The sequence below is a fragment of the Eschrichtius robustus genome, chromosome 12 (genome assembly GCF_028021215.1).
Source record: "Eschrichtius robustus isolate mEscRob2 chromosome 12, mEscRob2.pri, whole genome shotgun sequence".
Lineage (NCBI taxonomy): Eukaryota > Metazoa > Chordata > Mammalia > Artiodactyla > Eschrichtiidae > Eschrichtius > Eschrichtius robustus.
Genome location: NC_090835.1, coordinates 2,765,745 through 2,907,740, shown reverse-complemented (window position 1 = coordinate 2,907,740; position 141,996 = coordinate 2,765,745). Strand labels below are relative to the sequence as shown.

The following is a 141,996-nucleotide window of genomic DNA, read 5'->3' as shown; positions in this document are numbered from 1 at the left end:
AGGCCCGTCCACGCCTTCTCCATCAGGAGTAGTTTAGCCCATGTTTGCACACCTCCTGTGATGGGGCGCTCACTCCCACCCTTAGCCAGCTTCGACCCAGACAAAGCTATCCCTTCCACAGGCTTGGGGTTGGCTTCCCCATCTCTGCTCCTGTGGGCTGGCCCCATGCTCTGGGTCACAGGCCTCCTCCTCCCTGCGGAGATGGGAGACGACAGGGCCCCCTCGGCTGGCTCTCGTTGTCTCAGAGGTACCACGGGTGGTCACGGGGAACCTACGGGTTTGAAGGTGTGAACCTGGGGACGAGGGTGCACGTGGCGATCTGCACTCGGGGCCGTGGACTCATGGGTGGGCTCGCGGATCAGGGATGGGGAGGGTGCACGTCGGGGGCGGGGAGGGGTAGAAGCGAGCGTGGTGTGTGTGACTCCAGCGTGGCCCCTGGCACGTGAGAACACGGACCTGAAGGAGAGCGTGCAGCAGGGCACGTGTGCGCGTGGGAGTGCGTGTCGGGGGTGCGTGTGTGTGAGACTGGGGAGAGCGTGCTCTGTGGCCAGCGGGGCAGGACAGTGAGTACAGGGTGTGTCGAGGGGGGAAAGCACAGGTGTGGGAGTGTGTGAGTGTGAGTGTGATGGGGAGCGGCTAGGGGGTGTCTGAGGGCTGTGGTCCCCAGCCCCAGGGGACAGCCCCGGGCCAGGTGACGTCACTGGGCAGGAATAGCCCCTGAGCTCATCTCCTGGAGGCGGATCCGAGAAGCCGGCTCGGGAGGGTGACGGCCGGGCTGTGGGGAGGGCGCACATGTATCTCAGCCCGGGGACCACCAGGGCCTCGAGGGCAGAGGGAAGGGCCTGGCTCCTGACCCCCCAGGATCCCGGGGCTCTTGGGCCGGGGGAGACAGCACAGAGGGTAGCAGTAGGGCTCAGAGTCTGAGCCTGACTGCATGACCCCAGACAGGCCTCAGCACCTCTGCGCCCCAGAAGTGGGCTGTTCACACCCTGTCCAGCACAGCAAGGGCTCGCCGCCCGGCTGCCTGGTCTGGGTCAGCGAGCTCTCTCCCTGCGGGGCTGGACATGGCCAACCGGCCAAGAGGGCAGTTGGGGCGAGGCCTGCTCCCTCTAGAACCCTCACCTGCTTATCTGTGAGTCAGCCTGGGACACCGGCTAACACCTGGAAGCCATCCTGTCCTGCCCACCTCCTCTGGCCCCCCATCCAACCACCGCCAAGCCCTCTTGGTCTCTCTGTTGCCATGGCAACCACTGGAGTTAAAGCCACCATCACCTCCCACCTGGACAACACAGCATCCTCCTTCCTGGGCTCCTACCCCATCCTGCTCGCTGACAAACACACACCCACAGACACGTGTGCCCACCAGGCCTTCAACAGGCACTCACCTACCCCTTCCCAAGCCAGCCTCACTGTGGCCCTGCTCAAGCCAGGTTCTGTGTCCCTCCCCATCTAGTCCCGTGCTCGTCCCCAGCAGAGTGAAAGTTTTTTCTTTTTCTTTTTTTTTTTTGGGTAAGAGACTGAGAATTGCTTGTCACCTCTGGACATAAAGTAGCTGCAGTGCCACACACCATAGGCTCTCAGTAAGGAGAACGTCACTGAAAACACAGAGACACAGAATGTCTGAGCTCAGAGGCCAGCGGGGTCAGTTAGGCCATGAGTGCAAACCTCAGAGGCCCACAGGGGCCCAGCAGCCGCCATAAATGAGGGGAGTGGGCCAGGGGGCCGTGCGGGGCGGGGAGCCAGTGACCCAGATCCGGCGGCTCCGTGCCCGGCACCAGCTGACCTACGGCCCTGCAGGAGTGTGGACCCAAGGGGCTGGATCTCCCCGATTCCAAGAGAGGCCAGAAATCCAGGGCAGTGTGTGACATCTCCCAACTGTTAAAATCCCCTCAATGGGCTCACACTGAGAGCCTCTCATCTAGACCAAGGCGCTCCTTCTGCTGGAGGCTCCAGCAAAAGTAGTGGCCCAGCAGTGCCCAGAGGAGGCAGAAGTCGGGGCAGCCCTCCACCTGCTGCACAGCCCGGGTCCCAGGGAGCAGGTGCAGCCAGGCTGGTGAGGTCGTGGGCCCTGCTGGTGCCCAGATCCCCTGACCGGGCGGCACCCATGCCCCAGCTACTGCGAGGGCCCTACTAACAGCTCATAGCCATGCCTTTACTGAGAAAGTACCCGAAGAATCTGGAAATAAATACCAGGGAGCTTTCTGCCCATCCCACACGCACCCTCAGGAGTGGCGATTGACCAGTGATGGACCTTACGAGGTCCATTCCCCCCAAGGGGGCAGCTCCTCAGCACCCCCTCCTCTGCAGAGCTCTCCATGGGTCAGGCTGAGGCCACACCTCTCCTGAGACGCATCCTTGCTCTGTCTCTTCCACCGTCTGACCCTGCTCCTCTCCCTCCCAGGTTCCCCTGAGAGCTCTCTCAAGAAACCCCAGGCACCCAATCCTCGCCTCAGGCTCTGCCTGCAGGGAGCAGGGAGGCTGACAGCAGGAACTCAGGTGGAGACAAGGGCAGGGGGACCTGCTGGCCACAGACAACAGCAGTCTGAGCACATCTGAGCCAGGAGGAAGGAGACGGGTGACAGAGAAGGAAGCTGCTGGGAGCGTGGGTGGGGGGCGACCCCAGGGAGGAGTGTCCTTCACTCTCCATAGTGTCAGAAGACACCAAGTCAAAGGACATTCGGTGTCAACGTGGAGAAAACTTGGGGGACACTCATTATCACCATTTTCCCTAAGAAATCCCACAGCCAGCCAGTCACCAAGATTAGGCAGGCCTCCTCTGGGCTGGGATGCTGCAGGGAGCACATGTGGCCGGGAGGTTTCAGCCCTTCAGCCCTTCCCTCCCTCCCGCCCCTCCTTTCTCCCTCCTTCCCCTCCCTCCTTCCTTCCCTCCTTCCATCTGTCCTCTCTTTCCAGACCATCTCTCAGCCCCTCCATCCTTCCAGATCCTGTTTACAGTAGATTTGACGCACACAGAACAGCGGAAAGTTCTGGGGACCCTAAGAGAGGAAAAGAGGACAAAGAGCTCTAGAATAGCCCAGAAGAGGGCGGTACTGAGTCAGACGGCAAGGCAGGTGGAGAAGGCTTTGGGAGGAGAGGGGAGACACGGGGAGGGGAGCTGGGTGTCAGGGAGCGCAGGGCTGTCATTTGGGGCAGGCAGTGTCCAGGCTCTCCCCTAATGCTCCCAGATGTCCTTCAGAGCCCCCCTTCCCCATTCTGGAGGTCCCCTTAGGCAGAAGGGGATGCCCACCTCTCACCACCAGCTTCCCCCTCTCCTGCCCAGGGCAGCCTCACAGGCTGACGAAGACTGAACAAGGAGGAGCTGGCAGGCAAGCGGTCAGGTGACAACACGGTCTCTGCCAGCTCTCCAGAGAGCCCTCCAGATACCTCCCTTTTTATAAACACTGTTCCTGCATTTTATACAAATGTATCATTGTAAGTATCCTTTCTGTACTTGCTTCTCTGGCTTAACATTATATTTATCCATGTTGACATCTGTCGTTCAAGTTCATTCATTTTAACAGCTATATGATTATTCCAAGATGTGAGTATGTCAGAACTGCCCAGCTGAACCAGAGACTCGAGAGCAATAACACAAGCTTATGTTTGAAGAAGCTGAGTTTGGGGTCGTTTTGTTACACTGCAACAGCTGACTGACACCGGCACAGGTGCCTTTGGATTTCACCACCATGGGCAGCAGAGCAGAATCCAGTCCTATGTGTCTCACAGTGTCCACTAATATGAGCAACTCTGAGAAATTCCCTCAGAGGTGGTGTCAGTTAAGGAGTGGAGTTTGAGCACCATCAACTTTCCTGGATATTCTGGCCCACATTCCAAACTAGGTCCTCCTGACTCCAGTGATTCTGTGAGCTTCACTGGCCCTTCAGTAAACTCCCTTTTCTCAAGTCACCCAGAGTGGAGCCTGGTCTAGATGAGAACCAACCAGCTGACCACAGACTTGAGAGCAAGAGTAAATGGGTGCAGATTTAAGTTGCTAACTTAAATCTGGGGTGGTTTTTTTTTTTTTAACACCACAACAAAATTAGGTTTTAATGAAATTAAGATATTACAGTCAAATAATCGAAAATGTTACACTAACACACATTCTTCCCCTCAAGCAAGTATACAAAACCCACGAAAAGCTTCCCTTTCTCCAATTTGACATTTAAACAGTAAGTGAGTCCCAAATTGGCCTGTAACTAAATGGAATTTCTTTTTGTGGTATCACTTATTACTTTAACATATCACAGGAATTTACATAACAGGCTAGAGAACAGAAGTAAGAGACAACAGCTGCTTCAGTACCACCCATATTATCTACTAAGACCACAGTGTGAGCAACAGAGTGTAGGTTCATGGTAGTAGTTCCTTGAATAAAACAGCTTAGACAGAATCTTCCACAAACACAGGTTTTTGCAGTATCCAAATCTTGGCAAAGATGGAAAGGCAATCACTGATCCAGACGGCCACCTCAGTGCAGCTCCCAACTAAAAAACATCCATCCAACTCCTTAGATACAACTTCTCCAAGATGGAGAGAAGGAACACACAATACCAAAGTAGCCACGCGAAGACAGGGCATTCTCACGCAAAAAAAGAAAAAAGTGTCATCAGAGCGCTTCACATAACATCTCTAAACCGGGGCTCGGAATAACTGATATGTTGTCCCAGCTCTCCTCAGGTATCATCATGTCATCATGAGAAGTAGGCAAGTCCCTTTCTGTCTCTTGAGTCTCAATATTCCTGTCTGTAAAATAGGGCACTAATCCCTAATGCACTGACATGTTGTGAGATTTAAATGAAAGAACAGGACACCACACAGGTGATGTCTTTCAGGTCCACTACCTCATGGACTGAGTAACCTGGGACAAGCACCTGTCACTTTCCAGACCTCTTCACCTATAGTTTGGGATTACTCACTACTACTTCACCAGAATTTGTGGAGTGATGACAGAACGGATGTCAGATGTTGTGTCAGGAAGGATGCTTTTGGTGGCAAGTAACTGAAAACCCAATTTTAACTCGTCTAACCTATAAGGCGGGTTTACTAGATCACGTAATGGAAAACTCCAAAAACAGATGACTTCAAGCATGGTTTGATCAAGGCTCCAGCTTTGTTTCTCTGTGACTCTTTCTTCTCCACAGTCCTATGGATGCTGGCTTTGCCCTCAAGGTGACTTGTTCCTGTTCACTGGTTGGTTTAGGCACCCATTAGTGGTCCATCACTATGGTAAAAGAGATGGGATTGTGCCTACTGGCTTGGAGTGTCCATGGTAGAGCTAAGGTGGAGACAGTGACCTCCCACACCTCATGACCACTGCTTAGTGGGAAGGAGGGAGGGGTGGATGCTGAGGTGGCCGCAGTGAGGACCTTGGCAAGTGCCCAGTCCTATGACAGATGGGTAAGGTACCACCAACTCCATCACGAGCATACCCCTGTCTGGGCCTCAGTTTCCCTTGCAATGATAAGAGGGGCTGCCTGGATGGCGTCTCTAGACCTCCACCCCCCCCCCCAACTCCTGGCGCTCAGGTCCTGATGAACGAGTTTGCATCTTAGGTGGGAGACTGGAGCCCACTGCCTGCCACTCATGGGGCGGACTGAACTCCACAGGCAATGCTCTGAGCAGAACAAATTCAGGGCCTTGTTTCTCATTCGCCTCAGGGTAAATGATTTCCAGAGCTTATTAGGGTGGGTGAATGATTTCCTCACCCTGCCAAGCCCTTTCCAAGACTATAATTGCATTTCTAGTGACACATTCTCAACTGGAGCCCCCAGCGAGGGCCAGGATGTGGCGAACTCCAGTTCACACGTTTTGAGGCCATCTGTCTGTCTGTGGCCCGCCTACCTCCTGTCTGCAGCTGCACTGAAGTCCCAGGCCTGGTTCCAGCACCGCACCATCCCGTAGAGCAGTCGCTAGCCACACGTCTGTTTCAATAAAAAATTCTGTCTTCTGTCACACTAGCCCTAATTCAAGCTCTCTGCAGCCATGTGGCTAGTGGCTACCATACTGGACAGTGCAGACATGTAACAGCTCCATCACTGCAGAAAGCTCCACTGTCCAGCCTATCTCCAGTAGAAATTCGATGGGAGACCTCAGGCCAGTCCCTCCTCTCCTCTGACCCTCAATGCCTACCTGCCCTTTCCAGCTCCGAGCCTCAGCTTCCTCCTCTGTAAAATGGGGGTAACAGGGCTTATAGAAATAGAGCTTATAGAAATCGATGCGTGAGACAAGGGCTAGGAAATACTGAATCCAGGGCCAGTAGTCACTGGAACATGGTCCGGAGTTTAGGCTCTCTCCAACTCCAAGGCTGGGGGGTTGGGGGAAGAAATGTGACAGGGGAGGGGGCATCTGAGCAGACTTCACAAGGCAGATTTGGCTGGGTGTCCACACAACAGTCATTCCTCCTCTCTGTTTAGTAACAAGACCCTCATTTCTCAGTGGGGCTAAAACATATCGACCCAGAGAACAAAGGATGATTGCTCCATGCTAATCATGACATTCTTATCATCATTTGCCTGTGACTGGCCAAGGGGTGACCATGTGACACCAGGAGAAGTCCGCTGGAGGCTTCTGGGAAAATGTTTCCTCCCTGATAAGGGACTAGCACATGAGGAGAAAGTCCCTTGGTACCCTGCTCTCTCACTTCCTGCTTTCGGTCTACGGTGCCTGGCTGGTGTTTTGGCAGCCATGTTGGGACCATGAGGCACAACCCTGAAGGAAAAGTGAACGTGCAGAGGAGTCCACTTGGAAGGATGGCAAGAACTAGGACCCTGATGTCTGTGTTGAACCCCTGAACATACACACTGCCTCCCTCACCTCCAGACTCTCTGTAAGGTAAAAATAAATGTCCCTGATGGATAGCTTTCATGCAGTCAGAATCATCCTGACTGACTCTCATTCAAGAGTGAGTCAGAGTTTTCAGGTCAGCAAGAGGCCCAGGTACATTCCGAGCAGAGAGGACGAGGTGTGTGAGGGTGCAGAGGTGTGGGAGGGGATGCCCCCTGCAGGGAAGTGAGAGAATCTCCTGGTTGCGGGGGTGGGGGGTGGCTATAGCTGATACTGGAGCTGACAAGGGTCGAGGGTCGGGTTGGCACCCAGGGACAAGTGCTGGAGTTGGGTCTCCACCTGCAGGAAGGTCGTAGGGGGCAGGGGAGGTGGAACATTGCAGCATTTTTAAAGGAACAGTTGGTTTTGAGTTACAGGGTGAACTGTGGGTATGGACAGGCTGGCAGGGAGAGACTGGAGGCAGGGAGGCCAGGGAGGAGGCTGACTGAGAGCTGAGAGTGTGAGAGCCGGGGAGTGACAGGGTGACAGGAGGTGAGACGATGGAGAGGGAGGAAGGGAGAAGCAGGCAGTCTTGAGGTGACGCAAGGGGAAGGAGTCAGAGGCAGAGGAGAACCGAGGATAGAGCCCTTGGAACCTCGACACCTGAGAGAGGAAGGAAACCAGCCCAGAGGGAACAGAGAGGGGTCAGAGGAAAGGCAGGAGGAAAATGCAAAGAGGGTTTCCAGGAGGAGGCTGGGTGCCTGACAAAGCCTAAGCCAGGTCACAGCCCTCCCCTGCTCCACACCCTCCCTTGGCCCACAGCCACCTCTGATGTTCCAGAGACACCCACCCCCCCACTCCAACCTCATCTCCAACTACTCTCTCCCTCTTGAACTTCAGCCACTCTGCCTCTGTGTTGGTCCTCAAACAAGCCAAACGTATCTCTGCCTCTGGGCCTTTGCACTTGCTGTGCTCACTAACAGAACACATTTCCTGGAGATCATTCCCTCCCCTCCTTGGGCGAGGTCTTCCCTGGCTACCTTATATTTATATGATCTGGTCCCTCCCGCCGTGCTCTGCACCCTCACCCTGTGCTGTCATCCTCCTCCGCGGGCACGTGCAGGACACCAGACATGTGCACAGACTTTAAGTGCTGCTGTGTCCATCAGCTTGAAGCAGGGGCGGGGATTAGGGTCTGAGATTCTCTTCACCGCGGTTACCCTTGGGCTACAGTAAGTGGTCAGTGAAAATCTGTAGAATGAATGAATGAATGAGGATCAAGTGTGAGAGGTCTGCAACAGTCTTTTTTGGCCATGAATCCAGAAAGTGGAGGATGGGTAGCAGAGACTGGGGTGTAGAGGACTCATTCAGGAAGTGTGGAGAAAGGGAGAAAAGAAACAGCCTGCCAGGGAAGGAAGTGAGCCAGCAGAGAAAGAGGGGTTCAAGACACAGGAGAGGGGGTAACTCACAGAGGCTGCCAGAGAATAATGAGAATCATGTCAGTGGCAGTGTTTCCTCCTTTACTTGGCTACTAGGAAGCTCAAGCCAAATTTTAAGGTCAGCTTCTAAAACTGTGTAGAATTCTGTGGCCCATACAGCTGCATTCTTACTTTCTTCCCAGACTTGATCTCTAGAAAGGTTTTCATTTTGCCTTGCCTGGAAGTTCCTGGTTGTCATTGCTTTTGTTTGTGGGGCTGCACTTGATAGAAAATCTAAATAACTGTGGCTTAAAACATGATGCTGATTTGTTTTTCTCTCTTATAACTAAAAACCAGGAGGTATATAGACCAGGCCTAGGCAGCTACTCCACACTATCCTCTACCTTCCTTCAGGTATGCCCCTTGTCCTCATGCTCACAAGGTAGCTGTAGAGTTCCAGCCATTACATCCAAATCCCAAGCAGAAAGGAAAAGAATTGCCAGAGGATGAGCAGCAAAATGAGTTTCCCAGAAGTCCCTCCCAACAGCACCTGCTTAGAACCCACTGGCTAGGACTGTTTCCCGTGACCACTCCTAGCTGCAAGGGAAACCGAGAAAAGTAGTTCTTTGCCTTGGCATAGTGCTGCTCTGAACAAAATCACATTCCTATTATTGAGAAAAGGGGGATATGGCTATTGGTTAGGTAAATGGCAGTACCTATCATGGTTATCTATATTTTTCTCTCTCATCCTTTACAGAATTAAAAAATATACAAAGGTTGGAATGGAGCATTAAAGCCTGACAGTTTTTAGGGTAGCTATAAGCTCTGTGTCTGTAGCTCTGTCTTCAGCTCCTTGAAAAGGAACCAAGTGCCTCTTGCATGGAGGTGTCATTATCCCTTCATAGGAGAGGAAACAGCTCTTCTCCAGAACTCACAGAACACCAAACCACAGAATCACTGGGCTTAAAGTTATTATTCCACAGAGGAGGAGACATGGCCCAGAGACATTAAGTGACTTGCTCAGGATCACACAGCACATCCATGGCAAAGACTAGAGCCCAGATCTTTGAAGATACATTTCAGATTGAACCTGGTTTGGACAGATCTCAGCCCTGAAGGTTGTCCAAGGCAGGGTTTCTTACTCCCTGAGTTGCTGAAATTCCACTACCCACAGTAGCCTTAGACATGGGTCCCAGTGAGGTGGGAGACCAGAGTCGCCTTTGCATCCTGCAGCTGCTGTAAGGTCAAGGGAATGGGGAAAATAATTAATCAAAACTTTCAACCAAATGCAGGGTGAAACTGCTAAACAATGAACTTGAGAGTTGGAAAAAAATGTTTTCCACTACAAGTCCATTTCCTTGGGTCAAAGGCATTTCAGCAGGATGGGTTTCCAGTAGACCATGAAGACCTGAACATACCCAAAATATGTAATCCCTTAAGAAGCGCTGGAGAAACCCTGTGCCGGCGCCCTGACAAGCTGCCACCCGAATCACAATACAGTTTCAGCCCCCAGAGAGGAATCAAAGTCCCCGTTATTAAAATGCATTATTTATGGCTTACAGAAAGTCTTCCAGATCCCTGACAGCTCAGGAATGAGCTCAGAAATTAACTCTTTGATATTATCAGGGTCAATTCATCTCTCTGAATTCTTTACCCTATGTTCTTCTGTTTTTTTCTTTTTCTGAAAGGCACATACGGAAGAGGAATTTCATTCAAGGCACACAGGAGTGACGAAGTTGGCTGGGGCGCTGCATTAGTCCCCTCACTGATCAACCCTCTGATTCATCCGTCCTTTCTGTAAAGGCAGAAATGACTTTTTGTTTCACTGAAGGTGGCTGTGAGGACCGGAGAACCCTGGAGGTGGCTGGGGGTGCAGAGGACGAGGCTGGAGAGCTCCCAGAGACCACCTGACCCCACGGAGGCTCAGAGAGGGCGTGGAGCCTGGCAGTCGTCACACAGCAAGCCTATGGCCCAAGGTTGGGGGTGGGGCGGCAGAAAACCAGAGTCCCGGGCCAGTGCCGCCCCCCTGAAGGTCCCTGGCAAAGTTCTGACTCTGCTTGGAGCCTGTTTTTCCATCTGTAAAATGGCTGTGGACATGAGTTCAGCGTCTTTCAAACTTTTTTAGTGGTTGAACTCCTATTTATTTTTCAAGTGAAACCATTAAAGAATCCCCAAAACATAAAACAAAACAAAAGATGAAAAATGCTGTCATTTTCCTCCTGGCCCATCAACCATCAAGGCCGAGGGACCCCAGAAACTCTGGGCTACACAGAAGCTTGTTTGAGCTTCAGGCACGAGTTGAGACTGAGGCTCTTCCGATGTGGAATCTGGTTCTGTGTTTGTGGGAAGCTATTCCTTTGCCCCTGAGCTGAATTCCTCCTGTGCTGGTCCTCAGCAATAGCACAGCAACCCTCCCCAGCTCGAGCTTCACGTACTGCCCCAGGGTCCCCAGTACAGAGATGGGCCCCTGCTGGGAGGCAAAAGAACTGGCCCACCCACCTTGCCTGATTCTGGGGGCTCCCAGCCCCCTACCAGCTTACCCTCCCAGAGGCCATTCTAAGCAGGGCAAAGAGGCTCGGAGAGGCAGGGCCTTGGGTCAGCTCCCATGTCAGTTACCAGCTCACTGGGTGACTTTAGGCAAGGTCTCCCTCTCTGGGTCTCCCTTCCTGGTTTCTCTACAAGTACCATGCCAGAAGGTATATTGGGCAGGATTACTTCAGGTGCAAAGGGCAGCCAATGCAAACTGGCTTTTAAAAAAATGGAGAAATAGGAACCCTTGTGTACTGTTGGTGGGAATGTAAACTGGTGCAGCCACTATGGAAAACAGTAAGGAAGTCCCTCAGAAAATCAGAATTAGAGCTACCATACAACTCAGCAATCCCACTCTTGGGTATTTATCCAAAGGACATGAAAACAGGATCTCAAAGAGATAGCTTCACTCCATGTTCACAGCAGCATTATTTACAATAGCCAATATATGGAAACAACGCAAGTGTCCATCGATGGATGAACGGATAAAGAAGACGCGGTGTATGTACATACAATGGAATATTACTCAGTCATTATAATGAAGGAAATCCTACCATTTGCAACACCATGGATGGACCTTAAAGGCATTATGTTAAGTGAAATAGGCCAGACAGAGAAAGACAAATGTTGTATGATCTCACTTATATGGGGAATCTTTAAAAAAAGAAGTCAAACTCGTAGAATCAGAGAGTAGACAAGTGGTTGCCTGGGGCTGGGCATGGGGGGATTAGGGAGAGCTTGGTTAAAGGGTACAAACCTTTAGCGATAAGATCAATAAGAACCTAATGTATAACATAGTGCCTACGTCGACAGCACTGTATTGTATAATTAAAATTTGCTAACACGGTAGAATTTAAATGTTCTCACCACACACACACAGAACACAAACATACACATGTGAGGTGACCATGTGTAAATCAACCAGATGGGAAGCACCATGTATACGTACAGCAAATCATCATGATGTACACTTTAAGTATCTCACAATTTTATTTGCCAATTATACCTCAATAAAGCTGGAAAAATAAATGAGAAATGGAGAAGCAGGGAATATTGGCGCACGTAAATGAAAAGCTTAGTGATGGATTCGGACTCAGGCAAGGCTGGACATCTTCCAAAGGTGTCCTCAGGACTATCTCTTTGCCTCTTTCAGCACTGTTTTGATCTTTGCGGCTCACCCTCAGGCAGGATCTCTCCTGCGGCGGCAAGATGCCGGCCAGCAGCCCCAAGTCCCTAGAAGGTGGCCCCCTGATGGAGCCAATCTCAGCACTGGTGCTGACTGGCCTGTCATGTGACCTCATGTGTCTAATGTCATGTGACTATCCCTGAGCCACATTCAGTGTGGTCAGGACATGCTCTTCTCTGAATGGCCAGGTCTGAGTCATAGCTCAAGTCTGCCGCCTGGAGTGACAATCCACTCCCCCAGCAACCCATACATCTCAGACATAATAAATGTTCCCCCAGAAGGCAAAGTGGGTGCTGGGAAGACCACATCCACAGAGGACCCTAGAGAGACGTGGGGTCCAGCTCGTGTAAGCACGAAACCCTGACCTCAACACCCAATGCACGAGAAAGCTCAGGTCGCTTTGGTGGAGGGAATTGGGTGGTCCAAGACCTGCTCACACGCTGCCTTCCCCTCCTCCGTGCATCCCAGCAGGGATGTTCAAAGACCCATCCAGCTCCCTAGAAGAGATGCTTCCGTGGCCTCGGGGGCTAGGACTCGCGGTCTGTACCGCCAACAACAGCCTGAGATCAGGGCAACCGCGCCAACCCGCGCATTCCCGCTGACAGACCCCAAGGTCATCCTACCCCACCTCCCATGTGACAGCTAAATCCCTCCCCAGCAAATGGTCTCTCCACCCTCCTTCACACCTCCAGGGTCAGAGCACCCACTCTCTCTCCTCACTCTCACCCCTCTAGGTGTTGTTGCCTGTTTAGTCTTCACTCCAGACTGTGAGCTTTGCAAGCACAGAAATGGAGCCTGTTTCCATTGCTGTGACCAGCCTAATGCAAGGAGGATCGATAAATATTGGATGGATGGATGGGTGGATGGATGGGTGGATGGATAGATGGATGGATGGATAGAGGGATGGACGGATGAATGGATAGATGGATGGACAGATGGATGGATGGATGGATGGATGGATGGGTGGATGGATGGATGGGTGGATGGATGGATGGATGGATGGATGGATGGATGGATGGATGGATGGATGGATGGATGGATGGGTGGATGGACGGATGGGTGGATGGACGGATGGGTGGATGGATGGATGGACGGATGAATGGATAGATGGATGGACGGATGGATGGATGGATGGATGGATGGATGGATGGATGGATGGATGGGTGGGTGGATGGATGGATGGATGGATGGGTGGATGGATGGATGGGTGGGTGGATGGATGGATGGATGGATGGATGGATGGATGGATGGATGGATGGATGGATAGATGGATGGATGGATGGGTGGATGGACGGATGGGTGGATGGATGGATGGATGGGTGGATGGATGGATGGATGGATGGATGGATGGACGGACGGACGGACAGATGGATGAAAGGAAAACATATCTCTGAAGATAGCCCATCTCTTCCCCAGAAACTGGGACTGGGAAAAAGCACTTCTCAGACAGAGCTACCAGCCTCCCTCAGTGCCACACACACAGAGGGCCCTGACCCTGCGCTCTGACCCACAGACCTACCTGCTCCCCAGCCCCCCACCCCCCTTCATTTCAGGAAAGCCCTACAGACACTGGAGCAGGCAGTGACTGGGACCCTGGGTTCGCCTCTCTAAGCTGAGTGGCCCACCTCCTCCAACTGTTCCCCACGAAGTGATGTCTCTGCTGCCTGGCTGCCCCACCGGACACCCCCAGCCTGCACCTGTCCTTGTCCCGAGGATCTCAGCTGCAGCATTTAAGGGATTCTGTAGAGTACAAGGGTGAAGGCAGCAGCCACCTTCCTCCTTCCAGGCTCTATGCCTTAAGTAATAAGGCCTGGGGCACATTTGCTTGTCTATACCACACAGGGACTGAGCTCCTGACCACCAGGGACAGTGCTAAGCCATAGCCTCTGACTCTGGCCACATGCCACTTGCTTTGGGGACCCAAGTGCTGGAATTGACATTTATTTCTAATTAAATTCACTTTGCATCATTCCTGCTAATGTGACAAAACCATTCCAATTCCTGAATCCGTGTGTGGCCTGCCCATGGCTCTGGGCCATCTCCACCTGTGGCCCAGCCACAGGCAGGACATGGTGGCATTTTCCCTGGAGGGACCACGGCTGACAGGGAGCTGGAGAGTGGAGGGCAGGGCAGTGTCCTCGTGGCGAGTGCAGGAGTTGGACCCTGATCCTCGACCGTCCCCTAAGTGTTTCCTTTTCCCTCCTCTGCTTTTCCTTTATCCCACACTTGCGGCTGCAGTGCCCCATCTGCCAGAAGCTTCCCAAAGACTCAACCCTACTTTCCCCCGCGAGAATCACTGACAAATGTGGGCAGATAGGGAAACTGAGGTCTTTGGAGAAGACACACCTTGCCCAAGGTCTCCCAGAGCTCTGGGAGCCGCACCAGATCCCACCTCTGCTAAGGCATCCCCACCACTTAACAGACAGGGCTGTAGAAATAAAAACAAAGATAAACAAACGGCACCTAATCGAACTTACAAGCGTTTGCACAGCAAAGGAAACCATAAACAAAACAAAAAGACAACCTACAGAATGGGAGAAGATATTTGCAAATAATGCGACCAACAGGGCTTAATTTCCAAAATATACAAACGGTTCATACAACTCAACAACAAAAAAACAGACAACCCGATTAAAAAAAATAGGCAAAAGACCTAAATAGACATTCCTCCAAAGAAGAAATACAGATGGCCAACAGGCACATGAAAAGATGATCAACATCGCTAATTATTAGAGAAATGCAAATCAAAACTACAGTGAGGTACCACCCCACACTGGTCAGAATGGCCATCATTAAAAAGTCTACAAATAACAAATGCTGGAGAGGGTGTGGAGAAAAGGGAACCCTGTTGCACTGTTGGTGGGAATGTAAATTGATACAGCCACTATGGAGAACAGTATGGAGGGTCCTTAAAAAACTAAAAATAGAATTACCATATGACCCAGCAATCCCACTCCTGGGCATATATCCAGACAAAACTATAATTCAAAAAGAAACATGCACCCCTATGTTCACAGCAGCACTATTTACAATAGCCAAGATACGAAAACAACCTAAAGGTCCACCAACAGATGAATGGATAAAGAAGATGTGGTACATATATACGATGGAATACTACTCGGCTGTAAAAAAGAACAAAATAATGCCATTTGCAGCAACGTGGATGCAACTAGAGATTATCATACTAAGTGAATAAAGTCAGAAGGAGAAAGACAAATACCATATGGTATCACTTATATGTGGAATCTAAAATATGACACAAATGAACCTATTTATGAAATGGAAACAGAATCACGGACATAGAGAACAGACTGGTGGTTGCCAAGGGGGAGGAGATTGGAGGAGGGATGGATTGGGAGCTTGGGGTTAGCAGATGTAAGCTATTATATATAGAATAGATAAACAACAAGGTCCTACTGTATAGCACAGGGAACTATATTCAATATCCTATGATAAATCATAATGAAAAAGAATATTAAAAAAAATGTATACATAGGTATAACTGAATCTCTGCTGTACAGCAGTTGACACAACATTGGAAATCAACTATACTTCAATAAAAATTGTTTAAATAAATAAATAAAAATAAAAGTAAAATAATTAATAAAAATTTAAAAATGAAAATTAAAAAATGAAACTAAAAATAACAAACAAAACAGGCAGGGCCACACAGTGGCTATACAAGGGGGTGAGTTTCTGCAGTGGAATCCTAGCTCCAGCCTCCATGACCTTGGCCAATGACCTCTCTGGGCTCAGTCCACCTTGTTGTAAAATAGGGATGTTTATTCTGTTAGGAACCGGGCCGCAGAGCAGGAGGTGAGCGGTGGGCGGGCGAGCAAGCGAAGCTTCATCTGCCACTCCCCATTGCTCGCGTTACCGCCTGAACCATCGCTCACATTACCACCTAAAGCATCCCCCTCCTCTGTCCGTGGAAAAATTGTCTTCAGTGAAACCGGTCCCTGATGCCAAAAAGGCTGGGGACCGCCGCTGTGCTATAGGACTTACCACATACCACCCAGGTGCTATGAGGATTACATGAGGTACCCTATGCAGGTGCAAAGAACAGGGCCCCAGACATGGAAACGGCCAAGATGAAACTCTGCCTATTTCCACTACTGGGTACCAGACATGGCACCGGGCACCTGACATACATCACCACCTTTCTTCCTCACAACGCAAATGCTAGTTAGAAAGCATTATTCCCATTTTACAGCTGAGGAAACTGAGATTCGGAGAAGGAACCAGGCCTGCTGCCCTCCCTGCCCCTCAAACTGCCCCATGTGTTCTGTTGAACAAGAGGCCAGAGTGTCCACTCTCAGGTCACTGCCCACCTGCCTCCCAGCTCATGGTCATTCTCATTCTCATTTCCAGGCACTGGGCTCTCGGGAGACTGCAGGGAAGGGCACAGGGGAGGCCCTGCTTCGTCTGTCGTGCAGAGACCTGGGCTGACCTTCAGCCAGTCCACTGCCTTCCTTTGGTGCCCCCGGTACCCCTTATGCAAGTAAACAAATACCTAAAAAAGACAAATTCCAAAAGTGAAAGTGCTATGATGAGAATAAATAGAAGAATAAAGAGATGAGGGTGGGCAGGTATTTATTAGCTAGGACAGCCAAGAAAGACCTCTCAGGAAATACAATTCGAGATGTTGAGGAAACAACTCATATTGGCTGTCTGAGGGAAGGATTCCAGAAAGAGGAAACAGCAGGTGCAAAGGCCCCGAGGCAGGCATGTGTTTGGCAAGTTGGAGGAACAGTGAGGTGGCCAGCCCGGCTAGAATGAACTAGAAGAGGCAGACAGTGTGAGGCTGACACGAAGGATCCCTAGGAATGAAGTCTGCCTCTCAGGAGGTATCAATTCTCCCAGAGTAGGGGAGATCGTGTCTGAAGGAGGAAACAAACAAGACACAATCACTTTTGATCCCAGGACATTTTGCGTAAAAACTAACACACAGCGGCTGGGAATATGAACGCGAATCAAGAATCAAACATTAAAAATGCACATCCTGGGACTTCCCTGGTGGTCCAGTGGGTCAGACTCCACGCTCCCAATGCAGGGGGCCCGGGTTCGATCCCTGGTCAGGGAACTAGATCCCGCATGCACGCCGCAACTAAGAGTCCACATGCCACAACTAATAGTTCACATGCCGCAACTAAAGAGCCCACGTGCGGCAACAAAGCTCCTGCGTGCCACAACTAAGACCCGGTGCAGCTCAATAAATTTTTTAAATATTTATTTATTTTTTTGAAAAATGCACATCCTTTGACCAGGCAATTTTAGCTGCAGGAGTGATCAGATGGGGCTTCCCTGGTGGCGCAGTGGTTAAGAATCCGCCTGCCAATGCAGGGGACAAGGGTTCAAGCCCTGGTCCGGGAAGTTCCCACATGCCGCGGAGCAACGAAGCCCGTGCGCCACAACTACTGAGCCTGCGCTCTAGAGCCCAAAAGCCACAACTACTGAGTCCTCGTGCCCCAACTACTGAAGCCCGCACGCCTACAGCCCGTGCTCCGCAACAAGTGAAGCCACCGCAATGAGAAGCCCGTGCACCGCAACGAAGAGTAGCCCCCGCTCGCCGCAACTGGAGAAAGCCCGCGCGCAGCAACGAAGACCCAACTCAGCCAAAAATAAATAAATTAAATAAATAAATAAATATAAAAAAGAAAAAGAGTGATCAGATGCATCTAATTACAGCGGGTGCGAGGTGGTGGTGGGGGGAAGCGTATGGAATCTAGTAAACACTTTGTGTCAATGGAGGGTTTGGCTGGGTGGATCATTACACTGTATCAAGGCCTCAGTGTTAAGTGGTGGCCGTGTGAAATGATGCTGCAGAGAAATGATTCCCAGCATGGAAAGACGTGCGCTATGTTCCATTAAAAGGAAAAACGGCGTTTTTTCCCCTTTATCTAAATATAGATACACACAGGCATAGCAGAAGAGACTGGAAATGCCAACGGCCATCTCTGGGGGAGGAAACTGCAGGCAAGTTTTCTTGTTTTCCTTTTGTTTATCTGGGGGTTTTCCCTCAAAAGTTACTTCAATTCCCCTGAGTTAAAATGGGAACTTCAAAGAGCTGCATGGCTTTGTGGTTCTATAGCTGGTGGGTGCTGGGCCGTGGCTCTGGGAGATGTGACAGATATGGTTGTCACCTCCATGCGTAAGTCTGCCATCCTCAGCCCTGGCTGGTGATGTGCTGACCCCCAGCTGAGTTCTCAAACAGGACACTCTTGGGGGACCCGGGGGGGCCTACACGACCCTGGGCCAGCCCAAGGGGAGGGGAAGTGTGGCGGCAGGGCTGGGCCTGCCAGGCAGCCAGGACATCAGTGGCGAGCATCCGTGGGGCGGTGACCTTGGGTGCCCAGCCCCGTGTCAGAGCTTGCCCCACACAGCCTTCCTTCACATCCCCAGCAACCCAATCTGGGGGATACTGTGGTCCCCACTTTACAGATGGGGAAACTGAGGTTGAGAGAAAGGCACCAAACTACCCTGGGTCTCACAGCTCAGCAGCACCAAAGCCAGGACCCAAACTCAAGCTGTGAGGACGTGTGATTGGATGAGAGGGTCAACTTACAGCCGGTGTCCACCTGCCCATTCACCATCTCTCAGCTACTGCCACAGCCTCACGATGGGAGACCAGGTACAGAGAGGTTAAGCAACTTACCAGAGGCCACACAGGCTGTAAGTGGCAGGACCTGGGGCTCCAACCCCCACTGCACACTTCGGCTTCCACAATGGGAACAGGCCAGAGGGAGCTGGCAAGACAGCCACCTCCTGTCCCTAAGGACTTGGTGGGGAAACTGAGGCAGTTGTGGGTGAGTCTTGGGAGCTGCTGATGACCCCCTTCTTGGGCATGCCAGCCTCCCTGCCTGACCCTCCAGAGCCTGAGGATCAGGGAACTGATCAAAGTATCCATTAGAGGTGCTCTCAGAGCCATGGGGTCCCAGGAGGAAGCCCAGAGGGGGCAGTGACTTGCCCAAGGTCACAAAGCACAACAGCAAGGTGGGCCCCCTCCCCGGGCACCACAGGCTGGAGTAAGGGGGTTGTCAAGGAGAAGGAAGGAGAGGGGCTGCGTCTTCCAGGCAGAGAGAGATTCCTCACGTCTGGCGATCACGTCATCGGCCGGGACGCCGGCCCCCGGAGTCTCCGTCCCCGTCCTTCATGACCTCATCTCTTGGCTGGGCCCCAGCGCAGCGCCTGGTGCCTGGAATCAATACCCCTTGGCAGGGCCTGAGGCCCCCTTGTCTTCCTGCCGGCCCCTCCCGGGCGGCCCTACCCAGAAGCACATCAGCCTTCCGCCCACCTCCTGCTCCCGGGCAGGGAGTCAGGTCAGAGCTGCCACTGCTCACCGCAGGTTGGAGGTGACCCGGAGGTCTTCAAGGGGTTCCAACTGATCCTCCTGCCCAGCAGCTCCCCCAGGCTGCGCTGTCCGTTCAAATCCAGATCCCTCCCACACTTGCCGCCCCATCAGGCAGCTCACACGGCCGCCCTGGGGCTCAGTTTCTTCGTACGTGAAAGCCGGTGATGAATCCAGCTTACAGAGTGGCTTACAGTGCCTGGCAAACAGCAGGTGCTCAATAAATGCTCCCTTCAGCCTGGAGCTTAATAAAGCATGTTCAGGGCCATTATCACTCTTGGCAGCAACCATGAGAAGGAGGCAGGGTGGGGACAAAGGACTCCACTTTACAGATGGGAAAGTGGAGGTTCAGGGAGGGACATATGGAAACAGATTTGGAATCCAGCACTTTATGACTTCAAACTGCAGCTCAGGGCTGCATTTAAGTGCCCAGGCTGGAAAGCCTGTGAAAGAACATGTCACCAGCCCCCTCCTCGTTCACAGGTGGGAAAACCAACCAAGGCCCAGCAAGGTCGAGGGAGCGCCGAAGATCACAGAGCAAGTCCCAGGTCCGGTCCTGTGCATTCTGGTCAGGGCACACCCCTCACCACACACCTCACTCCCACTAGCCCTGACTCCCCCGAGGGCCACACCTGGCGGTGGGCAGGGGCCGCATGTTGGCCTTGAGAGGGCATAGCCGCTGCAAGAGGCAAATCATGCCCCCCACCCCGAGATGTCCACGTCCCAACCCTGGGACCCCTGAATGTGTTATCACACACAGCAAAAGAGACTTTGCAGATGTGGTTAAATTAAGGATGTTGAGATGGGGAGACGACCCTGGCTATCCAAGTAGGCCCCACATAATCACAAGGGTTCTTAAAAGGCAGAAAAAAGAGATAGGTCAGAGTCACAGGCACTTGCCTCAACAATCGGTCCAGGTAACCCAGAACAATCAGAGCATGGCGTCCTCCTGCCCCAGGAATTGGCACAGAAATGACCAAATCCCTGCAAAGGCCAGAGCCTCTGCTGCATCTGCTAAAAATCCCACACGTGAGGCCTGGAACCTCTGCAGCCACTTTGCCGTCTTGAGGGGGTGAAAAACCAGAGGCAGCGGAAGCAAGAGAATCACAGTGAGAGAAGCTGAGGCCTGAGCTGGAATAGTGGCTGTGGAGAAGGCAGAGGGGCCAGAAGGAGGAAGACTCAGGAGACGGGATGGGAAGCTGGAGCTCCATGCTGCTGGGGCAGGGGGACAGCCTGCAGGAAACCAGCCGCCAGCATCTCAGCTACGTTCTGCCCACAGCAGCAAGGGGCACCCCATGAAGACCTAGGTCAGGTTGTGACCCTCCACCGCTCAGACCGCCGGCTCCCGCCTCACGCCCAGCAAGAGCCAAAGTCCTTACAATGGTTGCAAGGCCCACACGACCTGGCTCCGTGACCTCCCTGACCTTGCCTCCTGCCGCCTTCCCCTCTGCCCAGCCCGCTCCACCCTGGCCCTGCTCTGTAATTCAAATGCACCAGGCACACACCCGCCTCAGGGCCTTTACTTGGGCTGTGCCCTGTGCCCAGCACGCCTTCTACAGATGTTTACTTGGCTCACTCCCTCCTCTATTTCAAGTCTTTTTGCCCAAGTGTCACCCTCCCAGCAAGTCCTTCCGTGACCACCCATATCTAAAACTGCAATCCCTGCCATCACCCCAACCCCCTTTCCTGCTTGGTTTTGCTCCCGTTTATTCACTTATATCTTTTGTTAACTAACGGCAGCTCCCCGCGGGCCGGGAGCTTCTCTGCTGAGTGCCCAGTGCCTAGAACAGAATCCTACTCGGAATAGCTGCAAAACATACCTGAATCAAAACCAGGAGGGCTCCAGGTAGAAGCTCTGGCTCTGACCCCACTCCCACCCCACCCAGCGCCTGGAGCCCGCTCTCGGGCGCCCCCTAGCGCCCGAGCCGGCCATGGCGCCAGACCTCCGGAGTCTGCAGGGACAACTCTGCCTTAAAAAGAGCAGGCATTCCTGGGCGGCCCCCTCCTGCCGCCCCTGCCCCGGGCCTCCGGTGCACGAGGCACATGTGCAGACAGGCCGGCACGAGGGGATTCCAGGAGCCGAGGGAGCAGCCCGCCGTGGGGCACCACCAGCCCCCGTCCCCAAGCTCCCCGAATCTACTACCTGAGCACTGCTCCTCAGCACCTGGGCACACACACACACAGGCACTCCATCTGGAAATGCTAGAATCTCAGAAATTTGAAAACTTATTTCAATTTAGCCCACGTTCTTTTCTTGAAAGTCTGGACATGGCAGATTGCACAATTCCAGACCCTCAGTCCCCTCAAGAGTCAAAGCAGAAAGGCCCCACGAGATCACGCTATGGCAGAGTCAGCTGGTGGCCCCCAGCACCACCCTCCTCTTCTTTCTCTGATTTTCAGCTGGGCTCCCAGTATGAAGACCTCATTCCCAGCCTCTGCACATCTAGGACTGGTCATGTGACTCAGTTCTGACCAGCAGGATGTAAGAAACAGTGTCAAGCATCAACTTCCATGAGCCTTTCTTAAAAGACATCTGATACCCACACTTTGCCCCCTTTTCTTCTTTCCTCCTTCCTCCTTTCTGCTGCTTAGAAGTCAGATGTGATAGCTGGAACTCTGGCAGCCATCTTGGACCCCAAGGACCAGATCTCCACCTCTGTTTGGTAGGGCCAGGAGATAGAGGGAGGCTGGTCCTCACACGACCCCTACACATACCCCTAGGTTTAGATGTGAAAGAGAGAGAAATTTCTCTCTTGTTTAAGCCATTGCTCTTTGGGGTTTTCATTTACAGTCCAACCCTCTTACTGCCTAGACGGGGCAAGTGGAATGGAGTGAGGCATGGACCTGTGCGCCAGATGATGAGTCAGGGCAGGGCCAGCGTGGAACTGAGGCACCTGCCTTGTCTTCTTGTGAGCCTTGGGCCAGCTCCTCTGATTTCTGCTCCAGTGGGTCACAGGACCTTCTTCGCCCAAGGTCGCCCAGGCCAGCCCGCTGCCTCATTCTCACCCACGGTGATCCCAAGGTCCCTAGAGGCAGCCCTGGGTGGAGGCACTGGAGGCCTGGGCTCTGCCAGGGCGTCTACGTGAGCCCGGGCAAGGCCCTTCCCCTCTCTGGGCCGCATGTGTGCTTCATCAGCCCTGGCACTGCCCTCCACATCTGCTTTCCCTAGCCCCCCCCCCAGGACCCAGGATCCCTGGGTTCTGATTTGCCCTTAAATCTTAAGACCAGAGGTCCTCAGGAGTCCTCTGACCCAAACCCTGTCCCTCCCCTGGCATCCCTCGCACATGGTCACTCAGGTCCGGCTGAGACACCTCAGGTGACAGAAAGAACACTTCTTTCCCGACATCCTAGCTCAGCCCAGCCCTGCTGAGCTCTGACTGGGACACCTGAGGCACTCTCTGGGCTCCCCTGGGGACGGGGACCAGGACGCCCTGAGGCTACTCCTCTCCAAGCTCATGGGTATTTGCTGACCTGCCGCTTCTGAAGTCTGCATCCCAGGAAGACGTCCTGCAGGAGATTGGAGGGAGGGAGGGAACTCAAACTCACTGGGCTTCTCGAGGACTGGGTGTCTATCTGCATGGGCAAGGGAGCTGCAGGAGCCGGCCCAGGCCTCGCACGGCATGCGACGGGACCCGGCCCATACTGAGCCCCGCTGTGCACTGTACAATCCTCTAAGGCACACTCAAGTATTAACCCCATTTCATAGATAAGGAAACTGAGGCGCAGAGGAAACTGTCCACAGTCACTCCCCTGACAAATCCAGATGCAACCCAGGTGTGTCCTACTCCAAGACCCACGCTCTTCCTGACCCAGCCCCAGCGGTGGGGTCTGGGCGCTGGCCCACGGCCTCCCAGGGCCCCTCCCTCGGCCCACGTCCGGACAAGACTCCGACTTGTAGGAGAAATTATGAATAAGGCGAAAGAAAGCTGTCCTGGCCCCTGTGCATGCCTTAAGTATTTAAATTCTTTTTCATAATTATCTCAAATAGTAATTATTGCAGGAGCAGATGCGCTTATCGCAGACAAGAAACCACCTGCCTTCCCATTTTTGTCAAAAGTGGAAACACTGACATTATTTTCGCGATTCGCTTCAATAGCTGTTTTCACTGTAAATACCACCTTAACCACAAGAAAAATACCCTGGGAGACGCTGGAGGTATTCGAGGTTTCGGAGGAATTACTCCAAGAGGGCTGTGGTGTTTCACAAGGACGTGGAAAAAAAGGGGCTCGGAAAACTGCCCACAAAACACCACAGGGAGAGGTGCACCCACTGGGAGAAGGGTTTACCCCACAGGGGTCCACACGCTGCTCCCCCAAACCCCCTCCTTCTCTTGTCCCAACTCCCGCCCCCGCCATCACCTCCAGCTGCCCCACCCCGACGGCCCACCCTCCAGAAACACCTCCTTCACCCCAAAGGACATCAAAATCAAGGGGCGCTCCCACAGGCTCCATCGGAAATGAGGGGCCCCAGCTCCAAGAGGAAGCTCTAAGAATTCAAAGGCGGGAAGGGACCAGGTTTCCAAGAATGTGGCATTCCAAGATTTCCAGGTCTCTAGTCCTCCACAGTCTGGCACAGGGGACGCTGGGGAGAAAAAGGAACCCACAGCCTGAAAAGTGCCCATCCTCGCAAGCTCCTTCCTGGAGTTCTACAGAGGCCCAGCACCGGCCTGTCAGGGAGAGAGGTGACCTCCCTGGGGGTGTGCAAGCAGGGCCTGGACAGCCACCGCGGGGAGGAGTGTCCACAGCTGGGTGATAGGCTGGGGACAGGGGCCTTGAAGGCGGAGGCTCTCTGGAAGGGCAGGATAAGCTGCGGCCGCAAAGCGGGCGTCCTGGATTCCAGTCCCGTGTCAGCTGCAGGATGGCCGTGGCCGGGCTGACAGGCAGTCTTGGCGGGGCTCTCCGCCTCGTTCCTGGCTAGTAAAGTTGGGCAAACCACCCTCCCTCTTCATAAGCTTCAGCTTCTCATCTGAACTGCAGGTCTCTCTCGGCTCTGCGCCCCCCCGTCATGAATGCGCTTGTCGTGACCGATTATCACCATGGAGCATTTACTAAGGGCCAGGTTCTGTGCTGAGTCCCTGGTATGCATGATGCTTTTTGTCAGTTTTCTTGCACAAGAGTCCCCGCCATTGTTCTGCCATCATCCCCATTTTACAGGCGGGAAACTGAGGCTCAAAGAGTGTAAGCAGGTGGCCCCAGGCCACATAGCTAATTGGCCGAGGCACACAAGACAGCAAACAGACACTGTTACTGGGACCTACGCGCTCCTCGAGATGGAACTCTGTTCCCACCTCATAGATGCAGATTCCAGTCTCCAGGGGGACCCACCTTACCTCCAGAGCTGAAGCCAGGACTGTAGCATGTGTCCCTGCTGGTTAGAAGGGAGGAGCTTGAGAAGAGAGTAGCAGGATGGATGCAGAGAAGCGGAGAGGGAGGGGTCCAGTATTCAGCCCTGGTTCCCGATGGGGGTCCCGAGAGCCCACAAGGCGCTCAGATCCAGCCCAGCCTCCCCAGTCCTTCCCAGTGGTGTTCTCTGTTGCCCCCATGTGGCCAAAGGAGTCGACACAGCCTCTTGCAGACGGCTTTGGGGTCTTGGAGCCAGCTTGAGTGAGGAAGGGGTGACTGCACTGGGCAGGAGGCAAGGGGGCCCTGGGGCATGGGGCACAGCCCTTCTCTGGAGTCTCACCCACCCCACTCCAGCCATACCGGCACATTCTTACTTCCCGGCTTTTGCCCTTGCAGATCCCTCCGCCCGGGACCCTTCCAGCCTTTCACATGGCAGCCACCTTCCCATCATCCAGGTGTCTGGTCCTGTGACACCTCTGCTCTGCAACCCAGGCCCCCGTGTTCTCTCTGCCCCAGACTCTGCTCTGCTGTCCCTCTTCATACTTGTCACCACCTGCCATCACATTCTAATTTTATTTATTCACTGTCCCTTTCTCCAGCAAAATAATGTCAGCTCCAGTGTCTGGCATACAGTAGGTGCTCAATAATGACTTCTGAACAAACAGCTGCATGAGCATTCCTGTCAAATGGCCATCCCAACCTGCTAACCCCCATTATGGGGCAGCTATGAGTAAAATGGGGGCACTTCCTCACAGGTTTGGGCCCTATCTTCCCAAGAGTCCCAGCCCAAGGGTGCCACCCCAGAGGCCTCCCAGGCCCTCCTGCCCCAGGACAACCCTGCAGAGAATTAGGGACAGCAGCTGGAACCCCTGAGGCTGTGCTTCTCCTGGCTGAGCCACTCCATCTGTTCACAGGAAGGAGTCTCCAGGAGTTGCTCTCCATCTCAGAGTCCGCTGAAGGATCTGGAGCTGAGCACAGGAACCAAGGAGCTCAGAGAAGAGCAAAGCAGAACTGGACATCCCCTCCCTCATTGCAAGCATAGGCCTTTGGTAATGTGGCCTGACGGACACAGTCATTCACTCAACAAGCAAATCTTCATGCCAGAAGGTCTGCAGAAGTGAACCTGGCCTGGATATTGTTTGCAGGAGAGGCATACGGGCTCAGCCCCGCTTCGTCCCACCCTCCTCTGTCTAGCCACGTGACCCTGGGCAAGTCCTTTATCCTCGCTGGCTTCAGCTCCTCTTAGGCACAGTGTGGGGCTAGTGAGATGGTCACGAAGTTCCCTAGGACCCTGGCAGCCCCCACCTCATTGCCAATGATCCTGTCCCCACGCTGAATCTGTGCCTTTCACAAGAACCTGCCCCTGATGTGCTTTCCTGGTCCTGCAGCGACTGCCCATGGTGCCCTGCTGCTCAGGGGATGGCAGCCTCAGCAGGGGGCTGTGCCCAGGCCAGGGGGACAGCCAGTGGAAGTGAGGGCTGCCATCCACCTGCCCAGCACCCTTCCAAGATGGCCCGACAGCAGCTGCCATTGCCCTCTTCCGGGTGAATGGGCTGGCCTGTCCCAGGCCTCCCCATACAAGCCCCTCTCCTGCTGTGTGACGGAACTAGAGGAGGCAGCCACCCACGTTTACTGAGCACCTACTGTGTGCCACGAGGCATCCTGGACGCGCCTCCTCAGCCCTACGTGAGAGGCGTCTGCATCCCGTTCATGGGTGGGGAGACAGGTTCGGAGCACCCCACGATGTGCACACAGCACCCAGCTGGCCGGCGTCTCCCAGGCCACGGTCTGGACCCCACAAAGACCTCACCTTCTACGGCTCAACCTCCTAGGGCCTCTGGTCCTTTTTTTCCCAGAAACAGAAAAGTCTGGGCCAAATGTCTCATGGACGCCCCCAGCCAACAGGGTTCACACAAACTGCGTCTCTCAGCTTCCTGACTCTGCACCTCCAATCGTGTCTGTGGGTTTCTGAGCCCATGAGCCAAACACGCTGTGATGAGTGATAATAATCCCCACTTCACAGAGATGGTGATGTGCAGCCATCTCTCAGGTGAGGAAACAAGGCACAGAGAAGTTAAGGGCGTGCCCACCGGCACTAGCTGCTTAGTGGCAGAGGGGGGATTTGAAGCCAAGACATCCGGCTCCAGGCTCTGTGCTAAAATTTAGAACGCATGGAGCCCAGAATTCTGGTACTAGAATTTGGAAAACGCAGTATTACAGACACCGAAGAGACTGCAAGCTCCTTCATGGAACGTTCTCGAGAACTCAGCCTTCGGCTCTCCAGGAAAACATCGGTGCCCAGAGATCTCTGCGCACCCGTGCCCTTCGGAGAAGTGGCCCAGGATGCCTTGAGGGGGCGGCTTCCGCCAGGGGCACCTGTCGGTGGGCGCTCAAGCGTGAGCCGCGGCGGTGTCGGGGTCTGAGCCGCCGGCCCGCCTCCCCGGGCAGCGATGAGCAGCCAGCCCGAGGGGTGAGGCGGGCGGTCCATCGCCTGGGCCTGGGGAGCAGCCGGGAGACCCGCAGCGCCGCAGCGCCCCCTGGCGGCGTCTTGCGGTGCGGCTCCGACCTACCTGCGGTACCCGGGGAGCCCAGCGGGGAGCCCAGCGGGGAGCCCAGCGGGGAGCCCAGCGGGGCGCCAGGGGGCAGCGGAGCGGAGCGGAGCGGGGATGGGGCGCGGGGCGGCGGGAGGGAGCGACTCCGCACGGCCGGGCCCTGACACCTGTGCGAAGGGCGGCCCTTCCAAGGGACCCGGGCTTCCTACCCCTCCAGACCGGGCAGCAACAGGACGGGAAGAGAGCGGCCACACCCCAGCCCGGGGTCAGGGACCTTCCGGCCGAGATTGGCCGGGAGGCAGAGCAGGGCTTCCTGCAGCGCCAGCGCCCTGACCTCTCAGGGCACGTCTTTGGTGGAACCTAGCGGGGACCCCCCCCCACCCCCAGCAGAGCTGCATACTGCCCCGTAGGCCTGGGCACTGGGAGGGGGCCCAGCATCCATCTTCTCAAAGCAGAGCTGTGAGCTGATGGAAATGCCAGGGCTGGGGGTGCAGAGAAGGGCAGGGGACTTGCCTAAACACAGGGTTGGGTCCAGATGCCTTGGGTCCCTGGGCCCCTGATCCTCCACCCCACCCGGTGACTTCTGCCCTTCCAACAAGTGTTTCACAAACCGATGGAGCGAATGGCAGGCTGGAGGGTGAGGAGGATGGCTGGCCTTGCCCCTCAACAAGCACAGACCTCAGGCGGCATTCTTCCCCAAAACCAGGCAGCGGGGCCCCCAGAAGGCAGCCTTCCCTGGATCTAACAAAGGGAGGTGGATGCTCCCTCCTCTGGAGCCTCAGCCTCTGTTTCCATGGCAACCTCTCTTCCAGGACAAAGCGAGGACTCAGAATTACCCACATCACATTAGCAGGCGGTGCCAGAGGGAGGGCCCAGGCCTTAGGGTACAGAGGAGAAACTGAGGCCGAGAGAGGGGCAGCGCCATGCTCCGAGTCCCCCCCCAGAGCCCCGAGTCGCCCCCATCGTAGCACTCATCACACCACTGGGTCGGTCTAGCAGGGACCCCAGACGGTAATCACACAACTAAATATACAAAATATTATCAGTGCATGTGCTTTAAAGGTAAATAAAAATGGCTAAGAAGACCAGGAATGCTAGGCAGTGGGTCGGGGGTTTATTGTAGATGTGGGGTCAGGGAAGACCTCTGTGGGGAGGTGACAATTGAGGAAAGACCCGCACGAAGGGAGGACAGGAGTCTTATGAGTACCTGGGAATCAAGCGTTCCAGTCAGAGGAAACAGCAGTGCAAAGGCCATGACGCACTAGGCGGGATCAGGAACAGTGAGCCGCTGTCGGTGGACGTGGGAGTGAAGGATGTGAGGTCAGGTCAGGGGGTGGGCAGGAGCCAGAACTAGGAGGGTCTTAACAGGCTGCAGTAAGGAACTGACACTTATCCTGGGTGTGATGGCAAACCATGGGGGCGGGGGGGGGGGGTGCGGGAGAGACTGAGAACAGGCAAGTTAACTTACAACTGCTCAGGCAGTGAGGAGAAAGGGTTGTGCAGACGGGAGGGCTGTGGCTCAGGGATGAGGCTGAGGCCGCTGCCAGGACCCAGGTGAGAGATGCTGGCGGCTGGAGCCGGGCTGCTGACGGGAGAGGAAGAGGAGCTGGCTGGGTTCTCAAGTGTTCTGAGGGTTAGGGAGGCGGAGAGGCCGGGGAAGAGGTCGGGGTCTGGAATGTTCTGAGGGTCCAGCAGGCAGGGCTCACTGATGGTTTGGATGTGGGGACTGAGAGGAGTCCAGCCACTCCAAATTTCTAACTGAGCAACTGGGTGACCTTAGACGCCACCTCCGTGCACCCCCTGATCCAACTCTGGCTCACGTGCCCCTTCCCCCCAACCCTGTCCACTGTGACTTCTGGAACTCAGTCTGCAGCCAGCAACCCCCCTAACACCACCTCTCCCTTGACTTCTTGAACATCTGAGCCACGGCCAGTGCCTGAGGAGGCTCCCTCTTCAACCCCGATGCCTGGAGGGATGGATGGGAAGGCGTTCGGCGAAGACCACGTGGATGGGGGAGGGGAGCTCCCCAAAAGAATATGGGGTTGGGGTGGCTGGTACAACAAGTAGGGAAGAGCCCGCCAGACAGACACAAACAGCCGGTGTCCCCAGGTTAACCAACGCGGACGTACACTGTCCGAGGGGCCCAAGGGGTGGCTACTAAGATTTATGCCCATTGACAGCTGAGGAAACTGAAGCCCTAGCCAATGTCCTAACCAATGTCTCAGCTGGACCCGGCTGGGCTCAGCTCAGGCCCGCACTCAGATGCTCGCCCTCACCACGGGAGCTCCCGTCCCCCATCAGTGACAGGGGGACCTGTGTTCACTCTGGGCCCGATCTGTGAGGGCAGCCGGGATCTCAGCATGCCTCTGCTCTTCCTGCCGCCTCCTAGCCAGCTCCGGCCCTCAGGCCTGGCCAGGCCCCCTGCAGGGATGGCCCAGCGTCAGCCCAAGGGCGTCAGCCCGGTGACCAGCTCTCAGGGTGGGGGCATCGAAGCATAAATCCTGACGTGGCTGACAGTGTCCCGGGGCCGGCGCAGAGACCCACTGTCCCCTTCCTGTCCCCGCCCTTCCTGGTGTGTTTCACAGGGTCACAGTGGCTGGGGTAGGGAGGACAAGCACATAAACCTTGGCCCCAGCTGGGCCGGACCAGCCTTGAGCTTCCGACCTGATAAATGGACAGAGGAGAGGATAAGGTGTGGCCCAGCACTGACCTTTTAGGGCCGAGAGTGAAAGAACCACAAAGGGCTGAGCCCATGGGGGACCCTCGGGGGGACCCCCCCCAAGGAGCACGCGGCGGGTGTGCAGCTCCCAGACCCCAGCCTGGGACCCCACCCAACGCTGCCATCACCACCAGCCAGCCCTGCTCCTCCTGCAGCTCTGGGTCCAGCCTAGACAGTTGAACAAACTCTGATTACCACCTGAATAGCTGGAAAGGACCCAACCTTTCTCTCGAGCAGCTCACGGGTGGATGCGGGGGGTGTGCAAACATGTTTATTCATTCAATAAACATTTATTAGTGCCTACTTTATGCTGTGCCTGGTGCTAAGTGCTGGGGAAAGAGAGATGATGTTTATCTGGGTAAATCCTGAGAAGGGCTGCCCCCAGGGCTGTGTGAAGGCGGTGGGGAGCAGGGCGGGACGTACCAACTCTATGTGGGGTGGTCAGAGCAGAGGTCTGCAGGATGAGTGAGTCTGCCAGGCACTCCCAGCACAGGGAACAGAATGGGCAGAGGCCTGGAGGTGTGCAGGCGCTCAAGGGAGCCAGGAAGGGCTAGTGCTGGGGTGGCTGGAGCACCAGGATGGATTGGGAGTAATACCAGGCCGTGGAACTTGGATTTGAAGCCGGGAAGGATGAGGAGTCGGGATGGGAATTGCACAGGAGAGGGGCCAACACTGAGACCCCCCCCCCTTCTATCTCGGCCTCAGGCATCTTCCTCTGCTGAAATGACAGGCAAGGACGCCGAGGTTCAGAAAGACCAGGAATCCTGCCCCTCATCATCCACGGCTGTACTCCCTGTGTGGCCTGGGCAAAATACTCAACCTCTCTGGGCCTTAGTTTCTGCATCGGTAAAATGGGGGTGATCACGGGAGGGAGGATGAGTTTGGTGACGCAAGAAGGCAACACGGAGCCTACCTGCCTCCCTCAGACGAGGCAGGGCAGACCCCCCCCACAATACCACGTGCCACCCCTGGAAACACCTGAGCAAAATCTCCTCTGAGGGCCAGAATGACCAGGCTGAACACGGGGCTGTAGGTCAGGCGGCTGCCAGAACCCAAACACCAGAGACAGACCCCCTACACACACACACACACACACACACACACACACACAGCACCCCCCACGTCAGATGCACTCCACTGGTTCCTCCACACTCAGGCTCACTCACCCACAGACACAACCACTGACGCCCCATAGGCCCCCGATGCGAGGGAGAGTCTGTGCACACCTGCTGCCCCTTTTGCACCCAAGTGTGCAGATGCAGACGATAAATTATATGGTCAGCACCTTACACGGGGCACTCGCTGGTGTCGTCATTCCTCCTGGGAGGGGGTCGCAAACACTGTGTGTGTGCACGTGCATGTGTGTTTGTGTGTGCATATTTGTGTGCACGTGTGTGTGCCAGAGGCACCTTTGGCAGTTTGGAAGACACTGTAGGTTTGTAACTGCCAATTAGATTGAAATTATAGTTATCAAAATACTAAAAAAGAAGTCTATACTACGACACAACGTGGGCCTGCTTCCTAACACCATGCTTCCTAACACGATCCAGCGGCAGGTGGTAATTTCAAAGTACTGACGAGCCTAAGCGCTGTTTTGAGATTCCTGAGATGTGATGGGAACACAGCTAATGCTACTGCGGTTTGTTGCCTGCGCTCATAATGAAAGGAAACGCTTCATTTCCATTAGAGGTTAGTGACAAACAAAAGATGTCATATTTTGCGCATCTATATTCACGGACCCCCTGATTTCTCCTCCAGGACCGGGCCGGCACTCTGCCCAGCCCTGCCCGCCCAAGCGAGCACAGCTTCTCCCCGGTCTGCGCCTGCGCGGCCGCCCGCAGTTCCACGCGCTACCGCAAGGTGTCGCCGCGGACCCCCCCCCACCTCCACCCCGCGCCCAGAGGAGCCCGCGCAAACCCAGACCTCGCCTCCAGGCTAGCCGACCTCCTGCGACTCATCTCTGCCCTCGAAACCCCACTCTGCACCTCGAACTTCCGCTGTTCCCCCAGAGCCTCATACCTCTGTGCCTTTCTTCGTGCTGGTTCCTCTGCCTGTAATGCCTGCCCTGCTACTCCACCTGGGCCGTGAAAGCCCACTGGCGACAACACTTCCTCCAGGGAGCCTTCCCTGATGCCAGTGTAATAGCTCCTCTGAGTGTCCACAGCCCCCGTGGCTTCCTCATCATTGCAGTGACTGTCCAAATAGTTGTACCTGTTTCTGTCCAAACCCCACCAGACTGTGAGTTTCCAGAGGCTGGTTAGGGCAACTCAGTGATGTTTTATTTTTCTGAGCAGTTTTAGGTTCACAGCAATATTTTGTGGGAAGTGCAGAGTTCCCACATACCCGCTACTTGCACACATGTACAGTCTGCCTAACCATCAGCATCCCCCATCACAGTGCTGCATTTGTTACAACTGATGAGCCCTACTGTTGCACTGTTAGTAACAAAAGTCCATCATTTATACGAGGGTTCATTCTTGGTGGTGCACATCCTATGGGTTTAGAAAACGTATAATGACATCTGTCCACCATTATAATACATAAAGAATAGTCTCACTCCCTTAAACAGCCTCTGGTCTCCACCTATTCATCCCTCCCTCCCCCCAAACTCCTGGCGACTTCTCATCTTTTTACTGTCTCCATAGTTCTGGCTTTTCTAGAATGTCATAAAAGTTGGAATCATACAGTTTCAGCCTTTTCAGATTGGCTTCTTTCACTTAGTAATACGCATTTAAGGTTCCTCCTGTCTTTTCATGACTTGATAGCTCATTTCTTCTTAGTGCTGAATACTATCCCATTGTCTGGAGGTACCACAGTTTATTTATCCATTCACCTACTGAAGGACAGCTTGGTTGCTTCCTAGTTTTGACGAACATGAATAAAGCTGCTATAAACACCCATGTTCTCGTTTTTGGGTGCACATAAGTTTTCAGCTCACTTGGGTAAATACCAACGATGGCAACTGCTGAATTGTATGTTAAAGAGTATTTTTAGGGCTTCCCTGGTGGCGCAGTGGTTAAGAGTCAGCTTGCCAACGAGGGGGACACGGGTTCGAGCCCTGATCTGGGAGGATCCCACATGCCGTGGAGCAACTGAGCCCGTGTGCCGCAACCACTGAGCCTGCACTCTGGAGCCCGTGGGCCACAACTACTGAAGCCTGCGTGCCACAACTACTGAAGCCCACACACCGGGAGTCAGTGCTCCACAGCAGGAGAAGCCGCCGCGGTGAGAAGCCCACGCACCACAACGAAGACCCAACATGGCCAAAAATAAATAAATAAATTTATATTTTCAAAACGAAGTCTTTTTAATTTTGTAAGCAACTGCCAAGTATCTTCCAGAGTAGCCGTACAATTCTGTGTTCTCACCAGCAGTGAATGAGAAGCCCTGCTGATCCACATCCTCACCAGAATTCGGTGTTATCAGCGTTCAAGATTTTGGCCATTCTAAGCGGTGTGTGTGTGGTGGTATTTCCTTGTTTTAATCTGTGATTCCCTGATGACATATGATGTGGAGCATCTTTGCACCTGCTTGTTTGCCATCTGTAGATCTTCTCTGGTGAAGTGTGTGTTCAGATCTTTCGCCCATTTTAAAATTAGGTTATTCATTTTCTTATCGTTGAATTTTGAGTTCTTTGTGTTTTTTAGATAACTGCCCTTTATCAGCTGTGTCTTTTGCCAAGTGTTTTGTCCCTTGTCCTCCCATTCCCTTGAGCCACGAGCTTTTGCAGTCAGGCACATCTGGGTTTGGGTCTCTGTATGACCTTGGGCAAGTCACATGCTCTGAGCCTCAGTTTCCACTTCTGTAGAATGGGAACAGAAGCCCTCCCTCACAGGTCACAGCAGGATGAAAAGCAATCTTAGCGAGGCAGAGCCCCAAGCACAGCGGCTGAACCCCTGTGGTGTCTCCCGGTAGGTGGTGGTGGAGCCCAGGCATGTCAGTTCTCTGGGTGGCACCATTTGCCCCCAGTTCCACCATTAAAGCACCTGGCCGTCAATGGTGGTCCCATCCATGGCAGGGCAGGCCAGGCCAGGTCAGTAAATCCACTTGCCGGGAAGATTGTTATGGGTGGGAATTCTTGGTCCCACAGATAGGGCAGAGGAGCAGAGCCCGGGAGACCTCAGCACTGGGGCCAGAGACACACCTGCTGTTCAAGGGAGGGGTGATCACGCTGCCAAAGTCAGGGCGCCACTCAGGCCCATGTCCCCCTCGAGGACCACTCCTCGCTCTGCGTCTGGTGCCCTCCCCATCTGGCCTCCCCCAGACCTCCAGCCTCTGCTCCCACTACAGCCTTCCCTCCAGCCACACTGGGCCGTGGTCAGGGTCTCTCGTGCGCCGCCATGAGGTACCACGGCCCTCCTTGCCGCCAGGAACACCTTCCCCCATCCCACCTGTCCAAATCCATCCCTCTGCATTGGTCACAGGTAGAGCTCCCAGGCTGGGCTGCAGCCACGAGGGGGCACCGTTGCCCGGCTCGTGTGCCTGGAAAGTCCAGCCTGCTGGAAAGAACCTCCTCCATCCCACTGGCTCGCAGAAGAGCAGGAGGGGACAACGCCTGCCTCACAAAATCACGGAACGTGGACAAGACAGAAACTCCAGGGCCCCATCCCATGTCCAGTGGACCTTCTGGGCCCAACTTGTACACTTCCCGTGACGGGACGCTCACCATCTCCAGCCAGGCTGTCATCGCTTTGCCACGGCCTGTTTCGCAGGGGCTGTGAGGTTCTAAGGGGCCACGGGGGCTACCAAATCGACACATTTTAAAAGAATAGCTTTACCTTGGGAAACCACAGGAAGGAAGAGGCCTAGGGTTTCCAGAAAAGCTGAAAACCTACAACTTTGGGTGAAAATTCTCCATGTTTAATATTGGCTCAAAACTTTTCTAAACACTGTGCCAGCCATGCAATGGAGCCCACGGGCCCTCAGCTCGCCGGGAAGGGCCCTGATGTTGGGGGAGCTCAGTGACTTGGATGAAGCACAGCTGGGCACCCATGTACCACGCTCAGGACCACCACCACCCCCTTCCCCACACACAGGCCAACGGCCCTGCCCGCTCCTCCGCTTGGCACGTGTCAGCAAGTGAGGCCACCCATGGGCCACAGGGCACAGGAGGCTGACTGGTGCTGCCTTTCTGGACGGCAGCCTGGGAGGCATCCCAGGGTTTACTGTAGGGGGGCACCCCACGGAGGGCTCTGCAGCAACAGACCAGACCCACAGTGACAACGACACAAGTTTAAAGCGGTGCAAAGCAATTAGGAGACCGAATGACACCTATAACAAGACCATTACAGAACGAAAAATACTACCAAAAAAGCCCCCTACAGGGCTTGCCCTCATGCCTACCATCTACCCTCCAGACTGCAGCCAGAGGGACGTTTGTAAACTGCAAAGGTGGCCCCCCAGTGCTTCAACAGACCCCCACTGCCCTGAGAATTAATTAGGGTCGCATCTGAGGTCTGCTGTGACTCCGCCCCCCCGCCCCCCCACCCTCCAACCACGCCCCTCACTCCTCAAGTCTCCAGCACACCAGCCTTCTTCCCTTCCCTCAGAAGCTTTGCACATGCCATTCCCTTTGCCTGGCACACCCTTCCTCACTTGTTACTGCATTCTGTTGGACTTTGCCTGTTGCATTTGACAGAAAACAATCAAGCTAGCTTACGCAAAAGAGAAGGTGAAGGCAGAAAATTCAAAGGTCGGGTGGCCTCAGGCCTGGTAGGTTTCAGAGCTCAGGCTCTGCGGTCTGTGCTGCCACCTCAGGGGCTCCACCCAGCCTTCAGTCTCAGCTTTCACCTGCTGCCACGTGTGGGTGGCCGCTCCAGGCCCGAGAGCCCCTCAGGTTCAAGGGCAGGGGTCAAGAGAACCACCTCCATCTCAGTATCCCCGCAAAGACCTCGGGTACATCCGGGGCCCATCCTGGAACCAATCACAGTGTCAGGAAACACGGGTGTCATCGGCTCAGGCCCATCACATATGAACTCCACTGTGCAGGAGGGAAAACTCCCAAACAGACTGAATCTGTTATCAGCCTGGCAGCCAGCAGAGGAGGCGAGGGCAGCTCCTGCGAGGGCAGCTCCTGCGGGGGCACCTGCTGCCTGGTGGTGGTGAGGGAAGGTAGCTAACAGCAGTCTCTTCAGGCACAACAGCGCTGGCTCTTACTGAAAGGGCCGTCCTCCTCTGCACCTCCACAGGGTCTCCTCCATTTTGAGGACCCCAGGTTTCCACACCAGCCCTTAACGTCCCGCAGCAGACCTTGGCTGAGCAGTCAAACGTCCCTGGATCTCTGTGACTCTCACACGCAGGTCTTCAGCCTGCCACACAGCTCGGTCTGCCCTTCCACTGCAGGAGCCAGGTGCGTCTTTGGGAGCTGCCACCGAGGGCCCCTGCCTCTCACCCTTAGCCAATACCTGCCTGTTAACAGCTCCAACTTTCTCACTGTCCCTCTGCAGGGCAATACAGCTTAGCGGCAACCAGCCAATTCTGCTGTTGTATTTTTCAGATGCTTGCATCGTTGCATCTGCTGCAGCGTCCCCTCCACCAGGACATGCTCCCGGGTCACCACTGGTAAAATCACTAGCAATTGTGCTGCTCCCTTGTGTCAGGGAATAGGTTGCCCCAACTACCAACCAGCGCCAATAAAAACTCTGGATACCAAAGGCTCAGGGGAGCTTCCCTGGTGGGCAATACTCACACATGAAGGCTGGGAGGAGGTGACGCCACCTGGGACTCCATGGGGAGGGCATAACGAGAAACTGTGTTGGGACGCCTCCTGGACCCTGCCCTGTGTGTCTCTTCCCTCGGCTGATTTTGATGTGCATCCTTTTGCTATGATAAAACTGTAAAAATAAGTATAGCACTTTTCTGAGTTCCGTGAGTCATTCTAGTGAATTACTGAACCTGAGGGTGGTCATGGAATCAGCAGCCAGCTGATCTGAAGTGAGCGCGGTCCTTGGAAATCGTAGGTGGTCCGAAGTAAGACGTGACGGTTAACTTCATGTACCAACTTGACTGGATCATGGGGTGCCCAGATATTTGGTTAAACGTTATTTCTGAGTGTATCTGTGAGGGTGTTTCTGGAAGAAATCAGCGTTTGAATTGGTGGATTCAGTAAAGTAGCCTGCCCTCTGCAGTGTGGCTGGGCATCACCCAATCTGTTGAGGGTCTGAATAGGACTAAGTGACAGAGGAAGGAAGAATTCAGCCCTTCCTGCCTGATGGTTTGAGCTGGGACACTGATCTTCTGTCCTCGGTACTGCTGGTTCTCAGGCCTTCAGACTTGCACTGAGTCACTGCACCAGCTTTCCTGGGTCAGATCGTGGGACTTCTCGGCTCCATAACTGTGCAAGCCAATTCCTTATCTACCTATCTATCTATCTACACACACACACACACACAGATATGCATATATATACACTATTGGTTCTGTTTCTCTAGAGAACCCTGACTGATACATAAGGGCAGCTGTGAGAGGATTATTTCCTCAAACTGTGCAATCTGCCAAACGTGGATTTGGGACCAGCTTTCCATTTGAGAGACAATTACTGGCTGGCTACTTTGATTGAGACTGCCCTCATGACTGAGGACCCTAAAATAATCCTGAAACCTGAAATACCCATAATGTCTTGGGTGATGTTAAAGAAACACTAAAAGGGAGGGCAGTGTCCGGAAGAGTTCCATAATAAAATGGAAATGGTTTGTGCAGGAAGATGCCCCAAGGGGAATGCAATGAGGTTACTCAGCAGAATCACAAGCAGGTAGATTTCTCCCCTACAGCTGACTCTGGAATCACATGAGGTTCTAACCGAGGAGCTGCCAGATCCTACAGTCACTTGCATGGTGCCCTATGAAAGCCCCTGACTGACCAAGGTGTATGAACAACATCCTGTTTGGAAGGCTGGAAGAAGGTAAACACAGACGAGCTTGGTGGGCTGAACTGCATGCCGTTTGCCCCTACGTTTGGTTTTTCATTGACTTACAGGTGGTGGCCAATGGCCTGGTCCTACAGTCAGGCAGAGGGCAATGAAAACCTGGCCTATTACAGGGATGTCCATATGGGCATACCCTATGGAAATCACTATGGGGACTGGAGAGGTGCCTTAAAGTGGGACACGCTGACGCCCTTCAGAAGAACCCCCTTCCAGGAGATCAGAAAGGGATTGGAATCGGCAAGGAGGTACCCTGGGGCGCTCCTTGGAAGTGGCCACCTGGGTCCAGGGAGTAAGCGGACATCCGGGGGCCGCAGCAACACAGGGACGGGCTGGACCTAGACAGACTCCTCTCACACCCTCTGAGGCACGATACGTCAACAGAATTGTTGTACCAACTAGAGATATGGGCACCATGGAGAGCTATGGGGTAGAATCCCCGGGGGGAAGCCTGCCCACAGCTGGCCGGATGGACTGACTATGGAGGCCCCAGGAGGCTACAAACGGGTCCTGACAGGAAGAGACATCTACTCTGGAAGGGGCTTTGCACATCCAGCCCAGTGGTAGATGCAAATGCTCAAGATACTGTAAGAGTGTGGGCAAGAGAGACAGTGTGCCAGTCTGGACCACCAAATCACATTTCTTCAAACCAAGGATCACACGTTACACCCCACCGCGTCAACAGCGGGCAGAGAGACCTCCTCCTTGGAATGACGTTTAGGCAGAGAGTTAGAATGGCATCTGAGACACCAGTCGTCTAACATGGGGCGGGGAAGATAAAGGCGCGAAGAGCTGGCTTTCAAGCCTTCCTGAGTATATGTTCACCCTCAACACCAGGGAGCCAAGGCAGGTCCCCACTAGAAAGATTCCTCTGCTTTTCTAGGTGATCCGGGACGGGGGGGTGGGGGTAGGATTCTGTTGTGACCACACCATTCTTCACACAGGGGGAGAATGCTGGCATGACATCATCTCAACTTTCTTTTTTTGTATCTGATGCAGCTGTCCCAGGAGCAAGGCTGCAACTGTGCATGCAGGAAGCAGGGCTGATTCCTAAGCAAGAAACCGTAACTAGACTTTTAAACCTTGGTGTCAGAATTCCTAAGGGCCTGATGGGGTGGACGACGCCTTCACCCCATCTGGCAAACTCAGGGTTGCAGCTGTGTGTCGCCTGCTGGTTGAGATGGCCCCCTGGTTAACTCTACCTACAGGAACGGAGTGGGCCGGGGGACGGAGCGGGGGGTGGGGGGTGCTCGCCGGACGACCATTGCTGCCTTTCATCTAGACCAGCACGACGGCCAAACCTAACGTCCGTTCCCAACGTGGAAGAACTGGGGTACAAGTGGAGAGAAAGGGAATCGTAGCTGAGGGGAAAGGATGAACGGGTTACGCAACGACTACATTTGTCCAGTACGTTAATATCTCATGAGGCTTGGAGAAACAGGCAATACCATCTCTCAGCTCCATTATACCAGACGGCTGAAAGGGTGAAGCCGAGCTCACTCCTGCCTTTGGAACCTGCCAAAGTGAAATGGACGCTGCAAACCTGAGTGGCCTTGTCCTGGAAGACATGTAGTCACATGAGAGACAATTCGCTGGATGAACTGCTAATGACTGGCTGGCACTCCAGTCTCATTTTGCAGGTTACTCCTACCTCCCGTGATGTGTCCCCACAGCCCTGGCACCACTGGTGAAGCTATAATACCGACAATGGCCAAGTACACTGGGACACGGAGTTACAGCCTCCGCAGGACGGAACACCAATGGAAAACGGCTGGCCGGAGAGAGAACTGGATTTAGCTACCCATTAGCTCATTTCTACGCTAAACAGTCTCACACACGTTCGTCATTAGGTGCGAACAGCAGTCGGTCAGGAGGTGAGAAAAGTAACACTAAACGTAGATGTCCAGTTTCTGGACAGTGTCCACAGTGACAAGCCAGGTGAGGCCCACAATTGGAGAAGGAGAGGAGGGAAGAGGGAAACGCGGGAGGAGGAAAAGTAGGATCAGAAGCGAGCACGCTCCCACTTCCGCCCTTTCAGCAACCCAAGGTGAGGCCCAAGGCGGGGCCCCAAGACACTCAGGCACCGCTGGCACACGCAAACACCTGCACAAAAGGAAGCGGGTCTTCTGTTTTCACTTTTTTACTTTATAACCCTTTTGTACTATTTGAATATATATATATTTGCAATATACGTGTACTACTTTTGTAATTAAACAAAAACACTTAAAAATGATGTAAAAAAAAAAAGTGAAGAGCTAATCACAGTGGAACATGAAACAGAATATCATCATTGGGGACAGGTCACCCAGCTGAGTCCAAAATCTCCAACGTGGTCGCTGATTCCAGTCTTGGTCACGTCCAGCCTCGGATCCTCCGACCCCATCCACGGGGCACCAGCACTGGCCTGCGCAAAGCTCCCTCCGGGGGCACAGGAGAGGCCGAAACGCGAGGAACAAGTCAGCAAAATTAAGTTAATTTACAGGGTCAGAGTAAACTGGCCACAGCGCCCGCCCCCGACGCGGCCGGCAGGGAGCGCGGAAAGAGGCGTGCGGCCGGGGCGCCGGACCAGCGGGGGACCCGGGGCTCCACGCGCTCGTCGGCGGCCGCGCCTCACAGGGCGAAGGTGGTGAAGAAGATGTGCATCTTGGCCAGGAAGGTGGTGACGGAGCCCTGCCGCCAGAGCTTCATCTCCACGTCCAGGGCGAAGTCCCGCGGCTCGCGCACGGACCGCTGCAGGAAGACGACGCCCGTGTAGGCGTTGAGGCGGCGCGTGCCGAAGTAGCCCTCCTCGTTGCCCTTGGTGATGGTCAGCGCGATGGTGTCGCCGGCGAAGGCGGGCACCGGGCTGATGCGGAAGATGTGCGCCGGCACCAGCAGCCCGGTCTGGAAGTTGAGCCGGTAGTACGTGATGCGCGCCGGCGCGTTCTGGCACTCCATGAAGTCGTGGCACAGCGCGCGCTCGCACTTCCTGCGGGGCGCACGGCGGGGGCGTCAGCGGCGGGCTCGCTCCCACCCGACGCTCACCCAGCCCGACCGACCGGGCGCAGGCCCCCAGCCCAGCTCCGCCCTCGGCAGCCTCGCAGCCTCTGCCGGGTCACCGGACCTCCCTGGACCTCAGCTTCCTTGTCCGTAGGACCGGTTAACGGCCTTGCGGTTTCACTGGCGGGAAGGGGTGAGTTTACAAACATGCGGCCCTCAGCACAGCGCCAGGTAGCTAGTTAGCAGCTCTCTCTCGTCCCAGTGCTCCTTCCTACCTTCCTTCATTCTTACCTCCCTGCCTGCATTTTTCCCCTCGCACACTGCCTATTTGCATGGATTCCCTGGCCATGGTGTTTTTATTGTTGCAGTCTTTTCTCAGATTCCCTTTTCTTCCATAAATGACTCTCCTTCGGAGCCATTTCCTCTTCTGACTTGGGATGGCCTGCCCTTTCCCCTCTCCGAGTATCAGAGAGCTCCGAGCCACACCTGCTCCAGAGGACGCCTGGGAACTCGGCCACGCTACAGGACCATGATGACAGAACCTGCACCAAACCCCACGGGGCCCAAGGCCTCGATTTCTAAGCCCAGCAACAATCTGGTCTCTTCTGGGTGCAATGAGACACTGTCACCTCCATCACTAAATCCCTGTCTCAGAGCTCAGTGCTTCCAAAATGGGCACCAGGGCTCAGCAGGTCTAGAGGATGTTGTGAGCAGAGTTCCCCAACTGGGGGACCACAGCGCACAGCCACGCAGGGTTGGGGTATGACGTCGCCGACACATGGCACTAATGCAACACCAGGCCATGCCATACGCTGTGTAAACTCATGACGTGTTTTCACTCATGCCGTGCTCACACCCACCCTGGGGCTGGCGCTACCGTCACCCATGTTGCAGGCGGAGCAGCTGAGACCCAGGGAAGGGAGGTCACCTGCCCAGGGTCACCCAGACACACTCACCCAAGCGTCCCAACACACCTGCACGTAGACACTCCCCGGCACTGTGTGTATTAGCAAGCATGTCACAGAGTCAGCAGGGCAGCCGGCAAGTAAATCACGAGCGCGTACATGCTAGGAAGTGCCACCCCAGGCGGGCTGCACGCACAGACGCAAAAGACGGCGACCAAGCAGAGAAAGCAAGCTTCGAACAACGGAGCACATCCACGTGACAGCACCGCGCAGAGAAAAGATGGACACCCCAGCAAGTACTCTACGGAAATGTATGTTTAGTAAGGAAAGGACAGGAAATACGGCGAAACGCCAAGAGGCATCACTAGGGAGTGTGGTCACCAGCCTGCGAGATGGTCCCGGTGTCTCCCCTCCTGTCAGTCACACTTCGAATGTTGCCTCCCAGGGTACCCCGTGCAGTGCTGGACTGTGTGGCCAGTGGCAGAAGTGATGATACGTCACTTTTAGGGTTAGGTTAGGTTACAAAGGACCATCACTTGCCTTCTTGATGACCCGGGCTGGGGGAGCTCCAGCCCCATGGAGAGGCCACATGGTGAGGCGCTGAGGCCTCCCGCCCAGAGCCATGAGTGGGCAGCGGGATCCTGCAGCCCTGGTCAAGGCTTCGGAGCACCCAGCCCTATGTGACCCTCAGCCAGGACCACCCAGCTAAGCGGCTCCTTGGCTCGTGACCCTCCAAAACCGTGTGAGACGGTGACTACTTGTCGTGTTAAGATGCGAGAAGTGGTGCAAAAATCTCGTTACACAGCAAAAGACAACTAGTGTGTGTGTGTGAGAGAGAGAAAGAGAAGATTTTTTTTGTGAGTCTTATTCCTTTCATACTCTATGCACCAAGCTTTCTGCAAGGTGCTGTTTTATACCATTTATGGTCATCAGACCACAGACCTGGCAGTGGGGCCTGTGAAGAGCAGGGCGTGGTGAAGGCACGCGCCACCGGTCACCTGGCCTCCGCCCTGGGCAGTGTGGATCGGTGCAGGGTCCCCGGGCCCGAGGCCGGGGTGGGGGCACTCACGTTTCAGAGACTCGGACGTAGTTTGGAGGACACTCGAAACGCAAGCAGCGGAAGCCGCCCTGGATGTTATGGCAGGTCTCAGCCTCAGAGCAGTTGTGGGTGCCCAGCGCACACTCGTCCAGGTCTAGGGGGAGCAGAGGAGGGCGATGGGAGGGATGCCCAGAGCTGGAGACCCTCGTCCGAGCCACCCCAGCCCGCCCCGGGGGCCTGGGTCTCAGGGCAGCTCGTCCTGTGGGCACACAGCTCACATGCCACCCGAGCGTCACATACTCCCATCTCTTCCACTCTGTACAGCAGCCAAGGGCCTGGGAGCCTCTGTGCTGCCAGCACAGGCCATTCCCCAGCCCCCGCGCCGCGATGGCCAGGGAGGAGGGGTTGGGAGAGATGTCCTGAACACGAACAGGTTTCCGGCCTGAAGCGCCTTCAAGAGCCAAAATCACTGCGGCGTCTGAGCTGTCCAAGAAGCCCATGCTGTGTTGCCACCATCAAGCAGAACAGGGCCTCAGGCTCAAAACTGAAATCACGCTCTAGGCACATAAAGTCATCATTCCCGCACAGCTGTTTACGGCAGGTAAGATCCTCACCTTTTACGGAGTCCAAGCTGATTATTTTTTAAATTAAAAAGCAGATAGCTCTGCAGCCAGGAAGCCCTGGCCAGCTTCTGGGACCCCTGAGGCTCCTCTTGTATGGGCTCCTCACTGGGTAGGGCTCCCGTCTTTAGGACCACCCCACAGGACCCCCGTCCCGCTCGCAGGGCAGGGCCCAGAGCAGAGTCCAAGCCTTGAAGACTCTAAGCTGGGTCAAGCAGCAGAAAGACTGCCACCTTCCTCATCCCAGGCGTAGAGCTCGGTGAACGTGGCCACCAGTGGCATGGGCCATTCTCTGCCTATGCACTTGGTGTCAGAGCTCTGGGAACACAGCCAGCCGCATGAGGCTTTCTGCGCCTGCTTGGAGGCTGCCTGAGGCCCCGGTGGCGCGGACCCCTCACTCACCCTTGCAGGACCTCCCATTGGCCGTCATGGTGTAGCCGCGCTCTGGGCACGCGCACTGGTAGCTCCCTGGCACGTTGATGCAGCGGAAGGTGCAGAGGATGCCGGCGCCCTGAGCGCACTCGTCAATGTCTGCCAGAGAGAGTTTCAGCCCCTCGTGAACCCTGGGTCATCCTGCCACAGCCACGGAGCCTGGGGGCCCCTTTTACAGATGAGGACGACAGGGCTGAGAGAGGAAGAGAGCTGCCCGAGGCCACAGAGCACACAGGACCCGCATTCCAGGGCTTGCTTCCCGGGGCCGCTCCATACTTGCTACTGCCAGCTGAGGGCCGATCAGGCACCAGACAGGGCGTGGACAAGGTACCGCCGACCCCTGAACAACACAGGTTTGAACTGCACAGGCCCACTTACACGAGGACTTTTTGCAATAAATACTACAGTACTACGCAATCTGTCCTTGGTTCAACCACACATGCGGAACCGCGGATACAGAGGGCCGACTGTAAAGTTATATGTGGATTTTTGACTATCGGGTGAGGGAGGCCCTAACCCCCGTGTCGTTCAAGGGTCAGCTGTAATTAACTTAATCCTTCATCCCACTGAGGTCAGACACGGGAAGCATCTGTCCAAGGTGGCACAGCCAGGAAACGCACGGCTGGGACTCAAGCTCTGATACGACGTTAAGGCCTCCGTTGTGCCCTGTGTCCCCGGCCCGGTGGGGACTCTAGGAGCCTGGCACACGGGAAGCGAAGTCTCTCAGGAAGGGGGCCCTGGGCAGGAGAGGTACCTGTGCAGGTGTGCCCGTCCTCGGCCAGCTGGTAGCCCTGGCGGCAGTAGCACTGATAGGAGCCATAGATGTTGGCGCACTCCTGGCTGCAGCGCTGGGCCTCACACTCGTTCACGTCTGCAGACAGACCAGCCGGCGGTCACCGAGGTGTCCTCCGGCCCAGAGGGCCCAGGTCCGGCTCACCTGGAGCCTTATCTTGACAGACCATCAGTTCCAGCCTCCCCTTCGGGCCGATGGGGAACCAGAGGCCCAGAAAAAGGCAAGGCGCCTGCCTGAGACATGCAGTGAGGCAGGGGCAGCAATGTATTATAGCTTGCTGGCGCAGTCCCGGCCTACTGCCTAGAGGAAGCAGCCACAGGTGGGGCTCAGATCCCCGCACGGGGAGCTAGATGCTGCCCTACTGAGGGTGCACAGCACTGGGTAGAGATGGCTCTGGGAGATGTCACCTAGGTGCTAACAAGGACCTGCCCTTGACCCCCAGGGCCGGCCCTGCCTGGGGGTGGGGGAGGGGTGAGAGCGGGCCTGCGAGGCAGCGGGTGAGCGGTGTGGGTGGAGGACGGGTGAGATGGGGCATCTGCTGGACTCTGAGCTCCCAGTGGGCAGCGACTTGTCTCTCATTCATCCAACCAAGACCTGCCGGGCTCCGACCAGCGCCAGGCCTGTGTGAGCGTGGGGACACGGCCACGAGCAAGACGGACAGCCACCTCCCCGTCGTGGAGGTGACGTTCACGTGTGTGCTGGGGAGGAAACGGGGGGATTAAATGAGTGGAATACCTAGTACGTCAGAAGGTGGCGCGTGCTATGGGAAAAGAGCAGAGAAGGGGCAGGGGTGTGCGTGGGAGGGCTGCAGTGCTGGAGTCGTGCGGGCATCTGGGGTAAGCGTTCCAGACAGAAGGCACGGTGAGAGCACAGGCCCTGAGGTGAGGGTGTGCCCTGTGCACGCACAGAAGAGCAAGGAGGCCGGCGTGGTCAGAGCAGAGTGGGGTGGAGGGGGTCAGCTCACACATGGCCTTGAGGCCACCGTCTGCCGCATGACCCTCGGGACCTCACAACATGCACAGGTTTCACACAAAATGACGGACGGCATGAATGAATGAATGAGTGGCTTCTCTCCTCTACCAGGCTCTGAGCTCCCGGGGGCCAGGGGCCACGCTGGTTCCATCTCTGAGTCTCTACCGTCCAGCCACAGATGGAGCTGGAGAGAAGTGGCCTGAAGTAGGGGTGGCGGGGGGGAAGGCAGAAGGGCCAAGAAGTGAACGAATGAACTACAACTAGGGTGGGAAGGACGCTCCATCCCCACGGCTGTCGGCACCCAGCCTGGCCGGGGGGCGGGCTCACAGGTGGCTGTAACCCCCGCGAGCGACAGGGAGCGCCAGGGTCTGTTTGGGGAGCCCATCCAAGTGCCATCTGACACAGCCAGGCCTGGGGTCGCTCCCCTGTCCCTGGGCTGGTCCTGTCCCACAGGAGGCCGGCTCTTTGGCCAGGCCAGGCGATCAGAGAGAGGTGCATGGCCTTCCCAGGGGCCTCAGCAGACTCAGCTCCCCAGGAGGGAAATGAGGAAAGCACCTCCAGGGGAGGTGCTGGGAAAGACGGTGCCAGCTACATGGGGCCAGAGACCCCACATCCCCTTTACTCACGGGACCCCTCCCCACTTCACTGAGCAGCCTGGGACCCCCGCACCCCTCCGCACCAACCCCACCAGACCTGGCCCAACCGGACCATGAACACAGGTGGGAACAGTGTGACAGTCCCTCACGCGTCCCCTCCGTCAGCCCCGGGCGCATCCCACGTGGGTGAGGACTGGACCGCAGGTCCAGTTCACGTGCTTGGTTTAACACACAGTGTGTTTAAGTTCAGATCCACCAGCGACGTGTAAAACCCAGCAAACTTTGCATAAATGTCTAGATTCCTGGGATCTGGAAAACCAAGATGGGGTCACTCTGCATGGCACTGCCAGGGGCTGTGTGGCCGCCGGGCCGTCCGCCTGGCCACGGGCCTACCTCTCACTCCCTCTGCTGCCTGCCTGGACCCCCGGGCACCGCAGTCATGGCCAGGACCAGCGCCTACCAAGGGGCAGAGGCTGGGCTGCCCCCCTGCCTGCAGGGAGCTCCCGCCCAGGGGTGCAGACAGCACAGACGCCCAGCCCTTGGGTCTGAGATGGCAGTGGGGGCCCCTGGCAGGAAAGAGCCTGCAGCTGAGGCCTGGGGCCCTGCACAGTAGGCCACGGGTCAGAGGCCGGGTCGGCCGTACCTTCGCAACGCTTGCCGTCGGCCGCCAGCAGGAAGCCGGAGGCGCAGGAGCAGCGGTAGGAGCCAAGCGTGTTCTCGCACGTGTGCTGGCACAGGCGGCTGGGCGAGGTCCAGCACTCGTTCACGTCTGCGGGGCGGGCGGCAGGCGCAGGGCCTCAGGGAGGGCGGAGGTGGCCTGGACGCCAGCCCCCTCCACCCCCGGGGAGGAGAGGGGCCCAGGAACCCAGAAGGAGCGAGGGGGAAGAGGGAGCAGGGGAAGAAGGCAGAGGAGGTGTTGGACGGAGACCAGAGGCAGACGTGGAGAGACAGACGGCACAGCAAAGGGCAAGAGAAGAGCGCGATGGGGACCGAGAGCAGAGCCTCAGCTGGCCAGGACGGCAGGAAGGCAGTCCAGCCCAGAGAGGGCCAGGCACGTGGTCAGAGCAAGGCTGGCCGGGGGGGAGGGCCTGGGGCAGGCGGGCACCTCTCAGGGGAGCCGGACGGGGTCCCGGCCACCAGTCCCACCTACCGACGCAGGCGCGGCCAAAGGCGTCCCGCTGGAAGCCGGGCTTGCAGTCACAGCGGTAGGAGCCGGGGAGGTTGTGGCATACCTGCCCCTCGCCGCAGCGGTGCACGCCCGACTCACACTCGTTCACGTCTGCAGGGGGAGGCGAGCAGGGCACCCTGAGGCCTGGAGTCTCCCCCTGCACCAGCCGCCCAGGCCCAGGGCACCCGGGAAGCCAGAGGCTAGGGGGGGGAGGCGGGCCTTACCCACACACTTGGTCCCGTCCTGGCTGGCGTGGTAGCCACGCCCGCAGATCACTGGGTTCCTCTGGCATGTGTAGGAGCCCACCGTGTTGATGCAGCTGAAGCCTGGCCGACATGGCTCGGAGAGTGACGTGCACTCGTTGATGTCTGCGGAGGGGGGTGCCGGTGACAGGGAGCCTGCTGTAGCCCCTCCCCGAGCCCCAGCATCTGAGTCCAGGGCTGCACTGGGAGGCGGCCGGTCCTGGGCCCCAGACCAGCCCAGGTCGGGCTGGCAGGTCAGACTGTCCGGTCCCTGCGTGCCAGGAGCCGAGGGCTTTCCCTCCCAGAACCCAAGCGCTGTTGGGAAGGTTAAAAAAACGTGATACACCTTCATCCAGTCCAACCCCACAGATGGGTAAACTGAGGCCACAAGAGAAGTAACTCAGCCGCGATCAGACAGTTCAGGATAATAGGAGCTTCCATTTTGCAAGCGCCTCGTGGGGCCCAGGCACTGACACATCCATTCACAGGGGGACACTGAGGCCGGGAGAGGGAAAGTGCAGCAAGCCAGGCCTCCCTGATCTGTAAAGCCCTCAGAGCCTATCCCCCCAACGACCCCTCCTAAAGACCCCCAGGGCCAGGCAGGCACAGCCCCTCCAAGCCCCACTCACCCACGCAGTTGCCCTCGGGGTCCTGCAGGAAGCCCTCCATGCAGCGCTGCCGCGCCTGGCAGTAGAAGGAGCCCTTGGTGTTATGGCACGCGGAGCCCGCCTGGCAGTTGTGTGTGCCCAGCTCACACTCGTCCACGTCTGCCACACAGACCAGGCCGGGGGTCAGGGGCCGGCGGGCTGGCAGGCCCCTGCCCGCACATCCCCACGGTGACCTTGATGGTTACAAAGGTCTTCTGCGTCACAGGGAGCTGCCGTGGCCCACGCCAGCAGTAACAACAACGTCACCCCTCTCACTGAACTGTGCCGTGCTACCAGGCGTTGCCCCAAGGGCTCTGAGATGTACTTATTCACTCAGTGCTCGCATGCACCCAGAAGCAGGCTATGACGAGCCCCCTCCTCCACAGGGGACACTGAGGCACAGGCAGGGTTCCATAGCTGCGGCACTGCTTCTGGGCAGCCAGGCTTGGAGCTTCCAACGATGGAACTGCCAGACCTGGATGGCACCGCTGTCCCCACCTGCGGTGTGGCACCAGCAGGTCACAGGGGCCCCTCCCCGCCGTGCAGCACCCAGTTTACAAAGTGCCGGCCCCACGCTTCCCGCACAGCAGGCACGTCGGGCTCTTCCCACAGACGAGGAAACCGAGGCACGGAGCAGAAAGGGGACACAGAGGGCTAGTGGCACAGCCGAGACTCCCTCGGCCTCCTGACGGCCTGACCAACCATGTGTGTCTGTCTGTCTGTTGTTCATCCATCCACCCCCTCCAGTTTCCAAGGTTTCCACCACTTTCCCACAGGAGCCCAGCCTCTAGGCAGCCCTGTGCTGGGTTCTAGAACCCCCTCCAAGGACCCCCGGGAGGCTGAGAACACAGCCCCTGCCCAGCCACTCTGGTCTAGGAAGGAGGCCCTGGGATGAGAGGGGCGGGGGTGGTGGGGCGTCCAGGGAGACGGCCCCCCTCCCCAGGTGCCAGGGTTCTCTAAAGGGGGCTCACCCTGGATCTGTGTGAGCCCCGTGGGCATGCGTGGTGCGCACAGGTGTGCGCCGAGGGGCCTGGGCTCATCTCCTTCCAGCTCACCCCACCCCTGCTCCGCGCCCAGCTCAGGGCCCGGCATGGAGTGCGTACAGCACCTGCCTGAGCTCCCGCCGACCTCAGAGCCGCTTCCCACCGCCATTTTCAGGGATTGCAACAATGGAGCACTGCTCTGGGTCTCACCTCCTGGGTGACTTTCTTCTAGACGTTTTCAGTTAAAATACAACGCTTCCCGTCACGGGTGAAACAAACTCCCAAGTGCCCGCCTACCTGGGCCTGCCAACCCCGCAGCCTCCTTCCACTGGCAGCGTGCTCCCACCCAAGACGCCCTTTCTGTTCTTTGCGCCAAGACTCCTCCCCTCCCTAAGGGCATGGCACCTGCTGTTCCCTCTGCCTGGAACACCCTTCCCAGGGGCCTCTCATGCTGCAGGTCTCCGCCCAGACATCACACAGGCCACAGGGGGCCGGCCTCTTTGGACCCCACCTAAAAGCAACACCCAGCCCCGTGCACCTGTGGGCCCCCCACCCCCCCATCAGGAGGCCAGAGACAAGAACACGCCCCCACCGGTACCCCTGCCACCCAGAACCCTGCCAGGCCCACAAACGACGCTGGGGAAGCATCTGCTGAAACGGTTCAATGGAACCTCTCTCTCTTCTGAGGCGGCTAGAATTTTCTGGTAAAAAGGACAGAAGTGACCCTTCTGTGGGAACTGAGGCATAGGGAGGGGAATAACTGACCCAGACACACTTACCTTGGGGCCCCCCCGCCCCGCCTCTGCCCCCAAACCATCATCTGTGGGGTCTTCCCACAGGCAGGAAACCCCAGGGCTGGGAGCTTGCCAGAAGGGAGAAGGCTCTGGGCGGGCCAGGAGGTGGGCTGGGGGCGGGCTGGGGGCGGATCAGAAGGCGGGGCGGGGGTGGGGAGGTGGGCGGGGCCTCCAGCCAGCACGCCTCACCTGTGCACTCGCCGTCCTTGAGCATGTAGCCGGACTCACAGGTGAGAGCCTTGTAGCAGCGGAAGGAGCCCACCGTGTTCATGCAGTGCTCGCCCCGGCTGCACGTGTGCAGGTCCGTCACGCACTCGTTGATGTCTGCGGGGAGGGTGAGGCCGTCAGAGGCTGCGGGGCGCTCCCGGTAGGGCGCCGCCGGCCAGCCAGCCCTGCCCTCAAGGTGCTCACTTCCCAGAGAGCAGCACGGTCTGTGCAACCACCCATTCGACAAAGATTTACGGAGCACGTGCCATGGCCCCAGGAGTACATGGTGAACAAGACAGACAGAAAGTCTGCCATGGCACGGGACACTCAGAGCGGGAGGACCAGCAGACAGACAAACCTAAGAGGGAGGGTGGTCCTGAGTGTTGTGGAAGAGAGAGTGAAGGAGACCAGGAGTGGGAGGTGCAGGGGGTGGAGGCACGAAGGATCCTCAGGGCAGAGGACACTTGAGCAAAGCATTGGAGGAGGTGCCAGAATGAGCCGAGCTCGTATCTCAGGCAGAGGGGCAGGCTGCCAGGCAGGTTCAGGGTCTGGCCCAGAGGGGTGTGACTGCGGGGAGAGGAGAGTGTTAGGAGATGCGGGGCAGGCGGGAGCCATCGAGGGCTCCAGCAGACGAGGGAAGTGGGCTGACTTATCGGTAACAGGGTCCCCTGGCTGAGTGCAAATACCCCAGGGGTGAGGGTATGTTAGAAGAGGAGATGATGGGGCTCAGGCTGCCACCCATGGAGGCGAGGAGAAGCAGTCGGGTTCTGGAAGTACTGTGAAGGTCAAACCGACAGCATCTATGATGGATGTGACGAAGCTGAGAGAAAAAGAGGAGCCCACTGGTCTCGGCAAAGCTTTCTGGACGAGCAGCCCTGCAGGTGGGGGCCCAGCACCTGGGAGCCCTGTGGGCATGTGGGAACGGCCCTCCCAGGCAGAGGGAACGGCCGGCTGGGAGGAGCAGGCTGACAGGGGAAGGTTGGGAGCCCTCGACGTCACACTGAGCTTGAGGATCAAGGGCAGCCAGACACCTGCCTCGGAGTTCACGGAAGGGGGCTGAGGGGAGACATTAACTTGGGAGTGGTCACTGCTGAGGTCACCTGGGGGCCGAGTACTGACCCCTGGGATGCGCAGGTGGGGAGGGGAGAAGCCAGCAAAGGAGGGAAAGAAGTAGCATCAGGGAGGGCGGAGGAGACCCAGAGAGGTGGCCAAGCCAGACGTCCCTGCAGGTGGGCAGAGGACACCCCATGTCTCCGCCACGCTCCACCTGGCAGGGGAGGTACAGCAGTCGTTGCGGATTCGTTCATTCACTGGACGCACCTTAACGAGCACCTATTCTGTGCTAAGCCCAGGTGGCCTAGCGGTGTGTCACAGCCTCTGCCCCCAAGGAACTGCCAGTCGGCAGGCCCGGAGAGAGGACGGGTCGGGTGGAGACGCTGGGGAGGAAAGCTGCACGGTCCTGGGCTCAGGCCAGAGCACTGCCCGCTCTGGGTCCTGCGCTGCCAGAGCTGCTCTCAGGGACAGTAATGTCTGAGCTGCGCCTACCAGGATGACAAGGACCAGGTGGAGAGGAGGGGTGCAGGGCTGTGCGGCAAGAGACTGTCCCAGACTCACAGGTGAACCAACTGGTGTACAGGCCCGGCCAAGGCTGGTTGGGTGGGGATGAGGAGGAGGAAAAGGGAGAGTTCTGGCCCGTGGTTTCCAAGGAAGGGTTGGCTGGGCCAGATAGAGACTTCTGATTTATAAGCTGGATTGACAGAGAGAGACACATTCTCAGGAGCCCCGAAACGTCATGGGCCAGGAGCCCCCCCTAGCCTGGGAGGAATCATGGTGAGAGATGACAGCAGACACCACTGACTGTGTGGCTCACTTAGGGATCAGGCGGCTTACAGGAACTGCCCTCGATCCCCCAGAGATACTGCTTCGCAGATAAGGAACTAGGTCTCACAGAGGGGATGTGACTGAAGTCTCCCAGCCTGCACGGGACCACAGCAAGAACAGAACCCAGAGCGCCCAGCCCTTTCCCCACTGCTGCAGAGTGGGCCCCAGAGACGGGGCTCCCATCGTCTCAAAGCCAAGCCCACCTGGAACACTGTTCCCAGGGCCCAAGATGTTCCTCAAAGGACAGGGCACAAAAGGCCAACAGCAAAGCACAGGGGATTCCCCACAGAGGTCACCTGTCTGTTAGAAGTCCTGTGGACTTGGCACCGCCCAATACTGTCCCACTTCGGCTTACATACCTCCAGTGATGGGGAGCTCACTACCTCTGCAGGCTGCCTCAGTATAACACATTTGTTGAATCACAATTACGGCATCAAACACTAGCAAGTTCTTTACATGGACTCATGTAACCGCCACAGTGACCCTCTGAGGTAGGCATTAGTCCTCTCTTTTCACAGGGGAGGAAACTGAGGTTCAGAGAGATCAAATGACTGATCTCAGGTCCTACAACTAGAAAGCGGCACAGCCAGGATTTGAACCCAGGCAGTCTGGCTGCAGAGGGCACACTCTTAACCCGGGCACCTGTCTCCCATCTCACCAGCCAGGGTTAATAGAACATGCCTGGAGCTCACAAACGCACCGCAGAAGACACGTCTGTGGATGAGCAAGTGATGGAAAGAACGAGTGCTCACAGATGAGATGAACACATAAGTGGAACACAAGGACGAAGAGGAGACTGGGGTCCGTGCCGGACGATAAGGAGGGAAAGGCTGAAAGAATGACCATAAACTTAGCTGAATGGAATGCACCTCTGCTCTTTCATCCCAGAACCCGTTTTCCAGCTGCCCGGCAACCCCTTTTAGGACAAGGTCTTCTCTCCAGGCCGCCAGGGAAGCCTGCACACCCGCGTCCTGGGAGGGTGCTCACAGGGTGGACGCCTGTTCCCAGACACACACAGACACGACCCAGATGGGAGGAGCTGCCCCGCCACTGACAAGCAGGCTCCAGAGGGCGCATGTTGGGCCGGCGGCTGAAGGCCAGGGACGCACATGTCTGCAGCGGCCACTCCGCTGCCTGGTGGCGGAGGGTGAGGAAGAGGACATGTCCAGGTTGGGCATGGTCCCCAAGCACAAGGACGACACACGGGGGTCTGGGCACGTGCGGTGCAGTTCCCACCTCCACATGTTTGTTGCAGCTGTTCCTTCCTCCCTCATGCCCCTCCCAACTCCCAAATCCCCATCGTCCTTGGAGACACGTGCACATGCCACCTCCTCCAGGGAGTGTGTCCAGACTCTGCCAGCTGGAATGGCCTCTCCCTCGGCCTCTCCTTGTGTCCCTGCCACAGCATTTCCCAGTCTGCCCCGAGCCCCCGCTACCCTGGGTCTATCTCTGTTCAGGTCCATGATGTTTCCTCCATGAAAACATCAGACCCCCAGCCATGGGAGAACAGCAAGTCCTTGCTGCCCACAGAGCAGGCCTGGAGCCCCAGCCCTGGCCCACAAGGGCACCGAGAGGCAGGAGGGCAGACGCATTATTGAGCACCAGCCCATCCATGCACAGGCCGGGACCTGGGTACCAGCCCTTGCCAGGCCTCCGAGCCCCGAGGTTAGAGGTGAGGAAACAGGCTCAGAGAGGCGAGCACTACTGCTCAGGGTCACACAGCAAATGGACGCCTAGCTGGGGTATTTGCCTCTGAAAGGGCTCTGGCCGCATCTAAGGACAATCTCAGCAGCTGAGGTCACGTGCACACTGTGCCCCGGGCTCTGGCTACGCCATACACATGTCACATAATCTCCAAACCGGGAGCAGTGCCCTCGGTGCCCCCTTTTCACAGATGATAAAACACAGGCTTGGGAGGAGGTTCAAGCCCCCAGAGATACTAGGGGGTCCTGCTTCGAACCCAGGCCTCCCTATCCTGCTGCCCACGTGTCTCAATGACCTCATTTCAATGACCAGCCAGGTCACACCTCAGATGAAGTTCTGACTCAGGCACGTCCCTGTGGAAAGCAGCTTCCCGGTGGCGTGGGTGGAGAAGCAGGACAGGAACCAGGACACGAGGGGCGTGACACGGAGCATGGGGTGGGGGGCCGTGCTGAGAGCTCACATGCAAAGGGCAGGCCCTTTAGCATGTGGCTGCAGTGTGGCGGGCTTGGCGTGGAGCGGAGCGGGGAGCCGTGACGGTGGCGGCAAGCGGGGCTCTGGCTTACCCACGCACTTCCTGTGTGCGCTGAGGATAAAGCCCTCGGCACAGACCACTGTGTGGTTGACACAGTAGAAGGATCCCAGGGTGTTCACACAGAACTGTCGCCAGCTACAATCGTGAGTGCCCAGCAGGCACTCGTCTTGGTCTAGTGACGGCCGCGGGAGGAAAAACAGAAGGGCCGTTAGAGAGGCGTGGCCTCCAGTGACATGGAGCCTCCAGTGACAGATGGGGAACCTGAGACCCAGACGGGCAGGGACCTGCCCAGGACCTCCCAGCCCATCAGTGGTCCCTCTGGGCTTTGGGCCCAAGTCTGAGTTTGTCCAGTTGAAACATGTCAGAGCAGGAGCCCTAGCAGAGACAGGTGGCAAAGTGAAGCTCAGAGAGGGTAGACAGCCTGTCTGGGGTCACACAGCGGGCGGGACCAGAGGCCGTCTCCCACCCATGCTCTGGAGAACCGCCACCTCCACGGGCAGCCACGGGAGCCACACAACGGCAGGAGTTGCAAACCTAAGTGCTTAGGGGGCCAGGCTGGAGACATAAACAGGAGAAGGGGCCAAGGGGGCTCTAGGGCACTGCAGAGCCTGTGCTCTGTAGAAAGGGAGACCAAGGCTGTGGGCTCCTTGTGGACAGATGTTACAAAGTTTCAAGAAAAACCTGAAATTTGGACATTTAAAAAAAATTCTTGAGCTGTCATTGTCGGTAACTTGTTTGATTATTTTAAACAGATGATAAAATATCATCTGTTTAAATATCACCTGCAGGACTCCCCTGCAGGGCAGGCTACACCCACAAAACGCCCTCTGCATCCTCTGGCCTGGACCCCATAGCCTCTACCACTGGGGGCGCTGCAGAGAGAAAGGGAGGCCTGGAGGCATATGGACACGGGCCCATGGCCTGAAGGAGTCCCAACCCAGAAGAGATACAGTCCTCATGTCTTCAGGGTCCTGGGAGATGAGGAGCAAAGCCAGATCTGCCCCCCACCATCTGAGAGAAAGGCCTGTCAGTCACCACCATGCTGTGTGCTCTGGGCAAGTGTCCTGTCCTCTCTGGGCATGAGGTTGGTTTTCACCCACACCAGAACAGTCCTGGGCAATCGGCTAGAGGTGGGTTTCGGCTTCTGACAGGGATGTGGGTCTCTTCCCAGGCAGACTTAACCCTGTTACCCATGGACCCAAACCAGGTTCATGTCTCCTGAACTTGAACCTGAACTAAAGCATTTCCTAGACCATCTGCACGCTCTCTGCCTGCCCTGCCTCCACACACGAGGAGGTGCTCCAGGTGTCATTCACTGTGGGAACCACCCCAGCAGCTGTCGGATTCCCATTCACTGTGGGAACCACCCCAGCAGGTGTCAGATCCGATGCCCCCCAGTTCACAGGGGGAGGTCCCAGCCCGCAGAGACCCCACCGGGACAAGACCCAGACTGAGCGGGTTCATAAGTAAGGGAGGCCCGTGCTTTTAAACCCTCTTCAGCCCTTCTGTGAAGGCAGAGTCACCAACATCCACCGTCCCTCCTTGATTTCAGAACTGAGAATGTGCCCTCCAGCTGGGGCTGCCTCTCCCCAGCCTCGTTCCCCATGGAGGCCGGCCGGAGCGATGTCCTGCCGCAGGACAATAGGGCAGGCACTGCCCTCTGTCGGCTCCACCCGTGGCTGGAACGGGGGCAAGGCGGTCACAAACCAAGTCAGGCCACTCAGATGGGGTGACCCTCGAGGACAGAGCTAGTCAGAGTGTGACCCAGGGAGTCTCGGGCCTCCCCCCCCCACCCCAAGACCTACTAGGTCGGACCCCTGGGGCCATGTGGACTTCTCAGGATCCTGTGGTCCCAGGCCCCCAGGTGACCCTGTTGCACACTGAAGTTTGCAGAGCCCTGCTCCAGGGAGTGGCGGGGCCGCAGCCAGCCCGTGTGCCCACCTGGGCTACACGCACACCTGGCACGTGATGTGGGCGGACGCGGCTGTTTCAGCTGCTCAATTTGCAGCTGGTCGTCACGGCAGCCACACCTGCTCCCCGCTCACCAGCACAGCGAGGTTTGGCCCTGGAACACCTCCCCAGCTCCGGGCCCACTCAGGTGTGCGGGGCCCACGGCGGGGGGGACACTCACCTTCACAGGACACGCCGTCCGCCATGATGGCATAGCCGGGGAAGCAGGAGCACATGGCGGTGTCCCCAACCACGCTGCACACCTGCTTGCAGGGCCCGTTGTCTGCGAGGAAACCGCATGGAAGTCAAGAGACCACGCGGCTCCGGCGTACAGGCAGAGGGGCTGGGAGCCAGGGAACCCCGCTCCTGCCCCATTTCACAAGGTCACCCCTTCCACCCGCTCACACACCGGCTGGGGTCTGGGACCTCCCCCAACACACCCCTCCCTCAAGTAACAGGGATGCGGGTGAGGAGGAGGCAGAAGGAAGACGGAGGGGAGGAGAGGAAGGGCGCAGAGAACGTCCCGCACGTGTCTGAACGCAGGCTCCGTGATGCCTGGGCGGGCAAGGATTGTACTCTCTCAGTTTTACAGAAAGCGAGACTGAAGGCGGCTGATGGGCCATCCTGGGGTCACACACGCCTGGCCCAGGCTGCGGCCCCCATTCTCACCTCTCGCAGCTCCTCACCCAACCTCCGACGGCGAGGCCAACGGACCCGCGAGCCTGAGCAACAGCACGCCCTGGGGGGGCCACCCCGCACACGCCCAGCCCCAGGGGCTCCCCGCCTGCCCACGGCCAGCTTACCTTTGCAGGTGTTGGGCTGCGGCACGGGCAGCGCGATGGTGTTGGGGGCCACCTGGGAGGATTCGGGCCTCAGCGCGGACTCCTCGGCGGCCTCCGGCTTGGGGCGGTCACCGTCTGTCACAGAGCAGACAGGAGGGGGGTCTCGCGTCTTCCGGCAGCCTCAGGCCCTAACAGGCGCCATGCGGGCTCTCGAGGTCGGGGGGCGGCTCATTTTACCCACCCCCATCCTCCCCACGGGAGAGGAAACTGAGGCTCAGGGAGGGACGCACCTCAGGCCAGATCCGTCTCACAGCTAATCGGGGCAGGGAGGGTGGGGGAGGACCAGTCTGTGGACTCCAATGAATCCACCCCTGGAAGCTGGCAGGGAGAGAGTCCTCCCAGACCAGGTGCCGGAGCCTGACCACCGCGGGCCCAGTACTGGGACGTGGCTGGGTAGGTGGGAGCCTCCATGGCCCAGGTCCTGGCCCTGCACTTGAATCCAGGGTGGGCCGCTGGGGCAGCCCTGCAGATGGAGCCCCAGGAGGGAGCCCGTCTGCCTGGCCTCACAAACCCATCGCTGGGGACCCTCGGCGCCGGCAGGTTCCACAGTGTGGGGTGGCGGGAGGCGAAGTCCCCCACGGTCCCCACCCGAGGAACACCACGCTCTGCGGGCAAGATCAGCCCCGCCCCAGCTCCTGCCCCGACCGTCCGGGCCCTCACCTGGGCGGCAGGTACGGCCATCGTCCTGCAGCGAGAAGCCAGGAAAGCAGGCACAGTGGTAGGAGCCCACGGTGTTGATGCACAGGTGTTGGCACAGCTCCCCCGGGAGGAGCAGGCACTCATCCTGGTCGTCACCGGGCAGGCTGTTGGGCAGCTCAGTCTCCGTGCCCAGTGACAGGGCCTCCCGGCTCGTCAACTCCGCCTCTGAAACTGGGGCAGGGGTCCATGCTCATGATGAGACCCAGGCTGGTCCCAGCAAGTGGTTGGGACCACAGGCCCTCAGGAAATCAGATCAGGTCCTCACCAGAACCTTCTGTGTGCTCTGCTGAGACAGCACGATGAAGGACGGATGGGGTGGATGGATGGATGGATGAAGGATGGATGATGGATGAATGGAGGGGAGGGTGGAGGGGTGGATGGATGGGTAAGTGGATGGGTGGATGGATGGGTAAGTGGATGGGTGGATGGATGGGTAAGTGGATGGGTGGGTAGATGGAAGGAAGAATAGATGGATGGATGGATGGATGGATGGATGGAATGGATGGATGGATGGGTGGATGAAGGATGGATGATGGATGAATGGAGGGGTGGGTGGATGGGTGGATGGAAGGAAGAATAGATGGATGGATGGATGGATGGATGGATGGAGGGGTGGGTGGATGGATGGATGGATGGATGGATGGATGGATGGAGGGGTGGGTGGATGGATGGATGGATGGATGGAGGGTGGACAGAGAGGTGGATAGAGGGGTGGGTGGACGGAGGGGTGGACAGAGGGGTGTGCGTGGGTAGGTGGATGGATGGACGGGATGGAGGGGTGGGTGGGTGGATGGAGAGGTGGGTGTGGGTGGTGGATGGAGGGGTGGACGGATGTGTGAATAGATAGATGACAGGATGGGGGAATGAGTGGTGGAGAGATGGACCAAAGGATGGGAGGGGGATGGGTGAAATGGATGGGTGGATGGGGAGGAAGAAGTATGGATGTGTAGGCGAACAAAGAAACAGGAGGGTGGGTGGGTGGAGAGTGGAGGGAGATGGGTGGTACTAGTTGGGCAGAGCAGATTGTAAGTAGAAAACTGAATGAGATCACCATCTCGAAAATAACAGGAGTCCATCATCGGAGGCCACAGAAGAACTCTGTCCGGAGCGGAACTTGTGCCTTGAACCACAGACGAAGGTGACCAAGGTCCCCACAGAAGGCCAGAGGACACCCAGCCTTGCCTAGAAGCCCCAGCAGCTCTCCCCCGTCGCCCAGCTGGCCCACATGCCTGGCCTGGGGAGCAGCAAGCACCCACCTCTCCGTGGTACAGCCTCAGGCTCCGGAGGCCGGCGGACCTCGGGCACGATGAGGGGGTCTTCGCCCTCACAGCAGGAGAGCATGACGTGGTTGCACGGGTAGCCGAGGTTGGGGTTGGACTCACACGACTGGCCCTCGGCCCGCACGCGGAGCCCCAGGCCGCAGCAGTCACAGCATTGCTGGAGAGAGACGTGCCGTCACTGCCCAGCCCGGCCGCTCAGGGCCTTCCGCACGGCCTGTGAGCCTGTGGGACTCACTCTGGACCCCCAGGCTCTAGGGAGGGGCTGATAAATGGGAGCGAATTCACCCTCGTCTTCACATTGTGCCCGGGATGTGCTCTCCAGGGGCAAAGGTGTCATCTGTCCCCATTTCCCGTGTCCGGCTCAGCTAGTGCAAGTTTTTTGCAGTAATTCATAAATGGCCTCTTATGAAAAGAACTACAAGTTAACCCACAGCCACACCCACTAACTGCTCCCATATTTACCAGCACACTGCAAATCTATTCAGGCTACCTAAAAGGCAGCACTTCCCTTAAAGTTAGAGATAAGGGACACTGGGTGAAGCTTTCAGGAGAGCTTTTAGCTGGGGCTGACTCAACTTGAAAGTACATCTTTTTTGCTCTCCCCCTTCCTCCTTTTTGGAATAGATGTGATGGCTGGAGCTCTAGCAGCGATTTCGGGTCATGAGGTGACCTTAAAGATGGAAACTACAAGCTAAAGATGATCGAGCAGAAGTACAGAAGCCTGGGTGCCTGAAGATATTACATAGATTCACCCCTGTCCCAGACTGCATGCCTCCAAAAATAAACTCTTTGATTCGTTTAAACTACTGTGGTAGACTGATTACAATAACAGCCCCAGTTGTTCACTCTTCACCGTGTTCTCTGCCCTTGCAGTCTGATAGTACAGTTCCTCCTGTCGAAAGAGAGGGTGCATTTCCCAACCTCTTGATTGTGCCTCATGACTTGCTTCGGCCAACAGGAGGAGACAGAGGTGACAGTGTGCCTCTTCTGAGCCCAGGCCTCAAAAGGCCTTGCACACATCTATTCCCCATGTTGGAACCCTGCTCAGCCACTACCTAAACAAGCCCAGGCTAGCCTGCTGGAGGTTGAGACCACATGGAACAGGGAAGTGTCATCCCAGCTACGGCCATCCTAGATCTAGTGCCAGCAGAACCATTAGCTGGTGGCAGCCAAGGTCAGCTGGGCATGGCCCAGGTCAGCATAACTACCCTGACTCATGACCTGAGCCGGTCATCAGCCACTAGGTTTGGGATGGTTTGTTACACAGCAGTAGCTCACTGATACTCCAGACTGCATCTCCCAATGGTGAACATATCCACTTAGTGAAGACCCACCACATACTTGGTAAACAGTTTGCATTACCTCTGATCCTCACAACCACCCCAAAAGACATGAACTATTATCCCCATTTTATAGATGGAGGATTTTATAGATGGAGGAAAAAGGACTGGTCCAGGGTCAAACATATAAACACAAATGAAATTCTAAACTCGCCGGTCACCAAGGTCCTTTCGCTAGTATCAGTTGTTTTTAGGAAAAATTGACCCCAATGAGACAAAAATTCGATGTCAAAATCCTCTGCCAAATGGTGCCCTCCTCCAGAGGTCCCTCGACCGTCATCCAGGCTTGTGGTTTCTTCAACTCCGTCCCTTTCTCCCCCCCAAACACAATATCCTTCTGTGATACTTCTCGAAACTGTTCCAAGTTTGCCCTCATCCTCTACAGCACAGACAGCCAGCTGTTAGCCCCCAAAGTCCATTTTCCCTCCTTCCAGATTTGCAGTGGGCACACGACCTCTCCAGAATAAGGACTACATTACCCAGCCTTCCTTGCAGCTAGGCAGCCATCAGACTAAGTTCTAGCCAATGTGATGTAAGTGGACGTACTGTCTGTCCTCTAGAGAGGCGCTTTCTTACACCCACGTTCGCAGCAGCAATATTCACAGTAGCCAAGAGGAAGAATCAACCCACGTGCCCATCGACAGATGATGGATAAACAAAATGTGGTCTCTCCATACACAGAATATTACTCAGCCTTACGAAGGAAGGAAGTTCTGCCACACGCAACAACATGGATGAACCTTGGGGACATTACTTACACTCAGCTGAAATGCCAGTTACAAAAAGACCAAAGAAAAAGAAAGCCCCGTGAGCGAAGGGGTTTTTGTGTTATTCATTTCTGCATTCTTAATGCCTAAAACAGAGCCAGCACAGACTGGTGTTCAAACAATATTTCCCGACTCAGTTGGTCCATATGGTAACTGGTGATGTTTTCTATGCAGATGCAGAGCTCCCCCACCCCCAGGCGTGAGCACCCTCCCCTCAGAGGAGCCCCACAGGGCGGCCCACCCCCTCGGCCCTCAAGGACCTTCAGGCTCAGGCCACAACCGCCCCAGGGCAGGCTTGCCTTGTACAGGGAGACGCCGCAGGTGTCGTTGTCCTCGTCCCCGCATGCCTCGCCCTCCTTGGCCCCCATGACGCCGGCCATGCAGCTCTTCTCCTTCAAGTAGGACACACAGCAGTGCTTCTGGGCCGTCCTGCAACAGAGGTGCGCCTCAGCCCCACCAAGCGCCCCGTCCTCCCAGGGACCCCGCCAGGAGGGAACGCAGGCCCCGTTTCACACAGGAGCCTGCGGCTCAGGGAAGCGAAGACCCCGCCAAGGTCCACTGCAGGTGGGGCCCCTGCTGGCGCCAGGGCATCGGCAAGGCCAGCACATCCTCACCAAGTGACATGGGGTTTGTTCTCAGTTTAACTAAGACGACTCAGGCCTGGGTCCCACTGGGCTCTGTGTCCCTGACCGATGAGGGAGGGGGTCAGTACTCCAAGCCCCCCGACAGGGCTGAGAAGGAAAGGGAGACCCAATCTCAGGAAGGGCTGGGCGGTCGTCCTGGGACCGCCAGGGTCCCTGGTCATGCCTCCAATAACTGTAGGGCTGCCCCGGGCAGAGACAGCTGATGGGCCAGCACACAAAACGGGGCTGAAAAGGTGGGCTTCAGTCCCACTTGAGGAAGGGGTTCAGCTTCACTTGAGGAAGGGCGTGGCCCAGCAAGGGCCATCCGGTGATGGAACCGGCTGGCTATGAAGTAGTGAGTGTCCCATCACAAGAGGGATACAAGCACGCACTAGTTCAAGCCTCCTGAATGCGGCATGCTCTAACTCCTAGGCAGCCCAAACTGGTGGGATGACCAAAGGGAAAGGAAAGGGACAAGGCTAGAATTTAAATGTTTCTAACGGAGGCATCGTGGGCTGGACAAGAGGAAACGTGGAGTCTAATCCTGGCCAAGCTCCCAACGAGCTGTGTGGCTTTGGGTGAATCACATCACCTCTCTGAACCTTATCTTCCTTATCTGGAAAGAGGAGTAGGCTGGACAAGATGGCATCCCTGGAATAAAGAAGGGGTGAACGGCTGAGCAGGATGTCGCCCGGGCCTGGCACAGGGAGGGCGTGGGTATGACTGCTTCCTTTGCGGAGAACACTGTTGTTAGAAGAAGCCGCCAGCACAGACAGCAGAGCACGGGGAGAGGCCAGCCTTCCTGAGACCCCAGGGTAGCAAAGTGGGGAAAGAAAGAGGGCTGACGGCCCCGGCTCAAGGCTCAGGTAGGAGATTCGAGTGGGCTGAGCACCGCCCAGCAGCAACGCAGCACCTGGTAAGAGAAGCACCTGGCTGTCCCCAGGTGACAGTGGTCCCAACGTGTGCTCTTCCGACAGTGCTCACCAGGCCGGTGACAAGTCTGCACGGTTAGTTCACTCTTGGGGCCTGTCTCGGGCTCCCCACGCCTGGAGAGAGCCCGGCCAGCCGGCCAGGCAGCCACATCCAGCCACCTGCGGGCACCTGGACGCAGGTGGAGTGGTGCTCACCTGGCAGTGCGCGGCCCGGGGTGGGGAGGAGGACGCAGGGACATGGAGCCGGCGCCCACCCTACCTGCACACATCGCTCTCAGCGCCGCTCTCGGGGATGTCCAGGCACTCGTCGTTGTCAATGGCCCACTGCTGCCCGGCCGCACAGCACGTCTCGATCAGGTCCTTCGTGGACACTGCGGGTGGCAACACGGGCAGAGTCACCAGCTGGAGGAGGTGCACGGCTCCCAGGTGTCTAGGCCCCGCGGGGGTAGTAGACGCTGCTAGCGCTGGGCCAGATCCCCACGCACTACTGGACCGGGAACTCACTGACCCGCTGCCTGCGCCCGTTGCCCCCAGCAGCTCACAAGCACAGCCTTCTCTGCAGAGCTGCCTGGGAGGGCAAGTCCACCCAGGGGGAGAGGGCTGGGAGGAGGACGGCCAATCACTGAGTAGTGGGGCCTCAAGGGCCAAGCCCATCTCAAAGGGGACAGCCCTGTGCGGCCACTCCCGCTCCAGCGCTCCCCGTGCGACCAGGAGCATTACCAGCTCCTTCCCTGCCCCCCTCCCTGGGCAGTTCCTCCAAATGAACCACGTGCACCAGAACCCCCAACTCAGGCTCTGCTTCCAAGGGACCAGAGAAGACACCAAGACAGGACAAGACCTAAGAAATAGCGACAGCATCGAGGAAAGCTCCTGGGGAAAATACCTGTGACCGGGGAGGGCAGGAGTCGGGGGCTGGGAGAATGTCTTAAAACTCAAAGGCACAGACCATAGGCTAAAAAATGGATGAATTCTCCTACCTCAAAATTAAAATTCTCTGTATAACAAAGAACTCTGTGGAGAAATATAACAGACTGCTGACAGGTTAAGAGATGTTTTTGGAATGTTCTAAAACTGACAAAGAATTGCTATTGAGAAATACAGTAACCTCCTGAAAATTAACAGAAAAAAACCAACCCCAAAGTAAAATACCTCTGAAACTGGAAAAATGAGAAAGAGTGATAAATGCCAGGCACAGGTGCGAACCCTCGTGCCCTGGGGTGTGGGAGTGGTGACTGGAGCAGCCAGTCTGGAGGCAGACCCAGCACCTCTTACACAATTAAACACAGGCATCGTCCAGGACCCAGTGGTCCTGCTCCCGGGTGTGTATGGCAGGGAAGTTGTTCCCTGGACCCATATGTAACCAGTACCAGGATGCTCACTTCAGTGTGATTTATGGAAGTGGGTTGGCGGGAGCCTGGATGTCCATCACTGGAGGAGTACGAATAGAACACGGGGACGTCCTCCACGGAGGACTCCACAGACGTCAGAAATGGCAGACGAGACGGTACACACAACGTCATGAAGCTGGACACATGTACACACAGCAACACAGAGCAGCAAAGGACAGAGCGCTGAGGGGAAACAGGAAAAAACCAAGTGAGATCCATTACATGAATTGCATGCAAAATTACAATACACATTTGCATGAACACATAAAAGCAAAAAAAAAAAAAAAAACCTACACAGATTGAAGAGAACAGTTGCCTAGGGTAGGTGGAGGGAGAAATGGCAATGGGGAAAGGGGATAAAAGGGAATAAATACATCAATTAAAAAAAAGAGAGTCTTGCTAAGATGATAAGGAACCAGGAAATAAGGAATGCAATTAATGCAGCCATTTGCCTCCGAGGTCTGAAAACAAACGACATTCAAAGATGAAGCCCATCTCGGACACCTACATACGTGCTGAGGAACCACACTGAAGTCAGAAATATGACAAAAGTACCTACTGACACTACCGTTTAACGGTGCCCTACAGATGTTAGCAGATGCAATAAAGCAAGAAAAAAAGCAGCAGCAGGAGTATCAGAAGAGACGACAGTCATTATTTGCAGATGTTACGAGTTAATCTTTCTAGAAAATCCAAAGGAATCAACATTAACACTGTACTTAAATGAATACTAATTTATTATTATTATTATCATATGGTGGCCAAAAACAAAATCAACATACAGAAATTAGTGGCTGTCCTATACACCAGCAACAATTAAATAGAAAAGGTAAGACAAAAAAAACCCCACCGAAAAAAGAAAGAAACCTGGAAATCAATCTATGTAAACACACTAAATCTACATGAAGAAAAAAAATTGTCTCAAGGATATATATCAGTTTACTTTGTTAGAAATATATACCATGTATCTAGATGGGAAGATTCAATAGCATAAAGATGTCAATTTTCCTTTATTTAACCTACAACTGAAGTGGAATCCCAGAGTCCCAAAATAATTCGTCGTGAAATTTGTCAAGTTGATTCTAAAATTCATCCCAACTAGGAAATGTCTAAAAATACCTGAGGAAATTTCCAAAAAGAAAAGAAGAGAGCATACTTTAAAGTTTTAATAATTAAAAAGACAAGGAGATCAACAGAACAGAATAAAAGTCAGAAACAGGATGATGTGCATATGGGAATTTAGTATATAGTAAAAGTGGCATTCACACTCAATGGGGAAAGGATTGACTATCTGATGTTGGGCTCTACCACACATCACACACAAAAATAAATTCCAAATCTATAAAGTCAATATTAGAAGAAAACCAAGGAATATAATTTTAGGATAAAGAGAGACTTCTTCAGGAATAAAATCCACCGAAGAATGATGTTGTACTCTTGTCTCACACCATATACAAACGTCAACTCAAAATGAATTATTGAAACCATACAACTCCTAGAAGAAATCATAGGGGGGAGAGATCCTTAACACTGGTCTTCACAACAAATTTTTGGTAATGACACCAAAAACACAAGCAATGAAAGCAAAAATCAACAGGTGGGACTACATCAAACTTAAAAGCTTCTGTACGGCAAAGGAAACAATAAAATTAAATGACAATTTGCGGAATGGGAGAAAATATTTTCAAACCATGTATCTGATAAGGGGGTTAACATACAAAATATATCAGGAACTCATAAAACTTAATAGCAAAAAAAAAAAAAAAAAAAAAAAAAATATATATATATATATATATATATATATTAAAAAATGGGCAAAGGACCAAAAGAGACATTTTTCCAAAGACATAAATGGCCAATAGGTATGTGAAAAGGTGCTCAACATCACTAATCATTAGAGAAATGTAAATCAAAGCCACAAAGAGATATCACCTCACACCTGTTAGAATGGCTACTATCAAAAAGACAAGAGATAGTAAACGTTGGTGAAGATGTAGAAAAAAGGGAACCTTTGTGCTCTGTTGATGGGAATGTAAATTGGTGCAGCCACTGTAGAAAACATTATGGAGGCTCCGCAAAAAAATTAAAACTAGAACTATCATACGATCCAGCAATCCCACTTCTGGGTATTTATCTGAAGAAAATGAAAATACTAACTTAAAAAGATATCTGCATCCCCATGTTCATCAAATTATTCACAATAGCCAATAGCCAAGACATGGAAACAACCTAAGTGTCCATCAATGGACGAATGGATAAGGAAAATGTGGTGTACACACACACACACACACACACACACACACACAATGGAATATTATTCAGCCATAAAAAGGAAGGAAATCTTGCCTTTTGTTGACAACATGGATGGACCTTGAGGTCATTATGCTAAGTGAAATAACTCAGACAAAGAAAGACAAATTCTGTAATATCACTTATATGTGAAATCTAAAAAAGCCAAACTCATAGAAACAGAGTAGAATGTTTGCCAAGAAGTGGGGGAGAGCAGGTTGGAGGAATGGACAGATGTTGGTCAAACGGCACACACTTCCAGTTACAACACACGAGTAAGTTCCGGGATCTAACGCACTGCACAGTGCTTATAACTAACAACTTGAGAGTTCCAGTGAGAGTAGGTCTTAAATGTTCTCACCACAAACAAGAACAAGAGAAAATGGTAACTGTGTGGGGTGACAGGTGTGTGAACTAACTTTATTGTAATAATCATTTCACTACACATGTGTATATCAAAGCATCACATTGTACACCTTAAACTTACACAATACTATAGGTCAATTACATCTCAATAATGCTGGGGGAAAAAAAGAAATAAAATCCACAAGCAAAAAGGAAAACCTAATGCAACCGACTGGATAAAAGTCTAAAATACCTGTATGGCAAAAGACAGCCCCAGTCTGATCACATCACTCACTTTCCAGTCTCCACACAGCATTTATCACTATGTGAAACCGTCGTGTTTATTTATGAGCTTACTTTTTCATTTGTCTGTTTCTTCCCCTACAATGTCAGAGTTGCGACTTGAGTCTCTGTGGCCCCTGAGAGTGACGCCACCATGCCACGCTTAATCCTCTCTCATCACACTCCGCGCACGCGGGGGTCTCACCTTGTTTGAATACCTCTGGTGGTGGGGATCTCACTCCGCCCAGGCAGCTTGTCCCTTTCTGCATAGCTCAGCTCAGAACGTCCTTTCTTTTACTGGACTGGACTTTTTCTCCCTAAGCCTTCTCCAAGATTGTCTTACGGAGATTAGGAGATTCCAACAGACCCCTGGGTCTCAGCCAGACGACACGAGATGCGTGCCCTATCAGGGGAACAGTAACGGCTGGAATGCACTGGTGCTCGCCACGAGCCAGGCGTTGAGTCCAGGCACTTTCATCCCCACAGGTATTATGGTGAGTACCGTTGCTAGGCTCACTCTAGATCAGGCGGGGAGTTAGAAGTCCCAAGCCTTAATTTCTCCTCTCCGGCCTCAGCTTCCTGTCTGTGCATGGGCAGCTTGATGCAGCCGATCCTGGAAGCCCTCTCTGCGAATCTAAGCACCAGCCTGAGGAGGCTCTACTTCCCTGTGAACTGAATGGGGCTCCCTTCCTGCCCCTCCCGAGCAGATGCAGGTTTCAGCCTGCACTTGGCGGCCTGCCCTCCATTCTCTCCTGGCCTTTCCCATCCTGGCTTCCCCTCTTTCCAGACAAAGGAACTCAGGGGCGTGACCCCTTATGCTGGGGAGGGCCACCCACTTGGAGCGGGAGGGGGAATCAGCACAGGGGCCAAGCGCGGCGCTGCCCGGTACCGTCCAAGGCGTGGGAGAGGGGGCCGGGCGAAGCCCACAAGGTGTGTACCCCTGCTGCTCGTCCAGAGGCCCACCCCCAGGCCCCCTCCCTGACCACCCACTCCGAGGCCCCAGCCTCTGTCTCTCTCTAACCCCTCAGAGTCTGAGCCCCAGGGCCTCTTCTCCTCCCCGTCCACGCCCCAGCCTGGCTGACCGCACCTGGGTGCCCTCCTTCGTGTCCGTCTCCTGCAAACACACAGCTGGCTAAGCGACCACCACCGGGCATCCCCGGCAATCCCACGGCCAGAATCTGTTCAGCAGCCGATTTTCCCTGGACCACCTCTCCCCTGGTCTTCCCTGTGCCAACCTCAGGACCCTCCTGGGCCCGTTCTCCTTCCTCCTCACCTCCCTCCTCCCATCCGTCGCCCGCAGGGCCACCTCCAAAGTCACCCCCGTCACCACCTCGCCCCTCACTCTGCCACCGTCTCTTGGGCCCGAGAGGTACCCTGCTCCCCTGTGTCCTCCTCTGGTCCATCTTCCAGATGGCGTCAGAATGACCATTCACAAGTATGAATCAGACTGTCTCTCTCCACGGCCTACAGCCCCCCCCGAGTCCCCCCTTTCTTTACCAAGACCTACCTGGTATGGCCCTGCGACCTCCCCACCGTGTCTCCTTTCTCACTCACTCTCTCCACTTGAACCCCTCAGGCTCTTCCTGCCCCAGGGCCTTTGCACGCACTGTACTTGCTGCCTGGAATCCTCTGCCCTTTCCCTGAGCCCTGCCCCACCCCCACTCTCTACAGGGCTGTCCTTGTTTGGGGCTCTCATCTCCTCAGGCAGGATCTCCCTGACTTTTGAATCTAAACTAACCTGCACCCCAACCCTCATTGCAGCACCCTACTTAGTTTTGCTCATAACGCCCTGGCCTTCACCAGCTCAGAGTCATCTCGGGGAGCCCTGTGGTCCACGGACCCCACTGGAAGGCCACTGCCCTGCATGATAAAGCACCCCTGCCTGGAGCGACAATCGGGGCCCTCACAGCACAGCCCAGACTCAGGTCTCAGCTCTTATTTCACCAGCTAGCAGGCTTCTCTGTGCCACCGTATCTTTGCACATGACGCGCCAAGCTGGGAACGCCTTCCCTCTACCCTGCCCAACTACCCAGCCTTAACAAGCCAGTCTGCACACCACTCCCTGCCTCTCCATCCTCTGTGGTCCCGCCAGCACCCACCTCCGTCCCGGGCAGAACAAACAGCCCCTCCTCCAGCCTCATTCACAGCAGCACTTGGTACATACACAACGTCACTGCCAGGGACATGCCAGCCTCAGACAGCAGAGGGAGAGGGTCTCGAGGGCCAAGAACGGGTCGCAGTCATTTCAGGGTCCCCAGTGCCCGGCACAGACCTGGTACTTGATAAAACCTGGGGCTGGGTGGAGCACCCCAGGCCCGTGGTGCATACCATCTCATGCAAAGCTCACACTGACAACGTGAAATCGGACAATTACCTTGATCTCCCAGATGTATAAATACACAGCCCAATGGCACAGACTTAGGAAAAGGAGGGAGAAGACCTTTACACTCACACACATCACCTCCACATAGCAGTTTCTACTGAGTCTCAGAGGTGAGCCTGGGCGTGTCTGACCCATCACCGTGAGCACAGGCGTTCAGCCAGGGCACCCCTCCCTGCCTGGGGCACGTAGCCAAGTCACTCATCCTCAAGCCTCTGTGGCCTTGCCGGTGAAATGGGCAAACCACCCCTCCCGCCCGCATTTCACAAAGCGGGGAGGGGAGAAGCCAGTGTCTGGCAAAGAACAGGAGCTCAGTAGGCAGTACCTCCCCGCCCCTGGCACACAGAAGGTGTTTGGTGACTACTCTTCGGTTAATTAATTAATTACAGAGGAACAGGCTGATAAAAGGATGGACAGGACAGTAATCCCTCCAGGAGAAGAGGCAGGAGGGGCGTCCAGCAATCCCTCCCTGCTCTGCTCTGGGTTTTCATGGACTCCCCCATTTCTGTCCACTTTGCCTGCGCTCGGCCAGAGGGAGCGTGGCCTTCCTTGCCTGCCGGTTAGGCACGAGCACCGTGGCCAGAGAGGTGAAGGCCACCTCCCACTGTGACAGCTGCACGCTGGCTGGCAGGCTCTCACCAGCCTCGTGGGTGACCCGGGCCGGGATCAGCCTGGCTCCCAGATGCGTCCCCACGGGCTGCCCCTCAGAGTCAGGACACCAGGCCCTGCCAGCCAGAGAGCACGACCTTGACTCTGGCAGGAGTCCCGCCTCTGACACCCCTGAGGAGTGGAGGGAGGATAAATCCACTTTGGAAGATGATCTACCATCACCCAGGAAAGCGGAGACACGCGAACCCAATGACGTGCTGATTTCACCCCCAGGTCCCCGCCCAGGAGAAACGGGCGCCCGTGGTCTCCACCTGGGGACCCACAAACAGTAGCTCCAAACTGGAAACAACCCGAGCGCCCAAGGACAGGAGAAGGTGGATACTAGGGCATGACCACGCTGTGCAAGTGGGCGCCCGGTGACCACACGGTGAATCACGGGGACACGGCCTCAGGGGAGAAGCAGTCACAGAAGGACACTGCGCACTGCCTTTCATGTGAAGTTCAAACCCAGAGAGAAGCAAAACACCTGGTGAGGTGGTAAAACTGTAAAGAAAAGGAAGGAACTCGTGCTCACAGAAGCCAGGACAGTGGTAACCAGGGAGGAGGTCAGGGCAGCCATGGCTTCTGTCCCCACGGCTGGTGCCTTGGTGGGTGCCCTTCTTTAACTGTTGAGACAGTCCCTTACGCTTTTCTATTCACAAATACTCCATGACAAAAATATTACTGGAAAACGTAGTATGATTAGAAAATTCTAAGACTAAAGAGGCAAAGAGTCTTTTAAAAATGTGACCCAAAAAGTGATACAAGCCAGACACAAAAGGACAACTATTATATGATTCTACTTATATAAGGGCCCTAGAATAGGCCAATTCACAGAGACAGAAAGCAAAATAGAGGTTACCAGGGACAGGGAGAGGGGGATGGGGAGTTAGCGTTTAAAGGGGACAGAGCTTCAGTTTGGGAAGATGAGAAAGTTCTGGAGATGACGGTGGTGATGGCTGCACAACGGTGTGAATGTTCTTAAGGCCACGGATTAGTACACTTAAAAATAGTTAAAATGGCCAAATCTATGTTATGTGTATTTTACCACAATAAAGAGAACATAATGCATTGCAGTGTGAAAACAAAAAAGTGACCCAGCACTTCCCCTTCTAGAAATCTAACGGCTGACAGACGTGCCGCGGGCACAGACATGCAAGTCACGGATCCTGGCTGCGTCCGAATTTGTGACAGCAAAGATCCAGAAACAACCAACCCCCATCGACAGGGCAGTGATTAAATGATTGGTGTTATATCCGCCCAATCTCATGCAAGTGTTAAAAAGAACGCCTTAGATCTTCACCCACTTCTGTGGAACAGTTTCCAAATATATCACAAAGAATGAAGAAGACAGGCTCAGTGCTGAACAGTATGTATAACAAGTCACCGTTGATCTTTTTTAAAGTAACACGTGGACACACGTGGAGGATTTCTGGAAGGAGGTCCCAGAAACGGGTAGCAGCGGGTGTCTCAGGGAGGGACCGGGCCCTGGGGAGGGAGGGAGCAAGCTGACATCCACTGTTTACCTCTTTTGTATCTTTTATGTGTTTTCCTTATCGTGGGCAGGTATTACCTATTCAAGAAACATGCTGTTATAAAAAGATCCTGAGATTCCAGGGAATCTAACCTCCTTTGATCACAGGCAGTCGGTGCCCAGAACAATCCGACCTGGAGGTCATGACCCCTCTAGACAGTCCCCTCTCCCGGACATCAGAGCCCGGAAGAATGGTGGCTTCGGAAATGCTGCAAAAAATGCTACACCTGCGGGGTGATGAGCGGCCACCTCCACCAGCACCCTGTTTGGACAGGATGTTTGCGGGGCCTGAGCAAACAGCCCAGGGAGTGCTGCAGCTCTGATGTTCTGTATTCTTGGTGGGGGGGGGGCAGGGTTGTCCCCCGCAGGCCCTGGTGGTGCCGGGAGTCCTTTTACAATGACTAGAAGATGGACAAACAAGAAGGATCCTGAGCGCTGCCTTCCTGCCCCAGACACAACGGCCGAGAACCAGCAGGAGCTGCTGGGCTGAGCCCACCTGCTGGGCCCACCCAACCTAGCCCCTTAGAGATGCCTTCATCCATCACCCGGGGCAGGACAGCCCCCAGCCCCCCCCCCACCCCCCCCCCCCCGCCCTTTGCAGCACCTCCCCCAGCCTAGCTTCCTCCCCCCGCCCAAGTCAGCACCCCGCCCACCTGCTCACCACCCCAGCCCGGCCTGGGAGGCGCTGGGCCACCCTGGCTGCCTAGCTGGATCTCTGGCCTGGCCGAGCCGCCTGGCGGGCCCCAACCTGCAGCCACGGCACCTTCCCTCCAGCTCTAGGAAGAGGGTCCTATGCCCACCACGGTTTTACAGGTGAGCAGGCAGCAGCCCAGATCACACGCCCCAGCCGGGGGCAGCCACACGGCCAGATATCAAAAATGACTGGAGGACTCCAGCAAATCGAGGCAGTGTGCAAAGACGGCTTGACAACAGAACAGAACAGAGAGGCCAGAAGAGACCTACTCGTCTGCACTTGGTTCCTAAGGTAACAGTGCAGTGGGGGAAGAAGGTCTTTACCACACCCAGCATGGGGGCAATTGAACATCCACCTGAAAAAAGAATGGGTTCTGACTCCTACTCACACCGTCCAGAGAAACAAATCTAAATGTGATCTAATGTGAAAGGTGAAACAAGTTAAAATATCTAGACTGTAACACAGGAAAATATCTTCATGACTCTGGAGTAGACAAAGATTTCTTGAAAAGGACACAAAATACAACAACAGAAAAGTAAAGATCAGTAAATTGTATTTCCTTAAACCTAGGAATCTGTGTTCCTCAGAAGACAGCATGTGCAAGGTGCTCATCAGAAAATGTCCTCACGAGAGCGGAAAGAAACGTTGGAGAGCAAGATAAGGAACTTGTGATCCAACAAAAGACACATCATCAGAATCTATCAAGAGCTCCTAGAAATCGGCAAGACAAAGAAACCTAATTCAGAAACGGGCAAAGAACAACAGGATTCCAACAGTAACACGAGAGTGTGTTCAACGTAATAAGTTATGAGGGAATGCAAATTAAAACCACAATGAGATCCCACTACACAGCCATCAGGTTGGCGACAATGAAAAAGACAGACCACATCCAGTGTCGGCAAAGACTTTCACTCGTGGCTGGGGGGGGCGGGGGGGGGGGGACGGAAATTGGTGATGCTTCGGAAAACTTGTCTGGCAGTGTCAGCTAAAGCTGCCAAACCCTCCGATACAGCAATTCCACTTCTGGGTAAATACCCGACAGAAATTCACACAGAATGTCCACAGCCACTGTATTCATCACAGCCCCACACTGAAAACAGCCCAAACCTCCATCCACACTAGGACAGATCAATAAACTATGATTTATTCCTACGATGGAAAAATAAAGAGCAACTTTTTTAAGTGAGTTACTGTTACATGCAAAAGACCGGATGAGTCTCAAACACAGGATCTTGAGCTAAAGAAGTTAAACGCAAGCAAAATCATACCATATGGTTCCCACTACACAAAATGAATTCAAGAATAGGCAGGAGTCACTGATGGTGATAAAAGTCAGCCTCGTGGTTTCCGTGAGGGGTGGGGGGCAGTGGGGGGAGGGAGAGTAGAATTGGCTGAGAAGGGACACCAGGAAAATTCTGGAGTGCTTGAGATGTTTTTATATCTTGACTTGAGTGGAGCTGCCTGGAACCCACTGAGCTATTTCATGAAGATGCGTGTTGCTTTACATACATAATACTTTATAAACTACATGGTCAGACATAAAAAAAAATTTTAAGGGAGGACTGTTATGTTAATCTAGATTAAAAGATATTCAAGAGTATCTACAGTATACTTTAATAAATACTTTCAGAAAGAAGGACATTCAAGAGATAGAACAACCAAATACGAACCAAAAAAGATCTCACCACCCCTGATAAAATACTACTTTACTAAACGGGCTATACGTTACACTTTGGGGGCAAGTGGAGAATACAAATATGGCACAAGGGAACTGGTAACTGCGGCAGGTGTAGAATCAGTGTGTAGTACTACAGGAGATGTCTTTATTTCTCCGTTGCAACACACTGTGTCAAGGCCGAAATGTTTCCATCACGCACACATGCGCACATGCCCGCGCGCACACTGTATCTCAAACCAGAGAGAAAGAAGAGCAAGCACTGGACCATTATGGGGCTGAGACTTCTTCCCTGAGCCCCTTGCCCTTAGAGGGTCTGTCCCAGCTGCCAGGTGGCGGCTGGGGTCCCAGGTGGGACTCCGGGATGCTGGTGCACTGCGGCTGGTGAAGCCACAGTTACGAGGGGACTCGACAGCGGGCTTTGCTCATGTGGAGGGGCCCTGAGGCCCCACGGTGCTTGGTTTCAGGCTGGTCCCCGGGAAGCTCTGGGAGGGGGGGGGGGTGGGGTGAGGGTTGGATGGCCCGTGCACAGGCCCTACCCTCCCTCCATGGCGTCCCAGGGAGCGGGGGGTGTGCGTCTGTCGTGGGCATTTTAATGGGCTACGTCTGTTGGTACTTTCACAATCAATGAGAAAAGCCGCTTGTACAAAAACAGGCTGCCCTGATCAGGTGCAGTGCAAAGACTTGTGACAAGCTCAGCTCTGTTCAAGAGGACTATGCGGCCCTGGCATCTGGGTTAGAGGATTCTGCCCCAGAAAGAGTCACCGGCCACATGGAACCTGCAGGCAAATGCTGAAAAACTGAATGGGACCAGCCTCACTTTCTGAGAAGATAACTTTCCCAGCACAAGGACAGAACAAAGAGATCCAAGCACTTGGACACGGGAGTGGACAGCTCACGTCCTAAGAATGAACGAGTCACCGGGAGATCAGTCTAGAACCACACCACTGCAAGCATCCTTCTAGCACAGAGCGTGCGACCGAGGCTGGGTGCCCATCAGGCTGGCCTTCACCTAAAAGGAGAGCTGTCCCTCCCTCCGCCAGGCTCGCCTCCGCCGCCAGCCGTGTCCACCCCCTGCTGTGCTCCCGGAGGCCTCCACGGACCCCCAGCCCCACCCAGCACAGCCTTCCACAAACCAAACGTGTGGACTTCCAGAACCTCGCCAAGACACTTGGGACGCATTCTGTTCCTCCTCAGAAAGAACTGCGAATTTTCTCTCTTTCGTTATTCGTTGAAGAAACCGCAGCTACCCCAGACTATGCTATGGCTCAAACCAGAGTTTGATGGCATTTCGCTTCTTGGGATAGCGCTTTGTTTTATAGATGAATCTTGTAAACGACTTAATTCTATTTTACTGTTCTTTCCAGATAGTTTAATTTAATTACCAGTCCATCGTACATGCACACAGTTTAATAAGAGATGATGTTTAACCTTAAGGCAATTTTGGTTTTCCCGGGCCAGTATTTACTATAAGAGAAACGTAAACATAACCTTATTTCCCACCTTAATGAAAGTGATTGGTTAAAAAAATACAAAAATTGAAAATATCACATAAAAAACTGGACACGTTTTTTTTCTCCTCTTAAGAGGCAAACAGGAAGCAGGTCGCTAGCGTGGCTTCCTGCGAAGCCCCAGGTGGCAGTATTGGGCCGGGCAGTGGCAACATGGAAATCCTGCCTGGGGAACAGGCAGTGGGCACCCTGGGGTCAGTCATCAGATGAGGCGGGGGGCTGGGTGGGAGGGCTGTACTGGCCAGGGGTCTGGGGGCGGCAAGTCTGTGACCTCAGGCTCCTAGCGTTCCCAAGTGGGATGCCATGGGGCCAGGTTGGGGCTCTTCTAGACCAAATTCCCAGGGACCCCAACCAGCAACTTTCCATTTCTCTTAACCCACATACCTGGGCCACGGCCCCAACTAGACCTTGGCCAGATCTCTTCCCCTCCCCGCCCCAAATATCTCCATCCTTTGTCCCACTCCCCCTGCAGCCTGCAGAGTGACTGGTGAATATTCAAAGTGAAGCAATGAGCCCCAGTCAAGGGGCCCAGGAGACACCCCCACACTGAGGACCCTGAACCGGGTGTAGGTGGAAGCAGAGCTAGGAAGCCAGAACCCTGCTCTGCTTCCCACTGGCTGAGCCATCTCAGGCAACACCCTCGGCCTCTCTGTTCCTGCATCCAGCCTTCAGGGGCTAAGCGGTGACGGACAAGGAATAATGAGACCTTCCCCAGGTGATCACCCACCACCCCCCGGCTGCCCACCTGCCAAGTGAGGCCAACCGGGGGCGGGGGGGGGAACAAAAGCCTGGCCGATCGTTTTCTGCCTCCGGCCCAGACCTCTGCCCCGACTCCTGAGGCACCTCCCCTCCCCTGGGGGTCAGCGAGTGGCTCCAACACTTCCAGGATGGGACTACTGACCACAAGCCGCCCTCAGCCACTGACCTGGGGTCGCCCATCTCAGGAAGCATGCTGCCGCACCTGGGCCTGGGAGGTGGGGTCCTGTAGATCCCGGTGCCTCCGCAGCCACCAAACCTGCCGTCCCAGATCCACCTTCCGCCCTGCCCGCTGCTGATGGAGCCTGGCCCCCACTCAGGCATGGCCACCTCTACCTAAGGCCACAGCTCCCCTCCGGGCCTGGGGTGACAGCTCCCACTGCTGCTGTGTCCTCACCCTGCAGTCCCCTCTGTGACTCTCTCCAGGGGCTTTGAGCCTGTGCCACCTGCTTCCCAGGCTTTGACTCTGCTGGGCAGGGAGGTCTGGCGGGGAGTACACTGGCCTAGGAGTCAGAACTTCGGGGACCCCACCCTCGGAGCTCGCTGTTGAGTCTCTGCCGGCCCCCTGCCTGCCTCTGGGCCTCTGCGACCCAGACGTATAATGAGGAGCAGCTGGCGCTCTGTGGGTCTCAACTGTGGCAGCAAACCGGTGCCCACTTCATGCTTTACTGAGGCTTTGATATATGTGAATTAGTTGCCAACATTTACAAACGGGGAGATTTTATATAAAATTCCAGATCCTAGGCTTCTTTCAGAAAACTTAAAAGTGATGGGCCACGCCGGGCCCCCCACTCCAGGGCGACAATTGGAGCCGGGGAGCGGCTGCAGCCGTGTCCTCGTCCCCACGGCCAGCGGCTCCCCTCCACCAGCTGCCTCACTGGGGGCACCTGGCTTTGCTCGCGTCCGTCCCAGGCCTGCGCGTCACGGCAGGCACCCCCACCCCGGGCAGGAGTGTGCTGGGCGGGGAGGTCTCCACCGCTCTGGTTCCCACTGCATCCCCAGCACCCGATACAGTCTGGTCCAGAGCACGGGGCCCATGAACTATCATGAATGAGTACTCGAGTGGGGCAGGGAGTGGGGGGCCGGAAGGGAGACAAGACAGCTTGTCTCCTGCTCTCCCCGCCCACCCCGTCAGCTTCTGGGAGCACTGGGCCCAGGCAGGCAGGCAGGCTCCCCCCAGCCAGACTGGCTCGTTCTGCCCCCCTCACCCTCCTCCACCATATGGACCCCAGAGAACCCCAGAGTCTCAGACTCTGGGGCTGGGGGCCTGCCAGCCCCGCCCTGGGCCCTGCTTTGCTCCTCCTAGGCTGGGGACACGGGGCAGCCCTGGAGCCTCGATCTGCTGACAACAGGAAAATACCTACTCGTGCCAGGCAGCTGGGCAAACCCTGGGAGGTGCTGGGGCAAAGGCCGAGGGCCAGTGGTCGACAAACATCTGCTTCACTGCCTTCAGTGACCCTGGACATTCACGTAACCTCCCCGTGCCTCAGTCACCTCAGCTCTGAAACGGGCACAATGACCGTCCCCCCGCACATGGGTGTCACGAGGCTTTAACGCACCGATCGATTCACGTCCGGGGATGCCCACAGCCACGTGATAAACGCTGCCCCTGCGAGGGTGAAGGAGGAGACCCTCCCCGTTTCTGGGACGTCAGCCCCGCAGCTAGGCCGTGCCACTGAAGGCGAGACCTCAGGACGGGGGTTTGCTGACTCCGTGGGCAGTCGCTGGAACAAAGGCGCAGGGCAGGGACGGAATAGCGGGGGGGGGGGGCAGCACCCCCTGCACATCTGGAGGGAGATGGAGTGACCGGCGGGGTGGGAGCAGCCAGTGAGCAGTTGAACACCCTCAACCCAACCGCACGAGACCTGGCCCCTTTGCCTTTTCAACAGCGGGCCAACTCCTGGCCACCAGAAAAGACCCACATCTGTTCACTTAAGCAAAAACAAATCCGTGCCCCACCACCCAGAGTGCAGGGCCCTCGGGCAGGGAAAGGAAGGGGCTCACAGTCACAGCAGCTGCTCTGAGCCAGCTGACGTCCTCTCCCTACTCCTGTCAGTAATCCTGGGGGGACAGAGATTACTCTTCCATCTTGCAGACACGGAGGCTCAGAGAGCGTGAGTCCATCACCTGAGGTCACACAGCCAGGGCAGCAGAGGCAGGGTTCACACCCACGGATTCACCCTCTGAGGACCAAGCTGGCTCGTCCCCAGCACTTCTCGGCCCCAAGCCCGCTTTCCCTGTGTGGAGACCCCGGAGTACACAAGGAGGGCCCAGCAGGGCCCCAGTCCACGCAAAGCTGACCTTGGCTAGACGCAAGTTCCTCCTGAAAGCTCCAGATGCTGCAGGACAAGGGACCCCGAGGCCACACAGCCCCTGGCCCGGCGCGGAGGAGGTGCTGTCAGGCAGACGACGTTCACCCTCCCCCAGGGAAGCTCACAGCCCAGACTTCTGACTTCCAGTTCACGGAGGCACCCAGGATTCCGGAAGGCTCAGGGTGCAGGAGGCTGGGGTGGGGCGGCTTGGCTCAGCCTCAGGAGAGCCGCTCGGCATGTGAATGGGAAGCAGGCCGGAGCTTAGAGGCCGCCGCCCTCCCAGCAGAGTCCCCAGGGCTGAAACCTCAGCAACCAGGACACCACTGTAAGTGGAGCCCTGCTACGCGGCAAACCCCAGCGCCTGATGCCCGACACCAGCTTTCTCCCAGTGAGAACACGCTCTAGGAGGGAGCCCTCGGTAAGCCCACTTTACAAATGAGAAAACTGAGGCCCGGGGCAGTGAAGTGATTTGCCTAAAGTCTCACAGATAGTGAGGGGCAGAGCAGCCACACCCCGGGGGGGCCTTGGACCAGGCCAGAGACGCCTGAAGCACTCAAGGACCTGGATCCGGAGCCGGGCCCACCACTCGCTTACTCGCTGCTGGCCTGTGGGCCCATGTTCCCCTGGGAAGGGGAAGGGACTCGTGGTAAGGTCGTGTGGGGACTGAGATGAGGCACCAGGAGCACTGGCCGGGGCCTGGGGTGGCTTCACTGTCCTGACCACCCCATCCTCCTCCCTGCCTCTCCCACACCCCCGGCAATGCCCATCAAGAGGAGCCCTCGACCCCGGGCCGGCCTCCTGACCGGCAGGCAGCAGAACGTGGAGAAAGCAGTGGCTGAGCCGGTTCTAAGCCCGGGCCCAAGAGTTCCTGTGCGCGTCTCCATCTTTCACTCGGAGCCCTGTTTCTGCGACAGGAACGAGCTCGTGCTGCAGAGGCAGCCGCCCTGGCAGAGGCTGTCCCAGACCAGCCACTCCCGGCAGCCACTCCCAGCCTGGGGCAGCAAGCCCGGCTGACCTGGGGACTTGGAATCAACAAGAAACGCCTACTGTGCGCCACAGAGGTTCTGCAGCCGCCTGCGACTCGCACTATTGAGGCAAGAGACTGCTCATTCCATGACCGAGGCGTGTCCCCGGCAGGAAGGACTGGCACGGGTTTGGCGAGATAGCAGAAACACCACCCCACACGCCCACGTGGTGCTGGCGGGGGTGTGGCCAGACTCGCTGGGGAGCCCTCGGCCAAGGCGGGGGCGGGGGTGGGGGTGGGGGGGGGGGAGCAGGGCACACTCACAAACTAACGCCCCTGCAAGACAGCTCTCCCACCAGCCAAGGTGGGAACGTCTGGCTGCTCCTGCTTGGTTTTCACAGCCCCTGCTCAGTTTTCTCCCTAGCGCTTTTCACGATCCAACGCAGATTTTACGTAATGAATGACTGTGTGCCCCCTGCCCCTGCCCCGATCCCATGGAACACAAGCCTCGTGAGGGGTACCAACTTCATCCATTTTGATTACGGCTGTATCCCTGGCACCTAGAACTATGCGGTAGGCACTCAATAAATATCTGTTGAATAAATAAACTGGGGAAACAGGCCTTCCCATACATGGCAGGTGAGAGCAAAATCTGGTACACCATCAATGGAGGTGAGCTGGCAAGTACCGGGTTTTAAGTAGGCATCCTGTGGCCTCTACAGTGGAGCCCATGGCAGCCAGCACCTCCCCAGAGAAAAGTGTGCAGACGATCATCAAAAGATTGGCACAGCAGGTGCACGGCAACCCTCTTCCTAACGGTCCAGGCTGGAAACAGCCCCACAGCCCTTGGCAGGAGAAGGAGCCACCAAACTGGGGTCTGACCATACCATGGAGCAGCTCTCAGCCACGAAAAGGACCAACCACGGAGCCCACAGCACGTGGAACTAGAAATGCTGGGCTGAGCACGAGAAGCCACACGTTGAGAGCAGACTGCATGGCCCCATTTACGGAAGTCCGAGAGCTAGCCACAGTCAGGGAAGCGGTTCCCGGGACGCGCACGGAGGAGGGGACCTGGGTTGTCTCGGGATGTTTCATGACCTGAGTGCCGAGCACACGGGGCGTTCCTTTGTGAAATGTACTACTGATTTGCATGCTTCTAATAGGTTCTCCTGGTTATACCTGGATAAATGGCTTACAAAGAGAAAATAAAGAAACGCATGTGCACACGGACCCAGAGATTCCACACCGGGCGCAGCAGGAAGCCATTCACTGCGGCAATGGACATAACGCAGCATCCGCCCGCCAGGACGGTCAGTAACAGCTGCGACGTGCACACAGCGGAGCCCTGGCTGGCAAAGGGAGCTCCCCACGTGCCGACAGGGAGAGTCCCAAGGGGGGCTGTTCACGGAGGAAAGCACAGGACAGAAAGGTGTGCACAATATGCTATATGTGAGAAAAACAGTGCACACACGCTTGCCGTCGTAGGACCTGTGGTTCCCAAGTGTGGTCCTATAGGTCCTGAGGGTCCCTGGGACCTAATCAGGGACCCACGGGATCAACGTTATTTTCAGAACAACACTGCAACATGGGTTGCCTCCTTCACGCCCTTTCTCCTCCGGGCATACAGTGGAGTCTTCCAGACACTACATGACTTAGTGATGACGTCACCACTTTGATGGCCAATGGAACGTGTACTTGTGTACTCTGTGTTTTCTAGAATTTTCTAAAGTAAACTCATGCAAAGATGCTCAACATCATTAGCCGCCAGGGAAGTGCAAATTAAACCTTCAGTGAGCTGCCACTTCACACTTCACACGCTAGGACGGCTACATTCAAAACGACAGACGATAACAAGTGTTGGTGAAGACGTAGGGAAGCTGGAGCCCTTGTGCGCTGTGGCTGGGGATGTTAACATGGTGAAGACCTAGGGAAGCTGGAGCCCTTGCGCGCTGTGGCTGGGGATGTAACATGGTGCAGCCGCTGAGGATAACAGTTCGGTGTTTCATCTTATGGTCCCACACAGAGTTTCCAGATGACCCGGCAATTCTGCTCCTGGGTACATTCCCAAAAGAAATGAAAACATACGTCCACACAAAAATATGTCATGAATATTAACAGCAGCAGTGCTCGCAATAGCTAAAAGGTGCCAACACAGCGTCTACCACCTGGTGAATGAATAAACAAAATGGGGCCCATCCACACACGGGAATGTCCGCCACGGAAAGGAATGAAGCACTTACTCGTGCTACAACGTGCAGGGGGCTTTGAAAGCGTTATGCTTAGTAACGGAGGACCGTCCATAAAGACCACATATTGTATGATTCCATGTCCAGGAATGTCCAGAATACGCAAATCCACAGCGACAGGGAGTAGACTGGAGGCTGCTGGGGGCTGGGAGGAGGGAGTGGGAGGTGGCTGCTATCGGCATGGCAGTAGGGTGACAAGAATGACCTAGAATTAGATTCTGATGATGTTCTCACGACCCTGACAAAAACTACTGAACCGTACACTTTAAATGGGAGGACTTTATGGTACACGAACAATATCTCAATAAAGCTGTCTAGGAAGGAAGGAAGGAAGGAAGGAAACACAGTTTTTAAAAATTAAAGAACCCCACCACAGGCCGAGCCTTGGCCCCAGACCCTCACTATGGGGCGCAGCTGTGAAATGCACCCATTCCCTCCAAGTGCCATAAGCTCTGGGGCCGCCAAACCCAGGGGGCCCAGCTACAAGCCGCTCAGACCCACTCCTGCCCCAAGTCCTCCATGGGAGCCACGAGCCCAGCCCCTCCCCTGGGAGACGAGGGCCCCCTGCCCAGCTCTACTATGACCCCCAGAAAAGCCCCCTCCCCTCTCAGGGTGCCATTTCTCTTCCATAAAACAGAATGACCAAACAGACTCTCTCAAGGTCGCCACAGGGTGAAACTCAGTGCCTGACAGATGCCCCCAGCAGAGGACCCAGCTCTCCTCGGTTTTATCACCCTCATCACCTTCAGAGCCCCCCCACCTCCCCCCAAGTCTGACGGGCAGGCAGCCCCTTCTCAGCTCCCCCAGGGGCTGGCCCAGGGCACATGGGCCTGGTGTGCCCGCAGCTGCCCATTTCCAACAAAAGCCAGAGAGCTGGAATTTACGTGAAGTCTTCCAGCTTCTAAACGTTTGCAACAAGATTCTAGTGCTTACGAAGATGCCCTGCAGAAAGAAGCTGACAGGCGACAGGGGCGTGCACCATTAGCAGAACAGCGGACAGAGGTGGGACCAAGCCCGGCTACGCGGGGTCCGTGAGCAAACCGGGGCTCAGAGGCACTGCGGCCCAGGCCCCAGGTCACACAACGAGCACGCGTGAGCTTCGGCCCGGGACTCACCACGGAGGGGCAGGGGCTGCGGGAAGCCCGGGCCCCTCGTTTGCGGGTGCCGCTGCCCTCGGCAGGCCCCACGCTGCCCTGGAAGAGCCAGGCGTCCCAGGCCGAGGCCCGTGGGCTGGGGGTGAGGAGGGGAAGGGCCGGCTGGCCCACCTGCAAGCTCTCCTTGCAGGGCGCCCCCTCCCCAGGCCGCTCTGGGAGCCGGGAGCTCCTGTGGCTGATTCTGCCACACAGAACGTGAGCTCAGGTGTCTAGACTCCCGGCCTGGCTCCCTCTGGTCCCCAGGCTGTGCTCAGGGACCACTCAGACCCCGCACAAGCTTAAGTCTCCCGCAGCTGAGCCTGGAGAGGAGAGGGGAGGGGCTGTGGGAATCCTCTGGGGAATAGGGAGAGGCTGGGCGGGTCTCCCTCTGCCCCCTGGAGCCACAGCCCAGTGATTCTGGGGGGCCCTGGAGACCCGCAGACACTGAAGGCCCAGGGCTGGCTCCTGGGGCCGCAGGGTGAGGCGGGGAGAGCCTGCTCCTGTGCTCTCGTCCCTTCACCCAGAGGGGACCGGAGGGAGGGGGGAGGAGGGGGAGGAGGGAGGGAGGGGGGAGGAGGGGGCCGGAGGAAGGGGGAGGAGGGGGAGGAGGGGGCCGGAGGGAGGGGGAGGGGAGGAGGGGGCCGGAGGGAGGGGGAGGGGAGGAGGGGGCCGGAGGGAGGGAGGGAGGGTAGGAGGGGACCGGAGGGAGGGAGGGAGGGGAGGAGGGGGCCGGAGGGAGGGAGGGAGGGGAGGAGGGGGCCGGAGGGAGGGGGGAGGAGGGGGAGGAGGGGGCCGGAGGGAGGGGGAGGAGGGGAGGAGGGGGCCGGAGGGAGGGGGGAGGAGGGGGAGGAGGGGGGGGGAGGAGGGGGCCGGAGGGAGGGGGAGGAGGGGGCCGGAGGGAGGGGGAGGGGAGGAGGGGGCCGGAGGGAGGGAGGGAGGGGAGGAGGGGGCCGGAGGGAGGGAGGGGGGAGGAGGGGGCCGGAGGGAGGGAGGGAGGGTAGGAGGGGACCGGAGGGAGGGAGGGAGGGTAGGAGGGGGCCGGAGGGAGGGAGGGAGGGGAGGAGGGGGCCGGAGGGAGGGAGGGAGGGGAGGAGGGGGCCGGAGGGAGGGAGGGAGGGGAGGAGGGGGCCGGAGGGAGGGAGGGAGGGGAGGAGGGGGCCGGAGGGAGGGAGGGAGGGGAGGAGGGGGCCGGAGGGAGGGGGAGGAGAAGATCCCGCCAGCGGCTGCCTGACACCTGCAGGGGCTCCCCGCTGCCCCTGGGGCAAGGCCCAAACCTTCATCCGGAGGGTAAACGCCGTCGCCCTGGGCCTGGCCCCTGACCACTCCCCAGCCTCTTCTCACACCAGCTACACAGCCTCCTTTCAATCCAGCTCCTTCCCCCCAGCTGCAGGGCCTCTGCACCTGCTACGTCCTCTGCCGGACGCGCCCTCTGCTCTCTGCTCCCCACCTCTCACCCAGTCAGCAACTCCTCGTGCTCCAACAGCACTTCCCAGGAAGCCCTCCCCGATCCCCAGGGGAGTCCGATCCCCCGGACAGGCTCACAGAGCACGACCACCCCGCTCCTCGGCCCTCGGCCTATGACTACCATGTTTTCTCCCCCACTAACCCACAAGGTCCCGAGGGCAGGGGCAACACGGTCCATCTGGCATCTGTCACAGCCCCTGCACACGCCGGGCACCAGAGGTGGCTATCAGGGGTGAAGACGTGAAGAAATGGCGGGGGCACCTGGATCCACCGCTTCCTGCATGTGTGTCCGTGGCCAAGCGGCCCTATTCCTCTGCTGTGCACCAAGGGGGCGGCCGTGATGATTAAAGAGGCCAGTGATCCCAGAGGGCTTACGACGGTGCAGGCACAGGTCATAAGCCGATATGGTGTCTGCAATTAATACACAGTTACTTGAATTGTAAAGCTTCTCTATTAACCGGAACGTCAAACCGTTCGAGGACCGCTGCCCCACAGGATCCGGTAACGTGAGGCCCCGAGGAAGGGGCTCCTTTCCTGCCACGGGGTCCTGGGGCCTGCAGGTTTTGCTGGAGCCCTTTTCCAGGAGAGGGTCTGCCGCTACGGGAACCTCCAGCTTCTGAGGGCCACCCTGACCCGGGTTCCCACCCTTGTGGCCCAGGAGGGCGGGGGGTGGTCCCCGGCTCCCTCCACCGTGCCAGCCCCGTGGTAGAAGGCGCCCTCACAAGCCCCCTGAGGGACGACAGACGTCAGAGCCCTTCTCCCCGGCAGGGAGCCGGGCATGTGGCTTCCATTAGGCTCCATCTGGACATGCTCAGAGGCAGCCTGGATCCCTGGCACAGCTCCGGCTCAAAGACAGGACCCCTGCTGCAGCCGGGCCTGGGGCAATGGCTGGAAACCTCCTTCTCCAGGCCCCAGGGCTGCCATGGCAACGTGGCCGGGGGTCATTTCCGCCCCACGGCCCGCCTCTCAGCCGGCCCCACGGGCAAGCAGGACAAAGCTACCACCTCCCCAGTTCTCCCCACCGAGGACCCCTCCATCCCTTGGGAACCCCCAGGGCTCCCCGTACAACAGCAGCCTTACAAGGCTCTAAGGCCCTCACTGCCCCAAGGATGCTCATCGGGCCCCTGACCCCCACCCACCAGGCATCCCCCGGCCACCCTCCCCACTCCGTGTGCATGGCGGTGACCACGGACAAATCTGTGTGGGCTCATCCATTACCACCCTCCGCCCCCATCAGACCCCAAAGGGGAGAGGCTGTGCCCGCCCGGTTCACTGGACGGCCCCTGGTGCAGAGAGGGTGCTCCGCACCTATCTGCTGAAGAAATTAAGTGGGTGGATCGAGGAACAGATGGTGAATAATGACGGTTAACGTTTTTAATTACTCGGCAGTGCTAGGCCCCATGCCGAGCTTGAATGAGTTAGCTCATCTAATCCTCGAAACACCCCCAAGAAGCAAGGCCTTCTCTGCCGCTTCCAGATGGAGAAAATGAGGCACAAGGCGGAGAGCCGCTCGCCTGAATTACAGAGCACGTGCCCTGGTGGGTGTCAGGTGGACACCGGCTGAGCAGCAGCAGGGAAGACGGATGGGGGTGGTGGACGGCAGCCAGCCTCCGCTTGCACGGCCCGGGCCAACTCCTGGGTCCCATTTACATTCACCCCGCCGGCCCACCACTCCCAGCTTCCTACACCTCCCTTTCCCCGAGCTCCAAGAAGCACAGCCTGTCCGTGCCCTGCTCCGGGCTTTGCACGTGCTGGGCCTCTTGATGGGATGAGGGGCGCTCAGTCAGGGGCCCCACCCCCAGGCGGCCTTCACCAACAGCCACACCCCAAAATCCATCTGAGAAAGCCTGGGGCAGAGGGAAGAACCCGGGGCTCCTGAGAACGAAGCAGCTCTCCAGGGTTCCAAGGCCCACACCACAGAGAGGCCTCTGGCAGCAAGGGGGCGGGTGATGGGGACGGGGCCGGGTCTATTCTGGAAACCCTGGAGGCTGCACGCACCATCCCCGGCGCCAGGCCTGCAAGCCCGCCCGGGCACACGTGGACTTCATTACACCCCCGCCCCACGCACACACCCCGCCCCCTGCAGGCTCGGGGCTGGGTGGGGAGGAGCCCAGGGCTGGATGGGGAGGAGCCCCCGGAAGCCCCCTGCCCTGGTCCCGGTGCCACCTCTCACGTGACCTGCCGCCACGAGCCACACCTCTCCCCCTCAACCTGGTCAGCTGAAAACAAGAAGGATCCCAGCTCCCAGCTTGTGGGAGGATCGAGTCACAGATGGGGCTGGGCACCTAGCAGGGTGCTCAGCAAGGGCGAGTTCTGTGCCCGTCCACCGAGAGCAGGATGGAAGGAGCCGTCAGGGCGGGGGCCTGGGGGCTGGGGGAGCCTGCAGTCTCGGCCTCAGCCCACAGCAGACGCCCAGCAAGGGCCATAGCTCTGGACACACGGGCCCCCTCCCCCAGGAAACCGTCCCAGACGCCACCCGGGCATCCCCCGCTCACAGCCTGAGGACCACACTGGCCAGTTCCTGCCTCCCAGGGGCCCATTAGGGCCTGTCCACAGTTGGTACCTAATGAAGGTCTACAGAGTGAATGACACAGGACTGAACAAGACATGGACTTGCAGCTGTGGAGAGAGATATCAGGACACCCAGACAACTCCTAGGGCTCCCTCAGAGCGGGGGCAGGGAGCTGCAGAGGGGGCATGGAGGAAGGGTCATACAAGACACAAAGACCCGGCGAAGGATCCCTGGCAGCGGTGCTGCCTGAGCTCACTGGGAAGAGTGTGAGCAAAGGGGTGGGACAGAGGGGAGATGACAGTGTAGGGTGCTCGTGGGGTGGCAGGGAACTAGCATGAGGGGGGATGACTGGCAAAGGGGTGGCCAGAGAGCCCCCCCATTCCCTCGTTAATTCACCCAGTGTTTACAGAGCACCAACTGTGTGCACAGCAGAGAAGGTGGCAGACGGGGTCCCTCCACTCATGGCCCTAACATTCCAGCGGGGGAGACAAAACTAAACAAGTAACGACGTGCTACAATGCCAGGTATTACTGGGAGGAATTAAAGCAGTGTAAGCGGAAGGTGGGGTACTCTTTTGACTGGGGTGGTCAGGGCAGGCCTCTCTAGGCAGGTAACCTTGAACAGAGAGCAAATGGAGGGAAGAAGCGAACTTCATGGACACCTGGAAGAGCACTTCAGGAAGAGGCAGTGGCAAGTGCAAAGGCCCTGGGGCTGGAAAGTACTGGAAGGGGCCAGGAGGCCCGTGCAGCTAAGCACAGTGCGGAGGGAGAGGGTTGCCAGGCACTGAGTGTTTATGCTCTCACCTCCAAACTCATGCGTTAAAACCCTAATCCCCAGTGGGATGGTATCTGGAGACGGAGCTTTGGGGAGACACCTTAGGTCTTGAGGGTGGAAGCCTCATGATGGGATTAGTGCCCTTCTAAGAAGAGATGCTGGAGCGCTTGCTCCACCTCTGACGTAACCCAGATGAGATGTGGCCTCATCTGCTCTGCCAGGTAAGGGCACAACAAGCAGACAGCTCTGCAAGCCAGGAAGCAGGCTCTCATCGGACAACCGATCTGAGACTTCCCGACTCCAGGGCTACGGGACATAAACGTCTGCCGTTCAGCCACCCAGTCTATGTATTTTTGTTACAGCAGCCAGAAGGGACAAGAAAAGGGTGAAAAAGAGAAGGCCCGGGAGGCCCCAGGGGCAGGCTGTGCAGGGCCTGAGGCCCCTGAGAGGACTTCAGTATCTACTCTGAGTAAGTGGGAGCCACAGCAGGTACTGAGCAGAGGAGGGACAGAAATCACCTGTATGTTAACAGGACCCCTGGCAGGAAGGGGTGACGGACCCGGTACTGGGCGCTTGCAAGGAGCCCCCACGAGAGCCTGCATCCCTTCTGCTGCCACCGCAGAGGCCAAGAGCACAGCAGCCATGCCCAGAGGCTACTGTCGGGGAGGTGCGAGCAGGCAGCTGTATCAGGGTTGTGAGCCCCCACTTCCTGCCGGGCACCCCTGGACCCCTCCGTAGGGGGCCCCCCAGCCCTGATAAGGTACATGTGAGAGGCCCTCGGCCACAGCCCTGTCAGGTAGCCCAGCACCGACCGTGACAGGGACCCCACCCATCCACCCACCATGCCCCCCCCAGAAGCTGAGCCAGGAGAAAGCTCCATCTCAGAGCCTCCAGCCCGGAGCTCTGGGGATGGCGCTGGCTGTCCCTGGCCTGGCCCCGCAGACCCAGCTTCCCCTGCTCCAGGCAGCTGTGCACAGACCTGGGCCAGGCTACAGAGCCCTGAGGCTGCCCTTCCCTGGGATGAGTATCCCTGGAGGAACCAGGAAAGAGTCTTACCTTCAGGGTCAGCTCTGGGGACGGAATGGACAGAGTTGGGGTCTGTGTCTTCCTCTGGCCGAGAACGGGGCAGAACCGGTGGCTGCTTGGGCACTTCCTGGGTGGGTGGGGCGCGGGTCGCCTCCTGGTGAGGTGTGGTCAGGATGGCGTGGGTGCTGGGCTCTGCTGGGCCCTCGGGAGCGCTCTGCGTGGCCTGTGATGGGAGGACACTGGCCGTGCTTGACGCTGGAATGGGCCCAGCTCCCTCCTGCCCGGCGCTGCGGGGGGTGGCCTGGGCGTCCGGGATGAGGTTCTCTTCGGGCCGTGCCCTGGCCTCTGCCACCTCCTCCTGGACAGGGAGACCAGGGGCCGGACCTGCCGTGGGCCGTCCATCCAGCCCCCTGGGGCCACCTGCTGCCGGCTGCTCCCTGACCGTCAATTCCTCTCTCTCCTCCTGTCTGTCCTCCGTCACGCTCCTGGCCTTGGCCTGCACAGGGGCTGGGGGACCCAGGGCGGCAGCTGCCGTGGGCCTGGGGAGGGCGGCCGGCCCGCGGGTGGCCTGGAGGGCTGAAGGTGGCTGACCCCCACCTCCCAGAGCAGCCGGGCCCCCCGCGCCCGCCTGGAGCTCGCCCTCCAGGGCCGCCGCGGCCTCCGCCTCGGCCACCTCCTGGTCGTAGCTGTAGGGGTCTTCGTAGTGTCGCTCAGGGTCACCCTCCTCGGCGTCTGAGAAGTTTCCGGGGGCGGCGTCTCCGTGGCAGTCGGGGAGCCGGTAGCAGATGAGCTCGCCGCCGGCGTCGGGACAGTGGCAGGCCCGGCAGGGCGACAGGTGGACGGTGTGGCCGGCGGCGTACTTGCGGCCAGAGTGGACGCAGCCCACCTGGCCGCACTGCGGGCAGCTGTCGGCCGCCACCACGGCCTCGATGCAGTTGGGCGGCAGCTCCGGGCACGGCATGAACTGGCAGCTGATCTTGCCGCCGCCCGGCGGGCAGGAGCACTCGGTGCTGCCGAAGTCCACGAAGTAGGACTGGCCGGCGGGCACGCGGCCGCGCACGAAGCCGCCCTGCAGGCAGTCGTAGTACTGGTAGCCCTCGCAGGCGCAGCCCTGCTGCACGCACGCGGCGCAGCAGGCACCCGGCTCCAGCGCCTCCTCGATGCAGTTCTCCAGCGGGGGGCACTCAACGCCCGTGCAGTCCTGCCCCGGGACCGCCGTGCTGGGGCTTGGGCCCAGGGCCAGGGCCAGGGCCAGGGCCAGCCAGGCGCCCACGGGCTCCCCGAGTGGTGCCATGCCCCGCGGCCGGCCACGCATCGCCTCCAGATCAACCGTTCTCTCTCACGAGGCCCTGGGGGAATCGGAAAGGACGGGGATCAGCACCACGTGGTGGCCCCAGGGGAACACGTGTGCACACCTGGCACGTGTGCACACCTGGCACGCACGCCCGCATGTGTGCATGGCTGGGCGGCCTCCCCACCTTCACTCACACGCATGCACTCGTCCTCACATCCCTACGCACACGCTCCCTCTCACATCTGCTCAGATGCACAGACAGGCACTGCCGCCACTCATGTGTCGACAGAGTCGCCAGCGTGGCCCTGCCCAGGGCCGCTGACCCCCACTCTCACCTGCCACCTGACGCGTGTCCCCGGGTGGGACCCTCAGCCAACGGTCCCGCACACACGCACACCGTCACATGCATTCTCCAGGCACATGGCTGGCACGCCTGGGGCATCGTGGTCTCACGCCCTCCGTGGCAGGCACGCAGAGGCCTGGTTACAGCCCTCCAGGCACAGTTACATGCGCCGTCTCACCCACAGCCTCACCCATGTGCCGGGACTCCACGGGTGGTCTCACACACACAGTCACCGGCACCCGAACAGTTTATCTCCCCCTGAAACCCAGCTTGATCCCCAGCCATGCACCCAGAGTCCCGTGGCTGCCAGCCAGAGGGCATGGCCAGGGGGACGCTGGGCAGGAACCAGGCCCTCCCAGGCCTCGGCACACAGCCAAGCCCCCTGCCATGGCCCTCGGACCCCAGGGCCCAGGAACACCCCCCAACAGATCCCCTTGCACTGCAAGTTACGTTGCAGGGGAGCCTCCTGCCAACCTCCTCAGATGCCTCAGCAAACAATACCACCGTTCCCAGAATTACTACCCTGGACACCCGCTGTCCCCCGCACGTGCACGCACGTACACACGCGCGCACACACACACACCAAGTCCCGTCCATCCACTGGGCTGCGTGAACAGCTCTCCGCCCTCTGCCCACTTCTCTCCACCACCACAGCCCCGCCCCGGCTCGAGCTGCACCCCCATCTGCCCTAGAACACGCCTGCCACCTCCCTCCCCGCCATCTACTCCTGCCCTTTCTCTGCAAAGCCGCTGTGATCTGAAAGCAGCTGACCCCAATGTGCATGGCTTCCTGGCTTCCCAACCAGGAAGCAACAGTCTGGGTTCCCTGTGCGAGCTGCCCTAACCCTCCCTCCAGGGGCTCTGGCATGACACTCCCGCAGCCCCTCCTTGTCACCCTCTACAAGCCACTCGAATGTCACCTTCTCACTGTCCTCGCTTCTCCCCCCACCTCCATCCTCGCAAAAGTCGCCGGTCCCACAGCCCTGGGACCCTCGTGACTCGGGGCCAGGCCTGCACCCCCGGGCTGCATGCTCCTCAGTCACAGACAAGGGCTCCCTCTCCACCCATTCCCGGCCCCGAAGCTACGCTATCGTTTACAGTCACTGCAACGATTGTCTGATTTAGAAAAAAAGACAATAAAGTGAGATCTCTACTGTTTTAAGTTTGTAAGTTTCAAACCTAAAAAATAGAATAATAGGAACTTCTTAAAAGTCTTTAACAGAGAGGAGAAAGAAGCAGCCCTCGTGCCGCCCGCCTCCTGGCTGAGCTGGGGAGAGCATGACAGCAGCGCAAGGACCCTGTCGGGCGGGGCAGTGACGGAGTGACTCAGTTGCCACGCAGCAGGAGAGGAGGTCTGCCTCCGAGGCCAGTCAGCCAGGATTGAGTGCACAGGCCCTCCAAGCCGGCACCCTCCAGAACTGGGGCTTATCAGCAAGCGAGGCAGGCCCCGTGGATATTCTGCCAGCACTGGCACTTGAGTGCGGGGAGCAATTCCAGGGGTTACTGAACGCCAGGCAGTCATGAGGACAATGAAGACATAAATGAATGAAAGCCAGGAAGTGGGACAGGAAGAGGCCGGGGTGGGGGAGAGCCCATTTTAGCCAGGGTGGTCAAGCAAGGCTTCTCTAAGGAAGTGGCATTTGAGCTGAGGCCTGAGGCAATCGGTGGACACAGCCCCATGAATGTCTGGAGGCAAAGCATGTCAGGTGGCAGGAACAGCAAGTGCAAAGGGCCTGAGGCAGGACTGCACGAGGGAGGTGGGGAACGGCAGGGGCCACTACAGCGGAACCAATGGGCAAGGGCCAGGGTGGTAACGCCAAGACAAGCCCTGGAGCCTGGAATGACCTGATGGGATGCTCTACTTAAAGGGTTCGTCTGCTGCCGTGCTGAGAATGGGAAGGTGGGGAAGAGATGGGCAGCGGGATAGGACGTGGCGGGATGTGCTGATGGCCTGGGTTGGGGTGAGGAAGGGAGTACAGGATGAGCAGAGGTTTGGGCCTGAGCACCTGGAAGGATAGAGCTGGGGCTTCTTGAGGCAGGGAAAGCTGCGGAGGAGGGCCACAGGCCTGCAGGGGAGATGGGCAGCCTGGTTTGGGCCTTGTCGAGTTTGAGAAGCCCAGAGATGGTCCAGGTGAGGATGGTAAGGGCGCCTCCAGGGAAAAGAGCCTGTGCTGGGCGCAGAAAGAGGCCGGGGGTGGGGGGTGGGGTCTCTGGACAAGAGCTGACACGCATGTCCCCCCAAGCTGAACGGCCGCCTCAGGAGGGTGGAGGGCCCCATAGGACAGGGGCCCAAGATCCCCATGACAAACCACGGAAATGGGAGGGACGAAGGCCCTCCCTCCAGTCTGCCCTCAACAGTGTCATTTAAAAAAGAAGCTTCCTCCCCCCGTCCCCCCTACCCCAGCCCACCCCCGCCCCTCCTCATCACACACTCACAGGAACCCTGCATCCAGGAGGCAGTACTCCCACCACAGCCCACGCACGGCTCCCAGCGGGGCCTGGCCCTTGGACCCCCTACCGTCACATACTGCCCACAACCATGTGAATCCAGATCTTGGGTTCACCCCAGGCCCGGGGGAAAGACAAAGAACATAGCCCCCGGCTTGGTGTTTTCATTGGCTGTGCAACCCTGAGCAAGGCCCTTGCCCCCTCTAAGCCTCGGCTCTTCACCTGCACACAGCGGAGAGGAGGCTCTACCACACCTTAGGTCATAGTTGGGGCCCATGGGCACTACCTAGCCCACGAATGCATTGTGTGTCCCACGCAGTGAGCTTTTTTTTTTTAATTTATTTACTTTATTTATTTTTGGCTGCATTGGGTCTCCGTTGCTGTGCGTGGGCTTTCTCTAGTTGCGGTGAGCGGGGGCTACTCTTCGTTGCGGTGCGCGGGTTTCTCACTGCGGTGGCTTCTCTTGTTGCAGAGCATGGGCTCTAGGAGCGCGGGCTTCAGTAGTTGTGGCGCACGGGCTCAGTAGTTGTGGCTCGTGGGCTCTAGAGCGCAGATTCAGTAGTTGTGGCGCACGGGCTTAGTTGCTCCGCGGCACATGGGATCTTCCCCAACCAGGGGTCGAACCCGTGTCCCCTGCATTGGAAGGCGGATTCTCAACCACTGCGCCACCAGGGAAGTCCCCCACGCAGTGAGCTTTTATCTTTCAATTAGTAACCAGCACTTACAAATTGGAAATGCTCATGTGAAAATTCCAGCTTCTTGGGGCTTCCCTGGTGGAGCAGTGGTTGAGAGTATGTCTGCCAATGCGGGGGGCGCGGGTTCGGGCCCTGGTCTGGGAAGATCCCACATGCCGTGGAGCAACTGGACCCGTGAGCCACAACTACTGAGCCTGCGCGTCTGGAGCTTGTGCTCCGCCACAAGAGAGGCCGCGATAGTGAGAGGCCCACGCAATGCGATGAAGAGTGGCCCCCGCTCACTGCCACTAGAGAAAGCCCTCGCACAGAAGCGAAGACCCAACACAGCCAAAAATAAATTAATTAATTAAAAAAAAAAAAAGAAAGAAAATTCCAGCTTCTTACTTCTCTGGAAAATTCCTGAGCCCCAGCCACCCTGAGGTGTCACACAGGGTGTGGGCTCCCGGTTCCCCACGAAGCCTATGCCACGGACTCTCTGCTCATTCACATGTGGCTGGACGTGCCTGAGCTCAGGGTCCCCCCAGGCTCACCTCTGAACTGGGAGCCCCATGGTCATTCCCACTGTGGTCTCCAGCTGGGAGAATGGAAGTCCGGGCCCCTGCATGCTGCTCAGAACCCCCATCAGTCTGAAGGGGGTGGGCCCACCTTCGAGAGGGATGGGGCCGGCTGGGACGTGTCCGCAGGAGGTGGCCCAGGGGCGAGGGGCTGGGCCCCTTGGGGTGGCTGCCCTGGGGAAGAGCAGCCTCAGGGGCGCCTGGCACATCTCCACAGCTGCTCAGGACGCGTTACGGCCCCTCAGGTGTGTACGGAGGGTGGAGGGCAAGAGACCTCAGCTCCACGTGGGGAAAGCTTTCTCCAGGTCAGAGTCAGACCAGGCTGCAGGTGCGGAGGGAGCTCCCTGTCCCTGGAGATGAGCTAGCGGGGCTGGGAACACGCATACGAGTGAGAAGTAGGAGGGCACAATTCTGCATTGCTGGTTCTCAGATTCAAACACGCCCCTCCTGGGGGGCTCCAGCTGCTGTCTCCCACGGCCCCTGCAGGAAGTGGCCCCCTGAATGTGTGGCTTCTGCAAATGGGCCCCCCTCCAATCTGAAAAGAGGAGTCATGAGGGGAGGGGCTGAAAAAGGGGACCTGACCTCCCTGAAGTGGGGAGCCCCGGCAGGCAGACTGTGGTGACAAAGACCCGTGCGGCTGGGCCTGAGGCTGGGTCATGGGGCACACACTCCGAGGTAGGGGCTCATCGGGGACCAGGCAGACGCAGAGAAAGACCCCCAGGATCGCCTGACACCCACAGATGAACGAAGCTGGGTAATGCACGCACGTTAACAAGACTACGATTATTACAGTGCCAGCTGGCCTCCGTGAGCCCTGAAGCGGACACCAGGAGAGAGGCACGTACACAAGCAGGCCACACGTGCATGCGGGGTGAGTGCCGAGCTCTCCTGCCCCATGCATTTCCCTGAGAACCCTGCACCATGTGGCCACTGGGTATTTGTCCAGTGGTGGAGGGGACACAGGACACGGGTGCAGGCCACTAGGCTGGTGACCTGCCCGCAGACCCACTCCCTGCCCTGCCCTTCTCCACCTGGCTCTGCACCGGCAGGGACGGGGGCGCTGCCCTCCTCAGACTGCCTTCCCGGGCTCCCACAGTGCCAGGGGTCACCACTGACAGGGGATCAGAGGGCAGGAGAGGGGTTGGGGTATTGGTTCCCCACCTCCCTTGCTCCTTCCCTCCAGAGCAGGGGTTTGGAGGTGGCTCCTCCCCCTCCCCCATGGCCACGGCTCCCGCTGGAACCCCACTAGCCTGCAGGAGGGCTCAGGTGAGGGCATGAACACATCCAGCCAACCCACAAGCCCATCCCCCCTTTGCTGCGACTGGTGGCGGGGGGCTGTAACCACGAACCAGTGAGACTCAGAATGGTGACCACTCCCACAGGGGACGCAGAGGGACGCTGACCTCGCCCCCCAGGAGCTGGCAGCTTCCGCCCTGGTCTCTGGAGTCCTGAGCCACCAGGAAAACGGGTGAGGACCCTGCCCGGGAGACCCTGCAAGCCCAGTGTCCACTCCTGCTGGTCACACGCTGGCATGTGAGTGAGGCCATTTCGGACACCCCCATCAGCCCGGAGACTAGTATAAATACCACCAGTGTCCCCAGCAATGCCACATGGAGCTGAGAGAAGGACCAGCCACACCTGCCTAAACCCCTGAGCAAATACACCGCTACCACCAGGTGTCGGGCCGCCGGTCACGCGGCAGCTGGACCCGCAAGCACTGGGACCCAAGTCAGCAGCCCCAGCAGAGGGTCCAGGGGGGGACCCTCTAAAGGACAAAGGCCCCGAGTCCTGGGCACACAGCAAACGTGGGCAGAGGAGATGCTGTGCTGGGTTCACACTGGCCTGAGACGCGACAGCCACCGCGTGCGGGATTCCCGCTCGGACCTGGAGCGAACAGACAGCTGAGAGACACCGGGCTCCCCGGGGCTCCGAGATGGACCACGGGCCACGGGCCAGGAAGGAACAGCATCGTTCCGTGAGCCCTGACAGCTGCAGACGGTGGTGTTTCTGAAAGACCGACACTGTGAGTACCACCAAGCCTGCGACGTGCCCTCACACACTCAGCGTGAAACAAAGGCCACGCAGCCAACTGTGCCCAGCAGTGAAAGCCGGTGATGGGCGTCTGGGCATCCTCTCCGGGCTTCATGCTCCATAACCAAGAGACGGAGACAACAGGCCTTAGACGGGAAGGAAGATGGGAGCCCCCAGCACCACGCCGGGGTGCGTCCAGCTCTGCGGGGCTGAAGCAGGCTCAAGGCAGGAGTGGGGAGGTGGTGGAGGCCCTGGCTGGCCAGACCCCTGCTAGGGCGGGGGCAGCGGGCTTCTCACGTAGCCCGGGGTCAGCTTCTCACAACCAGGATGTGGGGGGACGGGGCAGGGGCACACTCAGCAAGGGTCTCTTCCCGGGAGCATCCAGGGAGACAGGAGGCTGAGGGCTCTGTGGAAGACACGCCCAGTGTCCCGTATTCTCCCTCCCCCACCCCAGGGCACCCGGGCAAGGGGGGCTGGCGATCAGAGCTGACCGCGCCTCTGCCGCCCTCACTTGCCTGGCTGTGAGCTCCTCTCTCTGCCGTCCTCACTGCTACCCGCCCGCAAACACAGATACACGTCCCTACAGTAAGTGACCCCGACCCCGTCCTGACAAATGAACCTCAGTGGCCATCCAGAGAAGGCCCCAGATGCAAACTCTCCGAGGGGGCAAGGCCACCCTGGTGCCCCCCCTCATGGCCCTGGGGTACTGATTGATCACCAGCACCACCACTACCGAAAGTGGGGTCTGGCCTCATGTGACACCGAATCACGAGGTAAGGAAATTCTTCTTTTCTCCAGTTCTCTGAGCCTTCTGATTCTGACAAGAATAGGCTTGCCAGAGCTAGCAAATAAAAATACAAGACATGCAGTTACAGAGGAATTTCAGGTAAACAATGCATCATGGTTTAGTATTAAGTATGTCCTGTGCAATATTTGGGAGATACTTATCCACCACTTCTCTGAAATTCCAATTTAACTGGGCATCCTACATCTTTACTGGGCAACCCCAGACAAGAACAAAGTCTCAGGTTGGTGCTGGTGTGGTTTCAAAACTTCAAAAATGTTTGCAGGGGATCTTTCTTTTAAACAAGAGGCAGCTACAGCCAAACACAGATTCTCAAGCAGCTGGGGATGACAGAAGGGAAACAGACACTCAGGACCCTGGAGGCACACCAGTTATAAGCACGCGAGTAATCAGGACCACCTGGCCCGCCGGCCACCACCTCTGAGGGCAGTGCCGCTCCCGGCTTCTCCCAGAAGCCTGCCCAGACAGCTGCCCGCTGCCCCCAAGTCCAGCCAGAGGGTGGTCACCAACCAGCCGCCTGGCCGTCTGTCTATGGAGTGTGTTTGGGGGCCCACACGGAACTTTTGAAATTAGTTGCTGTTATTAAAACATTGCAATGTTATTAATTTATAATTGATTTAATGTCGTAACACTTAAAATCAGAACATTTTACACCAAAGTTGGATTCCCAACTTCTCTAGGAAAATCAGAAGCTGGGCCTGATGGCGGGGTGTCAGTGGTCCACGGCAACTGGTCCACGCTCACTCTCCATCGGCATCACTGGGCTCCCCGGTTCCCCTCTATCCTCCGGAACCCTCCTGGGCCTCCCCTGTCTACACACGAAGGAAGGAGGCCCAGGGGAGGTAGGAGTTCCTGCTCCCCCTGGCCCAAAGCCACTGCCTGAACGGCCTGGTTTCCTGGGTTAGGATCTGTCTCTTCTGTAAGTGGCAGATACTGGGAATTGTGCCCCCTCCAAGGAGCCCGCTCCTACCCAGGTAGGCTCGAAGGTCAATCGTATCAGAATCCAGTGGCATCCCCACAGCCGCACAACCACGGGAGGGAACGCTCGAGTTAATTACACACTGTCTGAAGCCGGGACCTCCCAGAAGTAGAGCCTGAGATGGGGTTCTGAGCGTGTGGTTTATTGGGAGAACCCCTGGGAGAAGGGAACAGGAAACAGGATGGCAAAGATGTGGTCTTAGCTGAAGTCCGACACCAGCCTGATCCCACAGGGAGCTCTGCAGCGTGACTGGCACCCCAGGGCTCATCCCACTCAGGGACATCAGTGGGTCATTGGCCAAAAATGGCAGTGGGACGAAGGGGGGGATCACCTCCTGGGCCCATGCGGGGAACCAACACCTGTTGGCCAAGGGCGTCTGGAGAAGCGCGCAGGTGTGAGCCACTAGCAGCAGCTGGGGGACGAGTGCACCAGGAGGAGGAACCAGCCCGGGTACCAGCGGGGGGCACAGGCTCTGCCACACACACATACACCCCCCCCCCCGCAAGAGCAGGTCAGAGAGTCTACTCCTAGAAACAATCCCCAAACCTACCTGTAATTTCTAATCTGGGCTGAGATCACCCCAGGCTCAGAAAGGTAAGAAAGTAATGTACTAAAAATAGTATTTGCACACCGATGTTCATAGCAGCATTATTCACAGTGGCCAAAAGGCAGAGGTAACCCAGGTGTCCATCAACAGATGAATGGATAAACAAAATGTGGTCTCTCTACACAATGGAATATTACTCAGCCTTAAAAAGGACGTTCTGGGACTTCCCTGGTGGCGCAGTGGTTAAGAATCCGCCTGCCAATGCAGGGGACACGGGTTCGAGCCCCAGTCCGGGAAGATTCCACATGCCGTGGAGCAATGAAGCCCGTGCGCCACAACTACTGAGCCTGTGATCCAGAGCCCGCAAGCCACAACTGCTGAGCCCGTGTGCCACAACTACTGAAGCGTGCACGCCTAGAGCCCATGCTCCGCAACAAGAGAAGCCACCACAATGAGAAGCCCACGCACCGCAACCAAGAGTAGCCCCCGCTCGCCGAAACTAGAGAAAGCCTGCGCGCAGCAACAAAGACCGAACGCAGTCAAAAATAAATTAAAATTTCTAAAAAATGGCTAAGAGGGTCAGTTTTATATATATTTTACTACAGTAAAAAGTAACAAAACGTGCACTGTGGAGCCAAAAGTGAATAATCAAAGAGCAGAGAGAGGAAAGGAAAAACAGTGCTGCACTGAAGACCCAACAGGAAACAAGAGCTGCCCCTGAGACCTCCCCATCATGGTAAGCTTCCTGGCACCCAAGGCCAAAAGGGAAATTAGAGGATGACCTGGTGCTCCTTGTATGATAAGAGGAAGTCATCTAATTCACTGGGAAAAATAATAAACGTGTTCTTGGCACAGAAACTTAGGAGGGATTTTAGCTGTTGATCAGGTTCACATTAACTATCACTTCCTCGGCACCGACACGATGCCAAGCACTGGCCTGAGAGCTTCTAGGGATGTTGATTTCATTTAACCACGCTCTGCAGATAAGGAAACTCAGGCCCAGACAGGATAAATGACCTGCCTCCGGTCACACCATCAGTAAAAGGTGGTGCGCGGACATGAAGCCAGGTCTGCCTGGCCAGGGGAGCACAGCCAGAGTCCTTCAGTTTGTCGATATTCATTGCGCACCTGCTACCTGCCAGTTCCCACAACAGGTACTGCGATGTGGCGGTGAACAAGACCCACAGAGGCCCTACCCCCGTGTGGCCAACATCCTGGTGAAGAGAAGAGACAAATAACAAGTAAGTAAGAAGATAGTAAGGAGGTTGTGAAGGACAGGGCCTGGGGCCCTCCCCTGGCAAGAGCGGGCAGAGAAGCCCTCATCGAGGAGGTGACGCTTCGGCTGAGACTTGCCTGGCGCAGATGCGGCAGCCGTGCAAAGATCTGGGAAAGGCATCCCAGGCAGAGGTAATAGCACGGGCAAAGGCCCTGAGGCAGGAACCAGCTGGACCCACTGTGGCCGGCATGCAAGGAACAAAGAAGGGAGCAGGAGGAGGTGAGGTGGGCAGCAAGAGGGAAAGGGGCGCGGGGCGTGAAAATTAAGGAAGGAGACAAGGTCAGAAGAGGACACTGGTCAGTCAGTCACCCACGCCCAGGGCCCCAGGGAATGTAGCAAAGTGTCTTGACTTAGTAGACACTGTTCCAACGGGGCGGGGGCGGTGCACCAATGGGCCACAGCACGCTGGGAAGTCCTCAGGAAGGCGGAGGAAGATTCCAGCCACAGGAAGCGCAGAGCTGGGTAACACCTTAACATCACGGAGGGAGTAGGGCACCTGCGGGGGGAGATGGGGAAAAGACCAGCGGAGGGGGGAGGGTGTTGGGGTTAGGGCGATGGGGGGCGGGTGTACGCTGACTTCCATGTACTTTTTGTATGTTTTTATATGTATTTTTTCACAAGAGCAGAGACTTTTAAAAGAAAAGAGCCTATTATAATAGTCCAGAAAAAGGAAACAGAGCAGAGGCCAGAGACTTTTTGGCAGAAGAAATGGATAGGAGGGGAGGGATATGAAAAACAATCACAAATCACCGAAAGAAAAATGATCAAGCCTGGCTTCCACCGTTAAACACTTATTTTCCTTCATTTCCTCATGGGCAAAAATCTCAATAATTGATGCCATCGTTTGCAAAAAGACACGTCTAGCCTGGGGAGAGCGGCCAAGGCTGAGGGCACAGGGGGCTGGTCTGAGACCCCCGAGGGGGTGGTGGGGGGCTGGGTCCAGAGCACAGGGACACCGGGTCTCAGGCCAACCCTGGCTGCAAAGTGCTGACAGCAGTCAGGCCCAGGTGGAATGCACAGAGGGTGCTGGGGGCCCGTGCCCTCATGCTCATGGGCCCCTGGGGACCCTCCCTGGGTGAGCTCATGAAAACACTGGGAAAATCGTCCTTCCAGTACAACAGCCAGGTCTTGTTCCCTTCCCTTCCCTCTCTTAGCCAATAAAGAAAAAATAAGTAAAATGAATAAAAAGCTCCTTAAACCCTGGGTGAGAGGTGACCCTGCATATATAATCACTAATCTCATTATCGACATAAACAGGTGAAAAATTACACAGATGAATGTCCGTGACTTATAATCAACCTTTGAGAAAAGAAAATGTTGCTTTTGGCACAGGAGGGAGCTGATATTTTCCTTCCCCACAAGTCATGACTCTGAAGAGAGGAAACACTCTTTGAGCAGAGTGATGAGAAACGGTCCTGCCTGTGGCCAAGGCTGAGTTCACCGTTCTCCCCACCTGCGTCCCCAGTACCCTCCACCCAGCCCCAGACAGGCATCCAGCTCGCCCGTGGTCCTGCCTGCCGAGGACTTCTCGTCTGATGTCCTCCCACCCTGCTCGAAATCCTGATGGTTCCCTACCACCTCTGGCCCTTGGATAATCCACCCACGTCCACCAAAAAAGGAAAATGTGAACAAAGCTTAGTAGTGGACATGGGGTGGTTTCTCATCACCCATCGTACATTCACCCTCCTTCCAAGAAGGGCCCCTGGATTTCATTCTGGGGTCCACACCACTCAACTGTCAGGCCAATCAGTGTTTCTCATTCCTCTCGCAACAATGCCTAACTCAGGGATGGACACCAGGCCAACCTGAGCCCATGAGACCCAATTCAAGTGAGACATCAGGCAAATGGCCTCTTGTTCCCACTGTATCAGACAAGAGATGATTTAACCTTGAGGGTCCCTGAAGCCATCTTGTTGTCAGGTGGAGACTGTCTGAGGCTGGAGTCAACTCAAAAAAAAAAAAAAGGGAAAAGGAAAAGCCACGATAACAGAGTCACAGTGACAGCTGCTGAGTACCTAGATCCAGCCATACCTGCAGCTAACTGAAAAGCTGAACTTTGCAATGACAAAGTTGCTCAAGCAACTTTTTGCTCAAGCGACCATTTTGCTCAAGCTAACTTGGACCAGGTTTTCTGTCACTTGCAACCAAGAGTCTTAACAGATGTATGGGCCTATATAAAAAAAAATTGTTGCCTATCATTTTAGGGGTCTTACAGACTCCCTGGAACTCACTCATGGACCCCAGGTTGAATACCCTTGGACCAAGGATAAAGTGAAAACTCCTAAGGGTGGCATTCTAAGTCCTTCACCATCTAGCTCTCACCTATCTTTCCCTCCCACCTTTTCTTTCCATTTCCCTCGGTCGCCCTCCATACACCCAATTCCTGCTAAACTTGAAGACTCTGGTTCCCAACTCCTGATCTTGGTTTGTATCATTATCCCAAACCAGGGTGCCCTCCCTCCTGAATCTCTCCACACCCAAACCCTACCCCCTACCTTAAGGCCAAGCCCCAAGGGCAGGTAGATGGATGAATGGGCGACTGGATGTGATGGATGGATGGATGGATGGATGGATGGATGGATGGATGGATGATGGGTGGATGGACGGATGGATGATGGGTGGATGGACGGATGGATGATGGGTGGATGGATGGATGGATGATGGGTGGACGGACGGATGGATGATGGGTGGATGGATGGATGGATGATGGGTGGATGGATGGATGGATGGTGGGTAGATGGATGGATGGATGATGGGTGGATGGATGAATGGATGCATGGATGAGTGGACAGATGAGTGGGTGGGTATCACATGGAAGACAGATGCAGGAGAAGGTGGACCAGCGGATGTTTAAGTGAACTGGTAGGTGGATGGATTGTTGATGGAGAGATGGTTGGGTGTCAGATGGGTGGTGGTCCCATCATGGATAAATGGGTGAGTGAATGGATGGCAGATGGAGGACAGATGGACGGGAAGGTGGAAAAGTGGCTGGATGAGTAACCAGCCTGTGGATAAATGTCTAACAGATGGGCAGGTGGGTGGGTGGAAAGGTGGGTGAGGAGATGGAGGAGGCGAGGATGGGAAGGTGGGTTAATGGTGGGTGCATCGGCATGGGGACAAATGGCTGAAGGACGGCTGGCCGACCAGGCAGGTAATGGACGCGCGGACAAGCGGACGCATGGATGGCGGGTGGGCCAGCGGATGGGGAGCAGGGCGAGGCAAGTTCTCCTGGTGCTCCATCAGGGCTCTTCCCAGCCTCCCCGGAACACCCAGAGCAAGGGCAACGGCCCTCCTGCAGGCCAGCATCTCAGACGATCCTTGCGCCGTGGCGAGCAGCGTGAAAAGCACAGGCCCAGGGAGCGTCAGACTGGCCCGCGCTCACAGCCCAGCGGAGCCGCCACCTGCTGTCTGACCACGGAGCAGGGGCTCCGGCTCTGTGAGCCCCATCTTCCCCGTCTGTTCAACGAGAAGCATCACGTTCCCCCCACAGGGTGCTGTGGGATGAAATTTACAAGTATCTACAGAGGCCAACCCGAGACATGGTACAGTCAGCGCTGACAATAATGCCCACCCTATTAAAAAATTGTTCCAACACCCAGAAAAAGGAAGGTGGCTCCTCCTCCCATTTTATGAGACTAGGAAAGTCCTGATACCAAAAGCAGACGTGGATACTACAAGAGGAAGGTACAGGCCAGGCTCACTTATGAATCTAGCTGCCAAGCCCTAAGTAAAATAGCAGAAAATTGAACCCGGCAGCATATTACAGGGATAATAATATATTGTGTCCAAATAGGGTTTACCTCAGGAATGCAAATGTAGTGCAATACCAACAAATCAATGCAGTTCACTAAAAGACAAATCTACGTGATCAGTTCAGTAGATGCTACTCAATAAACTTCAACATTTTGTAATTAAAAGCTCTGAGAAAAGTAAGCTTCTTCCTGGTAAAGGGGATCATCTACTAGGTCCCTATGGGAGGGGCCCCTCCGTACCAGGCACCGAGGATGGGTTTACCCATTACCCCTCTCACAGAATAAACTGGCCTTTGGGGGATTTAATTCCTCCCCTGAAAGGAAGACAAAGGTGGGAGATAAACTTTGGGGTCCATCCTTCCTCCAGAGCCTCACAAACCATGGCATGGCCCCTTCTCACTCCTTCTCCAGATCCTGGAGTTGAGTCCAGGGGTCCATCTACACTAAGAAACCGCTCCAGGAGGTGAGGGAGTCCCCAGAGCGGGGCCCGGACCCCATCCTCACCCTACCTCTGAGCTCACGCAGACCGTCTCCTGCTTTCTCTTTTCCTTCTCCTTTGGATACAAGATGTGTTTTCAAGGGAAGCTGAAAGACCAAGGGTCCCTGCAGGAGAGGTGCGTGTACATGCGGGTCCGTGTGAGTGCTGGGGGGCCGGGGGGAGTTTGGGTGTGTAAGTGCATCTGTGCGCATGTGAAATCTAAGTCTGTATGAGTGTGGGCAGGTGTGTGCACGTGAGGCGTGTTCAGGCATGTATGTGTGTGTGAGTGTGTGTGAGAGTGAGCCTGCGTGTGCATGCACATGCATGCTGGGCCGCCCTTACCTGGTGGGTCCTCTCCCTTCTCCAGCCCCAGCAGGGGGCAGGGGGTCCCTAGTCCCCGAAGCCCCTGACCCTGACCTTCTGCCCAGACCACGCTGCTTCCTAGAACCCAGGACTTGCTTCCTGCTCCCGCCGGGTTCACAGCTGCACCGGAGCCCGTCAGCGCCTAAGGCATCACGTGTCCTGTCCGGCCTCAGCGCAGGCAGCCCTGCCAACATCCCCCACAGCGAGGCTCACGCAGCGCCCTTAGAGGCGCATTCTGCTGCCACCTCCTCTCTAACCAGACGGGACGCTCACTGGGGCTGAGGCTGGCAGGTTCCCTCCCCACGCTAGGAGCTGACATCTCACACGGATGAGACTGAGGCAGGGACCCTGCTCTCCTGCTCAGCCCTGACCCGGGGGCTGGCCCACGTGGGCACTCAGATGCTTTTGGTGGGTGGCAGGGTGGGGATGGGTGGATTGATTAACTTGTACGGCCCCAGCACAGGGCTGACACAGGACATGAGATGAGTTATAAATGTGAGTGTCACCAACACTCATCCCCGCAGGGCCTTCAAAGACGGAGAAAAACTTGCCTAAGGCCCCCCTGGCAAGTCAGGGGCTGCGCTGGGAGCCTCACACCGTAACCACCACCGTCCACCCTTCAGACAGAAGCCCCTCTGTGTCCTCCTCGGAGCCTCGCAGAGGCGTGGGACGCTGCTCAGCCGGGGAGGCCCTGCAACGCTCTCGCGCCTTTGCCAGGCCAGCGCCCCTCTTCATTTGCACGGCCCTGAAATTTAGGAATTTCTCAAGGCTGCCAGCAGGGCAGCCGGTGTGCAGCCAACCGCGGGGTCTAGCCCAGGCTGTGGCATGACCGTAGGGCCCCCGAGGCCGTCAGCCGCCCCAGCCAGAGCAGAGATGGGCAGCAAGTGGCATCAAGCCCTGGGCCCCAGAGGTCAGGGTTCAAATGGGAACCCAGCTCCCCCCAGGCTGCCGGGCGGCTCAGAGCACATGACCCCGGAACAGACACGCTCCCGTCTGCTCATGGGCCCAATCACAATGGCCTCCCAGCAACACGGGGAGGACTCAAGGAGGGCACGTAAAGACCCCAGCATCTCAACGGGCAAACAACAAGCATTCGATACACAGTCAATATAAAAAATAAATGACCTGCCCTAGCTCCTCTAAATCTGTCACAGCTGCTCAAGTCTGCCCATTCCTTTGTTCCCTCTGCCAGGCACACCCTTCTGCCCCTGAGCAAACTCCTGTTCATCCCTAAAAACCCAGCTCAGTATTCCCTCTTCAGGGAAACCTTTCCTCAGAGTTCATGGCTGCCTCTTTTGACCTCCCCACGCTCTGTACATGGAGTTCCCGACCACTTGGACTTAAGTGTGGCTGGGCTGGAGGCCAGGACCCCGCAGTCCCAACCCCAGTCTCCAACTCCCCATTCTAACAGGAACTACCCCAGGTGGTGAAGAGCTGCCTTTACTCACACTGGGACATCCTCACGTTCCCTCGGGCTGGGTCCACCATGTGAGATGGGGACGGGGAAGGAAACGTGGGGGCCATTTATGGAGAGCAGGCTGGCGATGCTGTGCGGCTCTCTGCCCCCTCCTCCTGGCAAGAGAACCCCAACTTTCCCACTCTTCAGGCTACATGGCCCACAGAATGGCCCATCAGAGGCTCCTTCCTCCTTCACAATGACTGGTGAGGGACGGTCCCGTAACCCAGCTGCGCAGGCCCACGGTGAAGCCCCTGGGCCTAAGGGAGGGAGCCTGGAGCTGCTGGGCCACCCGACTGCCACATGGCAGAGCCCGCCTGAGAATAACCAACATGGAGGATGGAGACAGAGCCCTCACGGCATCTCTAGAGCCCACGGATACAGCCAAGCCTGAAGCCAGCCATTGTACATTTTAGTCCCATGACATTTTTGCTTAAGTCATACTTTCTATCACCTGCAACCAGAACACTCCTGACAGCTGTGATGAGGAAGCAAGAGGAGCACCTGTGTTGTATGTGTCACTGACTAGATTCCTAGAACATCTGAGTCTCTGGAGTTACTGAACTTTGTCCCTGCAGTGGACACCTCCTGGGGTGGCAGCCGGCTTCATTCAATGCCCATCCTTGGGGACCAGCTGGAGCTACAGTCACTGTCAGGACTAAGTGACCCCACCCCTAGCCGCAGCCAACTGACTGGCCCAGTGTGGAGGTTTGCCCAAGCTGGGCCAATCAGAGCTCTCCCCCAACAAACTGGGCCAATCAGAGTTCTTCACCCTCAGCTCAGCCAATTAGAGCTCCCCCACCCCAAACTGGGCCAATCAGAGCTCTTCCCCAGGATTTTGAACTGGAACTAGAAGAAAACACAGACCATCTCTGGTGGGAAGAAACTGTGAGTTGAGGGTGGGCACATTTAAGTCATTTTGAGAGAATCACCCAGACTCACAGAGAAAAGCAGAGACAAAAAAAGATGGGGCATGAGGCAGCCTTGGTGGCATGGGGTCCCCCGCCCTGCACTGACCATGCAGGGACCCCCTCAGACACAGATAAGCCCACATGAGGGAGACCCTCCCCCACAGCGATGGGAAGGCCCCTCCTGATGCCAGGAGCAGGGAGAGCACTATGGGGGTCTGAGCCCAGGTCGTGGTGGGCTACCTGGCCATGTGCTCAGGCTCCACCATCCCTGTGGGACCCCCCGGGGTCTGGGGCCAAGGAAGGGTCACTCCTCCCACCCCACGCATGGGAAGCCACAGCCACGCCGAGGGGGTGTACCTGGGTCAGGCATGTCCTGCCTTGGGGACAGGCAGGTGATGTCACCACAACCTTTCCATCCCCAGCAGTCCCTTAAACGATTCTCTCTCACTTGTGAGAGTGTAAGGTCGGGCACTCAGAAAACACGTTAGGGGACTAGTGGCGCAGTGGTTGGGAGTCCGCCTGCCAATGCAGGGGACACGGGTTTGAGCCCTGGTCCGGGAAGACCCCACATGCCGCGGAGCAACTAAGCCCGTGAACCACAACTACTGAGCCTGCGCTCTAGAGCCCGTGTGCCACAACTACTGAGCCCACGTGCCACAACTACTGGAGCCTGCGTGCCTAGAGCCTGTGCTCCGCAACGAGAAGCCACCACAAGGACAAGCCCGTGCACCACAACGAAGAGTAGCCCCCGCTCACCGCAACCAGAGAAAGCCCACACGCAGCAACGAAGACCCAACGCAGCCAAAAATAAATAAATAAAATTTAAAAAAAGAAAAGAAAACATGTTAGGTGGGGGGGTGGTACGAGGACTGGGGCAAACTTTCCTTCACGCTAGGTCCCGTGGCTAAGTAGGGCCTGACCGGCCATTACTGTGGTGTCAGTGGTGTGACCCGCAAGAAGTAACATTAATGACTGCTCAGCTGGGCGCCGAACTTTACAGTTTACAAGGCACCCTGCCATCTGGGCAGGCCTAGTTCCCCACCTCCTCCCTGGACTGGGCCCAGCCTCACCTTGCCAGGCGCCATCGCCCCCTTTTCTCGGCACTGGAGCCCTGGCCCTGAGCTCCAGCCTGTCCCCCACTAGCATGGACCCCAGGCCACAGGACGGCCCAGGCTAAGCTGCCTTCACCCTCCAGGGCTCTGCCCAGGCAGCCAGAAGGGCACAGAGCTGGGGGGTAGGGGACACCCCCGCCCCCACGTGGGAATGGGGACCAGCCGCTGCCTGAGAACCAGGAACTTGGTCTCAGAGAAGACATCTCTGTTGGAGGGACAGCAGTCTCCTCTCGTGGCCCCGCCCAGCAGGAAATGTGCCAAGGGGGGCCCAGAAAGCAGGAAGGGATCCCCGGAAGATGCAAGGTGTGTAATGACCAGCTAGAGGGTCCTCCCCCCGTCGGGCTAGAGATGACCTCTCGGGGTGAGGTGAGACCTCAGGGAGAAGGCAGAAGTACCAGCGGCCCCGTGGTGAGCAATCATCCCCCTTTACCCTCTTACGCAGTCAGGACGGCAGAGAACTCTGTGTGGAGCGAACGTCTCCCTGACCCTTGCCAACCTTCCTTCGCAGCACAGAGCGGGCAGGAGCACCGGGCTTAAGGCCGACAGAGGCAGGGAACAGCAGGGGCTGGGATTCAGTCCTGCGCTGGGGCTGTCATCTTTGTTCTCACGGGTATTGCTGATTTAGAGCGAGCGATCCTGAGTCTATCTACAGTTGTGAAAAACGGCCTCCTTTTAGTATAAGTGTAAGCAAAACAGGGGAGGAACTTTTTAAAATCTATTAACTATAATGTAAAGGCACAGGAGGTGGGGGCAATCCAGCAGAAAATGTGATGGCATTGTGCTAACGGTCGCTTGAGCACAAGCGGAAGCCAACACGCTCTGGCTTTTTTTTTTTTTTTGCCAAGAAAGGGCACAAGACCCCCTGTGCGGTGCCCATGTTCGGACAACATTTGAATTCATCTGCTCTGAGGATATGCAGGGGAACAGATGAGGGACCCAGGAGCTCGGCCAGCACTGAACCCCCAGGAGGATGGCTAATCTCTGAGCTCATGAGGACTCGGAAAGTTGACATGGAAACCAGAGTGAAGCATGGTGGTCTTGAAAGAGAGCATGTGTGCGTGTGCGTGTTTACAGGTGCCTGTGTGTGTTTCAGGTCAAGGAGGGTACCGTGTGGTTGTGCACGTGTGTCAAGACCATTGTGGGGAGACTCTAAGAACAGAATTTTCTGGAGCGCCAAAAGCTCACTTGGTGATCACAGACACAGCTGGATGAGAGACCCAGGCTGAGGCAGGAAGAACTCTGGGAGGCTTATCAACAATGGGTGAGGGGCTTCCCTGGTGGCGCAGTGGTTGAGAATCTGCCTGCCAATGCAGGGGACACGGGTTCGAGCCCTGGTCTGGGAGGATCCCACATGCCGCGGAGCAACTAGGCCCGTGAGCCACAACTACTGAGCCTGCGCGTCTGGAGCCTGTGCTCCGCAACAAGAGAGGCCGCGATAGTGAGAGGCCCGCGCACCGCGATGAAGAGTGGCCCCCACTTGCCACAACTAGAGAAAGCCCTCGCAGAGAAACGAAGACCCAACACACAGCCAAAAATAAATAAATAATAAGTAAAAATTAAAAAAAAAAAAAAAGTAAAATCAAACAATGGGTGAGCCCGGAGCACAAGGCCCAGGGCCAGCCCTGATGCAGACGACGGCATCTCAGTGATCACGGAGAAGGGGGGCATGACCCTTGACAGAACCGAGCTAACACGTGTTAACTAAGCACTGCATACGTGCCAAGAGCCGTGCTGGGGGCTTTCCACAGGCCCCTCCTATGCCGGCACCACCACCAGGCCCATGTTACAGATGGAGAAGCCAAGGCCCCCATCATCTGGGCCCAGGCAGGTGCTTCCCTGGCCTGGCGGGGTCCTCACCCCACCATCACCCAGCCCCTCAGAACCCTCTTCCCACGCTTCAGGCCATTCCTGGGCACCAAATGACAGCAGAACCAGGAGGACTGTCCCCAATGCGCAGATGAGGAAACTGAGGCCCTGGGAGGTGAGATGGCCTGAGGCCAGCAGGGTCTGCTTGAAGACAAAAGCCTCCCGTGGCCGCAGGCGGCCATCCACTCCCGGGCACATGGGTGCCTGCGGCCGCCACCCTCTTGGCCATGCGGAGGCTCTCGACGCTCCCCCCACCCCCCGGCCGCACCCGCGCCCCCAGCAGGCAGGCGGCACCACTTCCTCACCAACACTGACCCGGGCGGGGTCGCCGTGGCCGCCCACATTATAGCTCCCCCCCCCTCCCCACCGCCGAAGAGCCAGGCTCCCCACCCTCGAGGAAGGAAATAACCTTTCCCCAAACCAGCACTTTCTTTGCAATAATCTCCATATATGAGAAGACAGAGGCGTTTTTGCAATGTTTCCAAATTCCAACAACCCTGAGGACAATGGGGCAAAATGACGCATGGCTTGACCCCAGATGGGCCCCAGGAAGGGACCGGCCCAAAGGAGAGGAATTAGTGGTGCGTGCGTGCCACAGTACCCCGTAATCCAGGGGCGGCCAGCCCGGGGCAGGACCTCGAGGTGGACAGACCTAGCTCCCGCCCAGCCCCTCCTCCTCACTTGCTGTGCAGCTGCAGCCAGGCCCACCCCTCTGAGCCTGTTTCCCTGCCGTCACCCGCTCAGGCCTCCTGCCTGCCGGCTTGCCCCTCCACTCCCCACCCCCCACACCTGGGCTGCCAGAGGGCCCCTCCAGCACTCTGGCCATGCCCCTCCCCTGCTCAGAAACACCCCGAGGCTGCCCATCTGCCACCCTCAGGGCAGGACATGAGGTCCTCCACGTCTGGTCCAGTGCACGAGGCCAGCCTTACTTCCCGCCTCCTCCAATCCTCTTTCCACTGTCCACCCCTCAACCTTCACATCACAGCGCCAGTATCACCCCCTCCAGGGAGCCCTCCCTGACCATGCCTAGGCTCCCAGAGCCTCTGTGCTCTCCTCCAGGACAGCCGTGACTGAAGCATTTCAGAACTGCCTACATAGGTCTCTGGGGCCCTGGGGATGGCCAGGGAGGGACCATGGGCCGGCCCACACCAGACGCTATTGTGAGTGCTGTGTGCAAGGAGAGGGGCCAAGGCCCCTGATGTGGAAGGAACCCCGAGTCCAGCCAGCCTCTCCCAGCTGCTCCCACACAACCCCTGCCCAGGGTTGCCCACCCTCAAGGAGGGAGGCTGCAACTCCACTCCCACTGCCCCACAAGGCCCGGATCGAGGCCCCAGGCTGCTGCCACCCTCCAGCCTGCTCCCCTCCCAGCAGCTGGGGTGGGGAGTGGGGGGATCCCGGAAATCCCAGGAAGACCTCACCCCTCCCCGAACTGAATCCTCACCACACCCAAGATAAAACTGAAAGCCCTCCTGTACCCCCAGATCTGACCACCTTCCTTGCTCACAGGGGTCCTGTCCTCCAGCTGCTCCAGGTCATTTGCACGTGCTGTGCCCTCTGCCTGAGTGTCCGTACTCCACGGGCCTCCTCTGATGCCCTACCTAAAGCAGCCCCACCCACACCCTGGTCTCAGCCAGCTCCGTCTGCTTTTTAGCCCAGGCGCGCACGGCCAGCTCTGACGTTACGGTGAGCATCCGTCTGCACCTCCCCACAGAAAGCAAGCTCTGTGGGGGCAGCAGAGGTCGTATTGGTACTGCTTTATCCCAAGAACAGTGACCAGCACCCTGTAGGTATCACTTACTTCCTCCTTCCAACAACCCTAACAGAGGGGTTACGACACCCATTTGACAGATGAGGAAACTGAGGCTCAGAAAAGGTCACTGGCCCGAAGGAAGCAGGGCCTGTGAGTGGCAGAGGTGGGATCTGAGCCTGGCAGGTGTCCAAAGCGGGGACTTCCCTGTGCCCAGCTGCCACCTGCACAGACCCCCGGGGGTCTGGATCTGCCGCTAAGCTCTGGTCCGGCTGGCAGGCAGACTGTGGAAACAGGCTGAGGATGGGATGCTAAGTGCTGTGGTGCCCACCCCAGGAAAAGCCAGCAGTCAAATCAGCAGAAGGAAACACCCACAGGAAAAGGGGGAAGACAAAAAGGGGGCATTTTTTCTTTTGTCCGATTGCCAAACTTTGCAAAATGTGACTTTGTTCCCATCTAATTTTAATCACAGTGGAAACCTTTGTATACCACGCCAGGAAGAAGTCAGTCTGTTCAACAACAAGGTCGGTAAAGGGAACTTAAAACCCATCCTTAAACACTGCACTTAAAACTCACAAATGAACAGTCACCCACCAACTGCCCAACTGCTTTTGAATTTAATGTAACATTTGAACAGGCAATATAGTGGTATGGCTCAAAATCCAGAAAATATAAGAAGGCACACAATGGGAGTGTCACCTCACCTTGTGCCCTTGTCCCCATCTGCACACGCCCTCCAGGTAACCACAGGTAACCACCGCAACTCGCCCCAGTGCTTCCTCTCAGTGCTTGCCTATGAGCCTATAAGCAAACGTGGATTTACGTCTTATTTGACACGAGGCAGCGTATTTTACACACCACTGAGCACCCTGTTTTCCTCTCTCAACAGATCCAGAAGATCAGAGCCTCCTCATTTTTTACAGCTGCATAATATCCCATTGTACGGCTGCACCAACATCTATTTGACCAGCACACATCACCCTGGATCTCAAGTGTCTGTCCACAGCCCTGCTTCCCCACCTACCTGTGGCTTCTCAAGGGTGAGACCTGCCCTCCGGCACAGGGCCCGGGACGGGGCCTCCACACTCCTGCCAACATCCTCGCTGCGGAGGCCCACAACCTCTAGATCTTGCAGCTAGGGAGGGTGTCTTAAAATGGGAATCAGATCTCATTGCTCCCTGGAGAGAAACTTCTCTTAGCTTTCAAATGTCTTGCCCCACCCATCTCCTCCTCCCCCCTCCCCTCCCCCACCCACTCCAGCCCCCTCCCTTCCTGTCCCTTGCACACACCAAGCCAGGCCCCACCGAAAGTCCTTTCTTTGCACCAGCTGTACCCTCTGCCCACACCCTCCCATCTCAGCTCAGAGATCCCCTTCCCAGAGGGCCCTGCCCTCCTGCCTGGATTGGGTTGCCCACTTCAAGCTGGAACTACATCTCAGGGCAGGGCCTTCAGTTGGTGGGGAGGCAGGTGCTCAGAGCTCAAGAAGCCAGAGGGGGGGGGGCTTCCCCTGGTGGCGCAGTGGTTGAGAATCTGCCTGCTAATGCAGGGAACACGGGTTCGAGCCCTGGTCTAGGAGGATCCCACATGCCGCGGAGCGGCTAGGCCCGTGGGCCACGACTGCTGAGCCTGCGCGTCTGGAGCCTGTGCTCCGCAACAAGAGAGGCCGCGACAGTGAGAGGCCCGCGCACCGCGATGAAGAGTGGCCCCCGCTCGCCGCAACTAGAGAAAGCCCTCGCACAGAAACGAAGACCCAACACAGCCAAAAATAAATAAATAAATAAATAATTCTGCTAAAAAAAAAAAAACCTTCCACCTTCCCCCACTTCTGCCCTGCTCATCTTAATCTCAACCAGCATCAGCTCTTTCCAGACAAGAATCTTTAAAAAAAAAAAAAGAAGCCAGAGAGGGGATACACCACCTACCTCCTAGGCAACAGACCCCCGGCTCCCATCCCCAACACCCACTTCAGTACTGTGAGCCCCAGAAAGCGGTCAGACAGCACCCACTTTACAGAAAGGAAGACTGAGGCTCACTGATGGGAGGGAGAGGCCCTCTGCACCACCTGTGCGGCCAGGCCCAGCACCTTCCTCCCCAGCAGGAACGAAAACCTCCAGGAGGTACACGAATGAGGCCAGGGGCTGCCCACCATCCCCAAGTCCCATGTGCCGCCGATAGGGTTGGTCCTCGTTCAGTCAGTCAACAAACTTCCAGGAGGCCCACACTTCGCAGGGACATTCAGATCCCATGAATTCAGCCGCATACACGTGGTAAACAGAGAGAGCAGAGAGTCACAGGAACCAGGACTTAAAATAATTCAGCAGCTGCCCCGCCCCACGCCACCCAGCAAGAGGCCACCAAGGAGCACAAGCAGGAGCTGGGCCTGTCCCTCGGCCCGAGTCCCACCCTGCAGAGCGCCTCCTCCACCAAGGCCAGCCAGGGAGTGAAGGAAAAAATGCTCCCACCCACAGCCCCACGTGCAAGGCAAACACAGAATTCTGACGCCCAACAGGACACACCGTGGTCCTCCTGAGGCCCTGCAGGGACTTGGGGTCTTCACCACAGTGGTCTTGGGGTCACAGTCACTCGAAAGCAGAGCAGGAAAGTGTGCTGGGCTTTCGGGCCGATCAAATGGAACCGTAGTGGTCCTCTAGGTCATGTGAGACTGTCATCTTAGGCCCTGAATTGAGCTCCACCTTGACCCCTGCTGAGAAGGCAGCTTCACTGCCCTCAGTCCTTCCACAGCGTTTATTAAGCACCTACTGCCTGTCAGGTGTGAACGTGGTTTGGGGAATTTGCCCAGGGTCAATGAGACCAAGTCCCTCCCCTCGTGAACTCACTGAAAGGCTGGCAAAGAGCTTGGTTTTAGAGTCAGAAAAACCTAGGTGGAAATCCCAGCTGCGTCCTTTGTTTGCTGGGAGACCCTTCCTGGGCCTCAGTCTCCCCATCTTTCAAAAGAGGTAAGACTGCGACCTTGCAGGATCATGGATGGGATCTGGGGAGAAAAGCGAAGGACGAGGCCTGGCTCTGAGATCCCTGCCTCCCTCCCACAGGGACCTCAGCCCCCATCCCCAGAGCCCAGCAGAAAGTGCCGGCCACCGTCACAAAGAGGCCCTGTGGTCCAGGTCCCCTCATGGCCCCCACCACTAAGGCCATACAAGGCTCACTCAAGGCTTCCCCAGCCATGGGCGAGGAGACTACCCTAGGTCCACTTTGGGGTGGGCACTGCTGCAAAAACAGCCCAGTTTACACAGCAGGCACAGCCAACACAGAGGTCTACGCAGGCCGGGTGGGAAATGTGGCCAAATGGTCTCCTGCCCCAGCCCAGGGGCAGAAGAAAAGCAGCACTAGCCAAGGGCACCTCACAGGGATGTGGGTCCTGAGCTCCAGACCTTGTGATTTTTCAGAAGACGGAAATCCGGACTTTTATGTGAAAGCTGCCAATTTGTGAAAGCTGCCAATTTGTGAATGCTGGCAGCTAATTAACTTTTTTAAAATAATAACAACATGGTAAGAGCCAAACAAAACATGCACAGCCAGCTGCGGTAGGGGCTGGCAAGTTTGCGCCTGCAGGAGGTAACAGCCTTTGACTTCATCCCTCCCCTGCCCACTCCTCTTAACACGGGCGGGCGCTGGACGCAAGACGGGAGGGTGGGGGCAGTAGTTCCCAGGCCCTCCCTTTCTCCTGGTGGGGATGGTCACCCCCATTTGCACGTGGGGAAGGTGAGGCTCAGAGCCCCAGTGATTCGGCCACAAACACGTGCCAGGACCAGGCATCAGGGCTTGCTCGGGCAGGGCCCTGGACCGGCACCTTTACTCAAGGGGCTCTGGATGATGACCACCCCCCAAATTTTCTTTCCATTTCTGGCCTGTCACGGCGACACCTGCTGGCTCGGACCCGCCCAAGTGGTGGTCACAAACCGAGGTGGGGTGAGACCTTGTGACAGCAAAGGGAGGGAGGGCACCCCCGCAGGGAGAGTGGGAAGGGGGAGAGGATGCAGGGGGGCAGGGGTTGAGGAGGAATGGGGAGGTCCCCGGAGTTGGGCCCACCCCTGCCTACTGAGCCCCCTTGCCTGTGCGCCCCACACCCTAAGGGAGCCTCAGCCCAGAGCCTCCCCCAGCCCGACTCGGGGCCCACCCGGCTCAGGACGGCACGGAGGACTGTGCCCGCCCAGGGGGGAGGGCCGGGGTCCGCTGGACTCTGAAGTTGTTGGCGTGTACGACTCTGTGTGCAAGATTCACGGTGGGGGGGTGAGGGGGTCTGTTTGCCGCCCCAGTGATGTGAGAGACACGTGTGTGACACATGAGAGACATATGTGTGTGTGACAGACACGCGTGTGTGTTAACGAGGCACACGCGTTTCATAGACGGCGGGCTGATAGAGGCGTGCGTGTCTGGGAGACGCCCGTGTGCCAGGCACGTGTGTGTGAAGCCTGCGTGCGCAACAGCGACGTGTGAGAGATGAGTGTGAGGGGCCGGGCGTGCGTGAGAGCGAAAGGGTCTGGAGGGGGGATGCGGGACGGAGACGCGGGGCCGCCCCGCGGAGCCTGAGGAACTTCTGCCGCCTGCGATGGGCGAACGCGAGGGGGAGGAGAGCGCGCGGCGGCGGCGGTGCCCGACCGAGGGCCCAGTTCCCTCCCGGGACGGTGACCCGGGCTCGGGACTTGCCGAGGGGGGGCGGGCGCGGAAGAGGGAGGGGGCGGCGGGACCCGGGCGGGTGGGGGCCCTCCGCCACCTCGCGCCCCGCCGGGCGCCGGCCAGGGTGTCGCATCTGCCCGCCGGGGCGCCGTCCCCACGGCCGGCCCGGGGGCGTGGAGCCCGCGGCGCGGGCCGAGGTCCGCGTGCACTCACCGCGCTGCGCTCCGCTCGTCCCGCCGCGGGCGCTTCTGTCCGCTAGTCCGTCCGCCCCGCCGTCGGCGCGTCTAGAGCTCGGGAGTCCCGCGGCGGCGCGGGGCGGCGCGGGGCGGCGCGAGGCGGGGCGGGTCGAGGGGCGGGCTGAGCCGGCGCCGGGCCCCCTGCCCGCCCTGCCCCCTCCACCTCCGGGGCGGGGTCTCAGCCGCGGCCGGGGAGGGGGCCGAGCCGGCGCCGACGCTCCTCGCCCAGCCGCGCACCCGGGGCCGGACGTGGCCGCGCCGCGCGTGCGCCCCGAGCCCCGCGCCCCCGTGGCGCGCCCCCCTCGCCGCACCCCCTCGTCGCCCCGTCTAAACGCGGAGCCCCAGCCCCCGCCCTGCTGCCCTCAGCGTTCTTTGGCCCGGAACCTCAGCCAGCCTGGGCCTCAGTGTCCCCGCCGGGAAGATGGGCCCGGCCACGTTGGGAGGGCCTGAGGGGCTTAGGAGTAACACTGGCCTGAGGGAATCCCAGCTTGGCCGCCTCCCATCCCCTTGCTGCCTGCCCGGGGGACTCCCACACCCCTCCCCCAAACCCCGGCCTGCTGGCACCGGGTCCCAGCCTCCAGCCTAGGTTTGTCCTTTCCTTAACCTCCACATCTGCCTGTGGCCACTGTGTGACCTCAACCAAGGCCCTTGACCTCTCTGAGCCCAGCCTCCTCATCTCTTGGGCAGATTAACCCTGGGCTGTTGGTGGGGAGCCATGGAGAACCCCATGTTGTGCCCTCGGCACAGGGCCCAACAGGCAGTGAACAGTCCAGGCTCTCAGCTCAAAACGTTAAGTACCGTAACTCTCACCCCCAGAGCAGAGGCAGGATGGGTCATCGTCGGGTCCCCACTCACCAGGTTTGGCAGCCTTGGAGCCTGTGCCTGGTAAGAGGACCTACAGGGAACAGGCTACCTCCCAGATGCTTTCTGCGGGCCAAGGGCTCAGAACCCCATCCCAAAACCCACACAAGCAAAATCAGGCACTGCCAGACCAGGGCAAACATTTGGCACCAGAGCAGACCCGGTGAAAGGGGGACTGACCCCAAACCCACTGGGCCCTGCAAGCCTGGACTCTGGCACAGGGACCCACACCCTGGTCCCTTCCCCACCACCATCTCAGGGTCCCAAGAGAGTCGGGATCCCAGGACTCTGTCCTTCCATCTCTGTCTCTCTCTTTGCCACCTTCTGTCTCTCCTTAATGTAGTAAAATTCGCATAGTGTAAAATTCACCATTGAAAGTGTACAATTCAGGGGCATTTAGAGCACTCACAACTTTTTCTCTTATTATCTCTTAAGCCACTCCGTCTTGATCTCTCTTTGCTGCTGTGAATCGACGTCTCTTTGTAGCTCTCGGTGTCTGCTTCAGATGGCCCATGTCTCCCTGTCTCTCTGGAGCGTCTCACTCTTCACCCACCCTGTCTCTCCTGCTCTGTGTCTCCCTCTGGGTCTCCATCTCAGTTTTGACGGCAGTCTGTCTCTCTGTCTTACTCTGTCCTTGGTCTCTGCATTTCCCTCCGACTCTGTCCTTAGTCTCTGTGTCTCCCGCAGTCCTGGGGCCACATTCTCCAGGACCTGAGGCCTAGCCCAGGACCTCTGGGAGCCCCTTCCATCCCTGCCAGGAGACACATGGCCCAGCGGCTGCCACCTCACATAAGAGCAGCAGCCGTGGGCCCAGAGTGTGCCCCACCCCCATGCCGGGGGCCTCCGGAGCCCAGGACTGGGGTGAGGCAGCGAAAAGCAAAAGCAAAGAGAGGGGAAGCCACCTGCCTGGGGTCACACAGCTGGGAGGCGGTGAAGCCACAAAGTGCCCAGGGGCTCAGACAGGGCTGGCCGCGGAGGAGCCACGATGAGACGGAGGGGCAAAGCCTGCACTGAGAGCCTGGGGCCAGGCTACCCCGGCTTTCTGTGTAACCGTGCCAGGACCTTCCTCTCCGGGCCCTTTTCCCCACTGGAGCTTGTTCTCCCTCGGGGCCTCTGCACTTGCTGGTCCCTCTGCCTGGAATGCCCTTCCCCCAGGTCCCCATGGCTGGCTCATCCTTGATTAGATACAGGTGCAATGTCACCACCCCAGAGAGCCCTCCCTGAGACCCCAGCAGAGATAGCAACTGCCCCTCCCTCGGTCACTCTCTCCCCTCTCTACTCCTCAGAGTACTTGTCACTAGCGGCCTTTTTAAAATTCATTTATAAGTGACTGTAGGTAAGATAGCCTGGTAAGAACTCCACCACCACCCACCAGCTGTGTGACCTTGGGCAAGTTGCTTGACTTCCCTGGGTCTTGATTGCCTCAACTGTAAAATGAGCTGAATGACATCAGGGCCAATCTGGTGGGATTGTTGGGAAGATTAACTGAACTGAAATCCAAGAGTACTTTGAACAGGGCTTGGCCCCAGGGGCGAGCTCAGTAAGCATCTGATGACTGAGTGAGTGGTAGATTGAATCCTTCCTCCTGTCATGACTTGTGGAAGGCACCAGGCTTTGCCTCACGTGAGCCTGGGCAACTCTCTGCCCTCCAGGGCGCTCCCTTCCTGCCCCAGGTGTCCAAGCCGAGATTTGGCCTCACCTTCCAGCCCGCCCCCAAGGCCTGGCCAGCTTTCCAGGAGAGAAAGTGGAGATACTTCCCTGTTATCTGAGCTGGAGATGCACCAAGGCAGCCGCCCCCTCGGAGCCCTGCCAGAGCTGTTATCACAGATGGAGTGCACATCACCCACCAGGAATTTGGGGCCGGGGGCCCGGCCAAGACACGGTTGGAGGGAGTTCCGGGCCGATAAGGCCAAGACAGCATGCTCAGGGTGGGCAGCCGGGTTACATCGGTGACATCTCGGCAGCCTCCCGGGCATCGAGGCGCCAGGGCTGGCGGGTGCGGGGCCCACCTGCACCCCCAGCCAGCCCGGGTGGAGCGGAGGAGGCCCGCCGGGCTTCCTGGGTCTGCATCCTCGCTGGGTAGCCAGGAGGAGGTCACTGTGCCTCTTCCGGCATCTGAGAAATGAGACTGACAATACTAATAACCCACACGACAGTAGCGTAGGGTTTAGACGCATGGGCTCTGTAGCCAAATGGTTGGTTTAAAGCCACGTGCCCCTGTGTGATGTTCACGGTGGCTTTAGCCCTCTGCCCTCAGTGGACTCATCTATAGAATATTTCCTGTCTCCTATGATTGTTTTGGAGATGCTTAGAGCGGGTCTGGCAGGTGATGAGCCCTCAGTTAAATGTCTGTTGTTCCTAATGGCACACGACCTAGACCAACTTGAGCCAGCACGGAGCCCCCATCTCCCTGCACACCTGGGTGCCGGCAGCATGGGGGCAGCTAGCTCCTTGAATGGTGGGCCTGACCTCCCTGCCAGGACTTGGCCTGCTGCTGCTTCTGGGGGCCAAGGGGCCCCCCTTTGTCCAGGGGTGAGCTCTGCACTGGGCCGGCTCCATCATCGCTCTGGCCACACATTCAGCATCCGATGTAGCCACCATGGCTGGGCAGCACGGAAAGTGAGTGTCTGGGCCCAGCCAGACTCGAGAATATTCCATAACTACGGGACAGATTTTCAGAGTGGATGGGCAGTGATTTTCAGACAGAGGTGCTCCTCACCCAGGGGTGGCACTGCCTGTCAGACTTCTGCCCAACAAGCCCCAGGGCAGCACCACCCAGACCTCAGCGGTAGGACAAGTCCGTCTTCTAGAATCACCCGGGGGCATCTACACCCGACTCCAGAACAGGTCAAGCTGAGTCTCCAGAGGATGCAGCTGGGCATCAGTATTTTTTAAGCCCCAGTTGCCTGGAGATGCTGCCAAGTGTGGAAAGCACAGCCTCCCTCTACCCTTCTTCCAACTGTGTCCCTCCCACCTGGAGCCCACGATGCCTCGTGCCCGGCCCTGAGTCCCAGGGTCTGTGCTGGCCCTGCCCCCAGGTGTGGGCCGCAGTAGACACACCCCAGGCCCAAGGGGTGGCCGAGGGCAACAGCTGGCAGGTGGCGTGAATGGAGCTCAGATCTGTGGGCACACAGGCAGTCCTGGGAATGCAATTCAGGTCCTCTCTGGTCTGGACTCCACCCACCTCTCCAGCCTCTTCGCCCACCCCACGCACACTCCTGTCCGTAGCCCCGGCCTCCTACTCTTCAACCCAATGAAAAGCTGATCGTGCACTGAAAACTTCCCCACCTCCTGGCCTTCCCATCCCCTGTGGATGCTGGGCCACCCGGGGCAGACATGACCAGCCATCCCCCACTATTCATGTAAGAAACAGAACTATAGAAACGTGACACAGACCCACGGCTGCCTGGCTAAAGACTACATTCCCAGCCTCTCCGGCACCCAGGTAGGACAGTGAAAATTTGAGGCCATTGAATGGGAGCAAAAGTGGTGTGGCCCCTCCCTCCTTTCCTGCTTCCTGCTGGCTGAAGCGACGGCCTGGGGTGGGCACGGAGCTGCAGCACTGCCTCAACTACCAGGTGGAAGTCACACTTGGGTGGAAGGCATCCCTGAGCATCATGGAGCCACTGTACCTGGCCCGGACCTTCACCTAAAAGAGAAATGAGCTCTCAAATGCAGTAAGCTGTGAGCCTGTAAGGCCTGAAGCCAGCCCACCCCTTTCAGTTCCAGGGGCCACTAAATTCCCTTTGGGGCTTCAGCCAATCTAAATTGGGCTTTTATTACTTGCACCCAAGAGCCTTGGCTAATAGCCTGAGTCTCACTGTGGCGACATTACCTACCGGCATTTCCCAGGCCCACTTTGGACGCCGGGTTAGTTAGCCATCAGGATCCCTTTGGATCCCTGAGCCATCAGGGATCAGTTTTTTATGATCCCCAAGGATGCTTTGCCTTAAATAAATGAAAAATAAACTTGTATCTGTTCATCATACACTTTAATAGGCACCCTACACTGATTAATTCATTCGATCCTCAAAACAATCCTAGAGGGGCTAGATATTATTACCCCCATCTCACAGACAAAGAAACTGAGGCTCAGTGGCATAGCTAGGGCCCCAGCCCAGAGCAGTCTGACTCGAGTTCACACGCTCTCCCTGCCCTTCCCGAGGCGGGAGGGAAGCACCTTGCAGTCAGGCAGTGGGTTCCCCATCCCCAGGGTATGAACAGGGACCGGGCGGCCCCCTGGCAGAGTGGCTGGAGGGGCTGATGCACGTGGAGTGGGGTATGCAGAGAGAGGAGGTGGGGGAAGCCATTACAATTTTTCTCTCACTCACACTTTCCCAAGCTGTCAGCTCATTCCAGGAAAGCTGCCCAGCCTAACGCCTCCCATCTGGGAATGGTCAGCCCCTACCTCCTGTGGCCTAGCTCATTCGTGACTCACCCCCGCCCATCCCTCCGCCTGGTGTGATGAAATTTCTGGCACTTCTGAAAAGTTCTGGCCACCCTAGACAAGACTTGGCCCAGCCTTGCAATCAGGCCAGCTCTCCTGGCAGGGGGGAGAGCAAGGAGGCCAGGGGCACTCCGTTCAGGGGCTGGGACCTCCCTAGCGGGCTAGAAAACTAGGCTGAAGGGTCTCAGAGCCGTTTCCCTACTGGAGCAGCCCAGAGACGGGAGGCCTGGTCCCAGCAGGTTTCTTGCTCACTCCAAGCCTCAGTTTTCCCATCTGTGAAATGGGAGAGGCTGACTCTGATTTTAATAAACAAGTTAGGAAACACACATAATAAAACATTCAACACCAGCAAGTCCACCTTCACAAGAGAACCTCTTCCAACCCCTTTTGTTTTATACATATACGTAGTTGCATGAATGAATGTATATATGTATACCCACGATCAAATTCTAATGAACACTTTTTCTGCTGCATTTTTATGTGATATATTGTGGCCATTTTCTACAACAAAACATGTATCTACACAATCTCTGTCAAGAGCTGCCCAGTATTCCACCATCTGCTATAACCACAGTTGATCTGATCCTCCACTGATCATTTTCAATTTTTTTATCATGAAAAATGATTTGAAGAATATTCTTGAATCTGTATTTTGGGACATTTGTCCACCTCACAGAAGTTGCAAGGGCGAAGGGCGTGTACATTTGTAAATGCTTGTGATATGTCTGCCAGGGGAAGATGTTGTCCCGTTGTTTGAAGCTGATTGCCTTTGTAAATGTTTACCAGCCATTTGTGTGTCTTCTGAGAACTCCATGTACATGTCCTTCATTCACTTTCATTCTTGACGCGTTCATCTGAATAATTTTTAAGACTTCTCTGTATAGTAGTAGTGCTGGCCCTTTGTCTGCCAAGTACATACAGCAGACACCTCTGTTTTAACTTTGTTTCTGTATATTTTTTTTTTACGTGTAGAACTTGTAAAGTTTGATGTAGAAAAACTTTCCAGTGTTTTCCTTTGTGCTTAGAAAGGCTTTCTCCATTCTAAGATAGACGTAGTAAGCTACCTATGTTTTCTTCCAGCTCTTTTTTTATTCATTCATTCATCCATCCTTCATTCATTGTTACCCTTTAATCTAATCCCAACTCCTCTGGCTACCCGGGTCCACAGAGCTGGTGGCTGGACCCTTAGCACAATGCCTTGTTGAGGGACAGGAATTTCCGATAATTCCTGGAAGCCTCCCCTTCTAGGAATGTGGGGAGGGGAAATACATCTCTAAATAATGAACCTTGGCCTCTGAGGCTCCAAATGACCTCCGGTTACCTGACAGGGCTCCACCCAACCAGTCTTTGGGTGCCAAGGAGTTTAGGGTAATGATGCTCGTGGTGGCCATGGGAACGCATCACTCAGATCTCCCGCTCCAAGCAGAGCAGGTGACCGCCCACCCCCTCCATCTGAGCTGCTCCCCAGCCAGCAACGGAGCACAGTGGCTACAAATGCAGGATCACTCCAGCAAGACCCAGTATCCCCCCAGCAGCAAAGTGGCTGAGGGCCCCCTCATCCTGGCTGAAGCTTTCTGGAATAATGGTAAAGACAGTAACTAAAATAGTCATGGTGTCATACACTTTATGAAGCTCTGGTACGACCATGTCTCTTGCAGCCCTCTCCACCACACCGCTGAGACTCAGAGCTGAGCTTGGGTCCAAATCCAGGCTCTCTCTGTCCCACCAGGCAGCTTATGTGAGCCCCGTGCCCACTCCCACCCCAGGGTCCCAAGCCCTTCAATCTAGGCCTCCCAGTCCAGAGCCACGGCCCAGCAGGCTCTGTGTTTCCTTATCCAACTCTGAGACCCCTGGGCCGCACTTGGCCATAGCGATGCCAGGGGACGGGGCCCAGAACACCCTTCCCTGAGTGGACGAGCCTGGATCCTCCTGCCCCAGCTGAACCTGGAAGAAGGAGCCAGAAACTGGGCTATTAGGTGTGGAGAGAAAAGTCTTCCTCACACAGAGAGGCGACTCCTTCTTGGGTTCCGGCCCTGCCCTCTGGTAACTGCAGACCTCCCTGCTCCCCCTCAGTCAGAGCCCCAGGGCGACTATTTTCCACACCGACCAAGCCCAGCACCCTGTGGCCCACTCAGCCTGTCCCCCTCCCAAGGCTGGGCCAGAGGCTGAGCTCAGGACCCCGGGGCTCTCTGTGCAGCTTAGAGAGAAGTTTCACCTTCCACGTTCCAACCTTTAGACCTCAGGCGATGTGACCCAGGCTGGAAGTAGTTATTTGGGGTGACTATTGAACTGCCCATACACACGGCCCGCAGTGCCCCTCGGCTGCCGGCTGAGCACACAAAGCTGAGGACTCCTTTGAAGGAAGGGCTGTGGAAGGACAGGATTTGACGAGGCCCGGTGGGCTATCGGAAGCATTCGGTGTTTATTCTGAGAGCTGTGGGGAGCTGCTGGAGGATTTTAGTGGGAAGTGCTGAGGAGGCTGGTACTAGAGTCCAGGTGGGAGATGATGGAGTTCGGGTGAGGGTGGTGACATGAGGACGTGGTAGGATTGCAGAGGTACTGAGGAGAGAGACCACACAGGCTGGTGTGATGCTGGGAGCTGGGGAGAGAGAGGGGCAGGGGTGACTCCTGGGTTTCTGGCTCGGGAGGTGTCACTGATGAGCTGGGGAAGGGTGCCGGTCTGGACTTCCTGCTGCAAGTCACAGAAAACTTGACTCAAAGAGGCGTAAGCCAAAAAAGGGAGGACTTCAAGCATAGCTGGATCCACGTACTCAAATGTCTCCAGGAACAAGTTTCTCCCCCCTTGTCTCTGAGCTCTCCTCCCCTCTCCTCCATTTTCCACCAAAAGCACCTCTCCTGGTGACCAAAATTCCCAGCAGCTCTGGCCCACAACCCTTCAAGTCCAGACAAAATGAAGCAATACTCCACTGGTGGTAAGGTTCTCTCCAGTTGGAGGGGTTTAGGTCAGATGCTCAGGCCTGGCCCAATCACTGCAGCCAGAGGAATGGGCTGTGCTGATTGGCTCAGCCCAGGTCATATGCTCTCCCAAAAGCCTGGCTGGGGGTGGTGAACCTCTAATTGGAAACTGGGGTCCATTGCCAGATGCTGGAGAGGAATCCATGAATGACCCCGACAGGGCGGGTAAATTTGCATTCTTGGATTTGAAGTTGATTTTTTCTACTTTCAACTCAGATACTGTCAGATAACAGCACACATTCTTAAAGCATGTTCTCTGTAAAAGCCCCAACAGACATAAGGGGACTTCATCAAGCTCATCAGTGATTGGCTCTCAGCCGAGGAAGCCCTGAGCCAGTCCAGCCAATGAGAGCCCAGAGATTCCCGGATCTCACACAGTCATTGACTCCTGCTAGGCTGGGTACCAGAGGCCACGGCACCACCGTGGAAGCAACGTGGGCCTGATAGGAATGCTGTCGCCTGTGGCTGGTGACTAATAATAAAACAAGCAGGTTACACCCATTGCAAAAATGTTAAGCCAGCAGGAGAGAATGTGACATGAGCCCAGTGGCTGATTCCCATTTTGTGAAAATGCCAGAAGGGGCGATTGTGAAAGACAGGGCCTTCCAGATCCAGAAGTCCTCTCCCAGGCCCCTCCCCAGTTGCAGCATCTCTCCAGTTTTCCTTAAAAGGGTGACTACCTCTGGGTACATCCCTAAACTGTTATGTCGTTTGGGCTGTATTTGAACTTGACCTAAACAAACACCCTATAAATGTTCCTATTTGCATCGATGAGCGCACCCATGTCAGTCTGCAGCTGGTTTGCATTTCCTTTCAGTGCTGTATAATATTCCACTGCCCCTAACACACTGGGTGAATCTCCTGTCTATCGATATTTAGGCTGCTGTCTGATTTTCCCTATTACAAGTGATGCTAATCTGACTGCTCTCGCACCAGTACTTCCCGTGACATTTGTCCTAGTCCTCTAGGGCCAGGATCCAGGAGAGGCAGCACTGGGTCACGGGTGTGCACATTTTCAAGTTCACCAGCTCAAGCCAAACTGCTGTTTCCGCGTGTTTGTACCAACATGCGCTCCCGCCAGCTGCTGCCAACCCTGTTAACGTTAGCCCATGTAGTAGGTGTGAAATGGTATCTCAGTGTGGTTTTAATTTGCATGTCCCTTGTTACTAATGAGGATGAGCATCTTGACGTGTGTTTGCCAGCCATCTGCATTTCCTCTTCAGTGAAATTTCTGCTCATGTCTTTTGCCCCCGAAGATATTGTTTTCTTCTTGGCAATCACTGATTTCTAAAGCACAGTCTGGCCATGTGACTCCCTGCCTTTAAGCCCTTCTGTGGCTTCCCAGGGGCCATGGAGCAAAGCCCACGCCCGGAGGCCAGGCCGGCAAGGCCCTACAGTGGTTGGGCTCTGATCTGCGTCTAGCCTCAATAGGAGCAGAGTGTTTCTGACTCTCCTCTCACAGTGTCCCTTCCCCTCCACGCCTACAGGGCTTCTTCCACTTGCTTGCCCACACCCTGCTCTCTGCAACCTCCCAGCTCCTGCTCGTGATGTGGCACCTGCCAGAAACACCCTCCCTCTCCCCACTGGCCCCACATCCTTGCCTGCCTGCTTCTTTCTCAGCCTTCAGGTCTCAGCTGAAACATCACTTCCTCCAGGGAGCCCTCCTGGCTTCTCCCCACCCCAACCCAGACTGTGGGGCCACAGTGCCTGTGTGCTCTGTCTCCAGGCACTGCTCCTGTGCCATAATTGTCAGCAGTCTCATCAGCCTTTGCCACTGGACTGCAAACTCCCTGACGGTCAAGAGTATGACTGTTTCGCTCACACTTATGTTCCTCGTAAGTGGGAATGTGGCTGCACAGAGCCAGATCAACACAACTCTCTGTGGAAGACAGGGATGGACAGGGGCAGCATGGGCTTGTTTAAGAAAAGTGGCGGCCCCGACACAGACCCTGGGAGGGACCCAGGGACCACAAGGAGCCGACGTTAGGGTGGGGGAGGGGGGAGCACTGGACTGGGAGTCCGGGAGCTGGGTTCTAGACCTGCTGGACTAAGCCCTCTCTGTGGCCCCGTCTCACAGAGGGGAGCCCTGGCCTTCTTCCCATCAGAGATCATGCCCTGGGTGGCCAGCCTGAGGTCTGACCCACCATTTCAGGCCAAGGGAGTGGGCAGATGTGGGACCGAACAAAGGGGCCGTGTTCTGGACTCTTTCAACAGCTTGGCTGCAGCTGAACAAAGCCACATGCCAACATGTGGGAGAAGGGGGTGGCGGGCAGGCAGCATCCCAGCGTCCCTCTCAGCCTCCAGGCCCTGCCATCTGAGTCTCCCGTGGGCCCGAGAGTCCCGGTCGAAGCATGTTCCTCCCTTGGCTCGTGCAGGGCTCACACCAGCCCTCCAGGCAGGCGCCGCCACCAGTCCCGTTTAACAGATGAGGAACTTGAGAGGCTTGGAGGTCACAGTCACGGGCCCTCAGACTCTGCCAGCAGGGGCAGAGGCTGGACCGAGCGTCGCTGCACCGCCCAGAGGCTCCCTGCCCGGGGTCACAGCGTGGTGCCCTCCGGTGCTCTCAGCAGCCAGGGCCGGGGCGTCCCCCACCCAACCTCCCCTGACCCTGCCCTGAGAAGACGGGGTGCAGCACAGCCTCCCCTCGGCAGATCAGAGGACAGGCAGGGGCGGCTGTCGTCACCCGGCCTGCTGCACAGCTTCAAGGGGAGGAGCGCGTCTCTGTCCCACTCACCACTTGGTGTCAGGAAATCTGCGGAGCGTCCACCCACGTCCCCTCCACCCGCCGCCTGCCAGCAGAAGGCCTCCAGCGGAGAGCCTGGCTCAAGTCCCATCCCGCCTCCCGCACGCTGTGTGACGTGGGGCAAGGGACTCCCTCTCTGGGCCTCTGTCCTGTCGTCTGTGAAGTGTGGTAGAGGCTCGTGGGGGAGCAGAGGGGCACGGTGCGTGCGAACGAGCCCCACGCCCACTAGGTCTGTGGAAGGAAGAGGATGGAAGTCTCCAGTGTGGGCAGGGAGGAACAGCAGCTGGAATTCGTGTCCGCCGCTGCTGGGAGCTTCACACAGTACGATCATCTCAGAAAACTGTTTGGTAGAATTGGCTAAAGCTGAACACTTGAACTTGGATAACCCGGAAACTCTCCTCCAGAGGAGGTGAGCGGGCGTCCTCCAGCGGCCCGACGAGAAGATCCCCAGCAGCGCTGCCCGTAGTTCCCCAAACTGGAAGTCACTCGAATGCCCACCACAGCGGGGATGGACAAGCGAGTCAGGGTGTGTCCACACAGCTGCAGATGGTATCGCAGTGAAAACAAACAATTCCCGGTCACGCACGACAACACGGACATCGCTCACTAACTCAGCCCAAGAAGTCAGGCGCGAACGATCACGCAGAGAGGAGGCCGGTTTTTACCAACTTCTGCAACAGGCAAAGCTAATCTGTGTGGCTAGAAGTTGGGAGCGAGTACCCTCAGGGTGGTTGGGACTGGGAGGGGGCACAGAGGGGACTTTCGGGGGTCTGCTCAGGTTCTGATTCTTGATCTGGGGGCCAGTTGCATGAGTCTGTGTGATCTGTGAAAATCCAGCACGCCCACACTTATGCCGGGGGCATGAGAAGTTACCCAAAGACGGGACTGCGGTGAGCTGCGATGTCCCCCCAGGTCTGTTTATGTGTGTTTTGATTAGGTGTCCAGAGGGTAGCAGAGTGGTCCAGTGGCAGACAACGTCCGTGCCCCGCCCGCCGCCCTTCAGCCCATGTGGGAGGTCACCGCAGCCCCCGTGGTCAGCCCTGCTCACACGTGGCTTCTGGTCGCAGGGGTGCACCTGGCCCCTGTGTGCAGGGCCACCCGAGTGCCACGGAGTTAACCTTGGCCAGCGAGGGGCAGGATGGCTGGGCAAACGCCTGGTTTCCTCGGCCCCCGCCAGGGCAGTTCTGAGGGGTGCGCTGCACAGGCCCTTCAGGGTCCCCAGCTGGCTTGGGCCCCAGTTGTCCCGGCGGTGACTCGCTAATGAACACGCCCCCTGCTGGTGACTTTCCTCCTTCTCTTGCCTCCACCCTCACTGTGCTTTCTGGGGTCACTACTTGTACCCGAATCCTTGTTCCTTGTGTCTTTAGATGTCAGAGCAAGAGGGAGTGATGCAGGGATTATCCCTATCTGGGGATCTAGAGGAGGGAAGGCAGCCTCAGGTCTAATCAGGACACCCTGTGGGGTCGGGGCTGAGTCACCGCCTTATCTGAGCCTGTCAGTAGCCCAGGGTGTTGAAAGAGACTTTTGCTTTTCCAGGAACTAGTGGCCAGGACCCAAAGCTAAGGACAAAGAAGCCCCCCGAAGCCCACATTCTATGAGAGTTTCAGATTATGGTTTTCTTACATATTTTCTTTTCTGGGGGGCGCTGCACCACACGGCTTGTGGGATCTTCGTTCCCCGACCAGGGATCGCACCCAGGCCCTCGGCAGTGAGAGCGCTGAGTCCTAACCACTGGACCCCCAGGGAAGTCCCAAAGCCCACGTTCTAAAGAGAGTCAGAAGCCTGCAGCTCCGGCCACCCCCCCAGGAACCCCTCACGCCCCACCCACCCATCTGAATCTGTAGCCGACCAGGAGGACGTGGGGCGCTGGGGGGGCATTCAACAACCATCAGGGCTGTGCACTGTTCTTACAGGACATAAGCCGAACTTTCCCTCCCCCAGAAGCCAAATCTCCGGGAGATCAGGTGGATCTGCAAGGACACAGGCCCCTCACTCTCAGTTTGGATGTCACATCCTGCAGAGGCCCGGCGGCCCTGTATCCTGCGCCTGCGTGTGCAGGGGAGAGGAGGGCAGGAGAGAGCGGGCAGGGCAGACAGCGGCTGCAGGGACTGTCCGCTGGTGCCCGATGGTCACCACAATAAAGGGGCCTGGCGTGGGCTGTCTTGTCTGTTTCCAACCCTAGAGGGACGCCTGGCAATGGGGGGACTACAGCAGCAGGGGGCCCTGCTGGGGCAGGAACCGCGCAGATGGGAAAGAGTCCAGCTGTGCCCAGGTGCCCCAGGTCAGGCCTCTCCGCAGAGGGGGCCTCTCCCTAACCGCTTTTGGAAGAATCACATGTGCCATGAATGTGATGGTGGGGATGGAGGCCACACTGGGGACACTGACAGCCGCTCAGTGCAGCCCAGGAGGCTACAGAGACCAGCAGAGAGAGGACAGCAGACTTGGACGCCGGCCTCCTCCCTGCAACCCCCCACCTCCGCAGGCTGGATGCAGAGGAGGGCGGGGAGCAGTGGAAGGCCGGCCGCACCCTCCCACCATGTCCCGGGCCACAGACCACATCCAACCCGGGAGGGGAAAAAGGGGAGGAGATTTGCAGTGGCCGGAACCCGACTTTCCCTAGCTGAGCCCTCTGGGATCTGCCGGAGGTAGAGATCATGGAACAGCCAGCCAGCAGAGCTGGGGGCAGCACGGATGGAAGGAAAAGAACCTTCTGCTTTGTCCCCCCAGGAGTGCAGGCTGCTCAGTGAACCGGTGGCAGTGAATTAGGAAGCTGGGCCTTGTGAAGGAAGAGACGGGGGTTTCACGGGGCACCAGGTTGCGGCCCAGCTGCAGGAGACCCCATCCACCAAGTCAAGCCCCCACCTGCCACGCAGACTGAGGGGGTCCCCGCCCGCTTGATGACTTTGCCAGCGGCCACCAGCCTCACACATCAGGACCCCCCCCGAACCCCCCAGGCTGTACAGATGGGCTCAGGTCTACGCAGACCCAGGAAGTTGCACCCCCAATGACGACCTGGCCCTCGGTCTTGGGGCCCCGTCCAGCTTAGACGGCTGAGCTGGTGAGAGCATAGCGGGGCAGGGGGAGCTGAAAAATAGAAGACTCCCCCAAGTACAAGGAAGGACAAGCACAGGCCAGTCTCATCCAGAGACACAGATGCAAAAATCCTGAACAAAGACGAACAAACCAAATCCAGCCTCCTCTACAGAGGGAAGGCATCACGTGCAAGCACGGCCCATTCGGGAGCCTGGCTTCACCTGGAGGGCAGGTGGGCCGGGTCACCAGAGACGCAAAAGGCCATTCCATCGTCTCAATGGGCACAGGAAAAAGTGCTTAATGAAGTCAACGTCTTCGCACAGACTGGGGTGGCAAGTAACCTGATAAAGTGTGTAAATATATCAATTCCACTTCTGCAGAAGACTGAAGGCAGGGCTGGACAAGCCCATGCCTAGTGTCCAGTCTTATCTCAACACCAATCGCTCTTCCAGACAACAGCGTCCCTCAGCACCTCCCGGGCCGGGCCCATCGCTGTGCTGACGTCGTACAACAGCACTGGGTCCCCATCTGGTGGACTAAGTACCCCGTGGGCTGCGCAGAGCCCTTGCCTTGGTGCAGAGCTAGCTGCCCCGGGGCTTTGGGAACAGTCAGCACTGGCCCTGGTGCCACCATGCCAGCCTCCCTGGCCTGCCTTTCCCCTCCCCACGTGAATATCACGGCCACCGTCTTTAAATTGTAGTCATTTATACATAACACATAATTGTAGTGAAATACACATAACATAGAATTTACCATCTAAACTATTGTTAAGAGTACAGTTCAGTGGCATTAAGTACATTCACATTGTTGTGCAGCCATCACCACCATCCATCTCCAGAACTTTCTTATCTTCTCAAACTGAAACTCTGTCCCCATTTAACACTAACTCTCCCTCCCCCACTCCCTGGTCCACACACACATACACGCCCCCATCCTCCTTTCTGTCTCTACGGATTTGACTGCTCTAGGGGCCTCATATAAGTGGAATCATATGCTATTTGTCCTTTTGTGACTGGCTTATTTCACTAAGCATAATGTCCTCAAGGTTCATCCATGTTGCAGCAGGTGTCAGAATCTCCTTTCTTTTATGCCCAAATAATATTCCATTATATGTACAGACCACATTTTGTTTATCCATTTATATGAATAAATGAATCAACCCTGGGGTGTCCAAGCCAGTCCACCTTTGGCTATTGTGAAGACTACTGCTGTGAACATGGGTGTGCAGATCTGTTCAAGACCCCACTTTTAATCATGAAATGAAAATATTTTATGTCTGGACAAAAACATGCACCCAGGACTTCCCTGGTGGCACAGTGGTTAAGAATCCGCCTACCAATGCAGGGGACACGGGTTCGAGCCCTGGTCCCGGAAGATCCCACATACCGCGGAGCAACTAAGCCTGTGCGCCGCAACTCCTGAGCCTGCGCTCTAGAGCCCGCAAGCACTGCAACTACTGAAGCCCACGTACCCTAGAGCCCGTGCTCCGCAACAAGAGAAGACACGGCAATGAGAAGCCCACGCACCGCAACGAAGAGTAGCCCCTGCTTGCTGCAACTAGAGGAAGCCCGCATGCGGCAACGAAGACCCAACACAGCCAAAAATTTTTAAAAAAAACAAAAAAAAAACCATGCACCCACCAAGTGAAAGCATTTCTCTCAGAGTTTGCATTTTCTTCCCCACTGTTTTTAGATTTTAAACCCAACTAAAAGCTCCATGTGGTCACATAGAAAGAACAAAAGTAACTCAAGTTCTGTTTTTCCATCTTTAAACTCACTGTGCAGTCACCGATTATTTCCAATCACTGCCTAAACACAGGAGTAGGTGGCACCACAGGCAGTAGAGACACCAAATGCCCTGTAAGTGACCTGAGTACTCTGAGCCGTCACCAACTCACCCCCCAAACACATGCCTAGAGCTGAATCCACAGGTACTGGGGCGACTGGATCACGGGGACTTCAATTAAATTCCACATACGACATAATGCTTATGAAAAGATACGTCGTCAAAATCCGCACACCTGAAGCACGCATCTATGTTATTAAAACAACCGTATCACAGCAGTGGTTGAGGACAGTGAAGTATTTTATCCTTGACCTCTTTTTAGACGTTTTGGCGCATGGTGATAATAAAAAGCAGACTGCCTTTATTATTGATTCAAATCATGTGCAGGCGAGGCCCCCATGTTCGCTGTCAGGGGCATGGGGGGCTGTTCCCCCCGGTCCACACGGCCCCGGGAAGTCGCCAGCTGTGACAAAGGGTCCTGCTCCCCAGGCCTCGCCCTGGGGCCACCACGCGGGCCCTGTGGCTGGAGCCTTTGTCTTATTTGCTGGGCCCACCCGGTGGGCATCAGATCAACAGGGTCCTCGCCCTGACTGTGTCCCACCTGGAGCGACCACCAGGCCTCTGATCTGAGTAGTGGCAGGGCTGGCCTGGGGGGTAATCTCTGAGGTTGCGGACATTTCCGGCTCTGCCCTGTTACCCCAGAAAGATACTTGTCAGGCTCTCTCTCTCTGGCTCTCGTTTTCCCAGCCCAGATGGCCATGAGCCCACCGCTGCAGAGACGTGACCCAGCAGCCAAGCCCCATACCAGCAGGGATGCCGCGCCCAGCAGGCAGCCTGGATCAACCCATGCCTGCTCTGCCAGACTGATGACCCTAATCCCACGTGCAGACGGGGCCAGCCAGAATCCCTCCTACGCACAAAAGGCCTTTGTTCTGCTGCCCTTGCCCCTGGCCCCCCATCTCAGCCTTCCCTGAGGCCAGGGAGGAAGGAGGTTTCCTGCCTAGCATCTACCACTGCCAGGCCCTGTGCAGGCCAGCCCTTGTGTTGCAGCTGCGGAAAATGCTAGAAAGGTCAAACGTGGGCTTTGGTGTCACACCCAAGGGGGCGCTCCTGATGGCCACACACCAGCTGCACAAGTCTGAGCCCCGCTTCCCGGACAAAGAGATGTTCTAACTCCCGAAACGGATCTCAGGGCAGTTGTCCCCATGTGTCCCCTGCTCCTCGCTGTGTCTCCCACCCCCCAGCCTGCCTGGACCCCGGGCCCTGGCGTCTGTGGAGCCCTGTGTCTGGGCCCTGGTGTCACCGTGGCCCTGGTCACACTGAGCAAGCAGGCTCTCCCTCCCTCTCTGCGTTCTTACCCGGTGTAACACCTACAGGTGTGTAACCCAGTGGGCCTCAAGTAGTTTCCTCTCTGGATCCTTTCCTAGGGTTGCCAGGTTTAGTACATAAATAAAAATACAGAATGCCCAGTTCAATTTGAATTTCAGATAAATGACAAGCAATTTTTTTAGTATAAGTGTGTCTCAAATATTGGACATACTTGCATTTTATCTGGCAACCCTCTCCTTTATACTCTTAACAATTATTGAAAACCTCGAAGAGCTTATGTTTATGGGATTATAAACACTGATATTTACTGTATTAGAAACTAAAATGGAAATATTTATTTTTAAAAAACAAGAAATAAGATTTTTATGAAAAAGAGCTCCATTTTGCAAAACAAAAGAAATTAATAAGAAAAGTGGCATTGTTTTGCACTTTTGCAAATCTCTTTAATGTTTGGCTTAATTGAAGATAGCTGGGTTCTGTTACCTGCTTCTGCATTCAGTTTACTGTGACATGTGATTCTGGTTGGATGACGTGAGGAATACCTGACCTCACACAGATAATGTAGTCAGCAAAGGGAGGAGTATTCTAATAGCCTTTTCAGATTGCTGTGAATAATTGTCTTTGCTTTCACACCAAAACTCAACAAATGGTAATTTCTTAAACTTCAGTTGCTACATGGAATCTGAAAACACATGAATGAACTTTTCATACTTGGTTACACAAAAATCCACTGGTCTACCTTGCACTTTGAATGGGTCTTTTATTTACACAAGATTTTGTATTAATAACAACCTGCATTGGTCATTTGAGAAATACAGGTTTCCTGGTCTTCCTAATGTTTACATATTTCATTAACTAGCTACTAAACTTCGCATTTGTTGATAACACTGCCTATCTCATCAGGAAAGGCTTAAAGTTTTGGTTTCTAGTGCACATGGAAGTTTTCCCATATTCTAATTTTCTAGCTCAAATTTTATCACTGGCAACGATTACCGTCAGCTGCTTCCCTTGAAGTGACAGCTCACTTCACTTTCAAGAATATGTCTGTCAGATGCCCAAGTCTGAATAACCCGTGTTTTTCTTTCAGTTTTCCTCTCCATAAAAAGGCAAGTGGTTGAGCTGGCAACTCAAATAGTCATAACACGTGCTTTTCCCTGAGACAACCATCACACTTGGGGATGCTTTCTGTGTGCTTCCCGCGTCTTCACACAGAATAGGAAAAAGATGCGCACTCAAGAGCAATACAGTTAGTTATGTCCTCGCTTTCGCAAGGACATAGCGCGAGGGCACGGCGGTGAAGAGCAAAGACCACTACTGCAGCTGTGCTGTGGCCCTGATCCATGCTGGACCCGCCATCTTTTGCAAATATCAGCAAGAGAAAAGGGCAAATGATATCTTAGGATTATTAGGAAGGTAGTTTTGACCTTGTGGATCTTCTAAGAGAGTCGTGGGGATGGCCAGGGCTGTGCGGACCACACTTTGAGAACCTCTGCGTTAGCATGGACTCTTAGCCCCTCCACCAGTGCCTGGCACTTAGGCAGTGCTCCCTAACATACCACAGAGGAGGCTGATGTCTCCTTAAGAGGCAGGATTGACCATCACGGCTTCTCCTCACTGCCCAGAGGGACCCATGGCCACGACTCTGCTGCATAGACATTCAGACATTTTTCTATGGGTTTCCATACATGTATAACACACCCCCCCCTAGGAAATAAGTAATATTAATTCAACACATACTTCCTGAGCACTGACTCTGTGCCCGTCACTGCTCCAGGCACTGGGGACCCAGCAATCGACAAGTCACATTCTCCGCTCTCATGGAGCTGACGGCTTAGTGGAAGAGACCACTGGACAAGACAGTGTGTCCGACGGTGAGTCGGGCAGCAGGAGAAATGCAGGAAGAGCTGGCACCTGCTGGAGGGTGAATATTTAGCAGGGAGTCAGGCTCCTCTGAGAAGGGAACATTTAAGCAAAAAACCAAATAAAATGATGGAGTAAGCTGCGTGCATATTTAGGGAAAGAATGCACGTGCAAAGGCCCTGAGGCGGGAATATGCCAGCTTCCTGTATTAGCCAACAGTACACGGGGTTCATTCAACACCCCTGAGATATTTACTAAGTAGACTGCCAGGCACTGTTCTAGACCCTCATGGAGCCAGACACAGAAAGAGGAGAGAGACAGTAAAAAAGAATAAATGAACAAATAAATAGGTAACATGTCCGAAAGTGGTAGGTAAAAAAAAAAATCCATCAGGGAAGAAGGACAAGGACAGACTGGTTGCTGTTTTTAAAACAGAAGCTAGGGAGGGCCTCTCCGAGGAGGTGACATGAGGAAGAAGAGGAGAGCCTTGCTGGCTTCATTCCCATTTCACAGACAGGGAAACTGACCTTCCAGAGGCACAACCACCCAAGGGCACACAGCTGTACAAGAAGGAGGCAGGAGGGGACCCAGGGGTCCCAGAGCAGAGCCCCCTCTTGCCGCCTCAAGTCAGCAGGGCCCAGAACTCAGGGTGGGGCTGCAGGGGGGCCGGGCAGCTCTCACTAACCAGCTCACACTGCCCCAATCACTTCACGAGCACCCAGTGAGAAAGCGCTATTATTACCCACATTTTATAGGCGAGGAAACTGAGGCTCAGAGAAGACATCTCACACTTGGGGCTACAGGCACACTGACTCTGAAACCATGATTTTTTTTTTTTTTTTTTTTTTTTACAATTTTCAATACAAAACACTTCATTGTTTAATACTGGCGTATTCCCATATGCCATTCCAGATCCGGCCACAGTGTCACAGGGGCCAGCGCTCTGGGCCTTGTTATGGCCAAATAACATTCTGCTGTGTGGATAGACCACGTTTAGTGTCTGCGTTCATCCGTGGATGGACATTTGAGCTGTTTCCACTTTGGGGCACACATTTATTTGCACGAAACTGTAAACCATAGGGCCCGTCTACACCCACGTGAAGGCAGAATACTTCCCTACGTTGTCATAAATAAAATAGTCCGGGGCTGAAGATTCAAAGTGAGAAATTTCACACCACAATGGACAAAGCACTTTGCTATTCTTTAGGATTTGCTTCATGACTTTTTACTACCTCAAATTTCCAGCAGAAGTAGAGAGCACGGTATAACCACCACCCCAGGTGCCCACCGCGAGGCTCCCTGAGCTTCCGACCCCAGGACGAGTCTGCCCTCACCCGGAGACCACCACAGCCCAGGGTCCTGTGGGGCTGTCAGGAAGGGGTGCTGCCACCGGGTCTGCTAGGGGATCGTCCAACTGGTGGCCGCCCAGGTGTCCCTGGGCACACTGCCAGCTTCCCCCCATTAAAGATTTTGGCCTGGGCTCAGGCAGCGTTATCTCTGGGTGGATACCTTCCCTGTGGAGCCGTCTGGGCAGGACGGAATGCTCAGAGGGCGGGGGCCTCCCTGAGGGGGGCCCAGCACTGTCCCCACCTGGGCAGCTGGCCACCGTCCCCTGCCTCATCTTTCCCTGGCCCTGACCTCGGAATCCCCTCCATCCATCCAGGGACAGCCTGGCTGGAGCTGGAGTCGGGGAAACAGAGGCCCAGAAGGGTCAGGGACATCTCCCCACATCTCCGGGACGCTCAGGCTGCGGAGGGGGCACACTCCTCAGGGAGCTCCTCCCTGGGGTGCCGCGGAGGGAGGGCCGCCCTGTCCCAGCCTGGCGCTGCCCCGGGGTGGGGAGGGGAGCTGCGGGTCAGGTGCGACGGGGCTTCCGCAGCGCCCCAGGGCGTGGGGCGAAGACGCACCTGCAGGAGGGAGCCAGCCTCAGCCTGAGCCTGCGGGTATCTGCGGGGGCAGCCGGGCATCCCTTTGGTCACACACGGTGACCACCGTGGTCTCACTCTGGGGACTCACTTCCCTCTGGTGGTGCCTAAGTCTTCACAGGGTTTTCTAAACGGTCCAGCCCTGGTGCAGGACCCTGGGGAAGGACCCCAGCACACTGGGGTCAGGGCGTCCGAGAAAGGTCACCCCCAGCCCACCCCAAGGCCTGGAGTCATGGGTGAGGGGGGAAGGGACTCGAGGTCAAGTTCGGTGGGGGCACCGTGATCCAGCTTCCCCACCAAGGAGGCTGCCCCCCAGGACCAGCCTTGGGGAAGGGAAGCACCAGCTCTGAGGACGACCAGGGCTGCTGTGCCTAGTGACGCTGGGACACCGGGGCACGGGGAGCCGTGCCCCCCACCAAGCCTGAGCATGCCTGCTGTGTCTGCTGAAGCGCCACCTTCTTGCAACACACTCAAAGGCATGCTGAGGTCTACAGCTGCTCTGCGGGGCCACACAGGCTGGGCCCGCTGGCTCCTGCCAGCCCTCCCAGGGACGGAGATCTGACCCCAGGAGTCCTGGCCCCAGGCCTGGAAGCCTGGTTCCGGCTCCCTGGCTCCGCACCCCATCTGCCAAGCCCGGCTAGACGTCCTCCCCTCACTCTCAGCAGCTGCTCCCCTTCCCGCCCCCCCAGGCCACGTGTCCAGCTGCCACAGGGAGCTCCCCGAGTCAGCCCTGCTCCAAGCATCCTTTGGGGAGGTATTTGCTCACAGCCTGCAGGCTTCCCCGGCTCCCCTTTCCAGCCCTCAGTGGGGAGCACCGCTGTTTGCTCTAGACCCTGGCCGGCAGCCCCTGGCGCTGGACCTGGCGGGCAGTGCCCACTCTCCGTCCCAGGCCCAAGAGAGCTTGGCAGACCCCTGCCCTCCCATTCCTGGGATGGACCCAAGTTCCCACGGGCAGAGGATCTGTCTCTGGCCTGGCATCGTCCGGGAGAGGCAGCCGAGGGCTGGCCTGGAGGTTCCCAGGGCCTTGGGAACCAGAGCCGGTGCCCACGCTACTCACACCTGCATCCTCAGCCCCCCGGACAGGGAAGGGGGATAGAGGTGGCCAGAGGCACAGAGGCCCAATTGCTCGCGGGCTGTGGGTACACACGAGGGCCAAGTTACACACGTTGGGGGCATTACTTCCCCGCTTTGTGGAAGAGGAGTGGGGACTGAGAGAGGAGAAGGGCCCTGGCCAAGGTCACACGGCCGGGAAGCAGCCCAGGCAGGATTACCACCAGGGCCCTGTCTCCTCAACGCTCCTCAAGCCGGCCTCTCCCTGCCTGGGGCCCGGGCCTTCCTGACCAGGGAGGGAGGGGACAGCAGCCTCTCTCCCATCAGCAGGTAGGGCTGTGGGCCCTGCCCTGACCATGACCCTGGGGCCTGAGTGCCCACTTAGTAGCTGTCTCCCTGCTGGGTCATGTTCATCAGGTCCTATAACTGGGCTCCTGCCTCCATTTTCCTGCTGCCCCGAAGGCTGGGTCCTGCTGCCCCTGCTGGTTCCAGCAGACAGTAACAAGGCCCCACGTGGGCCCAGCCCGTCCCCAGGATCCATCTGGCCCGGGACAAGCTCCCCAGGCCAATGTTATAAATCTCCCCTCCCCTCCGCTTCCCGAGGGCCCCAGTCCCATTCTGGGCTACGTGGTCCTTCCACAGCCGAGGAGCTGCCGCTCAGCCCAGACCCAGACAGGTCAGGGTGGGAGGAGGGGGTGGAGGAGGAGGGCAGGCAGGGACTCTGGGGGAGGTGTCCCCACCCCCGGATGCGCACCTGGGCATCTTCTTCCCTAAAAGGGCAACGGCCATTTCTGCCTCTCACATGCCATCAGGAGGTGGCTCCCGGGGCCGTGCCCCGCCCCGCTGCGCCCCCGTCCACTGTCCCCCAGGCCTGGAGTGGGAAGGGCACGCGGAGACCGACAGCTACATCCCCTAGTTTTCGGGTGGAAGCAGGGAATGGAGGGCCAGAGAGCACCAGGCCTACCGCTGGCCACCCAGGGCACGACTCTGTCAGCCAGGGGCTGTCCCAGGCCAAGGAGCCAGGGGAGCCAAGGGACAGGGGGGCGCCGGGGGCTGATGACTGCCGTCTCCTCCAAACAACAGCGAGGGACGGCGGCCAGGCGGGTAGGGACAGCTTGTTCTCACAGCCGGGCCCAAGGGACCTGACTGACCACACCTCAGCTATGCTGGACCTCACATCTGCTCGGCGGCGGCCCTGTCCCCACCGCAGCCTCAGTTTTTAATTCTGCACAAAGGGGGCCGGGACATGGCAATATCCGGGGCCATAGGTCCACCGTGTCTACGGCCAACGGAGCTGTCCCCTGCCTCTCGGGGCAGCTCCCAGGCTAAAAGAAGGAAGAAGGAAGACAGAAGGGGAAGGGGAGCAGGAAGGGGGAAGGGGCTTCCACCTACCCCGTGTCTATCGGCTCACAGCTTCCCTACGCACCGGGTCCACTGAGGCTCAAGGCCGGACAGAACTGCTTCACCGTAAAACTAGAACCTGCAAGAACGATGACTTACAATCATAATAATCAAGGCAACGCATTTCTGGAGTATTCATTCTGTGCCAGGCATTATTCTAAGTGCTTTGCGTGGGCCGACAGCAAGGCTGAGAGGTAGGCACTGATGTTATCCCCATTTTACGGATGAAATTGAGACCAGGGAGGTTAAGTCACTCACCCAAGGTCAAAGGAAAGTGCCAACCAGCACCATCCACTTTACCCCTGTGGATGGAGAGGGTGAAGCTTGGCTCCTCCCATGCCCACCAGCGTCTCACCCTGAGCCCCCCCAGCTTGGCTGCCAGCAGCTCCTTGGAAGCTCCAGGTGGAAAAACAATTGTGGTGTTGGCCCGGGGCTGCCGGAGGGGCCCAGGGCTCCCTCCTCCATGTCCCACAGATGCCAAGCTGCCCTGAAGGAGAGACCTGGGAAGGGCCTGGGCAGGGGCTGGGGATGGGCAAGTGATGGGGCACTTGCTCAGGATTCAGAGGGGGGTTGGGCAGACGTGGGATGGGGAGGTGGTCTCTAGGCTTGCCTGGCAGAGACTGCTCCTGGCCTGTCCACACCCCCAGCCTGCAGGGCACAGACCACCCTGACGGGAACCAGTCAGTCCCCCTCGCCACCGGAACACAGATGGAGTGCTTATGGAGCACCTACTACATGCCAGCTGGCCCTGTTCTGGGGATGGTGCTGGGGGGCAGACCCCATCCCTGACCGCTTACTGTCCGGCAGGGAGCACAGAGAACGGAAGCAGAAAGGGCCCGATTGCTCCTCACACTGTGCGAAGTTGCATTTGACGGATAAGGAAACCGAGGCTCCAAGCAGTGAAGCGACTTGCCACCACGCCCTGTGCCAGTCCGTGCGCTGAGCACCCTCTAGGTGCCAGGGTGCTCCCATGCCCACCTGACCCTCCCGACGACCCGGCAGGTGGGTGTCAGCTTCCCGCCTCTTGAGAAGTGGCAACTGCAGCTCCAAAGCGGGGAGCGCTTGCCTGGAGTCATCTAGCTGGAAAAGGCCACGCCAAGATGCCACCCCAGATGGTCTGACGCCAGAGCCCCCAGCCTTCCCCATACCTTTCCTGGAAACTCCCAGCATTTCGAGTTGTGAGCTCTCCTGAGCCGGGCAGAGTGGGGTCAGGGCGCTGGCCGCTGGGCAGACCCTCCAGTGCGGGGGACAGCTGGGGGGCTGGACCTCGGCCAACACCATCCTTTCACAATGATACATTATTTATCTAGCTTAAGCCACACACACATGTGCCCTCTCCAGATAATTCTGGTCTACCCTTTTAAGCAACAACACAGTTATACTTAACCATCCAAGAGGAAGTGAAGCCCACACAATGTCTCCTCTGTGCTCCTAAAGAAAAAAGACCACGCCAACCATGTTCAGGCCTCAGCACAGCAGAGCAAGAAACTGGGTGCTTGTGGAGAGAGGGATGGTTACTCACGCCCACACAAAAGGCCCCAAACTGATATTTTGTTGATGCTGTTCTTGTGTCTGCTTTTAATGGTTGTTCTGTCTCCTCTCTTATTGTTGGACTGTTACTTCTAGAAGCACCTAGGGTTTGCTTGGAAAGCGGCTAATAAGCTTGATGCATCTTGCTGGTCAACGACTGGACAGTCAAAGACTCTTAACGACAAAGGGAATTCATCACGAGAACAAATGCCACCAAGTCCTGCTCGAGCTCCGGATGTTCTGGGGACTCCAGGACTGAACTTGGGGACATGACACTGCAAGGCTGCCATCCTGGACAACAGTTCTGTGCCAAGTAGAGCACGATTCCACTTCCTTGAGACACTCTACTGCCACCTGCTGGAAAACTGTCCTGATAAATACACACGTCTACCCTGATTACTGTGCGAACAGGACACTTCAGAGTTGTGCAGTGCACAACTTGTACAGCTGTCCATGGCAGCCCTGTCTTGACGCCACCAGGATTCCCTCTTTCTCCATCATGTTTTATCTTTTTCTCCCTCCATTTCACTCTCTTGTACCTTAGACAGGCTTTATCTTTGTGATTGAAGTAGGGCTGCTCTGTAACTCGTGAGACAAGGTCCCTTCCCTTCCTGCCCCCAAATTTAAAAATCTAGGTAAAGACTCTGGTCCAGCTGGAGTCACACTGCATCACTGAACCATCCCCGCGGTTAGGGGAAGGGGATGGGTATCAGTCAGAACCGTCAAGGTTGTGCTGTACAACACGCTGTGTAAAACCTCAGTTCATTTCTCGCTCACACTGAATGTCTGCCCCCGTCTGCCTGGGGGCTCTGCTCACCGGGGGCTTTCAGAAACCCAGACTAACAGATGCCACGGCTCAGAATGTGCTCGCGCCATTGCTGCAGCCAAGGGG

The 141,996-nt window shown here is 56.7% G+C and overlaps 1 protein-coding gene across 3 annotated transcripts; it reads right to left on the bottom strand.

Annotated features, from left to right (window-relative positions):
- Positions 1-39,901: 39,901 nt before the first annotated feature.
- Positions 39,902-116,251, bottom strand: FBLN2 (fibulin 2). 3 transcript variants are annotated; one of them, XM_068558497.1, is made up of 18 exons: positions 116,142-116,251; positions 88,668-89,986; positions 62,964-63,075; positions 61,449-61,578; positions 59,019-59,199; positions 57,724-57,933; positions 57,025-57,138; positions 56,403-56,504; positions 54,303-54,443; positions 50,137-50,271; positions 48,153-48,290; positions 47,506-47,649; positions 47,264-47,392; positions 46,757-46,882; positions 44,507-44,623; positions 43,723-43,851; positions 42,731-42,854; positions 39,902-40,745 (listed from the first exon to the last, which is right to left on the bottom strand). In XM_068558497.1, the coding sequence occupies exons 2-18, from the start codon at positions 89,950-89,952 to the stop codon at positions 40,388-40,390; spliced, it is 3,675 nt and encodes a 1,224-aa protein (XP_068414598.1). In that variant the 5' UTR covers positions 89,953-89,986; positions 116,142-116,251; the 3' UTR covers positions 39,902-40,387. The 3 variants fall into 3 exon arrangements, with proteins under 3 accessions (XP_068414598.1, XP_068414599.1, XP_068414600.1); XM_068558498.1 differs by lacking the exon at positions 46,757-46,882; XM_068558499.1 differs by lacking the exon at positions 54,303-54,443.
- Positions 116,252-141,996: the final 25,745 nt, after the last annotated feature.

Excerpts from the sequence above, each read along its gene's own strand:
- FBLN2 (XM_068558497.1), bottom strand. The coding sequence starts at position 89,952 with ATGCGTGGCCGGCCGCGGGGCATGGCACCACTCGGGGAGCCCGTGGGC. Across the intron at positions 54,444-56,402 it reads GGACGGCGTGTCCTGTGAAG|ACCAAGACGAGTGCCTGCTG; the intron begins GTGAGTGTCCCC and ends GGCCGTCACTAG. Across the intron at positions 47,650-48,152 it reads CCCCGAGGGCAACTGCGTGG|ACATCAACGAGTGCACGTCA; the intron begins GTGAGTGGGGCT and ends CCCCCTCCGCAG.